The sequence below is a fragment of the Camellia sinensis genome, chromosome 8 (assembly GCF_055761805.1).
Source record: "Camellia sinensis isolate YWXY chromosome 8, ASM5576180v1, whole genome shotgun sequence".
Taxonomy (NCBI): domain Eukaryota; kingdom Viridiplantae; phylum Streptophyta; class Magnoliopsida; order Ericales; family Theaceae; genus Camellia; species Camellia sinensis.
The window spans coordinates 51,999,183-52,143,361 of NC_138968.1; the positions used below are offsets into that span (position 1 = coordinate 51,999,183).

The 144,179-nt window shown below is 40.4% G+C and overlaps 1 protein-coding gene, 1 long non-coding RNA gene and 1 pseudogene across 2 annotated transcripts; all 3 read right to left on the reverse strand.

Moving 5' to 3' along the window:
- Positions 1 to 43,763: 43,763 nt before the first annotated feature.
- Positions 43,764 to 44,925, reverse strand: LOC145796931 (uncharacterized). The gene is made up of 2 exons (XR_014337676.1): positions 44,285 to 44,925; positions 43,764 to 44,148 (listed from the first exon to the last, which is right to left on the reverse strand). It is a non-coding gene; the product is annotated as an uncharacterized LOC145796931 (long non-coding RNA).
- Positions 44,926 to 45,124: 199 nt separating this feature from the next.
- Positions 45,125 to 89,304, reverse strand: LOC114295805 (protein argonaute 5-like; annotated as a pseudogene).
- Positions 89,305 to 131,234: 41,930 nt separating this feature from the next.
- Positions 131,235 to 132,170, reverse strand: LOC145797756 (uncharacterized). Its single transcript, XM_082885168.1, has one exon. The coding sequence runs from the start codon at positions 132,168 to 132,170 to the stop codon at positions 131,235 to 131,237; it is 936 nt and encodes a 311-aa protein (XP_082741294.1).
- Between the last annotated feature and the right edge of the window lie 12,009 nt (positions 132,171 to 144,179).

Sequence of the window (144,179 nt, forward strand, 5' to 3'; positions counted from 1 at the left end):
GGGAGTGAGTATGACATAAAAGGATTATGGGGTTTGAATATGAGGTATCTTGTGGAAAAGTAATTGATTTTGGCCTTTGGATTGATATTTGGGAAAATGGGGTTTGCCTTAAAATGATTCACATATTTATTTTGTATAAATAAATGAAATAGGTGTTGTAAATATGAAATTGGACGAATATTGAAATAAATTATGGAGTTGGATATGTATTACCTCACACCTTTGGAAATTTTGAATAAATTATCTTTCTTGAGATTGAATATCTATTTAGAAATAACTGTATTGGCCTATCAGTGGAGGATAGCTATGATTGTTGTAGAAATTGCACGAGGATTAGGTGAATTAAAACTAATCTATTGTTGGTTGTCATTGAATATGACTATATTTTAAATATATTGTATATGTATGATGTTTAGGAGGAGAAAAGGGATGTACTCCATGTTTGAAAGGAGATAGGGGATGGACTCCATTGAAATTAAGTTGGCCAGAGTGTCCTGGGTGAAAGTCTCAAAATCGTGCGTATACATGGGTGCCGATCCCGCAGACGAAATTTTCGTAAAATGGCAGATTGAAGTGTTTGTGTGTAGGGCTGCAAACGAACCGAGCCGAGCTGAGCTTTTCTGAGCTTGAGCTCGGCTCGTTTATTTATCGAGTTCGTTTATTGAGCTCGAGCTCGGCTCGATAAGAAACAGGGTTGGGCTCGAGCTCGGCTCGGCTCGATAATTTTTTTTAATATTATTTATATTATTTAAATAAAAATACTTAAATAAAAAGTATTATTTATATTATTTAATATATAAATAATATATTTATTATATTATTTAAATATAAATAAATGAGCCGAGTCGAGCCGAGTTTGTTCATGAACAGCTCGGTTCATTTGCAGCTCTATTTGTATGGTAACTGTGTTGATTGGAGAACCACTGAGATGTAGTCTCAGTTGGGTTGTTGAAAGATAATGAAATTGGCTCATGAATTGAAGGAAAATGGATTAAGATATAAACTTGGTACTTTATAATTATATAAATTGTGAATGTTTTGTCACAGGCATTGTATATGCACATTGTACTTATATCTTTGTTAAATCTCATATATTGTGTTAGATTGTTTCTATTGGGCTTTGGCTCACCCTTTTTGGGAAAAATCATTTTTAGGTGTTGGTGACATGCCTTCGCCAATGCAATAGTTTGGAGGGTTATTTGGGAGTAAGAGCTTCTTTCTTTTGTTATATTCTTTTGTATAGCCAAGGGCTTTAACTGTTTTGAGCTAGGCTCACTTTTATTGTAACCAAGCAATGACTTGGAAAGATGTAAGCCTATAGGGCATATTATTACCTGTTTAGTTTTCAGTTCTCTTATCATTGTAACACATATTGTAGATTCAGGATGAACAGTTTGTGAATGTATATCACATGTGTTATCTTTTGTATACGAACTTTGATGAATGAAAGTATATTATTTCTATTATTCTTCTGCTTATGGGTTGTATTTATTTTATTTTGGGGGGCGTTACAACTTAGTATCAGAGTGTACCGGGTTTGAATATTTTGGGTACGTGGGAAGTGGTTATTACCACAATGGGTTTGTCTCGCTTAGCTGAGACGTTAGTATGTATTGTATACTTATGTGATAACATGCTTATATGATTATATAGGTATGGGATTTAGTTCCTAAGATACTAATTAAGTTTACAAGTTTCTAGAAGTCCTATTAGAAGAGCACTTGATCACTGCTGCTTCTAATTGAAACTCTAGCAATCCCACGGGACCGTCATTATCTAGGAAGGAAATTCGTATGTGTTTATGTGACTACATGCTTATATGGGCTGAATTACTGTTGTCCAACGCATTAGGACGTGAGTGAGTTAGCTTCGGCACATTTTTAAATGTATTTATCTCTTTTGTAACCTTCATTAGGATGTCAGGACGTGGACGTGATGGTGGTAGGAATGGTAGGCCTAGAAGCCACGAGGTACCCATACCGGATGATATTCCAGCACAGGAGGAGGGAGTTGGTCAGGCCAATGTGGCCGAACCAGTGGGTCAGCGGGCCATGGGCGCTTTAGTCTGCGAAATGGCTGGAGCATTGAGGGAATCCATGGACATTCTCAAGGTTGAGAATCAAGTCCAGGCGCAAGTAGCTGAGGCAAGACCATCTTTTCTTAAGCGGGAATTCTTCCGATCGAATCCGGATGAGTTTTTAGGTGATCCCAAGGAGCCACTAAAAGTGGATGAGTGGCTAGAGCAGATAGTAAAGACGTTTGAGATGCTTGGCATCGAGGACGACTAGCTGAGGGTGACCTTGGCATCTTTCCAGTTGAAGGGAGATGTAAGTCAGTGGTGGAAGTATGTGTGTGGGTGCATTGGGGTGACTTGGGAGGCATGCATCAACGCCTTCTGGAACAAGTTTTTGCCTTTTACAGTTAGGGAGAAGTTGAGAGACCAGTTCTCTAAGTTGGTGCAGTTAAACACACCAGTGGTCGAGTTTGAGGCCACCTTCACTAGCTTGTCTAGGTTTGCACCTGAGCTTGTGGCGACTGAGGAGCACTGTTGCTTGGAGTTTGAGAGGAGTCTGAGGACTGGGTTGATGTTTAAGGTGGCCGGTTCTATGATTAGGGAGTACGGACGCCTTATGGAGGCGATGGCTCATCTGGAGACCGTGATGCAAATGGAGGAAAAGAGGATGAGGGGCTTCAGGAGGAGCTAGGATAATCAGGGAGATAGCAAGAGACAAAGGGGTTCTAACCCCTAGTCGTCTCAGGGAGCTCAGTCGAGGTCTACCTTTCCAGTGCCGAGTTCGAGTTCTGGGAGAGATGGTCAGGGAGATTTTACTTGTTTCAAGTGTGGTCAATTGGGCCACAAGTCTCCAGTTTGCCCGCAGAGAGGAGGAGGGCAACGATCTGTTCCATTTTCGGCTTGTTCACAGGGCTAGAGTCAGGGGAGATGACAACTGCTCACTTGTTATCAGTGTAGGCAGGCGGGGCACATGAAGAGATTTTGCCCACAGTTAGGTGGCACACCTGGTGCGTCTAGTTCGAGGCAGACACAGAGCCACCAGCCAACACAGTCAGCATAGGCCTCGAGGGCCAATCAGGGAGCCTCTTCGGTTCAGTCAGTGCATCAAACTTATGCTCCCAGGGGTGAGCAGGTTGAGCAGAGACCAACGGGACGTGTGTATGTTGTTACAGTGCCAGATATTGTACCAGAGCCTTTGGTCGTGAGAGGTACCTTCTTGTTTTGTAATTCAGTTACTAGTGTGTTGATTGATATGGGTGCATCCCATTCATTTATCTCGTCTGCATTTGCATTGGTTTTGGGTTTAGAGTTGGCTCAATTAGCATCTTCCATATGTGTACAATCACCTATTGGTGGTGAAATGATTTTAAAGCAGGGGTGTCGGGGTTGTGATATAGAGGTTGCGGATCGTTGACTTTCTTTTTCATTTGTGTTGATTGATATGTCTAGCTTTGATGTTATTTTGGGTATAGATTGGTTGTCTTCATATCGGGCTATTATAGATTGCTACTGTCAGAGGGTTACTGTGTGCCTGTTTGGTGCAGCTTAAAAGCTGCTTATTTCAGCTTTCAGCTTAATTTAAGCTATTTTGATGTGTTTGGTTTAGCTTATAGCTTATAGCTTATAGCTTTTTGGAAGTCAGAAATCAACTTATTCTTTGAGTAGGGCAGGAGATGCTTAATTTATAAGTCAGAAATCAGCTTATGTTCATAGTTATAAGTTATAAGCTGTTTAGGCATAAGCTATAAACACTTTCCCACAGCTCTACCAAACAGGGCTTGTATGTACACTAAGCGGTGATTGTTTTTATTTCCTGGGGGACCGGGTGGATAGAGTTTTATCACCGGTATATGACCTACGTGGGCGGAGTGAACTTAGTTGCCTTCTTGTAACCTTCTTGGGTGGTGAGTGTGATGAAGTCCGGGTTAAGGGTGGTTTGTGAATACCTCGATGTCCTTTCTGAGGATTTTATTAGTTTACCACCCTACCAACAGATTGAGTTCTCTATTGACCTAGTGCCCAGTACAACACCGATTTCTATGGCACCATATAGATTTGCGCCTACCGAGTTGAGTGAGTTGAAGATTCAACTCCAAGAATTGTTAGATAAGGGTTTAATCCGCCCTAGTACTTCACCGTGGGGAGCACCGGCTCTTTTTGCTAAAAAGAAAGATGGTGCTTTGTGACTTTGTATAGATTATCAAAAGTTGAACCGGGGTAACTATCAAGAACAAATACCCAATGCCTCGTATAGATGATTTGTTTGATCAGTTTCTACGATAGATCTGAGATCGAATTATCACCAATTGAGGGTAAGGGAGGAGGATATCTCGAGGATGGCATTCCGTACGCGGTATGGCTATTATGAGCTCCTAGTGATGCCTTTTGGGCTAACCAATGCACCAGCCATGTTTATAGATTTGACGAACCGGATCTTTTGTGAGTTTCTAGACCGTTTCGTAGTCGTTTTCGTAGACGACATTTTGATTTACTCACCCTCTGAGGAGCAACACGAGAAACACTTGCGAGTGGTGCTTAAGTTGCTTAGAGCCCATAAACCATATGCTAAGTTTGGGAAATGCGAGTTATGGCTGAAAGGGGTTAAGTTCTTAGGCCATGTGGTATCCGGAGAAGGGGTGACTGTAGATTCATCAAAGATAGAGGTAATGCAAGATGGGGAGCCACCTAAGAATACTTTTGAGATCCATAGTTTCTTGGATTTGGCCAGGTATTACCGTAGATTTGTGAAGGATTTCTCTAGGCTAGCCTTACCATTAACTAGACTGACGAGGAAGGGAATCAAGTTTGTGTGGAATGAGTCTTGTGAGAATTCGTTCCAAGAGCTTAAGGTTAAACTTACCACTGCTCCAGTATTAATTATTCCGGAGAGAGAATTGGGCTATTCGGTATATTGTGATGCCTCACAGGAAGGTTTGGGTTTTGTTTTGATGCCAAAGAGGAAGGTAGTAGCCTATGGCTCGCGGCAGTTGATAACACATAAGAGGAACTACCCTACTCATGACCTAGAGTTGGCGACAGTGATCTTTGCTTTGAAAATTTGGAGGCATTATCTATATGGGGAGAAATTTGAGATGTTTTCTGACCACAACAGTCTGAAGTATCTGTTTACACAAGAAGACTTGAATTTGAGGTAGAGGAGGTGGATGGAGTTTATAGAGGATTATGATTTTGAGTTGCATTATCATTTTGGGAAGGCCAATGTTGTGGCCGACGCCTTGAGTAGAAAATCAATTAGCAGTGTGGCTTGTATCACTATTCGGGAATGGGAGATGTTGGTTACTCTTGGTGAGTTTGACTTACATCCTGGTGAGTCTGTTGAGTTTGCAGCGTTGTTTACAGTAGTTGTACAACCCACACTTGTGAACCGAGTGTTGGAAGTACAGAAGAATGATTTTGAGATAGAAACCCTCTGGGAGAAGATCACCAATAGGAATGTGGAAAGGGGCTTGAATGTATACTCTGACTCGAGTGTTGGATATCTTGACTACCTTTTTGTGTTGGAGTCTTGTCGAGAGAAAGTACTGCGAGAGTTTCACCACTCACGTCTTGCGGTGCATCCGAAGGGCATGAAGATGTATCATGATCTGAGCTGGCAATTTTGGTGAAGGGATATGAAGAAGGATATTGCAGTGTTTGTATCGAAGTGCCTTACTTGCTAACAAGTGAAGGCTAAGCATTAGAGGCCAGCGGGTTTATTACAACCTTTGCCTATAGTTGAGTGGAAGTGGGAGTATGTCTCGATGGATTTTGTCGTGGGTCTTCCTAGAACTTAACGGGCAGTGGTGCCATTTGGGGTGGTAGTTGACCGGTTGACCAAGTCGGCACATTTTATACCTATGCGTGTGAGTGATTCGGTAGACTATCTTGTCGACCTTTACATAAGGGACATAGTGAGATTGTACAGCGTCCTTGTAACGATTGTTTTAGATAGAGATCCGCATTTCACAGCTCGGTTGTGGCAGAGCTTATAGAGTGCCTTGGGTACTAGATTGACCTTTAGCACTACATATCATCCTCAGACTGACAGGTAGTCCGAGCGTACCATTCAGATTCTTGAGGATATGCTTCGAGGTTGTGTCCTTGATTTTAAGGGATCGTGGGAAAGGCACTTACCTTTAGTGGAGTTTGCCTATAATAACAGTTTCCAATTGAGTATTGGCATGGCGTCATTTGAGGCTTTGTATGGCCGACCGTGTAGATCTCCGATGTGTTGGGCTGAGGTGGGTGATGCACCTTTGTTAGGTCCAAAGTTGGTTCAGGAAACGATAGAGAAAGTGGCACTTATTCGTAAGAGATTGGTTACGACTCAGAGTCGTTAGAAAATTTATGCCGACCGTAGGAGGAGACCCTTGTCTTTTGAGGTGGGAGACCATGTGTTCTTGAAGATATCACCTAGGAGGGGTTTGATGAGATTTGGAAAGAGTGGGAAGTTGTCCCTTCGATTTATTAGACCTTTTGAGATCCTGGAGTGGATTGAAGAGGTAACTTACCGTTTGGTCTTGCCACCACACTTTCTGGGATTCATGATGTGTTTCTTATTAGCATGCTTCGGAAGTATGAGCTAGATCCATCACATGTGTTGGATTGGATTGACTTGAAGGTAGATGAAGATGCCTCGTATGAGGAGAGACCAGTGAGAGTCTTGGATGCTCAGGACCAAGTCTTGCGAGGCAAGACAATTCCCTTGGTTAAAGTATTGTGGAAGCATCACGGGGTTGAGGAAGCAACTTGGGAACGTGAGTTAGAAGTCCGTGAGAAATATCCGAACCTATTTGTTGATGTTAGAACATGTAATGAAATTTTGTTATGTTGGTAAAATATGAAAACATTGTATATGTTTTGAATATATGAGAACATTGTATATGTCGTGGTTATGTGAAAACGTTGTATGCGTTACTTATGATTTGGAAATGCAAGTTTATTATAAACGTTGTATATGTTTTGGAAAAATATGAATTGTATATTCAAAATTTGGAAATTATTTATCTTGTTGATGAGAATGGATGACCGGAGAATGGGTCATGATGATAGAATTGATTGCTTATCACCATTATAATTAGTTTAAGCATAATTGTAAAACTTGATTTGAAATTTCGAGGATGAAATTCTTTAAGGAGGTGAGGTTATAACGTTTTTGGTTTAGACCCGATCTATTGTGTATTTTGGACTAGGGGTTCATGGCCTCGTAAGGTTGTTCATGCATTTTTCCCCTTATTCTTCCTTAAATTTGGTTATTGGATTGTAGTTGTTATGTTTGGAATAGGTTGGTTGCTTGTTTTTCAAGCCTTTGTTGCCCAGATTTTAGCTCCTCTACTCGAGTGACACTTCATGCGCTTGAGTGGGCTTTGCAAACTCTCAGTGTTTTTCAAACCTGCAAAAACTGGAAGAGTGTATTCCAAGCTCGAGCGGCATTTCCTACGCTTGGGCGCCCAATCTTGAGCTCGAGCGATGTCTTTCGTCTGTAAAACTTTTGAAAGTGTGCATTTTGCGATCGAGCGTCACTTCTTGCGCTCGAGCGGAATAATGTGTTGACGCTCAAGTGGACTGCTTGTATATCAGTTACTAATAGCCACATTTTACATCATTTTTTCATTTATTTCTCTCTCTAAAACTCTCAAAAACCCTAGATCTTCAGTTTCTCTCTCTAAAACTCATATTCTCTCTGTATTTTAGATCCATTAAGTTCTCTATCCTAGTGTCTTTGAGAAAAAGGTAAAGCGTCTCAAGATCTTCATTTTGATCCGAATAAAGTTAGGTTTGAGAATCTTTGGAGTTTCATCCTTGCCTTGCTCGTCTTCTCTCTTTGAGGTAGGAATTTTCTACACTTTTATATGATTTTTAACTTAGTTATTCGTTGTTGTGTAACAATGGTGGGATATAAGAGTGTTATGGACAAACCTAGGATTTGGGTTTAAAATCAAAAGAGGGGGTTTTTGAGTGAGTGTAACATAAAGGATTATGGGGTTTGAATATGAGATATCTTGTGGTAAAATAGTTGATTTTGGCTTTTGGGTTGATATATGGGAAAAAGGGGTTTGCCCTAAAAAGATTCAAATATTTATTTTGTATAAATAAATGAAATTGGTGTTGTAAATATGAAATTGGTCGAATATTGAAATAAATGGTGGAGTTGGATATGTATTACCTCACACCTTTGGAAATTTTGAATAAATTATCTATCTTGAGATTGAATATCTGTTAGAGATAACTGTATTAAGCTATCAATGGAGGATAGTGTAGACACCTCATTTTTTACGGCCCCTATGACTTGGATGTCCTTGCATGCACACCCAATGATGAATGTAGATGCTTGCCAAGTGCTCGAAGTCCTCAGCGGAATGCCACAACTTTGAGCCTTTCAAACCCTGTACCTTTGTTGTCCCAATTTTGGACCAAGCCTAGCTTTTCCAGTCTGCAGCCTATGGTGGCCTGCTGGCCATCCCTTTTTGGCTCCCGGCCATCACTTTTTGGCTGCTGGTCACCAGTGTATTTTGAAGATATTTTATGCCAGCTGTGCCAGCTGTTTGCACAAATGCACCCATCTATCCCCACGTGTAGGGCTAGATCTCCTTGAGGGAATTTCATGTTTCCTATATATAGGAGCCCCCTCTCTGATGTTTTAAGGTTAAAAAATTTTGAGATAAATTTTTTTTTTCTATCTCTCTACAATTTTCCCTCTCTCTACCAAATCTCTACACTTTTGCCTATAATTCCTTAACCTTTGTCCATATACCCTTAACCAAATCTTCTCATCTTTGAGCTGAGGTGTCTTTGAGCTTGGTTTGAGCTCTAGAGGGTGTTGTTTGCTTGGTTTTATTGCTTGAATTGTTTCTTCTCTTCAAGAGGTATAAAGCTTTGTCCCTTTACTTGCTTTCTCTACTATTTTTCCTACTATTTTTCCATTGTTTTGGGCTGTCAAAAGTCTGTGTTTTTTGGGCTGAAGCTTGGGTTTAAGGCCATTAAGGGTTGAGGGGTTGATAGCCTTTCTTCATACCTTGTTTTGGAGGCCTTTGCCCTTGCGTTTCCCACACTTTTACTATCTTTTTCCAAGCTTTTAAACACTGATTTTCAGAGCTTTTTTGGTGGCCAAAATCATGTTTTAAAGTCCAAAATTGGAGGAGTTAGCCTCCCCTTCTTGTGTCTTACTTACTAGCCTAGCTTGTGCCATGTTTTAGTTTATTAATCTAGCCATTGTTAGTTCAATTCCAGCATGTTTCAGGACTTATTTTAGACTATATTAGCATTGTTTTGGGCTATTAGTTGCATTTGAGCTTTGTTTTGCATGCTTATATTGTAATTGTCCTCATGAGTTTGGTGTTCTAGGCCTTAGACACCTTCTCCTTTGAGTTGATAGCATTTATTTATGCTTTTCTCACTCATTTTCAGCACTAATAATCTTTGCAACCTCCATCCTTTCTTGGCTTTTTGTTTTGCTTTGAAAGTGGTTCAAACAACTTGTTTGTTTAAAGCATGAGATTGAGATGTCATGCTTAATGGTTTAGTCCCTTAGGGTGTTCATTACCAACGGTATGATGTCTTTTTCATGCCTAAGACAACTCTTGGTTTGAGCCCTCTTTCCATTAGAGGACTTAAACTCACCCTTTGGACTCAATTGATTAAAGGATAGAAAGGTAACTAAAATGGAGTAATTAAAATTGAGGCTAAAATTGTGAAAGATAATAATTTTATTGTGTTCAATCGGACGTTAATTGAACACATGGAAATTTGAACCATTTCATACTCATTAGTGATGAAATGATTCAAGGTTCCATGGTCACCACTTCCCTTGATCATTTATGAAAGGAAGGAGGTTTGTGTATTGTTTTGGATTTATTGAACTTGCACACTTGGTTTCATAAGGCATCATGCAATGAAAATGCATCCGTTGATGGTTTGTGAACCGAACTCACTACTCCTTTAATTTGCTCACGAAAAGGAGGAGGGGTGAGTTGTGTAGACAACCCTTCAAAATACCCTGTGCATCATTTGTTTATCCTTTGTTACAGGAAGATGAACCTGTGCATCAGTGGCCGGCAGGTGGCCAGCAGATGGCCGGCCGGCCATCACTGGTGGTAGGCAACCTTCATCAGTGGCCGGCCGACCACTGATGAAAAATTGAGCAGTGTGTTGGTAAGGTGGAGCAGAGTTGTTCTGGAAGTGGGCAATAGTGTTGGTGTTCAACTATGCAAACAGAGGCATTCAGAAGCAAAATAGTGGCTTTTCGGGTGGAAATCGAGCATGCGCATGGACATCCCTCGTTTCCCGAGGTGTAGTAGTTCGTTGTTTAGTTTAATTAGTTATTTGAATTACACTTGCGTTGTAATTATTCAATTAGTTAGTTAACTAGTTAGTTAATTAATTTGTTGTAATAATTAGTTAAGTAGTTTAGGTAGTTATTCATTTTGGTTTGTAATAGTTAGCTTAATTAGCTTAGTTCATTCGGACTCTCCTTTATGAGAGCGCAATGTAATAATGTGTATGTCTTCCAACCCTATGTTTCTCCCTTTTATTTACTAGCTTATGATGGTTAGTTTAGGGATATCATGTTTTGATTAGCATACTTCATGTTTGCATCCATTTGTATTGCATGCACCGAGGCTCGGTTCACCATTCTAACTGCATTGTTAGTTTAAATACTTCTTTGAATATGTGCTTAGACCGCATGCTATCAAATTGTTTCAAATGCCATGTTAAGTAGCCAAGCCTATTTAGTTTGCATTATCGCATGTGTTGCATTAGCCATATTGCATAGTTAGGAGTCATGCATTTTTCTAACTCTTTTGTTTATTTTGGCTTGGAGTACTAGGTGAGCCTTTACTCGTTTTAGCATAATTGCATGAGTGTTGATGTTATCGTGTTTAGCATGTTTACCATGAAGCTAAGTGCTAAGTGATAAACTGCTTGAATGCCTAAGGATGAAGGCCTGTTGCTGGAATTGGAATAATTTGAGTAATGTTTATATGCGATCACTTTATCAAGTGATACATATTCGAAACAATTTTGCAAACAAACATGAACTCGAAATGTTCAAATTCTTGCAAGTTAGTCTATACTTGTATGTGCGCGCATCACATAGTAATGCTAGCCTAATAACCGGAACAAGAGCATATAATGTTGATAAAAATCATATCATGATTAGTAGCGGCCGATCTTTGTTCGAGCAAGTGGGGGTACTCAAAAGTATTCATGACATTCCCCTCTCGTATCCAAGTTCCCGAGCCGAGACAATCTTGGCGATGACGGACACGTGGCCTTTGCCACGAGTCATGGATTTCCTAAATTTTCCAAAAATATTTAGGTGGCGACTCTATATCTGGCAAAGCAGTCCAATTTTGGCAATTTGATTCAAAATTGATTTTCCAAAAGATTTGCCGGATTTGGACTTTTTGGTGTTTATCAATTTAACATTGCACTTGTGAGATTAGATTCAGAACCACGGGAGTTTGAACTGTAGGGCTTATTTTGAACTTCCGAAAGAGGGCACGAAAAAGTTGAGCTACAGTTTCTGGCGACTCTGTTGGGGATTTAGAGAACTTGACTCGAATTCATGATATGAAATTTTATCTACACTTATATGTTTCTTTGCATTGCATTTGCATTGGTACGCTTAAGTCACTGTGTTTGCCATCTGCTATTCCTGGACCATTTGCTGGAGGCTTGCCTAAAAAGCTTGCCAAAAGGCTGACCGGTCACGAGCTCTACCATGATGGGAACACAACCCTTAGATCTGGACTACCACGGTACCGTTTGGTCCTCCTTTCACTTCTCGGTGTTAGGTGCGAGAGGTATATTAAGTAATCTTGCCGAGGTACTCTTTTGACCATTTGGCCTAGTTATATATCGAAAGCCATAGTGACTATTTCAAACTAGGACAAGATGATCACCTGAGTACAAGATTGTGTGAAACCGCTTTTTTGAATAGTGAACCCTAGTTCCTGATGAAACTAGGACAGGGTAACCCTACCCTCTCATAGGGGTGTTTTGGATCTCACTTAACTGGTATATGCTTTACAATGAAACTGTACAGGAATGTGCGTATCAGTTGTAAGTTGGGTATTAGTTTTAGGGGCTGAATTTAGTGTTGAGTGTAGTCCTACAGCTTTGATTACATCTGTGTGCTCTTAACATCTGAGCTAAGGTGCTGTGCGGTTTCTAGTTACTGCTTTCTTTTTGCTAGGTAATATAACATCATAGCTTTGGACAGTTCGGACATCCCCAAAGCACTCTGAACCTGTGTCAGGAGGCTTTACAGATCCGAAGATCTTGTTAAGGGACAGCCTGTGTTTGCTTCGCTTCCCCCGGTTACTAGATGGAGAAGAGTTAGGCACAATTCACCAGTCCAACAGTCACCCTTCACTTCACCTATATCTAGTCAGGCTTAGTCTTTTACATCCAGTCTAGTTCGAGATCACTCGCCAATTCCGATGGCACAATATCCCTCGGTTAGCATGGAGGACCTAATCCACCACCTTTAGCAAACAGTTGAAACCATGCAACAAGACGTTGCTCGTCAGGTCGAGGTCACAACACGTTAGGCTGAGATCATAAATAGGCTGCAACAACAACAGCCACAGCCCGCAGCTACTTTTGTATCTCATGTACCTCCTATGGGTATTCGAGCACCTGGAGCCACAGTCCATACTGCTAATGCCTCGGCTGAGAATCAGGGCAACTTGGTAGAGTCGATCCCACCATAAGCCTCCAAATCGCCTGTGTATCATACCGAAGCTCCATTTGAGTTCAAGGTTGACCCGACTGTGCTTACGGTCAACAAGTTGGAGAAGCTTTTTAAGAGAGCACAAGGTGTTAATTCTATTTCCGACATAGAAGATGAGTATACCGACTCTGCAGTGACATTGCCAGACCGGTTCAAAATGCCACACATCGATCGGTTCAATGGCTCTGGCGACCCCATGGTTCATTTTCGACTATTTTCAGACATTCTGCGGCCAATGTGCCTGACTAGATTGCTGAAGCTCTCACTCTTTGGCTGGACCCTGTCTGGTATAGCTGCCATATGGTATGCGAAGCTGGAGGATTCTATGAAACAGAGTTGAGAGGAAATGGCTGAGGCCTTATTGCACGGTACTCCTACAATACACAAATCAAGGTCATAACTCGTAATCTCGAGGCAACGCGCCAGGAGCCAAAGGAGGGCTTTCCAAAATTCGTGACGAGGTGGAGGGCCAAAGCTTCAATGATGACTACATGACCTTCAGAGAAAGATCAGATAAGGATGATAGTCCGCAATCTACACGGGAAATTGCTGCAGAAAATGATAGTCCTACCTTTGTTCACATTCACCGAGCTCCATGAGATAGGAGTTTAGGTTGAAGACGCCATGAAACAGGGCTTGATTGCTGATGAAAAAGAGCAGGCTAGGAGGCCTTTTGTGCGCAGTTTCAATGTAACCACCAGTGGTAGCACAGCTGCGCGGCCGTCGGATGTGAGTGTTGTTACCACCACAACCAAGATTGCCAATCCCTTTGCTAGCACAACCCCACAAACTTCAAACAACCCGGCCTGATCCCAAAGGACCTTTACCCACTCTACATGTCTTTATCCCAAGCCATGAGGGTGTTGATTAAAAAAGGACACCTCAGGCCATTAGAGCCTCGTCCACTACCCGACCCTCTTCAACCGAAACACAACCCAGCCAAGTACTGTGTGTTTTACCAGCAGCACAGTCACAACACTGACCAATGCTTCAGGCTGCGTTATGAGATTCAAGACCTCATCGGCGCCAAGGTGATCACACCATCCCAAAAGCCAAATGTAACTACCAATCTTCTCTTGGCTCACAATCAAGTTCCTCCACCTCACAATCTAAACCTAATCCATACATTGGCCCTCCCCTATAACCCCAGCATATATATTACCTTTTCCCAGCTACCCAGACCGACGGTGTTCATCCCTTAAAGCACAAATTTGTGCATGATGGACATGTCCATACTTCAACCTAAACTTGTGGTGGTGACAATTACAGTAGAAGGGAGGCCGACCTTAAAGGAGAGTACGAGTTCGTTGCTTGAGTGCTCTGAGAACTTGTTTGAGGGAGAGTATGATCCGTGCTGCTACATTGTGCCAATTGATTAAGTCAAGCTAGAAGTGGTATTGGTAACTGTAGTGGAGGTCAATGTGGTTAGAGAGGATGGCCCAAGTTAAAGTTTGGATGATCTGGCGGAGCTTGAGGAGGACTTGGACAACTTACAGTTCTTTGACAAACAAGATCAAGGGGATGTGCAGATTGACTGGTTCGATTTGAATGGATCAACGGATAACTCTAGGTGGTTGAGTGATGAACTAGACATGGAGGAAGGAACTGAAACGAAACCCAAGGAAAGGAAAACAGGAATTGCTAAGGTGGCCAGAATGGCCAATAAAAATGGAAAACTGCAGGAGAACAACGGGGTGGAAAGTTCAGCTCAAGAACTGGGCATTGCGAGTACTGTGGACACAGAACAAGAAGCTGCGTTGAAGTAGTTTGAACAAGAGAGGATGGAAGACAACCAGAAGCTAGAATAGCCCAACACCCTGCGGGGGATACTCATGATGTGAGAATGATTAGAACGGAGCCGGACAAATATTTGTCGGTTGCTGGAGGTGTATGGTGGAAGGATGACAATCTACATTTGGCCCACACCAATGCAAACTGGGATGAATCCCTTCCAGATAACACGTGGTACACTGAAGAGATAGACCACATGACAAGAAGTGGGCAGTATTTCAAGCCACCGCACTTAGACCAAGCTGAGGCCTCTAGGAAAGATAGGGAGCTTGAGAAACAGAAAGAAAAGTAGTTGGAAGAAGAGGTAGTGTTAAAGAAACTGAAAAAGATCCAAGCTGACATCTCAATTTGGGATTTGTTCATGGCCTCCTGGGTGCATCGACAGGCTGTACTATCAACAATGGACAAAGCTAAGTTGTTCATTGACACTACCCCTGAACAGTTTGTGGGATTAGTTTTCCCAGGTGGTGCTAGCCCAACCCTAACCTTTTTTGCTAAAGAAATGCCATGGGGAGGCTCAACACATAACAAACCCCTATACATATCAGTTGAGTGCAGAGAAAAATGGGTGCCAGTGGTGTTGGTTGACACCGATTCAGCTATCAATGTCTGTCCTTCTCGCACATCTTATGCCATTGGCCTTATACCAGCAGATTTCGCGCCTACAGCCCAAGTCATCCGGGCATATGATAATACCAGTAGGGAGGTGATGGGCATAGTACAAATCCGAGTTCAGGTCGGCCTAGCTCAACAGGATGTCGAGTTCTATGTCCTGGATGTGCCAGCCACTTTCAACTTACTACTGGGAAGGCCCTGGATGCACCTGGTGAAAGCAATCTTTTCTACCCTCCACCAAATACTGAAGTACCCTCATGGGAAGGGAGTGGCGATTGTGTTCGGGAATTCGTCCATACATCCTCCGCTAGAGGTAACTACACCAGTGCTAGAGATCATTCATGGTGAGGAAGATGTATTCCTTATAGGGTTTACTCTGGCTGAGGCTCGAGTGGTGCAGAACATTTTGGCAGCTGATGAGGGCATGTATGTCAGCGCCCAATCAATCTATTTCATGAATAAGCTGTAACATGTGCCAGGAATGGGGCTTGGAAGAAGTAGCCGGAAAGGTATCACAACATTGGCCGATGTGCCGCATAATCTTCATGCCTTTGGTCTGGGATATGTACCCACCAAAGAGGACTAGGTTAGGAAAAGGGAAGAGATGACATGCAGAGCTAGAACCAAGAAGGCCGGGAAACACTATGAGCTCGTTCACAGGCCAATCCAAGGAACGCTGAATGGCCACTTTGTCCGGGAGGATAAGATTTTCTCTTTTGCGGCTTTCCCGAGCCCTGGATGAATTCTATGAAGCAGTGTGTTCTTGGCTTCGAAATCTTCTTCAACTTGCAATGGCAAGATAGTGATGCCGAGGAATAAGCCAAACCAAGTGCTGAAGCTGAACACAGCATAGAAAGTGACTCGAACAACAGTGAGCTTGGAGTAGGGGTAGCACTGGCATGTCTCATTACAAATCCTCCGGCCGACTCAGAGAGCTTGGGGGATAACCTTACCATCTCCATGATCGGGGACCAACTGGGTATGAACCCATCCAGCAGCATTTTGGATGCATCTGAAGCACCGTCTCTTCTCTGGCGACTAGAGGAGGGCTACTTGTCTAGTTTTGAGCTGGGTGATGAGCCAAAATCTGATTCCACAGAGTCCGTGGAGTTAGAATCAAATTTTGGTTCTTCTAAATCTGAGTCTGGTATTCCTGGGAGTGATAACCCGGATGCCAGGGTCTTGTCCAGATCCTCTTTTTCTTTTGCTTTTGAGTCGGTTGTAACCAAAGAGCTGGAAGAGCTGAACCTTATGAATGAGAACGCTGTTGATTCTAAGTATTTCTCTGTGCCATTTGTTTATTGCATTGACCAAGATTTTCAAAATTTTAATGAAAATGAAGAGGAAAGAATTCCTTTGGTTTTGAAAAACTTGATTAATTAAGAGGAGGAGCGGTTTGCAAAACCTTTTGCTGATGAAATCATTGCTATTAATGTGGGTACTGAAAAAGAATTGCATCTGGTCCAGATCGGGTCCACGTTGTCTTCAGAGGAGCTCAAGCGCTTAGTCGTTTTATTAAAAGATTTCAAAAATGTTTTCGAGTGATCCTATGAAGACATGCCTAGAATCAATCTTGAGATTGTACAACATCGGATCCCTCTTGACCGCAAGGCCCGACCTGTCAAGCAGAAGTTGCGAAGAATCTGTCCAGATTGGGCATTGAAAATCAAAGAAGAGGTCACCAAGCAGATCGAAGAAGGTTTCTTGTTAGTATTTGAATATCCGACTTAGTTGGCCAATATCATCCCAGCATTGAAAAAGGATGGTAAAATCCGAGTGTGTGTGGACTTCAGAGATTTGAACAGAGCCAGTCCGAAGGACGACTTTCCTCTACCGCACATCGATGAATTAGTGGACTTCACTACGGGCCATGCATTGCTCTCCTTCATGGATGGATTTTCTGGGTATAACCAGATTCTGATGGTGTCCAAGGACACAGAAAAAAACTGTGTTTGCTACGTCGTGGGGTACCTACTGCTATCGGGTTATGCCGTTTAGGCTGAAGAATGCTGGCGCTACATATCAACGAGCTGCAACCACTATTCTGCATGATATGATCCATAGAGAGGTCGAGGTGTACGTGGACGACATGATTGTTAAGTCCAAAGAAAGAGAAGGCCACTACAACGCCTTGAAGAAATTCTTTCAACGGATCAAAGAATACAAACTGAGGTTGAATCCACATAAGTGTACTTTTGGCGTAATAGCAGGAAAAATGCTGGGTTTCTTGATCACACAGAGAGGCATTGAGGTAGATCCTTCTAAAATTAATGCCATCCTCAAAATGCCACCACCAAGGACTGAAAAGGAAGTGCGAGGCTTTCTGGGTAAAGTATAATTCATAAGACGGTTTATTTTCAAATTAACCTTGACTTGTGAACCACTATTTGGTCTCCTGAAGAAAGGCAAGAAAATCCGATGGGATGATCGATGTCAATTCGCTTTTGAGCAGATTAAGCAGCATCTTCAGAATCCGCTTGTGTTGTCGCCGCCAGAGCCGGAGAAGCCTTTGATTCTGTATCTATCAATAACAGACACAACAATGGAATGCATGCTTGCTCAGGAATCTGAGGACAGGGATATACTGCTTGAGCAAGAAAATGCTGGAATACGAGACCCGCTACACTCCGCTAGAGAAAGCTTGCCTAGGCTTGGTATGGGCAACCAGGAAGTTGAGGCACTACTTGTTAGCTCACTCCGTAATTTTGGTTTCGAGATTAGATCCTATCAAATATCTCTTTGAGAAATCAATGCTTATGGGTAGACTAGCTCGTTGGTTGCTTATTCTCTCCGAATTTGATCTCAAGTATGTCACCCGCAAGTCGGTTAAGGGGAGAGCTGTAGCGGAGTTTCTGGCAGATCACCCAGTGGAAAGGGATGAAGCGGTGGAATACCCATTCCCAGCTGAAGCCATTCTCCAAGTCGAGGAGGAGACTTGGATAATGTACTTTGACGGAGCATCCAATTAATATGGTTATGGGAAAGGTGTGTTGCTGATAGCACCAGACAATTCCCATATACCTTTAGCCTTCAAACTCCGGTTCAAGGTCTCCAATAATGAAGCAGAATATGAGACGTGTATCGCTGGTTTGGAAGCCACCCTGAAACTAGGGGCAAAAAGATTGGATGTTATCGGGGACTCGAACCTAGTTGTTTCTTAAGAAAATGGAGACTGGAAAGTCAAAGAAGAAAAGATGAAGGCTTATCATCAGACCTTGGACGTTCTGATTCCTAAGTTTGAAAAGTTGACTTTTGCTCATCTACTAAGGGAGAACAATAGGTTTGCTGACGCTTTATCAACTCTATCATCCATGATAGACATCCCTCTTGGAGTCCAGATGCCTCCAATTATCATTGAGCAGAGATACACGCCAGCCTATGAGACTATCGCCTCAATAGATGAAGTGCAAGATCAAAACCCTTGGTACTATGATATCCAGAACTTTTTGGAAAAGGAGATTTATCCACCAGGGGCAAATGCCAAGGACAAAATGGAAATACGGCGAATAGCCGTCTAATTTATTATATGTGGAGGTAAACTGTACAAGAGGAGTCATTTGGTAATGCACAAGTTGTGTGTCGAAACAGAGGAATCAAAGCGCTTGATGGAGGCTATCCATGGAGGAGAGAGCTGAGCGTATATGAACGGAGTAAGGTTGGCCCAGAAGATTCTCAGGCAAGGTTACTGCTGGTCTACCATAGAGGAGGATTGTATTGGTTTTGTTTGGCGATGCCACAAATGCCAAATTCATGCTAATCGCATGAACATCCCTCCGTCAAAACTGTACAACATGACTTCGCCATGGCCTTTCTCAGTCTGAGGAATCGACGTTATTGGCGCAGTCACACCAAAAGGGTCAAATGAGCGTGAATACATTCTGGTGGCAATTGATTACTTCACAAAGTGGGTCGAAGCTCAGTCCTACGCAGTGTTGAAAGCAGCACATGTGGATAAGTTCATCAGAAAATAACATCATTTGCCACTACGGAGTCCCAAACGAGATCATTTCAGATAATGGCTCCCATTTCAAGAAAGAGGTGATAAACTTGTTAGAGAAATACAACGTGACTTTCATAAGTCATCTACATATAGGCCGCAAACCAATGGAGCTATTGAGGCTGCCAATAAGAACATCAAGAATATTTTGCAGAAGATAGTTGAGACCTATAGGGATTGACCAGATAAATTGCCATTCGCACTCTGGGGCTATAGAACTTCAATCCGGACGTCTACAGGGCCAACTCCTTATTCTCTCATCTATGGGATGGAAGCTGTTCTGCCAATTGACATAGAAGTTTCGTCGCTGCAGGTTATGGCTGAGTGTCAGATAGTAGATGCGGACTAGCAACAGAGCAGGTTTGAAGAGTTGATGCTATTTAATGAGAGAATGATGAAAGCATTGTACCATGTTCAGGGCTATCAACGCAGGATCTTTAGGGCTTTTAACAAGAAGGTTAAGTCCCAGAATCTTAAAGAGGGAGATATGGTGTTGAAAGACAACCGAGCTCCCATCCATGACCCTAGGGGCAAGTTCAGACCCAATTGGACCAGTCCTTACGTCATCAAAGCTATTTGGTCGGGTGGAGCTACTATTCTCATGGACCTGGATGGCCAGGAATTTTCCCAACCAGTCAACATGGACAAGTTAAAGAAATATTATCCTTGAGAGGCTCAACCTAAGCAAAAGTTAGAGCATGAAAAATTTGAAATAAAGAAAAACAGAGCTAGTAAGGTTGAAAATCCTAAAGGGCGACCTTGTCAAAAGTTAGAGTATAAAAGGAGAGAGAGTTAATACTCGAGGGAACCTGAATCGAACTACGTAAGGCTTGATTCCCATCTTCGTGATACGTAAGCAACTTCATCTTGAAGTTTGGCCGTAATCATCTCCAACTCAACTATCCTGTCCATGTGTCTGATCAGGTCATCTTTGTCTGTTCTTTACCTGAGGGTTCGGTTATGATCTTTACTCTGAGAGAAGAGCTAGTTACAATGCTGAGCAGTGGTGTTCAATCAAGGGGCAGTTGTGATCTTTTGATTCGGGGTTGTACATCTCGTGGATTGATTTCGTGCATGTCAAGTGGTGATTCTTTTCGAAAATGGTTTTGGAAAGTTTTAATAAAAGTTGATTTTATTCAAATTTTCTCTTTTACAACTTAGACCATTTTTTGAACCAAAAAGAAAATTTCTAGTGCTCACAACTTTAATTTCATTGATTTCAACATAAAGTTCTCCAACTCTCTGATACAAATCAAAGTTGCTTTTATTACATTGAAAAAACTTGAAAACAAAGGTCAAAGTAATAAACTCGAGGCATAGATGAATCAGGTGCTCCTGTGTTCCCCGCTCATACTTGTGGAAGCTTTCGAAGCTAAAGTAGGTCCAATTTGTGCCTCATCCTCGAGCCAAGCCAAGCACTCACCAGAAAGGTCGCAATTGAAACTAGGGGCAGGGGCTAGATAGCCTCGAGCTGAGTATTCAAGACAAGAGTCCACTACCTTCAGCTTATCCATAAGCCACACTTGGGAAGGGATGAAAGAAAAGAGAGATTAAAGAATGAAGATATATATGTTAAGAGAAAAATGAGAAAAGGGCTTTGAGAGAAAAATAGAGCATGAGTGCCAAGAGATGTGAGAAACACATATGAGAAAGGGTGGGAAACATTACCTGACGAAGTAGTGGGCTCCCCTCAAATTTGGTAGTCTCCCGCCGATGAAAGGCGTCTAAGCCCATCAAGGTCTTGGCCAACGCCAAACTAATGCAACTCTTGCCTTCTCTTAAACCTTGGACCATTTCGATCAAACGAATGCTGGACCTACCAAAACTAGGGGCCAAAAGGAAATGACCAAGCAAAGGGCATGATGCCGCTCTGTCACGACCCAAACCCGCCCCCGTGGGTTAAAGACGTAACCGGCCAGTAATCATGATATTACCTAAGGCCTCAAATCAAACCAAACGTATTTTAACAGAGTTAATGGGGGCCAAACGGAAGCAATTTAAAACTTTGTCCATAGAGCTGTGCTTATATGCACGTCATAACATTCCGTATATATGCATATTAATAACTCACAACAAAATATGTACGGCATAAGGTTCTGTAGATATAGGATCATATAAGTCTAAGTCAACCCATCACGACTATATACAACAGATGCAAAGTCTTCGCCAACATGACAAAATATAAATACATAACAAAAGGGCGAAGACAGGTCTCGTGCGTGAGACACGAGAGCTGACTCTCCCAAAACCTTTGTTGTTCCACATAGACTTCACTGGACCTGGGTTTGGACTTCTCTTGGCTCACCTACAAACACATGAATGAGCGTGAGCGAAAGCCCAGTGAATAATATCAATTAAAAAAGCTATACAGACGATATGTAGAACAACATGCTTCAAACAGCTTTAGGCCCAATTCATATTTCTATTTAACATATATATACACAATTTAGGTCAAGTGACTGCAGTTCCAAACAAACTGGCCTTTGGCCCATTCAAACTTTCATTTGCGTCAAAACGGCCTTTGGCCCATTCAGATGACAAAATGGCATTTGGCCCATTCATTCGTTCATGTCGAAACGGCCTCTGGCCTATTCATTCATGTCAAAACAACCTTCGGTTCGTTCATATATGTCAAAACGACCTTCGGTCCATTTATATTTATCAAAACGACCTTTAGTCCATCTATGTTTATCGAAACGACCTTTGGTCCATTTATGTTTATCAAAACGACCTTTGGTCCATTTATGTTTATCGAAACGACCTTTGGTCCATTTATGTTTATCCCTGTCTGACTTTTGTCCACAATCCCAATTAGCAACTCATAAAGCTTAGAAGGGAATAATAATTGGACATTCACAATCATTCAAATATCGATATTACTCACAGTGATCGGCTTGTGGATTTGCCCTGGAGCTTGACCCTACACATTTCATGAACACAAAAGGGCCACTAACAGTTCAATCCATTCTTTGATTCACATATTCCTCTTTAGGATTTATTCTTATCTCATTAACTCATTTACAATGCTTAACATATGCCTAAGAGTGCTTACAAATGAAAGAGAATAGAAAACGAAACACAGAATGAGCATACAAAATTTCAGAGAACAGGGTCCCCGCTCGAGCGTCAACTTACCCGCTCGAGCGGACCCTTAAGGCTTGCAAAAGTACTGGTTGCATGAAAAATACGCTCGAGCGTGGAATAGAGAGCTCGAGCGGAAGGCCTGTCTACAAAACTCCCCGCTCTAGCGTGAGATATCTCGCTCAAGCGGAAATCCAATTCTGCAAAAAGTGCTGGGAGCACGATTTTCCCGCTCGAGCGGCAATCACCCCGCTCGAGCAGACATAAAAAATCTGGGTTTTCCCGATTGAGTTCTTGAGCTCCCTTCAACATTCAAACCATCATTTCATGCTCTTAATGGCTCCAATTTCACATATACTTGTACTAACATGGTATAAACACCAAAACAAATCTTCATGGAGCTCAATTTCAAGGATTTAACACATGCATGGCTCAAATTGACACCAAACTCAATTCTAGCATACACATTCATGCATTCAAAGCTCTTATCTTCATAGATTGTACATGCATGTGATGTTTAGCTCCCATTCTCAACTTAGATGATACCAATGGTGATTATACATGAGCTTCAACTACAAATTTACATGGACCATACCCCTTTGAGCTCAAACATGCAACATTCAAAGCAATTACGCACATATTGTGTTCAAATATGGAAATTCATAACAATTTCCTACATGCATGTGTTCTAAGACTTCAAATTTAACAAAACCAACTCAATTCATGTTCTTTAACATTTTTCAACTTTGAACTTACAAATTACAAACAAGAGTCCATGAATTCACTTACCTAAGAGCTTCAACACTCAAGCTCTAGCCAAATCTTGAGCTAGATCTTCAAGAGATTCAAGTCTTGAACCAAAATTGTACAACTCTCCCCTTTTTCCTTCTATAGCCGACAATCCCCTCTCTTATCCTAGAGTTGAAATCAGCCCAAATGAATATGAAAAGGGAATTGAGTGTAGAATGCCCATTTAAAATAAGTCCTACTAGCCAAAAATATAAATATCAAATAATTGGGCACTAAACCATTAATTAAATCAATTTAATCTGACTCGAATCAATTTCCAATTAAATTCCACCGTAGGCCCTAAAAATTATGCCAATCACAAAGGCGTAGTTAATTTTGGGTTCTGTGGCCGATAGGGCCCTCAATTTAATTCCCAAAGCAGATTATTCAACAGATATTCCCACGGTGAACAGATAAAACTTCAAAACCACATATTTCACATAATGGAACACAAAATCATATCAAAACACATAATCACATCATATTAAGGACCGATTAACATATTACGGAACAGGGGTATTACAGCCTCTGTCACCGAAATCGGAAAATCGATGAATCAAATTGAGAATATCTAACTCTCCATTGTGGGCCAGAGATTGAGCCTCATATAGAGTGAGCCAACACATCCATCCCAAAGCTTGGGTGTAGCCAAAACGGGGCTGAGGCATGATTTCCTCACCGCGCCAAGATTCTATTAACACCTAAAATTCTTCAATTGTCAGGAATATTTCTTGTCCCTCGAAGCTAAAGACGTGTGTAATCGAGTCCCAGCATCTAGCCTCGGCATGAAGTAACGGAAAACAAAGTGGAGTTCAGCTCAACGAAAAAAGTGCATTTATGTTGAAACCCCAAAAATTTACCTTTTTCGAGCTGTCTAAAGTCGTAATCCAATCCGAGAGTTTTTCAGCGAAAAATGGCTCCATTTGTGGAAGAATTTGAGGCTGAAATGAAGTTCTGAAGAGAAATCACGAAGCTGAACCCTTTTGTAAAAGATAAGGCAGTGAATGGAAGCCAGCTGTCAACAATCTGGAGGTGCTTCACATTGATGGCCGGCCACCTCTTGTGGTCGAAAAATGGCTGGCAAGCTTTCTTTTGGCCGGCAACCTTATTTTCTGCCTTGTCATCCACCTGTGTGCTAAACAATGCTGAAAACATGTGTTTTGTTCTGCTTTTTGTGTGTTTTAAAGTCTTGTTTTGAGTCCTTTTGGTTTTAGCAAGTTTGTTGAGTTGTATTTGAGTTGTTTTGTTTATCAAGTTGTTGCTGTTTATCGAGTTATATGTTGCATTTTGTTTTTTGGTTGTTGGTCGATTCATTACTCGATTAATAATTTTGTTTCAATCAAGTGCTCTTGGTCATTTCGATTCCATGTCCATTTTCATGCTAATATGGTGCTCATAATGCAAAAAAAACAGCAAACTTTTCATAAAAACTGTGAGCTTTTATTCTGATCATGGTTTTTACAAAAGAGGAGTACAAGTTTTAAAGCAAATAAAACCAAGGAGTTGGTAGTGCCCCACCACCTCTCCACAAGTGCTCCTAGAAAAGGACGACTAGCAATGACTTGCGTCAAGCCGGAGCAGAATAGGCCAAAGCCAGTCTCGTCCACAATGTCACGAACTCCTGTAGGGAGCTTGCCATATCAATCTCGTGTGGTCGTAGCTCCATACTCTCTGAAGGCAAGAAACTCGCCCTGTGGCAAAGAACAAATATAATCAGATAATGCAATAATGAAAGTGCAGTAAAAAAAGGTAGTGCAAGAAATGCAGTGGTGAAAGTATCGTCAGAAAATGCAGTGCAAGAAATGCAAGTAAAGACAGGCAGGAATGCATGAAAACAGAGCTCATACCTTAACGGCGATGGATGAAAGGTGACAAGCCGGCTCCATCAGCAGGAGGTCCTTCGGCACATCAAGAACGAAGTCGCTAAAGCACCTAATGCCATCGGCTGGCAAGATATGTGTTCGGGGATGGTACCTCTCCGGGTTAAATACTTGTACCCTCATTGGTAGTGGCTTTGGTTCAGGCTCTGGCTTGAACTTGCCTCGAGATCAGCCTCAACACCTTTAGCCGCCTCGGCAATGACTGGCTCATCTGCCTCAGCCACGGGTGGAACTATGAAGGGAACCTCTGGAAGGCCCCCGTCGTGTGGTGAACCATCCGTCATCTGGAAAATGGGTGAAAAGTAGGTGAAAAGTGAAGAAAATATGGTAAACTTGGAAAAAGTCAACCCTAAGAGAGAGGAAATGGAAGAAAAAGTCAAAGCACGAAAAAGTTCACGAAACCCAAGAGAAACTCAAGGAGAACAAGCCTAGAAGGGTGAAAATGAGGAAAATTGTGTCGAAATCAAATTCCAACTGTTTCAAAGTGAAGAGAATCAAGAGGGTTTAGCAAATAAAGTTTGCGTGGGGCATTAGAAAAAGCGTAAAAAGCTCGGATCTAGAGAGAGAAAAGGTCTAGAGAGAGGGGGAGAGCAATTTCGGATGTGTGGTAGTGAGGAAATGAAGAGCCTTTACCTATACTTAAAGACCCATGCATGAAAAGTCAAGTTTGCCCCGAACTGCCATCGATGGCTGATAGGTTGCCGGCAAGGCTCATTGGTGGCCGGCAAAACTTGTTCATGGCTGGCAGGTGGCTGGCATCCTCCTCCTGTGGCCGGCAGATGGCCGGTGGTCTCCCTCTGTGTCATGATGTTGTTTTGTGTCTTTGTTTTCCAAGAGTTGCAAGGAAAGTTAACTGTTGGGTCCAGATTGTCTCTACGAAAGCTCAAAACTGTGTTTTGGCATACAATGTTCATCATTTGTCAACATGAACGAGGTGTATCCTTTTTAAACATGTTGTAATTCCTCCGAGAGGTAAACTAGAAGGTACCATCAAATGTCGTTTTTGTGCGTTTTATTCTTTCGTTCTCTTTTGAATAGAATATGCATTTACGTATGTTGCATGCGTGTCTTGCATCATTCATGATTCATGCATAGAATATGCTATCAATCTTGCATAGAACGCGCCATCAATTCCGCATAGAATATGCTCGTGCTCTTGCTCATTATTTCATTCATAGAACATGCTTTTATTTCATGCATAGCACATGTTTTCGATTAACTTCATACGTCGATTGTCCATCTTGAATTGAATACTTTGTGCATCTATCGTACTTGTTCACTTTGTGCATCTATCACACTTGCTCACTTTGTGCATCTATCGTACTTGCTTACTTTGTGCATCTATCGCATACTAACCGACAAACGATATTGTATGTATGGTTCATTCGGAGGAGTTCCAGATAAATTCATTTGTGTCTCGGTAGGAGAACCTGCACCTTCATTTTGTGCATCTATCGTACTTGTTCATTTTGTGCATCTATCGCGCTTGTTTACGTTCGTGCATCTATCACACACCACTCTCATGTTTCTCGGGACGTGTAAACACGGCCCCGAGTGGTTGGTTCTCAGAACGTGTGAAACGCGACCCTGGGTGGGTTTTGTCTCGGGACGTGTGGAACACGGTCGCGAGTGGTTGGTTCTCAGGATGCGTGAAACACGGCCCTAGGCGGGTTTTCTCTCGGGATGTGAGAAACACAGGGCCAAGCGGTTGGTTCTCAGGACGCGTGAAGCGCGGCCCTAGGTGGGTTTTATCTCGGGATGTGCAAAGCACGAGCTCGAGCAGCTTTCTTTTATCTCAGGACGCGCAACGCGTGACCTTGGGCAGGTTTCATCTCGAGACATGTGAAGCACAAGCACGAATGATTTTCTTATTATCTCAGGACGCGTGAAACGTGGGCCGAGCAGATTTTCTTATCTCAGGACGTGTGAAATGTGAGCCTGGGTGGGTTTTCTTATTTCTTGGGATGCGTGAAACGCGGGCCCGAGCGGTTTTTGATCTCAGTTTCTCAAGGTGTATGAAACGCAACCCTGAGCGGTGTTTTCTTTCCTCGTCTCTTGTTTTGACGTGGTTAGAGTGCGGTTTTATCTTCTTTTTGCATGAAGCTAACTGCTCATTCATATGTTGTTATCTTATTTATTGTATTCATTCTTGTTTATCGTATTTGTTATTGCCTATTACATCATCTCGCATGATCATGAGTTTTCAAAATAGTCGACTTTGTGAAGCGTGTGAGTCTAACTTTCAAAATTTTTGTGCATATCATTTACATTTTGTCCCAGAACTACGCTGGTTTGATTCCTGGCAAAGGGATACGTAGGCAGCCTGGGGGCGGAACCATTTTTTTCTGTCTTGATTGTTTGTCCAAGTCTTACAGCCTTGTCAAAATGGGTCGTCTTCGGGCTTTGACATTCACTCACGTCATTTCATGACTCCGAGTTTTGTCAAAGAGGGGTAACTGTTGACACCCCATTTTTGACGGCCCTTACGACTTGGACGTCCTTGCAGGCACACCTGATGATGAATGTATATGCTTGCCAAGTGCTCGAAGTCCTCAACGAAATGCCACAACTTTAAGCCTTTCAAACCCTGTACCTTTGTTGTCCCAGTTTTGCACCAAGCCTAGCTTTTCCAGCCTGTAGCCTCTGGGGGCCTGCCGGCCACCCTTTTTGGGCTACTGGCCATCACTTTTTGGCTGCTGGCCACTGATGTGGCTTGCCGGCCACCAGTGTATTTTGCAGATATTTTATGCCAGTTGTGCTAGTTGTTTGCATAGATGCACCCATTTATCCCCACGTGTAGGGCTGGATCTCCTTGAGGGAATTTCATGTTTTCTATATATAAAAGCCCCCTTTCTCATGTTTTAAGGTTAGAAAATTTTGAGATTAAAAATTTTCCTCTCTCTCTACAATTCTCTCTCTCTCTTTACCAAATCTCTACACTTTTGCCTACATTCCTTAACCGTTGCCTATACACCCTTAACCAAATCTTCTGATCTTTGAGCTGAGGTGTCTTTGAGCATGGTTTGAGCTCTAGAGGGTGTTGTTTGTTTTGGTTTTGTTGCTTGAATTGTTTCTTCTCTTCAAGAGGTATAAAGGTTTGTCCATTTCCTTGTTTTCTTTACTATTTTTCCTACTGTTTTTCCATTGTTTTGGGCTGTCAAACTTCTGTGTTTTTTGGGTTGAAGCTTGGGTTTAAGGCCATTAAAGGTTGAAGGGTTGATAACTCTTCTTCATACCTTGTTTTGGAGGCCTTTGCCCTTATGTTTCCCACTCTTTTACTATCTTTTTCCAAGTTTTTAAACACTGATTTTCAAAGCTTTTTCAGTGGCCAAAATCATGTTTTGAAGTCCAAAATTGGAGGGGCAACCTCCCCTACTTTTGTCTAGCTTACTAGCCTAGCTTGTGCCATGTTTTAGCTAACTAAGCTAGCCACTGGTAGCTCAATTCCGGCATGTTTTAGGACTTATTTTAGACTATTTTAGCACTGTTTTGGGCTGCTAGTTGCATTTGAGCTTTGTTTTGCATGCTTATAGTGTAATTGTCCTCATGAGTTTGGTGTTCTAGGTCTTAGACTCCTTCTCCATTGAGTTGATAGCATTTATTTATGCTTTTCTCACCCATTTTCAACACTAATAATCTTTGCAACCTCCCTCATTTCTTGGCTTTTTGTTTTCCTTTGAAAGTGGTTCAAACAACTTGTTTATTTAAACCATGAGATTGAGATATCATGCTTAATAGTTTAATCCCTTAGGGGGTTCATTACCAATGGTATGATGTCTCTTTCATGCCTAAGACAACTCTTGTGTCATGACCCGAACCCGCCCCTATGGGTTAAGGACATAACTGACCAGTAATCACGAGATCACCTACGGCCTCAAACCAAAGCAAATATATTTTAACAGAGTTAAGGGCCCAAACGGAAGCAAAATCAAAACTTTTGTCCATAGAGCTGTGCTTACATGGCACATCATAACAATCCATATGTATACATGTTAATAACTCACATCAAAATATGTAATAACACAATGTTCTGTACATACAGGATCATTAAGTCTAAATCGGTCAAACCCAAAGTCTATATACAAAGGTAATCCAATGTTTTCACCAATGTAACAAAACCATATCAAAAGAGCAAAAGAGGCGAAGACAAGTCTCGTGCGTGAGAAGTTTGGGCTGACTCTTCAAAACCTTGACTGTTTTACACAAACTTCACTGAGGCTGGGTTTGGACCTCCCTTGGCTCACCTACAGACACATGAATGAGCATGAACGAAAGCCCAGTGATCAATATCAAATAAAGAAGGTACACGAACAGTATTTAGAACGGCATGCACCAAACGACCTTGGGCCCAATTCATTCATGTCAAACGGCCTTCGGCCCATCAATTCTTTCATTCATGTCAGATTGGCCTTTGGCCCAACCATTCTTTCATTCATGTCAGACTAGCCTTTGGCCCAACCACTCTTTCATTCATGTAAGATTGGCCTTTGGCCCAACCACTCTTTCATTCATGTCAAACTGGCCTTTGGCCCAACCATTCTTTCATTCATGTCAAACTGGCCTTTGGCCCAACCATTCTTTCATTCATGCCAGACTGGCCTTTGGCCCAACCACTTGGCATAGCAAACATTTGTCCACCAATTCAACGTAGCAAACTTACAAGATTTATATGAAAGTAAGCAATTGGACAAGTAACATACTTCAAATATCTTTATTAAGATATTACTCACAATGTTCTGCCGGTGGATTCACCCTTGAGCTCGACCCTACACATTACATAACACATATGGGTCACAAACAATTTAATCCTTTCTTAATTCATACATTCCTCTTAGGCTTCTTTCTTATCCTTTTAATTCATTCATAATGCTCAATTCATGCCTAAGAGTTCTTAGAAATGAAAGAGAATGGAAAATGAAACACAGAACACATTTACAAAATTTCAGAAACAGGGGTCCCCGCTCGAGCGTGGACTTGCCCGCTCGAGCGGACCCATTAGGTCTGCAAAAGTACTGGTTGCCTCATTTTTACGCTCGAGCTGAAGGTCTCACTACATGGCTCCCTGCTCGAGCGTGAATATCCCCACTCGAGCGGAAACCCATGTCTGCAAAACTTCTGGGAGCTCGTATTTCCCGCTCGAGCGGCGGTTTCCCCGCTCGAGCGGACTTCATGAATTCTTGGTTTTCCAGAACTGTTCTTGAGCTTCAATCATGCATTCAAGTTTATATTTCTTGCATTTTACAGCCCATATTTCTCATATACATATACTAACATGGCACAAACACCAAATTACAACATTAAGAAGCTCAAATCCCATGAATCAAATACATGCATGCTCCAAATTACACCAAACTCTTTTCCACATAACAAATTCATGCATTCAAACTCATACTCTTATGACTTGTACATGCATGCGAGATATAACTTCCATTCTCAACTTAAATGGTGTAAATGGTGATCACAAGCATGAACTTTAACCAAAATTCTACATGGATCATACTTTTCATGTTCAACTATACAAATTCATGGCAATTATACACATACATGCATTCCATGACTTCAAACTCATCAAATACAACACAATTCTTGTTCTTGATCACCATTCAACTTTGAATTCACAAAATTAGAATATTAAACTCATGAATTCATAACCAATTACTCACCTAGAAGCTCAATCTTCCCAATTTATGGTCAAATCTTGAGTTGGTTTTCAAATTACTCACGTTTCTTGCTCAAGTCTTCCATTTCCTTCACCCTCTCTCTCTTTAGTTGACCCTCTCTCTCTCTAAGGTGTAAAATCTGATTTTGAGCTCAAGTAAAGTGAATGAGGATGTGAATTGCCCCTTTAAAAGCTCATACTCAAACACATTTCTTTAATATTAAATAATTGAGCACCATTTCATTAATTTAATCTATTTAATTTGATCCGAATAAATTTTTAATTAAATTTCACCGTAGGCTCTAAAAATTACGCCAATCACAATGACGAAGTCAATTTCGGTTTCCGTGGCCGATAAGGCAGGCTTTCAATTTAAGCTTCAAAGCAGAAAGTCAAACAGATTTTCCTACGGTGAACAGATAGAAATTTAAAACCACATATATTCATGTAAATGGCACTCAAAATCATATCAAACATAAATGCACAATCATAATTAAGATTAATTAGCATAATACAGACCAGGGTTATCACAGTCTTTCCCCCTTTAGGAAGTTTGGTCCTCCAAGCTTATTTTACCTTCGTTGGGAAACAAATGTGGATAGCGTAGTCGCATTTCATCCTCTTTTTCCCACGTGGCATCCGTTCCATAGTGTTCTTTCCATTCTACTTTTACCATTGGAATGGTCTTGCTCCTCAATTGTTTCACTTGCCAGTCAGTTTCACTTGCCAGTCAATGATTCGTTCCGGCCACTTGGCGTACTCTATGTTTTCATCAAGAGCTACCCGGTGATAATCAATCACATGAAATGGATCTCGAAGATAACCCCTCAATATCGACACATGGAACACATTATGGATCTGCTCAAATCCCGGCGGCAAAGCAACTCTATAAGCAACTGGACCAAGCCTTTCTAGAATTTGAAACAGCCCAATGTAACAGGGCGACAACTTACCCTTCTTTCCAAACCTGACTTGGCCTTTCATCGGAGTCACACGAATAAACACATGGTCACTAACCTCATACTCAAGAGGTCTCCTTCTAACATCAGCATAATTCTTTTGTCGGTCCTGAGCTATTTTGAGCCTTTGTTGAATAATTTTGATCTTCTCAGAAGTGTCTTGCACAATTTCGGGCCCAAGCAAAGCTCTATCCCTGACTTTTGTCCAACAAATTGGTGATCTACATCTTCTACCATACAAAGCCTCGTATGGTGCCATGCCGATGCTGGAGTGGAAGCTGTTATTGTATGCACACTTTGTTAGTGGCAAATAGTCTTCCTAACTCCCCTGAAAATCTAAGGCGCACATTCTCAGCATATCTTCTAATGTTTTTATAGTCCGTTCTGATTGCCCATCTGTCTGTGGATGGAATGCAGTACTAAATCTCAGTTCTGTCCCCATAGCTTCCTGCAAACTCTTCCACAATCTTGATACAAATTTTGGATCTCTATCTGGCACAATAGATACCGAAACTCCGTGTAAACGGACAATCTCATCAACATATATTATAGCCAGTCTATAAGCATTAAATGTAGTTCTAACAGGTAGAAAATGTGTAGATTTAGTCAGTCTATCAACTACAACCCAAATAGAATCCATACCTCGAGGAGGCCGAAGTAGACCAACAACAAAATCCTTAGTCACATGCTCACACTTCCATTCGGGAATGGGGAGAGGTTGAAGTAGACCGCCCGGTTTTTTATGTTCAACTTTAACTTGCTGACATTGAAGACATTTGGACACATATTCTCCAATTTCTTTCTTCATTTTAGGCCACCAATAGTTTTGTTTCAAATCTCGATACATTTTATTGTTACCCAGATGCATAGCAAACACTAATTTATGGGCTTCATCTAAAACTCTTTTCTTTAATTCTGAAATATCTGGGACACACATTCGATTCTGAAATCTCAACACTTCATTTTCAATGCTAAACTCTGCTTTCGGACTTGTCTCAAATTCATCAATCACTTTCTTGAGGAATTCATCCTCTTTTTGTTTCTGTTTAATCTCGTTAATGATCGCTGGCTCGGCTGAAATAGCGGCTATCAATCCGCCCTGTTCACACAATACCACTTCAATTTCAAAATTCTCGAAATCCTGCATGATCTCTTTCTGTTGAGTAAGCAAACATGCCATACTCTCCATTGATTTTCTGCTCAAGGCATCTGCAACTGTATTAGCTTTCCCGGGGTGGTACTGGATTTCAAGATCATAATCTTTTATCAATTCAAGCCATCTCCTCTATCGCATGTTCAACTCCTTCTGTGTAAAGAAGTATTTCAGACTTTTGTGATCCGTGTAGACTGCACCCTTTGCCCCATACAAATAATGCCGCCAGAGTTTCAAAGCAAAAACAACTGCGACCAGTTCCAAATCATGTGTTGGGTAGTTTTTCTCGTGTGGTCTCAACTGTCGGGAGGCATAAGCAATTACTCGCCCATTCTGCATTAACACACAACCCAAACCTTTATAAGATGCATCACTGAAAATCACAAAATTCTCCGTACCTGATGGTAGTGTCAAAATTGGTGCAGCGGTCAATCTTGTTTTCAGTTCAAGAAAGTCAGATTCTCTTTCGTCATCCCATTCAAATGGTTGTCCCTTGCGTGTCAGTTGGGTAAGAGGTACAACTATTTTTGAAAAATCTTTCACAAACCTCCTGTAGTAGCTAGCTAAACCCATGAAATTTTGGACCATTGTTACATTTGTCAGTGTAGGTCAATCCACAATCGCCTCTATTTTCTGCAGGTCCACTGATATCCCTGCCGTGTTGATCACATGCCCTAAAAAGATAACTTCATCCAACCAAAATTCACATTTCTTTAGTTCAGCAAATAATTTCTTTTCTCTAAGTGTCTGCAGGACAGTCCTCAAATGATGTTCATGTTCGAGTCTATTCTTGGAGTATATCAAAATGTCATCAATAAAAACCACAACAAATTCGTCAAGGTAGGTTTTAAAAATTCGATTCATCAAGTCCATAAATGCTACCGGAGCATTAGTTATGCCAAATGTTCGAAACGCGGTTTTCTCAACATCTTCTTTTTTCACCTTCAACTGATGATACCCGGATCTCAAATCAATTTTGGAAAACACTTGTGATCCCTGCAACTGGTCAAACAGGGCATCAATACGAGGTAGGGGATATTTATTCTTTATTGTTACCTTGTTCAATTCTCGATAGTCGATACACAAACGTAAGGTTCCATCTTTCTTTTTCACAAACAACACCGGTGCACCCCACGGTGAAGTACTAGGTCGGATAAACCCCTTGTCAAGCAGGTCTTACAACTGTTCTTTCAGTTCTTTCATTTCAGCAGTAGCCATTCTGTAGGGAGTTTTAGAAATAGGCCGGGTGCCTGGCATAATTTCAATTGTAAACCCTATCTCCCTGTCCACCAATTCCCCTGGTAATTCATTTGGAAACACATTTGGAAATTCTCTAACAATAGGAATATTGTTCAATTCAACATTCACAGATTGTTCAGACAACACATAACACAAATAACCCTGGCACCCTTTCCTGATTAATTTACATGCCTTCATTGCAAATATTAAGTAAGGCGGAGGCACTACCCCATTACCCACAAACACAATTTCTTTATGCTCTGGTAGTTTAAATACAACCCGTTTTGTCACACAATCATTGGTGGCACAATATTTGGTTAACCAATCCATGCCCAAAATTACATCGAAATGTCTAAAGTTCAAGGGCAACAAATCTACATATAGGATAGCATCCTCAATATGCATGCCACAAAATCAATATATAGATTCACACAATACAGATTCCCCAGATGGAGCAGATACACATAGCAGATATGGAAATAATTCTAGGGGTCTACTCAGTCTAGATGCAAATACACATGTTACGAAAGAGTGTGTTGATCCAGAGTTAATTAACACAAAGGCATCCTGATTACATATAGAAATAGTACCTGAGACAACTGCGTTAGTGTTTTGTGTATTGCCCGGAACAAGCGCAAAAACTCTCCCTTGTCTCACGGTATCTCCGGCGGTAGTAGTTCTGATAGTATTTCCCGGCTTCGGGATTGATGCAGTTGAGCTAGCAGCTAGCTTTCCACTATTTTGATTACAATCTCTAGCCATATGCCCTTGTTTACCACATTTAAAACAAGCTCCCGACACACGGTAACAAACCCCACGATGCCTTTTACTACAAATATTACACATAGGAGATGTATCTCGGGAAGAATTCAAAGTATTTGAGGAGCCCGTGTTTTACTTTTTCAAAAATTTCTTCTTCAAAAAGAAGCCTTGTCTTTTACTACCTTTCCAGTCTGTTGTTGACTTAGCCTGTCTGGCTATGTTAGCCTCTGATATTATCGCCCTGTCTAGCACCCCAATATAGGTTTCCAGCTTCAAGACATTCACCCTTTCTAAAATGTCGCTTCGAAGCCCACCTTCAAAATGCCTTGCTTTCTTATAATCGGTATCAATTACATGTGGGGCAAACCTGGCGAATTCAGTGAATTTGGCCTCATACTCAGCCACTGTCATGCTGTCTTGTTTTAGTTCCATGAACTCTGATACTTTCCTGTCCCGGGCACACTGAGGGAAGTACTTATCATAGAAAATTTCCAGAAATTTGGTCCAGTCAACATCTTTATGATTCTCGCGCATTAACATCCACCATCTTCTTGCCTCATCTTCTAGCATAAAGGTGGCTAAAAGTACTTTCTGTGTCTCCGAACAAGGGAACACTTCAAATAGCTTTTTGATGTCGAGGACCCATGCTTCGGCTTTCAACGGATCCAATCCCCCATAAAACTGTGGCGGTTTCAATTTCTTAAACTCTTTGGTAAGAGCTATTATCTGGTCATCAGTCTGATTATCTTGCATAGGTGGTACCGGAAGGGGAGGCGGAGGGTGTGGTTGTTGCCACTGTTGTTGCCACTGTTGTTGTTGCCTCAATGTCTCTGCCATTTTCTGAATCAATCTTTCCATTCTATCCATTCTGGCAGTAGAAGACTCCTCTGTCTCATCACCTCTTGTTCTCACCATCGGATTAAACTTGCATTACACTTTATACAAAAGATTCACAGGTATGCATATACTAAAGGGCATACATATTTAAATAATTTGCAATGTAAGCAATTCACAAACTTATAGCACATAGTTGTTCACTTTGAAACATTTAAGCATGTTCTTAATGCTTTCAGATTCATACTTATCACATGAATGCATCCTAGATCTTATTTAGACGCTTATTGCTCTTTTGGACAAGTGTGTGAGTTATTAACTCGTGCTTTGATACCACTCTGTCATGACCTGAACCCGCCCATATGGGTTAAGGACATAATCGGCCAGTAATCACGAGATCACCTACGACCTCAAACTAAAGCAAATATATTTTAACAGAGTTAAGGGGCCAAACGGAAGCAAAATCAAAACTTTTGTCCATAGCACTGTGCTTACATGGCACATCATAACAATCCATACGTATACATGTTAATAACTCACATCAAAATATGTAATAACACAAGGTTCTGTACATACAGGATCATTAAGTCTAAATCGGTGAAACCCGAAGTTTATATATAAAGGTAGTCTAATGTTTTCGCCAATGTAACAAAACCATATCAAAAGAGCAAAAGAGGCGAAGACAAGTCTCGTGCGTGACACGTTTGGGCTGACTCTTCAAAACCTTGACTGTTTTACACAAACTTCACTGAGGCTGGGTTTGGACCTCCCTTGGCTCACTTACAAACACATGAATGAGCATGAGCGAAAGTCCAGTGAATAATATCAAATAAAGAAGGTACACAAACAGTATTTAGAACGACATGCACCAAACGGCCTTGGGCCCAATTCATTCATGTCAAACGGCCTTTGGCCCAACCACTCTTTCATTCATATCAAACTGGCCTTTGGCCCAACCATTCTTTCATTCATGTCAGACTGGCCTTTGGCCCAACCACTTGGCCTAGCAAACATTTGTCCACCAATTCAATGTAGCAAACTTACAAGATTGATATGAAAGTAAGCAATTGGACAAGTAATATACTTCAGATATCTTTATTAAGATATTACTCACAGTGTTCTGCCAGTGGATTCACCCTTGAGCTCAACCCTACACATTACATAACACATATGGGTCACAAACAATTTAATCCGTTCTTAATTCATACATTCCTCTTAGGCTTCTTTCTTATCCTTTTAATTCATTCATAATGCTCAATTCATGCCTAAGAGTTCTTAGAAATGAAAGAGAACGAAAAATGAAACACAGAACACATTTACAAAATTTCAGAAACAGGGGTCCCCGCTTGAGCGTGGACTTGCCCGCTCGAGCGGACCCATTAGGGTTGCAAAAGTACTGGTTGCCTCATTTTTACGCTCGAGCTGAAGGTCTCACTACATGGCTCCCCGCTCGAGCGTGAATATCCCCGCTCGAGCGGACACCCATGTCTGCAAAACTTCTGGGAGCTTGTATTTCCCGCTCGAGCGGCGGTTCCCCTGCTCGAGCGGACTTCATGAATTCTGGGTTTTCCAGAACTGTTCTTAAGCTTCAATCATGCATTCAAGTTTATATTTCTTGCATTTTACAGCCCATATTTCTCATATACATATACTAACATGACACAAACACCAAATTACAACATTAAGAAGCTCAAATCCCATGAATCAAATACATGCATGCTCCAAATTACACCAAACTCTTTTCCACACAACAAATTCATGCATTCAAACTCATACTCTTATGACTTGTACATGCATGTGAGATATAACTTCGATTCTCAACTTAAATGGTGTAAATGGTGATCACAAGCATGAACTTCAACCAAAATTCTACATGGATCATACTTTTCATGTTCAACTATACAAATTCATGGCAATTATACACATGCATGCATTCCATGACTTCAAACTCATCAAATACAACACAATTCTTGTTCTTAATCACCAATCAACTTTAAATTCACAAAATTAGAATATTAAACTCATGAATTCATAACCAATTACTCACCTAGAAGCTCAATCTTCCCAATTTATGGTCAAATCTTGAGTTGGTTTTCAAATTACTCAAGTTTCTTGCTCAAGTCTTCCATTTCCTTCACCCTCTCTCTCTTTAGTCGACCCTCTCTCTCTCTAAGGTATAAAATCTGAATTTGAGCTCCAGTAAAGTGAATGAGGGTGTGAGTTGCCCCTTTAAAAGCTCCTTCTCATACATATTTCTTTAATATTAAATAATTGAGCACCATTTCATTAATTTAATCTATTTAATTTGATCAAAATAAATTTTCAATTAAATTTCACCGTAAGCTCTAAAAATTACGCCAATCACAATGGCGTAGTCAATTTCGGTTTCCGTGGCCGATAAGGCAGGCTTTCAATTTAAGCTTCAAAGCAGAAAGTCAAACAGATTTTCCTATGGTGAATAGATAGAAATTCAAAACCACATATATTCGTGTAAATGGCACTCAAAATCATATCAAACACATAGGCACAATCATAATTAAGATTAATTAGCATAATACGGACTAGGGTTATCACATCTTGGTTTGAGCCCTGTTTCCATTAGAGGACTTAAACTCACCCTTTGGACTCAATTGATTGAAGGATCGAAAGGTAACTAAAATTGAGTAATTAAAATTGAGGCTAAAAATGGTGAAAGGTAATAATTTGGTTGTGTTCAATCGAACGTTAATTGAACACATGGAAACTTGAACCATTTCATACTCATTAGTGATGAAATGATTCAAGGTTCCAAGGTCACCACTTCCCTTGATCATTCATGAAAGGGAGGAGGTTTGTGTCTTGTTTTGTATTTATTGAACTTGCACACTTGGTTTCATAAGCCATCATGTAATGAAATTACATCCATTGATGGTTTGTGAACCGAACTCACTACTCCTTTGATTTTGTCATGAAAATAAGGGTTGAGTTCTGCAAGCAACCCTTGAAAATACCCTATGCATGCTCTGTTTGTCTTCTGTTACAGTAAGATGAACCTGTACATCAGTTGCCGGCAGGTCACTTTCATGGCCGGCAGGTGGCCGACAGATGGCCGGCCGGCCATCACTGGTGGCTGGAAACCTTCTTCACTGGCCGGCCGGCCATTGATGAAAAATTGAGCAGTGCGTTGGTAAGGTGGAGCAGAGTTGTTTTGGAAGTGGACAACAGTGTTGGTGTTCAACTGTGCAAACAGAGGCATTCGGAAGCAAAATAGTGGCTTTTCGGGTGGAAACCGAGCATGTGCATAAACATCCCTCGTTTCTCAAGGCGTAGTAGTTTCTCGTTTAGTTTAATTACTTATTTTAGTTACACTTGCGTTGTAATTATTTAATTAGTTAAGTAGTTTAGCTAGTTATTCATTTCAGTTTGTAATAGTTAGCTTAATTAGCTTAGTTTTAATTAGTTAGTTGATTAGCTTAGTTCATTCGGACTCTCCTTCATGAGAGCACAATGTAATAATGTGTATGTCTTCCAACCTTGTGTCTTTCTCCCTTTTATTTACTAGCTTATGATGGTTAGTTTAGGGACATCATGTTTTGATTAGCATACTTCATATTTGCATCCATTTGTATTTCATGCACCGAGGCTTGGTTCACCATTCTAACTGCATTGTTAGTTTAAATACTTCTTTGAATATGCGCTTAGATGGCATGTTATCAAATTGTTTCAAATGCCATTTTAAGTTGCCAAGCCTATTTAGATTGCATTATCGCATGTGTTGCATTAGTCATATTGTATAATTAGAAATCATGCATTTTTCTAGCTCTTTTGTTTATTTTGGCTTGGAGTACTAGGTGAACCTTTACTTGTTTTAGCATAATTGCATGAGTGTTGATGTTGTCATGTTTAGCATGCTTACCATAAGGCTAAGTGCTTAAGTGATAAACTACTTGAATGCCTAAGGATGAAGGCTTATTGCTTGAATTGGAATAATTTGAGTAATGTTTATATGCGATCACTTTTTCAAGTGGTACATATTCGAAACAATTTTGCAAAAAAACATGAACTCGAAATGTTCCAATTCTTGCAAGTTAGTCTATACTTCTATGTGTGCACATCACATAGTAATGCTAGCCTAATAACTGGAACAAGAGTATATAATGTTGATAAAAATTATATCGTGATTAGTAGAGGCCGATCTTTGATCGGGCGAGCGGGAGTGCTCAAAAGTATATATGACTTTCCCCTCTCGTATCCAAGTTCCCGAGCTGAGACAATCTTGGCGATGATAGACACATGGCCTTTGGCACGAGTCATGGGTTTCCTAAATTTTCTAAAAATATTTAGGTGGCGACTCTGTATCTGGCAAAGCAGTCCAATTTTGGCAATTTGATTCAAAATCGATTTTCCAAAAGATTTTTCAGATTTGGACTCTTTGGTGTTTATCAATTTCACATTGTACTTGTGAGATTAGATTCAGAACTCCGGGAGTCCGAACTGTAGGGCTTATTTCGAACTTCCGAAAGGGGGCACAAAAAAGTCGAGTTATAGATAGCTATGATTATTGTAGAAATTGCATAATCTGTTGTTGGATGTCATTGAATATGACTATATTTTAAATACATTGTATATGTATGATGTTTGGAAAGAGATAAGGGATGGACTCCATTGAAATTAAGTTGGCCGGAGTGTCCTGGGTGTAAGTCCCAAAACCGTGAGTATACAAGGGTGCCAATCCCGCAGATGAAATTTTCGTAAAATGGCATATTGAAGTGTTTGTGTGACAATTGTGTTGATTGGAAAACCACTGAGTTGTAGTCTCAGTTGGATTGTTGAAAGATAATGAAATTGGCTCATGAATTGAAATAAATTGAAGGAAAATGGATTAAGATATGAACTTGGTGCTTTATGATTATATAAAATGTGCATGTTTTATCACAGGCATTGTATATGCACATTGTACTTATATCTTTGTTAAATCTCATATATTGTGTTAGATTGTTCCTACTGGGTTTTGGCTCACCCTTTTTGGGAAAAATCATTTTCAGGTATTGGTGATATGCCTCCGCCAATGCAATAGTTTGGAGGGATATTTAGGCAAGAGCTTCTTTCTTTTGTTGTATTCTTTTGTATAGCCAAGGGCTGTAACTGTATTGAGCTAGGCTCACTTTTGTTGTAACCAAGCAATGACTTGGAAAGATGTACGCCTATAGGGCATACGATTACCTGTTTAGTTTTTAGTTCTCTTATCATTGTAACATATGTTGTAGATTCAGAATGAATAGTTTGTAAATGTATATCGCATGTGTTATCTTTTATATACGAACTTTGATGAATGAAAACATATTGTTTCTATTATTCTTCCGCTTATAGGTTGTACTTATTGTATTATTTTGAGGGGCGTTACAAAATGTTGAGGGATCTTAGCTAATATTAAAAAAAATATCTTAGATCTCTCCAACAACGCAAAGTTGAAGAGAGATGTTTCACTAATTTTTTTAAAATATAAATTTCTAACAACGCTCCTTTACAATAATAAAATTTACTTGAATTGTTAATTGAAATATATTTTTGACATCATTAAAAATTATTAATTGATTTGATAATTTATTAATAAAATTGTTCATTTGTTATGAGATTAGAAATATGAAAGGACAAAATGTAATTTATAAAATCACAAAGAATAATTTATATTTTAAATAAATATAAGAAGGTGTATTGATAATTTTCCTAAATAATAAATAGATAAACAGTAAAAGATGATTATACAAAACACACATGTACAGAGAGAGAGGTGTGTTATGGAATACAATCACCTGGGGTGAATCCAAGGACAAAATAAATGTAAGGCTACACAGTTCACTATTTTATTTATTTATTTCTTTTTTTAAACCATGTGTCGTGTTATTTACTAAATTACAATTACAATCAAATATAACATTTATCATTATTGCAAAGAAACTCTCAAAATAACGAAGAAAAAACTCCAAACAAATATAAGAAAAACAAAAACAAGATCAACATATATAAAATGAAAGGAAAATGATATATAAGTCTACTTTTTAGACCTATTTTTTAGACTTAGTGATGCGTTAAAAAAATAATTTATTGATAATTAGAAAATATTTAATTATCAATCAATCATCTTTTTGACACATCATTAATTTAGAAAGTAAATCTAACTTTTTAACCTGAATAATAATACTTGAAATGAAAACTGCGTAGCCACCACCCCACTTACACATACAACGTAGAAAGATAAAGAGGAGGAGAAAGATACATAGGTCTACATACCAAATAGATACATGGTAACAATTGGGTTTTTATTTGAAAATCTACTTATTTATCTAAGCCATCGAGCCATTCTCACTGTTAGCGCAACAAGTGCCTTGCCTTTGGTCATATCCACAAACTGAAAATAAGCTTGCCTCTATTTGTTTTTCAACAATAGAACTCCAATAACTCCCCATAGCCCTGTGGCATAACCACTCATTATAACCAAGTAAAACCATACATTTTCAGCTTCATCTCCTTCATGTTTTTCTACATGACTTGGGATTAAACTTGTTGGAGATTGCGAATGTTCATCACCAGGGCATTTCTTTGGTAGCGGAGTTCCACAGAGTTCATCGTTGCCAATGTAAATAGAAGGATCAACAAGAGTTTGGAGTTGGTTTCAAGTTGGAATATGTCCGGAGAAGTTGTGTATGACAGGTTCAAATAGCTCAAAAAATTCAAAGCTGACATGCTCTCCGGAATTGTGCCTAAAAGTTGGTTGTTAGAGAAATCAAGAGATTCCATGGACTTTAAGCCACTGATATTCTTCGGGATGCTTCTGATGGGTCGTTACACACACCAAAATTAAACACAAAACTATATCAAATTCTTTTAGAATAATGACAAGTCTAGGTATCGATCCATAGAGACAATAGTCAAATTAAACTAATTTAATTGTTAAATTCCTAAATTAATTTTGATGAAAAGATTGATTGTTCATAACCTAATTTAATAACAAATAAGTTAAACTAAGTAATTAAATTATCAACTATAAATAAAATTGGATTTACTGATTTAGGGAAAAACCTAGGGCAAAGAGTCCACCACTAGTCATGTAAATAGGGTTTTTAATTGAAATCAATTATGTTATGGTTCGAACGGAATAATGCTTCGCAACTACAAGTTCAAAGCATTTAACAAGAAAATCATCACGTTCAATGTACGAGTACAAACCATCTCAAGTAGTACGAATCGTTCACTCTAAACTAGGGTAGTGACACGACTCATCCCTCGTAGTATGGTTCGTCTCATACCTTGAATGTGAAAGAATAGAAAACTCTTGTATGGAAAACATTCAACAATCACAGAAAGTTGAATACTTGAAGAAATAATGGAAAGTGTATATATAAAACTTCCAAAACACCATACAATTGTTCAAACCTTTACATAATTGAAAATCAAAAAGAAAAACTAATTACATGGCTAGGGTTTCATCAAAACCCTAGAAAAAAAGACTAGCCACTCATGGAGGAGTGGGAAGAGGAAGAAGATGAGGAAGAAGACCCCATCACTACAAGAAATGTCACTTTTGGCTACCAAAATATTGGTCGCCAAAACTCCAAAATTTGGTCGCCGAAACCATTTAGCGACCAAAATTTTTTGTCGCTAAGCTCGTTGCCTTTACCCTGTCGGCGATAGTATTGGCGACTAAAATTTATTTGGTTGCCGAAAGTGTACACATTTGGCTACTAATCTTAGTTTAGTTGGGAAAAGGTATGTTTCTGCCACTAAAGTATTAGTCGCCGAATGTGACTTTTGGCTACTAACATTCATTTGGTCGGCGAATGTGTTACTTTTTGCTACGAAAGAATTAGTCACCGAAAGTTAACATTTGGCTATGAATCCATACTTAGTCGGCAATAGTGACATTTCGGCTACTAATTTTTTAGACACTAAAAGTTCTACATGAAAATTTTAACCAACTATTCATTACTTTTTGCTACCAAATGTTTTAGTCGCCAAATGTTTTTGCTACTAAATTATTAGTAGCCAAATAATTCCAACTATGTATTTGGCTACCAAAATATTTGGTGGTCAAATATTTTTTGTTTTTTTTTTTTTTTTCCCAAAAAAATTCTAAACAACCTACATCCATGTTTAATACAACCTGTACGTACATAACATAGGATTCAATATAACCCAATATAACCCATCAACGCTAAATATATTATCAAGCATTCAACAACGTGCACACATTCTAGTTCCAACCATCCAAAACATTAAAAAGAAACGTCCAATTCTATATATAATACAAATTCCATACGAACCAAGTCTAATCCAACGTCAATAATTTCATTTCATACATAATACAGGACTAACTAAATTAATTTCCAAAAAGGACATATGTACCACAATATGTCCTAACTTAAACTTGTTTGTCAGAATCTGTCTTTTACATACATATTTTAAGAAGATTATATGAAGGCTTATAAATACTAGACTAGGCACAAGTGCAAAAAAATAGTGAATGTTTCGATTTCTCTCAGCATTATCAAACCAAAGAATCTTTCTGAATCATGGCAGTGCAGCCATCATTGTCCGTTTTGCAGCCTCACGCTTCATCTCTGCTGCTTTGCCACTGCCACGGAAGTACATGTAAACATCCTGCATAATATAAATAAAATGAAAAACTAATAAGATTAGTACCAAGTGTCCATGAAAATAAAATTAAAAAAATAGCCATTCAATTCTAGGTAAAACATATTTGAAAGCTATAATTTTAATTAGTATAAACAAGTACCTGCTCCCTCCTCCTCAATTCAGCCTCCTTTGCTTGGAGTTTCTTTCTCCTTTGTTCTGAAAGCCTAGATTGCAGCAGAGGATAATGAAATTAACAAAGCCTATCTCTATGCATAAAAATAGTAAACAAGTTCAACATCCACTAAATTAGTCTGATAAAGTGAAGCTAGTTCCACTAAATTAGTCTGATAAAGTCAACTTACCCCAGTTTGAGGGGTTTAATGAATGAAGAGCATTACAACAACAACAACCCACAAAAATCATAAATAAAAATGGAGAAACAAGCGACATTTGCACTCCCATAATATTCAAGCTGGTAATGATGAACATAGTAAAGGCCAGAAATATTCTATTCAAAAGGCAAACAATTTAGCATTTGCAGTTTGCTTCCTAAGGTAAGACAGAATCACATTAAAAGCATTGACCAAGCTTCAAGAAATTTTGTAATTGAAACCAAGTGTATTTGGATTTACGTCACATTGGGACTGATAATGATGTAAATGATAGCTAACTCTCATGCTTGTAGTTTTGTCTCCTTTTTGACTTGACTAGCAATATGGACACCAACCCAACCTTACCTCTTGTTTTGTATAGTTAAAAATGATAATATATATATGACAAAGTGAACTCAAAGAAAATGACAAAGTGAACTCAAAGTGAACTCAAAGTGACAAAGTGAACTCAAAGAAAATGACAAAGTAACAAATATATATGTAGTTTTGTCTCCTCTTGTTTTGATTTATTTATGATGTTAAGACAAATATATATGTAGTTTAATAAAAAATAAGAAAAGATGTTAAGAAAAATTATAAAAACACATTCAAGTAATGTTGTGGACTTTTTACTTAATCATTCCATAATGAACGGTGCCCTTTTGAGGATCCTGATATGTTTTATAGAGATCCTGGATGATTCTTCCTTGTGTCCCTGTGCAGAAACCAGTCCTCTGTACTTCGTTACCTCAGGCCAATCCATTGAAGCAACCACCTGTAAAATATAAATCCAACTTTCATCAAAAAAATTCCATGATGCTCTTGCTTAGATGCTAGACGACATACCACAGCAATGGATGGGCTTGCGTCATCCCCAGGTTGAGAATGAGTTACATCAGCTCCAAAGATGATTGTAGGGCGATCAGTCACAAACGGGATTCTTCTTTCAATAGCGCTCATCAACACAGTGTTTCGACCCCCAACCTATTGAAGTTTAAAACAATTAGCCATAGACACATATAATATAAAGAATAAAATTTAACCTAAATTGATATGAACATTTGAACAGATATACAACCTTCACATTTATCTTGAGAGACAAATTTTCTAGATACTGTTTATTATTATTCTTTTGTGCTTGCCTAGGTTGACAGCATTGTGAGACAATGCCCAACTCTGTTTCACACACTCTTTTGATCTTTCCTGTAAAACATAAAAAATGTCACGCAAGTAAACAACCACATCTCTGAGCAAATTTCAAATTTTGGGTACAACGACAAACCATATGACCCGCTGACATCAGGCAAAACAATAATTAACAGCTGAAGTTGCTTCCCTGTCAATCCCATGTTTGCTAATTTTTCAGTAGAACGGGCATGAATATCATGGAGATCCTTCTCAATTTGACCAGGATATGCTGATTTAATAGGAAGGAAAGGCTCATTGAAATCCTTGCACATTCATCAAAAGGAAACAAAAAACATCAGGCTCTTTCTTTCTAGTTCAGCAACGACTGAAATGGACAACTGCATGCATGCAATGATAAATCTATACCATCCCTTTACTATGACACATAGAAATCAATTCACGGCAGAACTGGTCTAAATTAATTCTAGATCATGAAAAGCTGATGCATGTCCAGAATTCCACCTTGCCACCATTAACCATTTTCTACAAAATCACAAGTACTAAATGTCATCTAGCTGCAGAAGAAACAAAATGGTATTTTTTTAGTTCTAGCCAACAGACAGGATAAAAAAATAGTGAACGAAAATCAACCATTTGATAAAAATCTAGAATTCTGAAAAATACCATACAGACAAGATTTGTACAATGTATTGTCATTTTTTCTTGATGCATCCAACCCACGGGAAAAAAAAGAACCACATCAATCTACACACTTAAGAATCATATGGTAATCGTCCCAGGTTTATTCCACCAATCACCAACAACACAAAAATATAACTGCTGTTTCACCTTGTCAATCATGTTCCATACACCAACCCTTGGATCAACCTGTGTCTCTTTCCCAGTATCATGATACTTGAGCTGAACCACCAAAGTCAATGTTAGACTCATTCACACATGGAAAATAAAAATGATTCATTCACAGAAGATTACCCTTGGAGGTGGGAGAACTCGTGCATCAACAGATGCAAGTTCAGCCCTCACTTGAATACCAAATTCTTCATTCACAAGCTTATCGTTGTTGTAATTATTATGGCGAACCATCTGTAGAGTCAATCTATGTCTAGTAAGAAATACTATGGACCAGACATAAAAAGAGAACAATTTCATCACCAAGGTCTTTTTTATTTAATAATCAAAATAACCAAAGTCAAGAACTTCCAGCAACAGAATACATTTAAAATCTGAACACAACTCATACCTGCTTAATACTGCCCTCTCTTACATCAGGACGTTGACAGGTTGCCTTTAGCAGGGCACTCACCTGCTTCTCATTCAACTTTTTAGAGTACCTTTACCCTTCAACAATCTTGCAAATCTATAGCAAAAGAACTACCATTGTCAACTAAAGTCACTAGTAGTGGCAAACAAGACACAAATAACAGAAAACATATCAAAAGTCGAAATAATTGAAGAAACCTCCATGGGCAGATAAACAGGTTTGGCATCACTTCCAGCTACAAGTGCAGGCAAGAATGTATATTGAAGTATAATATTGTATTTCTGACGAAAGTACTCAACAACTGACATCTTTTCACCAGTGTCATCAAGAGGGAACCTGTAATTCAATACAAGTGTCAAAGGCACATAAAAAAAAATTAACAAAAAAAAGAGTTAAAACCAATATGAAAAGAAGTTTGATCAATGATAATACTCTAAACAAAAAGATATATGTATATAAGAAAACATCCCAATGCTCAAATAAGAACTTTTGTACAATTGTAGTAGTAGGATGCAATTGAAGCAATTTGCTAGATACAAAAACAACAAATTAGCTATGAGGTACTAACTTGGGATGAGTGCCAAACATATTGCCAAAGTTAACACAAGTTCCATTGATACATAAACACAATAAAGCAAGAAAATATCCCTAACAACCCTGATGCTCAAACCCAAATAACAATATGATTCTGATGTTACCACCGACAGACATTCTTAAATCTGATACAGAACATCAGCAGAACAAGTTGTGTGCTTCTTTGTTTTGTTATATCCTCACATGACGACACAATTGTGTTAAATAAATGTACTAGAGGAAACAAAGAGCACTTCATCATGTAATAAACATGTCAGTGTAACACATACAGAAATAATATAAAGAGCACTTCATCATGGAAATCCCATTTCTTCACCTTCAGTCTATATCGTAACCCTCAGTTTTGTTCCATCTTAGCCTAAAATTTTTAGTATTCACTTTTCAACAAATTAATATAAAATCCTACTGTATGTCATGAGGTATAGCTACCAAAAAATACCTTAAGACAATCTTGATCGGATAGAGGCCTTGTCAGATCCTTAACATTGAAATACTTTGCAACAAAGTCAGTAACAAGAATGGGTTCGTAGAATGCTCTGGCTGACATATCTGCAAAACAACATTTAGATGTCCGATTAAGAATGATCAACAACATCATAATTTTTGGAGCAGGCCCATAATAACCTCAGCCAGTGCTATATATTTCCTAAAAAATGGGAAGAGGGAGTGGAGAATTGAAAAATATTTCTACCAATATTAAGGGAGAGGCCCATCTGAATAGGACGAAGACTTTGATAGAATCCTTTCCAATATTGAAATCCATTTCCAAGGTCACCTACACCAACGCTTGGAGAGAAGAATGACCTTCCCACAACTACATTACTGCAATCAAAAGCCTCAAAATCAATCACCCCAGTTCCCAGAAATTGATATACCACATGACCAAGATAAAAAGAAACAAAACAAGAGTTCAAGCCAAAAAAAAAAAATTAATAATAGTTATTGGTCAGTGAGAGAAATCACTTCATCGGTAGTGTTTCCCTTAAAACCACATCAAGAACTTGTATAGTTTCTTGTGGGGTATCAAGTTGTCTACCACGCATGAATTCTTGAAGATGATGTATGTCAGGTTTAGCAGCAAATTTGATTGAGACCTTAAATTCACGATCCTTCCTGCAATTAAAGCAAGCATAGCATTAACTTCAACTAAAGCATACCATATTTTCTTGTTGGCACAAATTCCCATCTAGATAATGACATACGAGCCACCATCTTACTCAAAATCAATAAGAAAAAGATTAAAGCTAGTTTTCCATTTGAGTTGAAAAGCAATTGATAATAAGGTTACTATTTTCAATGCTCTTCACCAATCACACTTCAATAAAGACACATATATACAACTCAACTATAACAAATTGCAATGAAACCACAAAATAAAGATAACCTTGCTCCTCGATCTTGGTCGACGAGCTTGATGACAAAGTCCTTGGAAGAAAAAGGCAAAGGCCCAGTAGTGTAGACACTCTTCCTTCCATCATAAGCTAGTTGTCGCTTGCCCAAGTGTGACTCACGGTACAATTCAACAAGCTTGTTAATGATTTCCCGATGGAGTTTTTTGGAAATAAACTTAGGTGTGATTGATACCTATATATATCATTAAGTGAAATTGTGATATAACCATAACAAGAATTAGTTGTAGAGAGGCAAATTACAAAACATCAATGCCAACAGAAACAAAACTGAAACCAATAAACTACTATGCAACACAGTATACAAAACTCAAAAAGAGCAGGCAAAATATTTCATAAACTATCTTGGTTCATAAAAACTTCTATTATGTGCATCTACATTATACATGGACAAAAATAGCAATTAAAAAAAAAAAAAAAAAAAAACTAAGCAAGCAATCAAAACTCAAGATTTTAACATTAATATGTTAACCCACAAGACAAGGATATGAAATTGATAAACAATATAAACACATGTATATGATGTACTTGTATAAAACATAGGTATATACCAGTCATGGCTAGAATTTTCAGTGGGGAGCAGAGCATCATCAGTGGGGAGCCTCAAATCATCCTTGGTGTTTCCATTTTCAGTCAAAAGACTCACCTAAACAAAATACAAATTTCAGTTGCCAATGTGACATTTTGTCGAGCACCTTGCAGACACAAAAAGTATATAGCATGATTCATCTTTGCTATACACAGAGAAACTATACAGATGAGAGAAAAAACAATCCAAAATCAGCAAATAAAGATCAAACCATTTCAGAACTGAATTCAAAACTAATTCACTCATCAGATCAGAGAAGAACCAGATTTCAGAAAAATAGAGAGAGAAATGGAAGTTTTCTTACCTGTGATAATGGTGGCCCGGAGATCCTTGGTCGATCTAGAGATAATTTCAGAGAGATCAAAGAGGAAGGGCTGAGTCGATCAAAGTGGAATCGCATACGCAGTGACGGTGGTGCTCGTGTGCGATGGCAGTGATGCTCCCGTACCCGACGACGATGGAGACAAAGGCGAGAGAGAGAGCTGGAGGAGGGCAGAGGCGTGAGAGAGTGAGAAAGAGAGAGAGAAAAGAAAGAAGTAATACAGTTTCCCTCCAAAGTTTCCCTCAGATATGAAGCACAATTTTTAAATTTTATAATTATAATCGCCGACTAATATTTAGTCGGCAAAAGTAAAATAACAACTTCAAAAAAAATTAAAATAAAAGTAACAAATATATTAAAATTATATTTAAATAAAATATAAGTAATAAAATTATAAATTAAAAAAAAGGTAAAAATTAAATTATCTGAAATATTTGTCCTAATATTTTTTGTACTGAAAAATATAATAATATATTTTAAAATTTTATATTCTTATATTTTATATTCTTATATTTTCTTATATTCTTATATTTTATATATATATATATATATAATAAGAAAGAAAAGAAGGAAAGAAAATTTAAAAAAAAGAAGGAAAAAATTTTTAATAAAAAATTATGAGCCAGCTCAACTCGTGTTTTTTTTTTTTTTGGGGACTCCTGCATGACTAACTAGGCACTAATCAATTTTTTAGAATTTTAGAACATGCAATATGTATATTTTCTCATAGATAACGACAGATGAAGAAATCATGTGTCAAGTGGATTTAATTAATTTATTATTCAGTTGTAACTAGCGGTCAAAATCATTAGCGCATAACTAAAAAATATATACGCACAGCCCCAGTTTAGGCCTTCAGTTCAATTAGCATTAAATCGCCAATCACTTTTATAGATCCCTCAAATTTTTAAAAAAAATATATCTAAATTAAGTGAATTAAGTGAGTACTTATTTTGTATTTTAAAAAAATCACAAATATTTTCTTTTTTAAATATATCTAAATTAAGTGAGTCTAAAAAATAAACAAATTTGCTTAAAATATTTAAAAAAGTTGAAAAAATTAGTTATTAAAAAATTAAGAAAAATTTTAAAATCTGAAATAATATCAATAAGTCTTACAAATCAGATTTATTTACTTATAAGTCATGAGTGAATTTTTTTTACACGCTTAGCCCTCGTTTTGATAATGATATTGAAAAATTGAAAATTTTATTTAAATGATAAATTATTACATTTTAAAAATATTCATTACATTTTAATAATATTACATTTTAATAATATTAATTTTTCATTACAACCCTACAGAAATTACCATTACCTAAAGGAACACTTTACCATTATTAAACAATCGGCTACCAAACTATTTAGTAGCCAAAAGTAGTCCTTTGGCGACTAAAACGTAATTTAGTCGGTGAATCCCCTGTTTTTGGCGACCAAAATTTTGGTCGCCAAAGGTATTTTATAATTTTTTTATTTTCATTCGGCTACCAAACTATTTAGTAGCCAAAAGTAGGTCTTTGGCGACTAAAAAATAATTTAGTCGGTGAATCCCCTGTTTTTGGCGACAAACATTTTGGTCGCCAAAGGTATTTTATAATTTTTTTTATTTTCATTCGGCTACCAAACTATTTAGTAGCCAAAAGTAGTCCTTTGGCGACTAAAACGTAATTTAGTCGGTGAATCCCCTGTTTTTGGAGACTAAAATTTTGGTCGCCAAAGGTATTTTATAATTTTTTTTATTTTCATTCGGCTACCAAACTATTTAGTAGCCGAAAGTAGGTCTTTGGCGACTAAAATTGTGATATGTTTAGCTACTAAAAAATTTTCTAGTCGCCAATTGTATTTTTTTTAGCTACTAAATTTTTTTTAGTCGCCAATAATCAACATTCCCCTACTAAAAGATATTAGTAGGTAAAAGGTTGACTTTTGCCGACTAAAATTAATTTTGGTAGCCAATTCCCACACTTTTGGCGACTAAATTTGTTTTGGTAGCCAAAAATAGTCGGCAAAAATGTGTTTTCTTGCAGTGCATGGAAGTGTCCTTCAAGCTTTTTGGAGAAAATCACCTCTTGAAACCCTAGCCTCTCTTCCCTTGAAAGCCTAGCCTCTCTTTGATGCAAAAACAATTTCAGAACCCTAATCCACCCTTTTTCTTGCCTATTTATACTTCTGATGTCTTGCCAACATGTTTAAAACATCGGGCACGTTTTTCCAGGAAAGTCAACACACGTGCAGGAATCTGTTTTCTCTCCAAATTCTGTCTTTTTGCCCATTTTATGCTCCGACTATGTACAACCTGATTGACATTAAACACACATAAAGTATACAGTTTGACAAGCAAGTAAAGTTAAGAGATCCTAATTAACGGCCTCAATGTTGTACAATTCGGCCTTAATCACATCCTCCAACTTACAACTTGCTAGTCCTCAAGCAAGTAATAAAAATAAAATTAAATTAAACAAAATCTAGCCATTTCCTCTTTCGTGGGAAAACGGTTGCATTTAGCATATGCAACAAGCCTTTAAACCACAAAGTTACCCCAAGTGGACGAGTAAAGTCTCGTGAGGGTTTCCAGAAATGATACCCACAAACATTAACATATTCATATATGCCCAACAATTAACCATACTACTCCACCTAACAATCAACTTATGTGCCACTACAGTGTGATATTAAGACATAATGAGTCATTAAAGGCACAGTGGACAAGCATGAAGGAATCTATTGAGTCAAAACCACAATTCAATTAATACAAAAGTAAAGTCCCCTGTATTTGTGCATGCTAGTAGACAAATCATCAGTATCCTCGGTGTAAAGTGCAATCTCCATATTAGTTAACTATCCACTATAATAGCCCAGTGTAACTCATAATAACACCCAACATATACAGAAAAACTAAACTGTTGCAGCCAAGATTCTCAAAAGTTTTTTTATTTTTGTTTTTGTTTTTAAATGACTGTGCAATGTCCTGATCCATTAAGCTTTCTAATCAACCCATGTAGCAAGTATTGGGCCAATGACTCCCAAATCAGACGGTTTTAGGGCACTAGGTGTAGAGACACCCCTATGGGCTTAATAACTCGAGTTGAAAAGGCTACGAATCCGAACAAGTCATTCTCCTTAGTTTTCCTTAACTGTGCAATGTCTAAGTCACTTAAGCTTTCTAATTAACCCATGTAGCAAGTATTGGGCCAATGACTCCCAAACCAGACGATTTTAGGGCACTAGGTGTAAAGACACCCCTGCGGGCTTAATAACTCGAGTTAAAAAGGCTACGAACCCAAACAAGTCAAGCGTTTTTTTTTTAATGGAATCTTGGCTTCTGTAACCCTAGCCATTGTCAATGATGTACACCAGGGATTATAATAAAGAGGTCACCGCTATGATAGTGTGTTCATGTGAATTAAGGCATACTCATGACAAGTGTACTAATACCACAAACACAGACAACTCTCCTAGTGCAAACGTCACATGCAAGTATCTACCTAATAAACCCTTTTCATACAAGTCTACTATGCTCCTCAATTAACATATGCAAATATCATCACCCTACTAGCAACAAGTCACATCAAGTGAAGTAATGCAATCAAGTGAAACAAGCATAAGCATGAATGATTGAGCCAAATAGAAATGCACAAAAGAAAATACAACCCTCATCCCCCAATTTGAATATGACATTGTCCTCAATGGAAAAGTAAAGAGAAATGAGAGAAGATTACCAAAGATTGTAGGTGCACATCCAGGTAGGCATATAGTAACACACACACACACACACACACTTCACACTTTTTTCTTTTGGAAGAAAAGAAGAAAGAACTAAAAAAGAAAAAAGAAAAAAGAAAATAAAATAATGAGACAAAGCAATATTTAGGTTGGTACTACGGAGAACCCAGTGGCGGTGGTGGCAGGAAATGCTGGGCAAACAAGGCATTCATCAAAGATCGCGTCTCAAAGGCTTCATCTTGAACCCATTGGCCAAGCTGATCAAAATGTTGCTGGCTTGACTCACGATATGCATAAAAGTCAGTTTGCAATGATGCAACTGACTGCTAAATGTCGAGCTAGCGGGCGTGTAGCTGGTCGAAGGCTGCTTGAGAATAGTCTCGATGCGCTTGAAAATCTGTGTGCAACCCCATAACACTCTGGTGGTGATCACGAAGAGAACTGTGGACCTGATCCACCGAGTGCTAAAGCTATAAGTACTCCTCGCGAGTCATGTTGAATGAGTCCCCTTGCGGAGGCACAAGGGAGGCCGGATGAGCTGGTTGGTCGTGGACAGGGTCCGAGGCCTCGTCAACCGGGACACCAACCTGCTACAGAATGCGAGATAGGCTATGTTGCCATTCCCGTTGCCCGAAAGTCGGATAAGCTCGATCAATCTCCTTAGTCGAATCAATGGGGAGGCCGTTTAGCTCAAAAACAAGTGTCAGCAAGTTGGCAAATGGTAGCGGCCAAGTCTGGTTCTGCATAGGTTGAGGAAGAACTGCCTCTCGTAGAAATTTTTGCATATGCATCCAGATGATGTGTGCAAGCGAGACCTGATAGCCATGCTGATAACCGTATAAGACTCGAACAAACTCCAAGCGGCGCTCAGCTTTATGTCCAAGTGGAAGGGCATTCTTATGGACCACGGAATCAATGAATAGTAAGCGGCCAGGTAGCTTGCTCCGCCGCAAGCATGTGAAACTTGTGTCACCGTGGGCTCGCGGGAAGTATTGTTGGATGAGGCTATGTATGGGTGTAGACGCGCCCGTGGGCCTCATGCTACAGTTCGGACTCGATTTGTGTCACGGTTCTAAATCTGAACCAAAGAGTCCAAATCTGGCAAATCGTTTGAGAAAACAGATTTTTTTGAAAAAGTAGTGCCAAACATGGACTGCTTTGCCAGATACAGAGTCGCCACCTAAATATTTTTTAAATGGGGAAATTTAGGAAACCCTGACTCGGTGCCGAAGGCCACATGTCCGTCATCACCGGAGTTGTCTCGGCTCGGGAGCTTGGGTACGATTGGGGAAGGTCAGCTATGAGCACCCCCTTTCGCCCGGTCCGAAGACCGGCCTCTACTAACCATGATATCCGTTTTTGAAAACGTTATGTGCTCTTATTCCAATTATTAGCCTAGAATTACTATATTTATGCACGCAGCAAACAAGTATAGACTAGATTGCCTAATTTGGAAATAAACATTATATATCCGTTTGTTTTGAAAAAGGTTTTGGATTTGCTACTCGCAAGTAGGCTAAAATGCGGATTTCAACGAGTTTTTCCAACTCAAACAACCCAACCTCCACCCACAGGCATTCAAACAGTTTATCACATAAGCATCTAGCCACATGGTAAACATACTGTCATGGTAGCATTCACACACATGCGACATGCTAAAGCATTAAAATACTTACATAGTACTCCGTGCCAAAACAAAGAACTTGTTAGCAAACATGCATGATCCAAGTCCATGTTAAAAAATGGCTAATGCATCACATGCAAAAATGCAATCTAGGCAGGCTCGGCTAACCCTAAACATGGCATGTGAAATGCGATCAATTATCACATAGTCAATTTGGGAATTGAAGTACAGATGTAGTTAGCATAATGTACCGAGCCTAATGCATGTAATACAAATGCACGAATGCACGCAGACATAGCATGAGGTATGCTAAATTAAACGTGCCCTAACACTAACCATCAAAGCAAGTAAGTAAAAGGGAAGAAAGAAGTGGGGATTGGAAGACATACACACCACTCACCCACACTTATTACAGATTTGCCCTCACTCGGAGGGACCGAATAAATATTACAATTTAATTAACTACGCAAGCTAATTAAATATTACAAATTGCCTAATTTAATTAACAAATTAAATAGACTAAGAAAAGTAGTAAAATGCCTCGGGAAACGCGTCGCCATGCATGGGCTGCCTCTGTTTTCCTTCCTTCACTCCTCTGGAGGTTGTCAAAACCTCAGGGCTGCTCCCTTGGACAGAGGGGATCACCACCGGCCGAATGAAATTGCCACCGGCAATGAGATGTGGCCACCGGCCATTAATGAAGCTATCGGCATAGAAAGAATGGCCGGTCGGCACTTAACAATGCCGGTCGGCAAAGTATTCCTGCAAAACCTGCAACTCACAGCAACAGAGGACAAGGAAAAGCATGGCAGCACATTTCAAGGCATATATGCACCAACCATGTCTCTTATCATTGTGATGACTCAAAGGGACATGTGCCTCGGTCTTCGGACCACCAATCACTCATTTCCATGCATGATGTCCCAAAGAACCAAGTATGCAACTTTGATTTCAAATGCAATGTAAACCATCAAACAAACAAGGCCCAATTCCTATCATCAAGTCAAGGAACAAGGCATGCATGCGAGATGCAATGCAACCTAAGCATGCAAGCTAAGGATGCAACATGGCATGGCGACATACTTATGCAAGCATACAAGCAAACATAGGGGCATGCAAATGGATGTAAAGATGGACTTATGCATGAATTAGGCAACTCTAAAATAGGCCTAAAACAGTAGCCAAAATGCCCAAACATGAGGGACCAAATACATACACACATGCACATAATTGAAGGCCAACACTTAGGCACAATTTGAACAACTCTCAAATACATTTGAAAGGGGGAAACATGGACTAATTAGCATGCATTATAAACTCTAAAATCATGCTATAAAATGGCGCCAAACCAAGTTAAACAAGACAAGCAAATGCATGCGAACATGGTCCAAGTACTTGAAGCAAGTCATGAAGCTTTGAAGCCCGTTTATCACAACAAACATGGCATGCATTAAACAACTAAAAATAGGTTTTTAGCATGTTAAAACAAGGCTAAAGGACTACTTAGATGGCATCTAAGTGGCTCAAATACAAAGGCATACACAATGGTCAAAATATGGAGCATGCAACACATACTTCCAAAGCATTAAAGAGGCATGCAAGGCGATCAAACTAGCATGGAAATGGGACTGAAATAGCATGTAGGGTGGTCCCGAATTACCAAAACAATGCAAAGATGCCATGCTATACATTCATATGCTCAAGGCCAACAAGTCCAAATACAAAGGAGCTATATCAAGCATGCCAAAATCGACCCAAACACTTATGGACAGACCTAAAACATGTCAAGATAAGCACATAATCTTCACAAGACTAAGCCTAAAACATGCTAGAAACAAAGGCACACAACCTAAGACATATTAAGGCATAACAAGGCATTACATGGCAACTATGCTAAGCATGCATGGAGTACCAAAACCAACTTAAAATCATGTTATATTATGGATATATAAGCATGAAAAACAGCCCAAATATGCTCAACACACACTCAAGCATAATGCTCTCTCAAGAGGCCAAAACATGCCCTTTTCAAGGACAACAAGGAGAGGGGGTGACCCTCTCCTTCTTGGGACTTCAAGGCATCACCTTCACCACTGAAATCCCTCAAGATTTCAGTGGTGAAGAGACCTCAACACCAAAATCCCGGAGCTAGCACAAAATGGCTCAAAATGAGGCCTTTCAAGGCCTAAGAGGGGTCAACAACCCTCAAACTAAGAAACACTCTTAATAAACAATAAAGAGGGCCTAAAAACAGAACTTTTTTGTATTATATAATAAGCACAGAAACAGCTCTAAGATAGGTAGAAAATCAATGCAAAAATGGGGGAAAATGGGACTAGATTCTCACCCTTGAAGCTTTCTTCAACAATGGTGCTCCAATGGCCTCCTTTAGCTTGAATCCAACACCAAAACCTCAAAATCAGTCCCTTAGAACCTCAGCTCTAAGAGGAAGGTGAAACACTAGGTGTTTGTGTGTAATAGTAAGACACAAAACACATAGAGCACAAATGAGAGGGAAAGAGAGATAGAAAATATATGTAACTCAAACCCTAAAGCTCAAACCCTAACAATGGCTGTTCTTGCTCTCAAAATATCCTAAGTCTCTCTCCTTAGTCCTCCCCTTTTTTGCGTAGAGAGAGCTTCTCTCTATATTGTCTTGTAAAGCTTACAAGACAAGCTTTACAAGAGGGAGATCCCTCCATACACGTGTATGGAGGGATGCAAAAGCAAGACAGCTGTCCTAAAATATCTGCAAAAGCAGATGAACAGCAATCGGCCGGCCAAAAATGCCATCTTGGCCAAAAGGAGTGCCGACCGGCACTAAATAGTACTGACCGGCAATAAAAGATGCCGACCGGCAAACTATATTGCCGGTGAAGACAAAAACCAGCCGGTGGCCTCTAGCCACTGCCGGTGATGGGTGGGGATGGTCTACAAGCCCTACCCTGCTTCTCAAAGGCAAGATGCAAGTGTTTGGTTTGAAACCAGACACTAAACGGTCGAGTTCGGGGATCCTGAGGCAAGGCGCGCGAGCCGAGACCTCCGGGAACTCCAAACGAACACAAACATGGATAATCACTGAGTGTTCCAACGGTGACGTCCAAGTCTTGAGGACGGTCAAAAATGGGGTGTCTACAGTTGCCCCTCTTTGACAGAACTCGAAAGTCATAACAATGACGGGAGTGAATGTCAAAGCCCAGAGACGACCCATTTTTGGCAAGGCCGAAGACTCAGACAAACATGCAAAACAAATAAGATATGCGCCCGAAGGCAGGGGCAAAATGCAAGACAATGCACGGAGCCGAGCATAACTTATGATCATGCAAAGACAGCTGTAACGAAGCATACATGCGACAGTTTTAAGCTAGCATACACCAAACTACACTACAATGCAGAAAGGATGTATGAGAATTATGCAATTCTCAATACGTCTCACTCGGGAGATACAATACATGTGCGGCTCGTCTGGTTGCACCAGCCTCAAATGAACCGTACATACAATATCGTGCCTGGAAAGAAAACAAACTTCATAGGTACAATATCATTAGCAACTCGCATGACAATGCAAGAATGGATGCAAAATGATATGCAATATATACAAAACAATGTATAAACAATGCAAATGAAGATGCAATGTAATTAAAACAATGCAAACTAAATGCAAAGCAATTGAATCACGATCCAATCACAAGCGATTCGAAACCACACCTATGTCAAATAGATTGATGGAGGTAACAAGTCTGTCTACCACAGAACGGTCAACTGAACTGTGAGCATTGTAGACAGACACAAGAACAAGTATTGGGTGGAATTGACATAAGTGCGGAAACGACCCGCTGGGGAAATGACAATGATCCTAAAGCCGGATGCAAAAATTACACTACAATGTAATATGAATGAATATGGCACGCAGGTCAAACCAAATCTTGCCTAGGTAGGGCATGTACGCATACAAGCCACGTCTAACATAGAACGGTCTACTGAACTATGTTTTGACACGAGAAGTATGGGCACATACCAGACCAAGCTCAACATGGAAAGGCGCAAGCCATAGATGAAAGATGATGCAATGCATGCAATCTACGATGCAATGGATATGGCACGCGGGCCAAACCAAATCTTGCCTAGGAAATGCATGTACACATACAAGCCATGTCTAACACAGAAAAGGTGCCGCAACCCTCAACCAACATACCAGCGTGGAATCGGCGCGATACACATGCAGAACTGTGTTTTACGTGAAAAGTAGGGCACATACCAGACCAAGCTCAACATGGAAAGGCGCAAGCCATAGATGGAAGGCGATGCAATGAATGCATGCAACCTACAATGCAATGGATATGGCACGCGGGCCAAACCAAATCTTGCCTAGGAAAGGCATGTACACATACAAGCCATGTCTAACACAGAAAAGGTGCCGCAACCCTCAACCAACATGCCAGCGTGGAATCGGCGCGATACACATGCAGAACTGTGTTTTACGTGAAAAGTAAGGCACATACCAGACCAAGCTCAACATGGAAAGGCGCAAGCCATAGATGGAAGGTGATGCAATGAATGCATGCAATCTACAATGCAATATTTACAAATATGCAATGGAATGGATATTTACACAGTGCATGACAATGCAGTATGATGCGATCTACTGGGGAAAAATGAAATGAATGCAAGCTACAATGGAAATGCATGACAATGCACTATGATGCAACGACTATGATTGCGACTTTCCTATCTTATCAACAGGGCGATATACTAGGTTGGTTCAGTATCCAGAACTGAGGCGTAGACACGCCGCCTCAACCTATGGGGCTTCCATACAGATTTCAAGCCGAGGGTAAACCCCTGGGTATTTAAACCAGACTTTAGTCTCGGAACTCCCGAACCTTTGCGTTCTAGGCATAAGCCGTTCGAACTCTAGTTTCCACCGTCCCAGTTGGTCTTCTAGGAACTCATCGCAAGCACAGGCAGATGGCTTTACCAAACCACCGAAAGTCGTTCGGGCACGACAAACACCAAAGGAATTGCACCTTCAGAGGATTTAAGGTCTCCTAGACCGTGGGTACCTGCGCGGTTCGTCTGGTCGCTCCAGCCTCAAATGAACCGTACATGCAATATCGTGCCTGAAAAGAAAACAAACTTAACAGGTACAATGTTGTTAGCAATATGCATGACAATGCAAATGAACTGCACACATCAATGTGCCGAAGGTTTTGCACCTCCAGAGGATTTAAGGTCTCCTAGACCGTGGATATTGCATGAGGAATGCGCCGAAGGTCTCGCACCTCCAAAGGATTTAAGGTCTCCTAGACCGTGCGTGTTTAAGGTCTCGCCAGACCAGGGCGCGTGTTTAAGGTCTCGCCAGACCGGCGCCCGTGTTTAAGGTCCCGCCAGACCGGCGCACGTGTTTAAGGTCCCGCCAGACCGGCGCGAAATTTTGAAAATTGGACTTATACGCTACGCGAAGCCGGTTTGTATTCAAAACAATGCAATGTACTAACAAGTACAAGTAAGGTGTGTAAAATAACGCGAGAGGATACATGCTAGATGCAAGTGAGGTGCACAAAATAGTGCGATGATTTGAAATGCACAAAACAGTGCGATGCGCAGAACAGCGCGAACAAATACAATGCACAAAACAGTGCGATGCGCAAAACAACGCGAACAATTCTGAAACAAAATGGACTAAAATGCGTAACAACGCACGTGTTCCGGAATGCATGACAATGCATGGAATAAAAAAATGCAATGACAATGCATGAGAAATGTGCATGACAATGCAAAAGGGGTGCGTGTAGTATGCACATAACAATGCAACTATGAGGCGCATGACAGCGCGATACAATGCACCGAAGTAGTGTGATGAACGCGTGCAACACACATGGGGCAATTTTTGAATTTAAAAGGATACAAAAAGGATACACCTTGCACGAATTCGAGTGCCACGCACTGGAGACACGGCCTGAGGTCACAACGGAGGCCGGTTGAGCGTCGGAGATGCACTTTCTTGCACTTTCTTGAGCTATGAAGACCACAAACTTCTCACATGGCCTAAACAAGGCTGTGGGAACCCCACCGGCCGAAAGGGGAGGCCACCGGCTGGCCACCGGCATAAAAATAAGTCCATCGGCACAAAAAAGTGCCGGCCGGCACAAAACATTGCCGACCGGCAAACAGTTGCTAATTCGGGGCAGTTTCGACTTTTCACCTTGGGTGTTTTAAAATAGGGCTTCAAGCCCTATTTCCTCACATCTCTTCCGCCGAAATCTCTTGCTCTCTCTCTCTAGAGCCTCTCGTTCTTTCTCCGTTTCTTCGCGTTCTACGCCCGTTTCGTCGTCGGATTCGCGATTCTCTTCGCGTTTCGGACACTTTCAACCGATCACATTCTTGTTTCGGTGCCTCGTTTGGCGTTCCCGCCTTTTCGGGGTTTGTTCCCCTCGTTTTCCTCTTCATTCTCGTGCCTTTTCACATTTCGGCCTTCTCGGCCATTTCCGACCCTCTCGGGAGTTGACTTTTCAGTTGACTCTTCGCATTCCGGCCCGGTTTTCCTTTTTTCGACCATTTTCTCATCATTTCTGATATGGCAGACGACATTCCACGTGGCAGGACTCCCCCGGACCACGAGATGGATCCCGGGGTCGAGCTCCTGCCGCTGAGCCAGCGCCCGTTCGACCCGGCGACCTACCGACTGGCGGTTCATGTTCTACCTCCCGACAGCCTGCGTCAGTTCCGGAGCTTTGAGAGGCACGTGGCGCCTGAGCTACTACTACGCGAGCCTACCTCCCACCTTTCATTCGGCACTTCCGAGGTAACTCTTCATCTTCTGCTTTACTTTCTGCAATGTAGGATACAAAACTGTCATAGCTAGTTGTATTCTTTAACTGCTGAAATCTGATATACCGTAGACTGTAGTTGACTGTAAACATACATACAACTGATATCTGCATGAGATTGGCACATGCACACACACTGCACTAACCCTAAATCACTCAAACACACGGCACACACTGTATTTCACTGCATACACACCGGTTCCCGGTATTTGTCTGAATCCGTTGAATTTGCACACATGCTATATCCGTTCTGGAACACCCAAACACGCTGACACATCACACGTATTATTCCACTGTAAACACACCGGCGCCCGGTATTTGCTTGAATCTGACAAACTTGCACACATGTTTCATCTTCTTGCTTTTCAAAACTGCATTTTGAATGTTGTCTTGCAATTGTTATTTTCTGTTTACAGGAGGGTTCCCATACCATTCGCGGGTATGGGAATACTGGTGCACGGGAGTGGTATGATGAGCTCCCTGATGCAGTCCGACACATCGTGGACCGGGCGGGCTTCGACGCCTTCTGCCGAGGGCTCTCCAGGTTGTCCACATGCAGACCTCTCTTGGCTGCTCTGGCGGAGAGGTGGTGGGACACCACCGATTCGTTCCACTTTTCCGCTGCAGGGGACATGACGATGACCCCTTATGACTTCTCGATGCTCACAGGCATCGGGGTAGGGGGTGATCCGATCCCCTTCGACACCGACATGGATGAGTGGACCGCCGCTCAGGTTTATCTACTAGGGGAGGCGCCACCACTAGCTCGTCCAGGTTTTGTGCGGTACTCCTGGTTCGAGGTACAGTTTCGGGTCCAGCCCGCATTGGAGGAGGAGGCGCAGATGACCCAGGAGGACGTGGAGAGGTATGCTCGCGGCTTCCTCATGTTCCTGTTCGGGACTACCATCTTCGCCGATCGGGCGAACACCGTGCCTCTCTGTCTTCTCAGCGCACTGGTGGACGTCCGGGACATTTTGCACTATGACTGGGGCGGCGCGGCTTTGTCCACTCTCTACGGGTACATGAGCTCGGCTTCTCGCGGCAGCAGCCAGCTACTCGGAGGCTACTGGCGGGCTTGGGAGTTACATTTCTTCTCCGCTTTTCATTTCTGTCCGATATTCTCTGTACTCTGTACACTGTACACACTGTAGTCTGCACTATACTTGCTGTATACTGTACACACGGCACACACATACACTGCTTTACACTGACTGTACACTGCTCACACTGTACACTGCACACAATACACAAAACATGGCTCTGCCATTTCTGCTTTATTCTGTATATTCTGCTTTTCCTGATGGTCATACTGATATCTGTTTTGCAGCTGTGGGTTTACGCCTACTTTCCTAGGCTCGCACCCGTACCAGTCGCGGAGCCTCCTCCGGCTGTCCCGTTCTCGAGTCGCTTCGACGGGAGATGCACCCGGCGACCACGGGAGACATTCGGCTTCTTCCGCCGATATTTCGACACCATCACCCCCACGGAGGTATGTTTTACTTTCAGTTTATTTAAGCTTCGCTTTCCCACTGCATACTTCAATAACAGTAGATAACAAACTGTCTGTCACTTTCAGATCACTTGGCGGCCGTGGGCTTCCTTGCTGGCGGCGATGCGGGGTCGGTTCCCTGGTGCGGAGGAGACCTCGCGTTTCCAGATCTTGCTTGAGGGCCCGGTCTGTCGGGCTTGGTACCTGGGGGAGCGTTTTCTACGCTAGACCCGCGGGTTACCCGAGCAGATAGTCCCGGCTCACCCTCCTGCAGAGATGAGGGAGACCGAGAGGCTCACCAGCGAGCAGATGGACGACTACACCATTGGTTGGGAGGAGGCCGGCTTCTGAGGCACCGGCGACTACGGGGAGTATGTTCGGACATACCTGATGCGGCCTCTGAGTGGCCGTCGAGCAGAGGGGGCCAGGCCTGCGGCGCCAGCGGCTGGGGCCGGAGCGGGAGTTGGAGTAGGGGCTACGAGGAGGGCCCGGGTCCGTGGCAGGGGTGGAGTGCAGGGAGGACGGGGAGTTGGCTGGCCTGCCCTGCCTGCTGTACTGACTTTCCAGGGGCAGGGTGGGGCGACTTATCAGCTCCCCTTCGCCCCTCCGCCGGCTGGTCACGAGTTTATCGATGTCCCCGACCTACCTCCGGTATGTATTACTGCATTTCTGTACAGTCATTTCATTTCAGTTCATTTGCTTATTCCACAGAATATTGACGCATCTGATACTTTTGCAGGCTTCTTCTGAGTACACCCGTCAGGCGTTGGCGATGAATGCCTCGATGATGGGGATGCTTCAGCGGACATTTGACCTCCTAGCCCTCTACAGCATACCGATATGTTCTTCTGACACTGGCCTCAAACCGTTCATACACTGCTTTGCATAATCTGATTCATGGCACCATACCTGATACACTGATCTCACAGCATCTGATACACTGCATACACTGCATTCTGCACTGTTAAACTGCTCACGGCATCCACACACTGTACTCATACGTCGTATTCTGCACTGCTAAACTGCTCACGGCATACACACACTGTACTCATACACTGCATTCTGTACTGTTAAACTACCCACAGCATACACACACTGTACTTATACACTGTATTCTGCACCTTTAAACTGTTCACAGTATACTGATGCATTTCCCTCTTTATGTATTTTTCAGCCTTCTTTCCAGATTCCCATGGCAGGAGGGGCTCCAGGGGGACCTTCTGTTCCTGCTCGGGGGAGAGATGAGGAGGGCAGGATATTCCCCCGTACCAGGGGAGGGCGTACTCATGTCGGGAGTAGCTCGCGAGCTCCAGTCCCGGACGATGATGACGACGAGGAGTCAGAGGCGGAGGCAGAGGCGGAGTCCGAGTCATCGGAGGAGGAGACCGGAGGCGGTTCTAGCTCGGGCTCTGACGATGTTGCTGATGATGCTCCTGGACCCTCGTCCAGGAAGAGGACCAGGACCGACTGACAGCCCTCGGGGTGTTCGACACAGATGCTGATTTTTGTTATTTTTCTTCTTTCTTGTACTTTTCCTCTTTTCTTTGGTAGTTAGATTACCTTGTACTGCCGCAGGCAGATTTTGTTTCCTTCAAAACTTTGTATTTGAAAAAAGATTATGAAATAAACAAACTTTTGCTCAAAAAGTGTTACATTTACATATCTTGTGTATTGCATCGCATTCCTTCATGTTACACCTCAATGTAAATGGAATTGATTGGTTGTCTGAAAATTGAACACTTGCACTGTAATAATCAGATAACTAAACAGCCAACAGCAAAATAACCCACTGCCTGATTCTGGACACACAGCCCTTACTCTGTTGGGGATTGATCTGCATACGGCCCAAAACACAACATTTAATTCATTCTGCGCACAGCAAAACAGCCCAATCTGACAAGACGAAGCAGGAAGACGGAACTGGTTGGAGTTGAAGCATGCTCCAATGTAGAGAATGGCACAGCACTCTGAGTGTAAACGATTTTTGAAATCGAATGAGGGTTCTTCGAACCGGGGTAGTGAGCCTACAACTGAACACAGCGGGGAGGACTCGAACACAGGTACACGACCTAAACACAACGAGACACGCTCGAGAAAGACTAAAACAAAAGACGAGACCGACAAATCAAAAAGACACGACACACAGACGCTTTAACGAAGATGGGGGACCTCGGACCACGAGGAGCTAGTTCAATCTGGGTATTGTTTCCCACCCCTTCTGATTTGTGATTCTCACATCACTCGTCTCTTAAGCTTGGATTTTCTCTCAAAACTCTTTTTCTCGCTTTTCTCTCAACTCACACCTCTCTATTCTTCATTCTCTCATTTTTCATCCCTCCCCGGGGTGATTGACGGATAAATAGAAAGGTGCGGGTTCATGCTCAACACCGTTAGCTCACGGCTATTTCTTCTGGCGGGTAGAGCGCTCTTCTGGCGAGTACGTCAATGACGGGGGAAAGACAGAACGCCTGACTCAACTGTGCCCCTAGTTCATCATTTTAACCATTCTTTTCGTTTTGGTTTTCTACTAAAACAGTTTGATCAAAATGAGGGTCGGATTAACGTACTTGTTCGATTTTTGATTTGAAAACCATGCAAGTCAGGCTGTAAGCACTGAAAATTTTCCTTTTGGGGTCCAAGACAAATGGTCCAGTTTTGAAAAAAGGAATAGTTTTCGAGAAAATAGTCAACCTCAGTAAAAATTTTCAAAAACTATTTTTCAAACAGTCAATGCTCAACGAGTATGGAATTTACTCTTTGAGATACGCAACCTTGGATCGGAGGCAATTGGAAAATTGCCCCTGGTTTGAAGGGGGGTGGGAGGCAACGGAAAGTTGCCCCTAGTTTGAATGGCGTCTCGCGACGGCTTGTGGCAACAGAAAGTTGCCCCTTGTTTGGATGATGCCGCAGCAGTCCGCAAACAGTCTTCATTGGTGGTGGTCGAACTCTCGGACACAGCGATGACGAACACGGTCACAACTCATATATGGACACAATCACCTTGAAGGGTGTTGGCGGCTGGACTTCTGGGATGAAATTGAAACCATTGCATGGACTGAGACGCTATGAAAGCGTTGGGGGCTGGACTTCATGAAGAAGTTGCCTACGTATCCCAAACATAGGAATGAAGCCTCACGTAGTTCCGGTTAAGGTACACTCGGGTATTTTAACCTTAACTTTTCAGGCTCTAACTTTTGCCAAGGCGCCCAATGCGGGTTTTCGACCTTGCGAGCTTCTTTTTATTCTTCTTTTCCTATTTTCTTTTTCTTCTTTTTTGCATTTGTTTTTTTTCTTTTCTTTTTCTTTTCATTGTTGTATTTTTATTTTTTTATATATTTTTTTTGCTTTTTCTTTTCTCTGTATTTTTCTCTTGCTCTAACTTTTGCCTGGGCCGCCCTTCCGGGTTTTCGACCCAGCGAGCCTCTCAAAGGGTAAAAGTGTAACAAGTCCATACCAAATGGTTCCTGAAATCGAAGCTTCTCTGTGTCTAGGAGAACGGCTGCTGTAATGATTTGCGGGGAATTCATCATGGTTGCTCCACGAGCTTCTTCCGGCGAGATCTACCCTTTCTGATTTGGTTTGGGTGCCTCTTTGTTCGAGGGCTGCTCCTGATCTGGCCATACAGACCTTACATGACATTTGACCATTGAACTTTCTGAACGTTCTGAACGGGTTCAAAGTTTGAAAACGAACGGGTTGAATCTTGAGGCTGAGAGCGATCCTAGGCTGCGCAATCTCAAGAGCGATTCCACACAGGTCTTCACAAGGCTGCGTAAAATATTTGTTTTTGAAAGTTTTTAAGAAAGCGACAAATCGCTCGCGCTGAAGATAGTGTGGGACCAACCTGGATCAAGCCGGGATCCTTCTCAGTACTCATGCTGACAAGCATGGTTTCATTCATTAAAAGGCTTAGCATGCTTCTCTTTCTCTCAAATGATCAAAGTTTTGCAAAACCCGAGGAATTCCTTCCTCTTCGTTTTTATCACCGCAGTGCTCAAAAGAGGTTTTTGAAAAACTTAGGTTAATGCAATGAGTTTGGCGCGTAGGAGAGCAGGCGAGATGTACTGCCAACCCATTCAAGTCCTCTGGCACAACTAGCCCAAAACACATAATAAGCACGGAAACATGATAGTCGCAGCCGTTTCATTCAGGTTTCTTGGATATAACTGGCTCCACAGCAGAGACAGACTCAAAAAGAAAGCAAAAAGGTTAAATACAAAATGGTGTCCGAGGCAACAACCCCGGAATCACTCGACATCCTATACAACGGGACTGACTCGGAAGCACAAGACAGACCCAAAACAAAAAGACTGACTCAAAACAAAGAGGCAGACTCAAAACAAAACTGAGAACTAACCCAAAACCCCAAGCCAGAAGCTACAAAACTGCATTTACAAATGCTCAAAAAGTGCGTGCCAAACGCCACATCTGAAATACAACGAGTGCCGCCCGCAGGTGGTCCAATCCCTGATCACAAACTTGCAGTGTCCTCGAAGTCCAACAGCTCAGTAGTGACGGAATTTGCCGAGGTAGGTGGAAGAATGACCTCATTATCGATCAGATCCTGCACTTCATGACGAAGGCGAAAACAACCGTCGGTGCTGTGGCCGGACTGTTGGTGGTACGCACAGTACAAGGTAGCATCGTGAGTGGCGGGGAGATTCTTCGGGAGTGGCCGAGGCTCCAGGGGTTTAAGGTGCCCCTTTTTAGCCAATATTAGAAATGCCCTAGACAAAGGCATGTAAAGGGCGTGAAAGGCTCTGCGTCCTCGAGGCAGATACTTTGAAGTTTGAGGACCCTTGCTAGATGTGCTGGCGAAAGGGTCGGCTGACACTGCCTTGGCTTTTTGACCTTTCCCCGGTGCAGGGTTGGGAACGACAGGAATTGTCTGGGCATGACGGGGGCCGTCCTGATTTTTTGCCTGGCTTGAACTGCCTTCGGCTGGAGTGGGGAAAGCATCACCCACAGCTTTGGCTACGATCGTAGATACCTGCTGCTTGTTCATCTCCCCGGCTTTCAAAGCCTGGACTGCCCACAACAGCTGTTCAATGGGGTCGGCATCCGCTTTCATTTTATCTTTTCCTCCGGCCTCAGCCTGGTCAAAGGTTTGGGTTGCTACTTCAGAGCGAAGCCCGGTTGTTGCTGACATGTCGTGGCTGTAGCTGGAAGCCACCTCTGGCTGGCTGAGCTCTATCACAATCCTCCCCAGCAGCGGGGGCTCCTGCGGTATGAAATTTCCGGCGTACGGCGCTGCTGGGGGCAAAGCTGACATCCCATAGGCGAGATCTGCCATAGACCTTTGGAGGTCACCTATCATTCCCATCAACTCAAAAGTAGTAGGCTCGCGAGCCTGGTATAACTGGGGTGCCCACCCTGGGTGCATAACAGGCGACCTTGGTGGATGTGACACATCGACGCTGGCCTCACCTTGCGGGGTGATCCCTTGCTCTAATGCAGTCGTCATAACTACAATCTCTTCTGAATTCTGCGTCATTGCGAACCCTGCCGCGGCAAAGGGGGACACTGACTATTCTGTACCAGCTCTGGATACTCTGAACTGAAAGGAGAAACAAACATTATTTCAGCCCAAAACGGATCAAACACTGGTGTAGCTGAACAACTGTACTCCACTGCTGATCACTGTTCCCAAAAACTGAACCCTGATACCCGCGGATAACTGATTCTTATAACTGATGCTGATGCTGGTGTCCTCAGGCCTGATATTTAAACTTGCAAACTGGTATGTACTTTCCCTGTAGAAATACATTCTAAAAAGCACATAGCAAGTAAAGAGAACCAAAACACCCCTATGTTGGGGGAGGGTTTCCCTGTCCTATTTTGTCAGGAACTAGGGTTTCACTATGCACACAGCAGTTTTCAAACAATCTAACATCGGGTAAGCAACCTGTCTTAGTTTGGAATGGTCACTATGGATCCGAATATGCACTAGGTCGCATGGTCGAAAGGGTGCCCCGGTGAAACCGGGGTTTGTGTTCCCATGCTGTCAGAGCCCATAGCCGGTCAGCCTTATGGACATGCCTTGACAAGACAAGCCTCCGGCAAACCGTTCAGGAATGGCAGATGGCAAACACTGTGTTCCTAGGCGCACCAATGCACATGCAATGCAAAGAAACACATAAATGAAATCAAAAATAGGATATCACGAGTTCGAGTCAAGCTCTCTAAATGTCCCCAGCAGAGTCACCAAAAACTGTAGACGCGCCCGTGGGCCTCATGCTACAGTTCAGACTCGATTTGTGTCACGGTTCTAAATCTGAACCAAAGAGTCCAAATCTGGCAAATCGTTTGAGAAAACAGATTTTTTTGAAAAAGTAGTGCCAAACATGGACTGCTTTGCCAGATACAGAGTCGCCACCTAAATATTTTTTAAATGGGGAAATTTAGGAAACCCTGACTCGGTGCCGAAGGCCACATGTCCGTCATCACCGGAGTTGTCTCGGCTCGGGAGCTTGGGTACGATTGGGGAAGGTCAGCTATGAGCACCCCCTTTCGCCCGGTCCGAAGACCGGCCTCTACTAACCATGATATCTGTTTTTGAAAACGTTATGTGCTCTTATTCCAATTATTAGCCTAGAATTACTATATTTATGCGCGCAGCAAACAAGTATAGACTAGATTGCCTAATTTGGAAATAAACATTGCATATCCGTTTGTTTTGAAAAAGGTTTTGGATTTGCTACTCGCAAGTAGGCTAAAATGCGGATTTCAACGAGTTTTTCCAACTCAAACAACCCAACCTCCACCCACAGGCATTCAAACAGTTTATCACATAAGCATCTAGCCACATGGTAAACATACTGTCATGGTAGCATTCACACACATGCGACATGCTAAAGCATTAAAATACTTACATAGTACTCCGTGCCAAAACAAAGAACTTGTTAGCAAACATGCATGATCCAAGTCCATGTTAAAAAATGGCTAATGCATCACATGCAAAAATGCAATCTAGGCAGGCTCGGCTAACCCTAAACATGGCATGTGAAATGCGATCAATTATCACATAGTCAATTTGGGAATTGAAGTACAGATGCAGTTAGCATGATGTACCGAGCCTAATGCATGTAATACAAATGCACGAATGCACGCAGACATAGCATGAGGTATGCTAAATTAAACGTGCCCTAACACTAACCATCAAAGCAGGTAAGTAAAAGGGAAGAAAGAAGTGGGGATTGGAAGACATACACACCATTCACCCACACTTATTATAGATTTGCCCTCACTCGGAGGGACCGAATAAATATTACAATTTAATTAACTACGCAAGCTAATTAAATATTACATATTGCCTAATTTAATTAACAAATTAAATAGATTAAGAAAAGTAGTAAAACACCTCGGGAAACGCGCCGCCATGCATGGGCTGCCTCTGTTTTCCTTCCTTCACTCCTCTGGAGGTTGTCAAAACCTCAGGGCTGCTCCCTTGGACAGAGGGGATCACCACCGGCCGAATGAAATTGCCACCGGCAATGAGATGTGGCCACCGGCCATTAATGAAGCTATCGGCATAGAAAGAATGGTCGGTCGGCACTTAACAATGCCGGTCGGCAAAGTATTCCTGCAAAACCTGCAACTCACAGCAACAGAGGACAAGGCAAAGCATGGCAGCACATTTCAAGGCATATATGCATCAACCATGTCTCTTATCATTGTGATGACTCAAAGGGACATGTGCCTCGGTCTTCGGACCACCAATCACGCATTTCCATGCATGATGGCCCAAAGAACCAAGTATGCAACTTTGATTTCAAATGCAATGTAAACCAATCAAACAAACAAGGCCCAATTCCTATCATCAAGTCAATGAACAAGGCATGCATGCGAGATGCAATGCAACCTAAGCATGCAAGCTAAGGATGCAACATGGCATGGCGACATACTTATGCAAGCATACAAGCAAACATAGGGGCATGCAAATGGATGCAAAGATGGACTTATGCATGAATTAGGCAACTCTAAAATAGGCCTAAAACAGTAGCCAAAATGCCCAAACATGAGGGACCAAATACATACACACATGCACATAATTGAAGGCCAACACTTAGGCACAATTTGAACAACTCTCAAATACATTTGAAAGGGGGAAACATGGACTAATTAGCATGCATTATAAACTCTAAAATCATGCTATAAAATGGCGCCAAACCAAGTTAAACAAGACAAGCAAATGCATGCGAACATGGTCCAAGTACTTGAAGCAAGTCATGAAGCTTTGAAGCCCGTTTATCACAACAAACATGGCATGCATTAAACAACTAAAAACAGGTTTTTAGCATGTTAAAACAAGGCTAAAGGACTACTTAGATGACATCTAAGTGGCTCAAATACAAAGGCATACACAATGGTCAAAATATGGAGCATGCAACACATACTTCCAAAGCATTAAAGAGGCATGCAAGGCGATCAAACTAGCATGGAAATGGGACTGAAATAGCATGTAGGGTGGTCCCGAATTACCAAAACAATGCAAAGATGCCATGCTATACATTCATATGCTCAAGGCCAACAAGCCCAAATACAAAGGAGCTATATCAAGCATGCCAAAATCGACCCAAACACTTATGGACAGACCTAAAACATGTCAAGATAAGCACATAATCTTCACAAGACTAAGCCTAAAACATGCTAGAAACAAAGGCACACAACCTAAGACATGTTAAGGCATAACAAGGCATTACATGGCAACTATGCTAAGCATGCATGGAGTACCAAAACCAACTTAAAATCATGTTATATTATGGATATATAAGCATGAAAAACAGCCCAAATATGCTCAACACACACTCAAGCATAATGCTCTCTCAAGAGGCCAAAACATGCCCTTTTCAAGGACAACAAGGAGAGGGGGTGACCCTCTCCTTCTTGGGACTTCAAGGCATCACCATCACCACTGAAATCCCTCAAGATTTCAGTGGTGAAGAGACCTCAACACCAAAATCCCGGAGCTAGCACAAAATGGCTCAAAATGAGGCCTTTCAAGGCCTAAGAGGGGTCAACAACCCTCAAACTAAGAAACACTCTTAATAAACAATAAAGAGGGCCTAAAAACAGAACTTTTTTGTATTATACAATAAGCACAAAAACAGCTCTAAGATAGGTAGAAAATCAATGCAAAAATGGGGGAAAATGGGACTAGATTCTCACCCTTGAAGCTTTCTTCAACAATGGTGCTCCAATGGCCTCCTTTAGCTTGAATCCAACACCAAAACCTCAAAATCAGTCCCTTAGAACCTCAGCTCTAAGAGGAAGGTGAAACACTAGGTGTTTGTGTGCAATAGTAAGACACAAAACACCTAGAGCACAAATGAGAGGGAAAGAGAGATAGAAAATGTATGTAACTCAAACCCTAAAGCTCAAACCCTAACAATGGCTGTTCTTGCTCTCAAAATATCCTAAGTCTCTCTCCTTAGTCCTCCCCTTTTTTGCTTAGAGAGAGCTTCTCTCTATATTGTCTTGTAAAGCTTACAAGACAAGCTTCACAAGAGGGAGATCCCTCCATACACGTGTATGGAGGGAAGCAAAAGCAAGACAGTTGTCCTAAAATATCTGCAAAAGCAGATGAACAGCAATCGGCCAGCCAAAAATGTCATCTTGGCCAAAAGGAGTGCCGGCCGGCACTAAATAGTGCTGACCGGCAATAAAAGATGCCGACCGGCAAACTATATTGCCGGTGGAGACAAAAACCAGCCGGTGGCCTCTAGCCACTGCCGGTGATGGGTGGGGATGGTCTACAAGCCCTACCCTGCCTCTCAAAGGCAAGATGCAAGTGTTTGGTGTGAAACCAGACACTAAACGGTCGAGTTCGGGGATCCTGAGGCAAGGCGCGCGAGCCGAGACCTCCGGGAACTCCAAACGAACACAAACATGGATAATCACCAAGTGTTCCAACGGTGATGTCCAAGTCTTGAGGACGGTCAAAAATGGGGTGTCTACAATGGGTTGTTGGTCCTCAACTTCCTGGAAGGGCTGGTATTCCGGCTTAGAGAAGAACCCTAACGCGGTGGCAATCATGGATGCGGTGATCTGGACAAGATGACCATCAATGGTGGATAGCAGTCCGTCCTCGGTGAGTGACTCATACAGGTACTGGTAGAAGAGTCGTACTAGACGAGAATAAGTGGGCGCTATCATTGTGCAAAGGCCCAACTGTTGCTGGAGTTAGAGCTGCTCAACGGCCCAAGAAGTGGCCGGGTCACGCTGAAAATATGAAATATTGAACTGTGTGAGCTTATGAAGCGAGCGTGAAGCCCACTCTGGCCGTGGCAAGTCACTTGGTGGTGGTGGCAAGGATGGTGGTGACGGTGGCGGTGGTGGCGCCGAGGAGGTGGAACCTCTGGCCTTTTGGAGGCCCGAGCGGATATACGCCGACTCATGTCCTGCACACACCAATAATAAACACATATATCCGTGAAACCAACATGAGAATCAAATAAAATATTAAAGCACAAGTCTGCCCACTGATGTTCCACATGCAATTCTTATTATTATTTTTTTTATTACAAAATGAAATAAAATAATTTAAACTTACATATTAACATTTTAACAAGTAGTATATTAAACAAACAAGTAATATTAAGACAATAAACTACATCTAAACAACTAAATAAATAGATAGAAAATACAATGAATTAGAAAAGCTTGGAATTAATTTTTTATTTTTTTATTTTATTTTTTACAATAAATCAAACCTAAAATAAAATCAACTAGACACATGAGCATTTTATGTAAATAACAACTGATTAAATAAATGAAACAAACTATACTAACAAGTAAGGAATTAAACTAACAAAGAATAAAGAAATAATAAAATAAAAATAAATAAATAACTAAATAAACAAACAGCTAAATAGCTAAATAAGTAAATGGACAACCTAGGAACTAAAATAAATTAGAAAAAACCAAGTAGAAACACAAAATAAATTTATTTATTTATTTATTTGTGTAGAAAGGTACCGCACGTGCGCCAGATTGGGCCGTATGTGCGGTTGTCATCTTCTTGCTGCCCAGATTTTTTTTAATTTTATTTTTAAGTATGAAGCATAGATCACGATTTGAATAAAAAAAAATAATACCAAAACTCTACTTCTCTACTCCTATACCCACAAATCTAAACAAAAAGTAAAGTTTACCTTGAAAAAGTGGAGAAAGAGAAAGAAAGAATGGAGATTCGCCGAAAAAAATGGTGGTCGCCGGAGATTTGTCGGACGGAGAGGAAATAGTGATGCCGGCGGTGAGATGGTGGTGGTGAGGAAGAAGGAAAAAGGAAGAAGAAGAAGAAGGTAGAAAAAGGAAGAAGAAGATGGTGATGGTGGGGGTGGATAAGTTTGTGGGTTGTGGTGTTGAGAGAGAGAGAGAGAGAGAGAGAGAGAGAGAGAGATAATGAGAGGTAGAAAGAGAGACAACATCTGAGAGAGTGATGGGGAGAAAGGTGGGTCCAGGCTAGATATAATAAATTTTTTTTTTTCAAAAATGAAAATAGAAAAATAAATAAATAAAAATTGCAATTTTTTTATTTATATATTTTTTCAAATTTTCAATTTTTTTTAAATTGCTTTTTTTAATGAAAATAAAAATAAATAAAGAAATAAAATAGTATATTTATTTATGTTTATTTAAAATTTATTTATTTATTTATTTATTTTTTGAAATAAGTAAATAAATTAAAAATAATAATAAATAAACATAACAAAATCTACAGGTTTTAATTTATTTTTTTTTTCAAAAACTCTCCACACGTGTGGGAGTGTACGCCGCACGTGTAGACGGACACCCCGCACGCCCCCGCGCACCTGCTTTTAAAGCAGTATGCACTTTGAAGATTGAGAGTTTGTGCCGGACGTGCAGAATTTTTTTATTTTGTTTATTTTTTTTTTCAAAGAATGACGTTCCGCACGTGCGGGACCCTGGCCGCACGTGCAGTGGGCAATGCCATACCTCCTCATCCGCACCTGCATTTAAAGCAGTGTGCACTTTTGAGGAATGGAATTGTGCCGCACGTGCGAGAATTTTAATTTTTTATTTTTTCAACCCAACTTGTACCTTAAAATTACAATAAATAAATAAATAAAAGAATATTTATGAACAGAAATAAATGGTTAAATAGATGCATAATCGTCACGCGAAAACCACGGGTACTACTTTTCTCCCTAACAGCGTTTGTAACTTTCCTTATTCTCCAACAGAGTGACAGACTAGGTTGATTCGGTATCCAGAATCGAGGCGCATAAAGCTAACTCGACCTATGGGGCTGCCATACAGAGTTCAAGCCGGGGTAGTTTTGAAGCAATCTCCACACCCCTGGGTATTTAAATCAGACTCTAGTCTGGGAAATTCCAAACCTTTGTGTTCTAGGCTTTGCCATTCGTACTCTAGTTTCCATCGTCTCAGTTGGTCTCCTAGGAACTCACTACAAACACAGTTAGGTGGCTATACCAGACCGTTAGATGCCGTTCGGGCATGGCTAACACCAAAGGAATTACACCTTTAGAGGATTTAAAGTCTCCTAGACACAAATAAAGCACAACAAGAACAAAGAAAAACATAATAGATTAGAAGGGAAAGAGAGGAGAACAAGAAATCAATCAATCAATCATAGTAAAAAGGGTCCATCAAAGCAATGGACTCAATCATTTCCCTATTCCCAATCCCCTTTATATATGGCTTCAGTCTTTGGCCATTCACTTTGAAAGTGTGGCCAATCTTTGGATCTTGCACCTCAACGGCGCCATGAATAAATGCCTCAACAACCACAAAGGGACCATCTCATATGGATCTTAGCTTACCTGGAAAAAGTCTCAATTTTGAGTTAAAAAGCCACACTTTTTGACCGGGTTCAAAGGATTTTCTATTAATATGCTTGTCATGGAATTCTTTAGTCCGAGCTTTAAAAATTCTCGAACTCTCATATGCATCATTCCGGATTTCCTCCAACTCATTGAGTTACAATTTCCGATTGAGCCCAGCCTCGGCCATATCGAAGTTAAACTTCTTTATGGCCCACAATGCTCGGTGCTCAAGTTCAACCGGGAGATGGCAAGCTTTGCCAAACACCGCCCTATATGATGACATCCCAATGGGTGTCTTATAAGCAGTGTGGTTTGTGACCAATCTTTCCTATCTGGCCTCACTTTTTTCTCTATTTTGTGCTTTACCTCCCTATTTGAGACTTCCACTTGGCCACTAGTTTGAGGGTGGTATGGAGTGCCAACTTTATGAGTGATAGAGTATTTCTTGACTACCGACTCAAAGAACCGGTTACAGAAATGCGTACCCTTATCACTTATTGTGGCTCTAGGAAACCCAAAATGACTAAAGATGTTTTCATGCAAAAATTTGATTGCAACTCTATGATCGTTTGTTCGGGTAGCTATCGCCTCCACCCACTTAGACACATAATCTACTGCCAAGAGAATAAACCTAAACCCGAATGACGACGGGAAAGGTCCCATAAAATCAATCCCCCAAACATCAAATATGTCTACCACAAGAATAGGGGACATTGGCATCATGTCACGCCAAGATATCGAACCCATTTGCTGACAGCGCAAACAAGTTCTACAAAATTGATGGGCATTTTTAAAAATTGTGGGCCAATAAAACATGCTCTATAAAATCTTGGTGGCTGTTTTATGCCCACTAAAATGACCGCCACATGCAGAAGAATGACAAAATATAAGAATGCTATGCACTTCACTCTCCGGCACACACCATCGGATCATTTGGTCGGAGCAATATTTAAACAACTCCGGATCCTCCCAAAAATAATACTTGACTTGTGAAAAGAATTGGTCTTTGTCTTGCTTAGACCAATTCTGCGGAATTTGCCCAACGGCCAAGTAATTCACAATATGTGCAAACCACGGGGGGCTCGCTCGTGACAGCTCAAGGAGCTGTTCGTCCGGAAACGAATCATGTAAAATAAGAGGGTCACTAGTATACTCGACAAGAATTCGGGAGAGGTGATCCGCCACCACATTCTCAGATCCTTTCTTATCTCGGATCTCTAGGTCAAATTCCTGAACCAACAAAATCCATCTAATTAACCTAGGTTTGGTCTCTTTCTTTGATAGTAAATACCGCAAATTGGCATGATCAGTGAAGACTATGACCTTGGAACCTAGGAGATAGGACCAGAATTTATCTAAGGCAAAGACCACTGCTAGCAACTCTTTCTCGGTGGTAGTATAGTTCTATTGTGCATCCGAGAGAGTGCGACTAGCATAGTATATAGCAAATGATGCCTTATTGACCCTTTGGCCCAACACAGCCCCGACAGCATAATCGGAGGCATCACACATGATTTCAAAGGGAAGCGACCAATCTGGTGATTTCATGATTGGGGCGGTGGTCAGGGCCATTCTCAGTGTTTCAAATGCCTTCAAGCATGCCTCATCAAAGATAAAAGGCGCGTCCTTAACAAGTAAACTACACAAAGGACGTGATATTTTACTAAATTCTTTGATGAACCTACAGTAAAAACTTGCATGCCCTAGGTAAGACCTAATTTGACGCACAGAATTGGGTGGAGGAAGGCCTGCAACGAGGTCAACCTTAGCCTTGTCTACCTCTATACCTTGAGGGGACACAATGTGTTTGTAGACACTCCATTTTTTACTGCCCTTAAGACTTGGGCGCTACTGATTGTTTACTTAGTGATGCAGGCTATGCTATGCAAAGGGTCGATTTCTTTGGCAAGGAGAGTGTTAAATCCAAACCTCACACCCCTTTTGTTTGGACCAAAACTATTTTGAATGGTTTTTAAACCTTAAAACCCTCTCTTTCAAAATATTTTTGAAATAAAGTTCCTACGATGTTCCGAGGCTCGCATTTCGTTAAATGATGTGCTTTTTAGTAAACCGAGTAAGGACAAAGTAGAAATGAATGAAAGAGAGATGAACTCTCTGAAAAATCTTTCAAAACACCTTATTTATGGGTTTGAAGTTGAAGAAAAGAGGAGGGGAGCAGAGAAACCTAGTTGAGGAAGAAGTTGGGTATGAATCGTTAAGAGAGAGATGAGCAGTCCTCGCTAAATCGGGCTTATCCTTTTGTATACTTGGATTTAAGCTATGAGGACACCACCGTTGGAAAGAAGACTTCTGGGGCTTCATTTTACACTCAAAAATCTCCTAAAGCTGAGTCCGGATGGGGGAGATATGGTTGGTTGAAGTAGGGCATCAATCTGGTTGGACCGAAACTGAGCAATCTTCACTAAAAGAGGGATATCTCTTAGCACAATTGGAATTTTGATGCAAGGTTTCCACCATTAGAAATCATACTTTCGGGGCTTCATTTTGGACACAAGAATGACTTGAAAAGGAGTCCATATGAAGGAGTTATGCCCGTTTGAAGTTGGACCTGCATAGCAGAATGTCCTGTCGGCCACAAATGTGCACAGTTGGCCATGGAGATGTCCGGTCGGCCATCACAAGTAGCAGGTCGGCCCCAAAGATGGCCAGACGGCCAAGAGTGACCCAAACTCATAATTTTTGAAGATATTTCTCCTCCATCTATTTCCATCTTGTGCCAGCTATCCTAACTCAGATATTTTCGACCAAATGTTCTCTTTTTGCTATATATGAAGCTATATCTCATATATTCAAGGGTTAGAACATTTTGAAGGCTTAGAGAAAATTTGAGAGCTTCTCACTCTAGAATCCTCTCTCTCTAGGAGCTTTGTGAGCAAATTCTCCCCTTTCTCTAGAATTCTCCCTCTCTCCTCTTGTTTTAGGCTTGAAAGTGAGAATTCCTTACATATTTGCATACACTTCCTTCATCAAAGTTGCATGTCATTGGGCTGAGGTCCCTTGGAACTTATTTTTGGGCTGTTGAAGAGTCATTTGAGCCAAGAAAGTAGCTGTTTTGTTGTTGTGCATCAAGAGGTATATCTCTCCCTTTAAGCTTGTTTTGCACACTTGCTTCACCATCATTTTTCCATTGTTTTGGACTATTTTTGGGGGTGGTATTGACCTACAAAAACCCCTATTTTTCCTCTATTTTTCAGTCCTAAAATGGTAGTTTGAGCCATGTTTGGTTAGGGGGTGGTTTCCGCCCCCTCCTTTGCTCTTTGGCTTGTAAAGCCTTTTGAGCTATCTTTCATCACCTTTCAAGCCAACTCTTTTGGCCCTTTAACCACTGAATTCTAGAGGAATTTTAGTGGTAGAAAAATTGTTTTGAGGTCCCAAATAGGAGGGGGTGGCCCCCCCTCCTTGTCTCTCCATGCTATGCCTAGTTAGCCTTGCAGAGTGGCATGTTTTTGTGACTTGTCTTAGCTTAGTTCAAGCATGTTTTTGGTGTTATTTTGGCATGCTTTAACTCTGATTTTGGTTGGTTGGGGCACCTCTTGCTTGATTTTGGTACTTGTAGTGCAACCATGCTTACTAGTCTAACATGCTTGATGTTTTGTCCAATCATGCTAGCTTATTTTAGCTTAACTCCAGCTTGTTTTAGCTATTTTTTTAGCATGCTTTAGCTCTGTTTTGAGCCGGTTTGATCACTCAAGCTTTGCTTTGTATGCTTGTAGTGCAATTGTACTAAATTGCCTAACATGTGCTATTGTGTTAGCCTTTCATTCTAGCTATTCTTAACTTGTTTCAAGAATGATTTAGAACTCTATTTGGGCTGTTTTAGGACTATTTTGAGCCTTCTTGGTCATATGAGCTTTGTTTTGTATAGCTATAGTGTAAATGGCTTCACTAGTTTTGAGTTTTGGGACCACTAGCATGCTATATTTGTGATGTGTGCATGTTTTGGCATCATTTGACATGTTATTTCGGAGCATATAGTGTTGCCACACTTCCATGTTTTTCACTCTTTAGGTGCTCTTGAGAGTTGCACCTTTATGCCTTGTTTGTGAGCCAATGCATGAGCATCATTCTCTTGCCATTCATGCTATCATTTTAGATCATTTTGGCCACTGTTTTGGCATGCATGAGGTTTGTTTGGTGTTGGTTTAGTCCATTGAGCATTGTGTTACATGGTCCTAGTGTTGTATCCTTCACTAGTGTCTTAATGCTTAAGTGTTCTAATATGTGGTGCATGAGTGTTTGCACATTAGAGTCTTGCATTTTATGTCAAGATGAGCATGTTGTTTGCATGTGTGTTGCATTGCATTGTGTTTCGATCGGACGTTAATCCAAACACGAGGAACGAGGGACGTTTCATACTCAAAGTGATGAAACGTGCCTCATTCCTTAGGTCACCGACACCTTTGATCATGTATGATAAAGTGGAGGCTCATCGAGTCCTATGTGTTATTTGTGCATTCATCAACATTGTGCAAGCTTGACTCATTGGCCATCATGCATCGAGATACGTGATTGGTGGCTTAAGAGCTGAGCACTACACTCCTTTGAGCTTGAGACATGATAAGGAGTGTGGTTGCACATACATTTCCTTGCAAATGCACTGCCATGCCCCTGTTTGTGCTCTGCTGCAGCAAAAAAAGAAATTGCAGGAAGCAGTGGCCGGCTGGCCATCAAAGCTGCCGACCGACCACCAAGGCTGCCGATCGGCCATCAAAAGTGGCTGATCATCCCTCAGCATGTTGCTGAGATGGGTCAGAATCAACCTGGAAGTTGGCACAATTTTCAGAGGTCTAAAGGTATGCAAAAAGAGGCATGTTGAGGCAATGCGGTGGATTTTTGGGAGAACGCAACCGAGCATGCATGCATCCCTCGCCCTTGAGGCCTTTTAACTGCTTTGTTTAGCTAGTTAATTCATTGGTTCTGTACTTAATTAGTTAACGTGCTTAGCTAATAGATCTATGTTGTAATTTGTAATAGTAGCTAGTTAGCTTTCATTTCATTTGGACCCTCCTCTGTGAGGGCACAATGTTGTAATAAGGGTGCGTGTGTGTGTGCATGTCTTCCAATTCCCTCTTCTTTCTCCCTTTTACTTATCAGCTTTTGATGGTTAGTTTAGGCCATATCTCAATTAGCATACCTTATGCTTGCATGCGCGCATCATTCATCTGTCTTGCATGCACCGAGCTCGGCGCATCATACAAACTGCATTGTATTTCAATACCTATTTGAATACATGTATCGAAGTGTCGCATTCATATGCCATCATAGATAGCTGAGCCTACTTAGTTACATTTTGCATGTGTTACATTAGGCATTGTTGACATAGCTAGGATCATACATGATTACTAACTAGCTTCTGTTTTGGCTCGGAGTACACTATGAGTGTTTATGCTTTAACATCCTTGCATGTGTGTAAGTGACTATCATGATAGCATGCTTGCCATGAGGCTATTTGCTTAAGTGATTAACTGCGTGAATGCCTGTGGATGAAGGCTTCATTGCTTGAATTGGGACAATTCATTAAAATGTGCGTTTCAAGCCCACTTAAAGTAGCAAAATCATGTTGTTTTAAGCTCACTTGAGGGTGGCAAATCCGCATTTTAGCCTATTTGAGGGTAGCAACTTCAAACCATTTTCGAAAAACAAACATGAAATGTTTTGTTCCAAATTGAGTGATTTAGTCTATACTTGTATGCTGTGCGCATCACATAGTAAGTTAGCCAATAAACCGGAATAAGAATGCTTGTGTTTTCAAAAACAACATATCATGTTAGTAGAGGCCGATCTTTGATCGGGCGAGTGGGGGTGCTAATTTCAGGACCTTCCCCTCTCGTACCCAAGTTCCCAAGCCGAGAAAACTTTGGTGATGACGAACACGTGGCCTTTGGCACGAGTCAGGATTTCCTAAATTTTCCAAAATAAAATATTTAGGTGGCGACTCTGAAATCTGGCAAAGCAGTCTTTGTTTGGCCTTTTTGCATCAAAATTATTTTTTTCAAAACCAAATTGCTGGATTTGGACTCTTTGGTGATTTATCAGTCTTACATTGCACTTTGTGAGATTAGATTTAGAACCGTGACAGGAGTCCGAATGTAGTAGCTAGAACTACAATTCGCACCCTCTCCGAAAGGGGGGTGCGCGGAGCGAGTTCGGGCGGTCTACAGTGTGACCCAACACTATACCCTCACGAACCATAAAATGGCTCTTTTCCCAACTCAAGATTAGGTTTGTTTCAATACATCGTTCCAACACTCTAGTCAAGTTCCTAAGGCATTCCTCAAAAGATGGTCCAGACACTGAAAAATCATCCACGAAAACCTCTAAGAATTTCTCCACCATATCGGAGAAAATGGCCATTATACACCGTTGAAATGTCGCCGATGCATTACATAGCCCAAAGGGCATGTGCCTGTAAGCAAAAGTGCCAAAAGGGCATGTGAATGTGGTCTTTTCCTGGTCAACGAGGTACACCGGGACTTGATTATACCCTGAATAACCATCAAGAAAACAATAGAAACCCTGCCCCACTAACTGCTCTAGGATTTGGTCAATAAAAGGTAAGGGAAAACGATCCTTCCTAGTCGAGGAATTCAGTCTCTTATAATCAATGCACACTCACCACCCAATAGTGATTCGTGTGGGGACTAACTCTCCTCCCTCATTCTCAACAATAGTGATGCTCGATTTATTGGGCACCACTCGTGTGGAACTCACCCACTTGCTATTCGAGATGGGGTATATAATACCCGCATCTAACAATTTCAATACCTCCTTTATCACCACCTCTTTCATATTAGGATTAAGTCTCCGTTTTATTTCACGAGAAGGTTTGGTGTCCTCTTCTAGGTGTATATAATGCATGCACACGGAGGGATCTATCCTTTTCAAATCAACCACTGACCACCCTATAGCATTCCGATGTGCCACAAGAACACTCATTAACTGACTCTCCTGCTCAGCAGTCAAGTCAGATGCAATGATGACTGGTAAAGTATCCTGGGGCCCTAAAAATGCATACTTGAGTGTAGCCGGGAGTGGCTTCAACTCAAGTGTAGGTGGTGTGAGCAAAGATGGTATGGCAGGCTCTCTCGACAGAGGAGGAAGTGACTCAAACCGAGCTTTCCACGGAGGAAAATCCGGTGTAGAAGAAGCATTAAGCAAGACATTCACCTCCTCAACCGACCCGTCAATATCAAAATTTTCAAACCCAAAATGAGCTAGACAAGTCTCTAGAGGATCCTCTACAAGAATGGAGGGTAAAGCTTCCTCCACAATCCCATCCACAACATCCACAAATAAGCACTCCTCTCTCTCATGGTATTGTTGGGATGCTTGGAAAACATTAAGTTTCTCTTGCATGTTACCAAATGAAACTTCCATAACCCCGGTACGACAATTAATGCATGCATTGGCCCTAGCCAAGAAAGGTCGACCTAAGATCACCGGGATTTGTTTCCTAGAACTGTCTACTGGTTCCATATCTAACACCAAAAAGTCAACAGGAAAATAAAACCTATCAACCTTTACTAGCACATCCTCAATCATGCCACGTGGCACTTTGAGGGACCGGTCAGCCAACTAGAGAGTAACAATAGTGGGCTTTAACTCGCCAAGCCCAAATTCTTCATACACGACAACAAATTGACACTAGCCCTTAAATCTAATAAGGCCCTATCAATAAAATGGTCCCCTATAATGCATGCAATGGTTGGGGCACCCGGGCCTTTAAGCTTAAGGGGTGTGTCATTCAACAAGATGGAACTTGCTTGGTTCGTGAGTAAGACCTTTTGGGACACGTGTGTCCTAGATTTACGCTTTTGCATACAAAGGTCCTTCAGAAATTTAGCATAGGAGGGTACTTGCTTAATCGCCTCCAATAGGGGGAGGTTGATTTTTACTTGTTTAGAAACCTCCATCATTGCTTCCAAGGGTGCCTTAGGCACATATGGTGCCTTGGGCTCATGGGAAGTGCTAGGTACTAAGTCATCCCTCTTAAGTATTTCCCTCTCACCCTTGCTCTCATTAGGTGAACCACCGTGGTCACCCTTCTTAGCTCTAGTTACATCAGACGCAACTAACTGAGGCTCTACTCCCTCCCACTTCTCAAAGTAATCACTGCTTGCACCTGCTCATGGTGCTTTCCATTCCCACCCGAACTTTATGCCCCGTATTGTCCCTTAGGGTTGGCCACAATCTGACTCGATAATTTTCCCTCCTCTCTCCTATTCATGTTTTTAGCCATTTGACCCAATTGGTTCTCTAGCTTGGCAATGGAGTGAGTATGGAAGTGAACTACTGGTGCTAACCCTTTAAGTTCTAAGAGAACTTCTAACACCTGAGTCTCAGAGGCCGAGTTTTCTTGAGGAACAGGCGGGGGTTGTGGTTGCCGGTATGGTTGTAGGGGTTGACAAGGTTGCGGTGGTCGGTAGGATGATTGGTTGGCAAAATTATTAAAATTCTGCCTTAGTGGTGGAGGATTGTAAGAAGTGCCTTGTGAAGGAGGTCTCTATGAAAAATTGGGGTGATTTCTCCCTCCCTGATTATATATATTAGAATATGGGTCATTACGCAGGTTGGAGAATCCTTGAGCCGCATTCACATGCTCAAGTCATGAGCAAGGCTCGCACAAATAACACATGTCTCGCGAAATTGAGGCTGATCTTGCTGGGTAGGGGCATATCCCGCAGCTAATAATTGGTCCATTATGGGACAGTGCCTCTACTTGTTGGGCTAACTCTAGGTTTTGCCCGACCTCATAAATGCCCCCTCTTTTCAGGGCTCCAACTACTGGTTGCCGGACTTGCCGGGCTGCGAAGGCATGGTGAAGGGAATTATCACTTAGGTTCTCAAACAATTGTCATGCATCGGCATCATTTTTGGATATGAATGTCCCACCACAGGATGAATCCACCATTTGGTTGTGCGGCTCAGTTAAGCTATAATAAAATGTTTGAACAAGTTGCCAATCAGACACTTGGTGGTGGGGACACTATTGGAGAAGGTCTCGAAGTCTTTCCCATATCTCATGGAATTGCTCGCCATTAATTTGAGCAAAATTGGTGATGGCTCACCTAAGTTGGTTGGTCTTACCTATGGGAAAGTACTTCTCCAAAAAACATTGCTGTAATTGGCCCCAAGTTGTGATTGAATTGGCAGGTAAGGAGTTCAACCAGTGTTTGGCTTTGTCCTTTAATGAGAATGGAAACAATCGCAACATTAAGGCCTCCTTTGTGAAATTCTGGATCCTCACTGTAGAGCAAATTTTCAGAAATTCATTCAAATGTTTATAAGGATCATCATGAGCTAGTCCATGGAATGATGGGAGCATTTGTATGGTGTTGGACTTAATCTCATAATGAGCAGCAGTGGTGTCGAGTAATTGAATGCATGATGGTGATGTATATGCAATGGGTGTGAAATAATCCTTAAGGGTTCGGTTGGGCCCGTTCGGGACATTTGGATTTTCCATCTCTAATGGCTCAATGTTTGAATATGAATATTCAAGCCTAGGAACACGGGCATAAGCTCTAAGTCTCCTAAGAGTCTTTTCTAGTTCAAGATCCAAACTCCACAATTCAAGGCGACAAGAGCTGCGCCCGTGCATACACTACTCACACACACACAAAAAAAGTTCCGACTCTGCGCACTAAGTTACGAAAGCAAAATACCAAAGGGAGAAATACTCACAGCGGTTTAACGAAAATGCTTTATTCGTCTTGCGAGTGCTTGATGTGTAGACATTGTCTCCAACCTCTAATTGAGTGTTGTCTTTCTTTTTAGCACTTTGGTGCTTTGCTTGCGAGTGTTTGCTTCTGTTTAAGTACTTTAGTGCTGTAGCTTTTTTTATTTTTAAACCTTGGTTGGCTCCGCTTGCACTTCGGTGATAGTTTCACTTTCAAACGCTCTGCACACTTAGCAACACGAAAGCATAAAATCCTAAATTAAAAATTAAAATAACAATGTAACTTTAAATTAACTAATTTCGCCAGAAGTCCCCGGCAATGGTGCCAAAATTTTGATAGGTCGTTACACACACCAAAATTAAACACAAAACTACACCAAATTCTTTTAGAATAATGGCAAGTCTAGGTATCAATCCATGGAGACAATTGTGAAATTAAACTAATTTAATTGTTAAATTCCTAAGTTAATTTTGATGAAAAGATTGATTGTTTATAACCTAATTTGATAACAAATAAGTTAAACTAAGTAATTAAATTATCAATTATAAATAAAATTGGATTTACTGATTTAGGGAAAAACCTAGGGCAAAGAGTCCACCACTAGTCACGTAAATAGGGTTTTTAATTGAAATCAAAATTATGTTATGATTCGAACGGAATAATGCTTCGCAACTACAAGTTCAAAGCATTTAACAAAAAAAATCATCACGTTCAATGTACGAGCACGAACCATCTCAAGTAGTACGAATCGTTCACTCTAAACTAGGGTAGTGACACGACTCGTCCCTCATAGTATGGTTCGTCTCATACATTGAATGTGAAAGAATAGAAAACTCTTGTATGAAAAACATTCAACAATCACAGAAAGTTGAATACTTGAAGAAATAATGGAAAGTGTATATATAAAACTTCTAAAATACCATACAGTTGTTCAAACCTTTACATAATTGAAAATCAGAAAGAAAAACTAATTACATGGCTAGGGTTTCATCAAAACCTAGAAAAGAAGACTAGCCACTCATGGAGGAGTGGGAAGAGGAAGAAGATGAGGAAGAAGACCCCATGGAAGTGTCCTTCAGGCTTTTTGGAGAAAATCACCTCTTGAAACCCTAGCCTCTCTTCCCTTGAAACCCTAGCCTCTCTTTGATGCAAAAACAATTTTAGAACCCTAATCTAGCCTTTTTCTTGCCTATTTATACTTTTGATGTCTTGCCAACAGGTTTAAAACATCGGGCACGTTTTTCCAAAAAAGTCAACGCACATGCGGGAATCTGTTTTCTCTCTAAATTCTGTCTTTTTGCCCATTTTATGCTCCGACTATGTACAACCTGATTGACATTAACACACATAAAGTATACAGTTTGACAAGCAAGTAAAGTTAAGAGATCCTAATTAACGGTCTCAATGTTGTACAATTCGGCCTTAATCAGCTTCCTATCAGATTATTGTGTGATAAATTAAGCCTAATCAAACCAGAAAGAAGCGTTAGTTCTTCAGGGATCATTCCAATCAGATTATTCCTTGAAAGGTCCATGTTAACGACACACAATAGTGCAATGGTGTATTCAAATTCATTTCCTTTAGGACTTGCTTTATGCTTTCAAACAACCATCCTCCTAAATTATATTGTATACCATTTTCATTCAAAATCTTGCCATTGAGATTGCCAAAACAATGAGGGATGGTTCCTTTTAAATTATTATCTACAAGGTCCATGATTTGGAGTTGAGGCAGTTGGCATAACTGCGATGGAATACTACCAGTGAACATATTCTTATGCAATCTCAAAATGGCCAAGTCTTTCAATTCTCCAATCCATCTAGGTATGTTTCCATTGAATCCATTCTCACCAAGATCCAAATTTGCTAAACTTCTGCAATTTCTCAAAGCGGAAGGAAACTCTCCATGATGACTATTGTTGTTCAAATGTAACCCTCTGAGAGTAGTCAAATGTCCAATAGAGTTTGGAATAACCCCTGAAAGCTTGCTGGATGAAAATTTCAAAATGTATAGGTTGGAGAGTTCCCCCAAACAATGAGGAAGATTTCCAAATAACATATTTTTGGAAAGATCGAGCAATACCAAATTTAGAATTTTGCAGAATGACTTTGGAATAGAACCATTTATCAAATTACCAACCATATACAAAGATGACAAAGTAACCATATCTCCAATATTTTGATGAAGAGGTCCTGAAATGAAGTTATTGGAGAGATCAACTATGAATAAAGTGGAAGGAAAGTTTGGAATTGGTTCACTGATATGGTTGTTAGGGAGACCCAATACCAAGAGATTCATGTCATGAAGCCATTCAGGTAGGGTTCCTGATATGCTCGTATTGAAAATATCCAGATAAAAAAGTTTCTTTTGTGTTTGAAGCCATTGAGGAAATTGAGTCCCTAATTTGCAAGGCTAGAGTGAAATGGTTGCCAATTGAAAAGGAAGTATCCATTCAGATCTCAACTTCAATGTCAAGAATTTAGAACCTATCTTCAATTCTTCTAACATTGAGAGGTTGGCAAAATGAGCTTCAGAGACTACATCTTCTAGGGAATTAGAAGAAAGATATAAGATCTTGAGGTTTGATAGTTGTCCAATAGAAATAGGAATGGTCCCATTTAACTGATTGGAAGAAAGATCTAAAACTCTCAAGGTTGACAAGTTCCCTAGTGATGGTGGGATATCCCCAGTCAACAGATTACCACCAAGGAATAAATTCTACAAGTATGACAATCTTCCCAAACATGCTGGAATCGAACCATTAAATGAGTTACCTGAAAGATCAAGATCTTTCAGATGCTTAAGTTGTCCCAGCCAATTCGATAAATGACTGGTGAATCCATCACCACTTAAAATCAATGTCTCTAAATCATACGTGGTGCATCTAGATAAATTTTTGTCAAGTATGGACGTCTCCTGTCCGTGGATTTGGTTTTGACTCATATCAAATGATTTCAAGCTACAGTGATTCGACAAGAGCCTCAGAAACCCACCAGTGTGGTTAAATTGATTGGAGCCAAGATTGAGATGTTCAAGGCTCTTAAGGTTTTCGAGATACAGAGGAATAGAAGAATTAAAATAATTGAACGAAAGATCAAGGAATCTTAAAGAAGTCATGTTACTGATGCGACTCAGAAATTCACCTTCAAATGAATTACGACCAATATCTAGGTACTGAACATTAGAAACTGTAGAGTTCACATACATTTGAGATAAATGACTATTATCAAGTCCACAATATGACAAATGCAACTCTAGTAAAGAAGGAAGCATGTTTAGTACTGACATGTATAAGCCCATAAAGGCCATGAATCACCTATGGCCCATCACTTGAAGCCCAGTGCATAACCCAGCTGACGAGGTCCAGGATAGTTGGAGTCCAACATGGCATAAAGAGCCAATGACATTCAAACACACGGCAAGAGAAGGACGAACCACATCAGCAGACAAAGATCTGCAAAGTTATTACCATTGCACATCACTATTAATGCAGCCCATCACAGCATTTATTACGATAACACCTCTCCCCCAGAACAGGACCCCCTTACCCTGAGCAAGGTAAGCTACAGCATAGGCTTTCGGCAAGGAGAGCAGGTCGGAAGGGACAGCGAAATGATTGCCAAAGGATATAAGCGAACGTTGTAAACAAGAAAAAGGTTAAGCTTTCTATCTCTAATTTTCTCCCATATACTCTACTTCTCTTACTAACTTGATCGTCGGAGGGTTCACTGGGGGACTACCCCGTTCCACGTTGAACTTGTTTGCAGGGTACCCGGTGGGCTCGATCATTTGGGCTTGGGCTTGAGGAGCTTGGACCAGTTCGCTCCATTCACCGGGGATAAACTGTATCAACAAGTACCTTGTGCAAATTGTGCGTTGCACTAAGATTCACTCTATTCATGTCAAGGTATTGCAATGTTGAAAGACGAGACACCCATGTGAGATCATCTATAATTAATGTGTGATCATAGTCAAAGCTATACTTAAGATCAAGAACACGCAAGCTAGAAAGATTTTCGAGATGATGGAGAACCATTCCACTGAACCCTGTATCAAACAAATTGAGATACCTCAACTTTGTCATCGCTCCAAAGAACTCGGGGATCGGGCTACCTTGAAATTTGCTACCACTTAAGTCCAAGTGATTCGGATATTTCAATTCAAGCAAACAAGAGTCTACTTTATTGGTCGCTAACTGGGCAGAGGAGTTGATCATCATGTTATAAGTGTCAACATGGAGATCAAGCTTGACAACAAGGCCAGTAATTCCATCACATTGTACTCCTGTCCAGTTGCAACAATCTTGGCCATGCCAAGATGACAATTGAAGTGAGCCATCTGTGAGACTATGTTTGGACTTCAGAAGAGCTAGTCTCTCATCTTCTACACAGCTGTTGGTTGAAGCACTGCACAAACAGGGCTTAGCTGTTTCAAAACAAAGCAGCACAACTAAAAGGAGCCCAATAGTGGAGAATTTCCTCATATTGAGAATTTCAGTGGCCCTAAATACTACTATATGGAGTTATGCGTAGCTTGCACAATCGAAAATAGGAGACAATTAAAGTCCAATCTAGACTATCTTTTATCTATGGTAAGTCCTTCACAAGTAAATATCAAGTATGACAGAGTCTAGAGTATCTTTTAACTATGGTAAGTCCTATCCAAGTAAATATCAAGTGTGACGGGAATATGACGTCATCGTATCACCAATCGATGAAAGTTCAGACACTGTAGTAATAGAATCACATGCAGGGTTTGGTTAGAAATTTGAGAAGAGATTTGAAAAGAGAAGAAAAAAAGTATATGAAATTATGTGAAATGTAAGTATATTTTATTCATATTTTATCTATTTTTTTTCTTTCTATTTTCAAATCATTTCCTCAATCCTCCACCCAAATACAGTGTTAAACAAGGGTATTCACTTCAATATGCTAATTTTTTGTTCTTCTTTCATATTTATAATTGTGCTTCTTTAAAATTCAAATTAAATTTTAAAAAACGTGAAAGGCTTATGGATTCATATCATGGGTCCCATTTCGATAACTTTAATTGTTTATTTTATAAGGTTTTTAGGCCCCGTTTGTTTTCAGAGGTAGAATGGAGGGGATTCATAGTGAGGGGATTAATAGTGAGGGGGTTGATAGTGAGGGGATTAAATAAAATTGTGCTTGTTTTGATGATAGTTGTTAGTGTAGGAATTGTTAAATTATTTTTATATAAAATAATAAAACAAATAAAAAAATAAAAAAAATTAAACATTAATATTTATAAAAAAATTCCCAATATATAAAAAATAAAAAAATAAAAAAAATTCTAATCCCCTCTGTAGACACCCCATTTTTGACTACCTTTAAGACTTGGACGTGACTGATGGTTTACTTGGTGGAGAAAGGTGTGCAGGGGAAAGGTGCAATTTCTTCGGCAAAGAGAGAGTCAAATCTCAACTTCATACCCCTGTTCTGGACCAAAACAATCTCGATCAAAATATTTTAGTCTTAAAACCCTCTCTCTCAAAAACGTTTTTGAAATAAAGTTCCTGCGTTGTTCTGACGCTCGCATTTTGTTAAAAGTTGCGCTTTTCGGTAAACCGAGCAAGGACAAAGTGGAAATGAATGAAGGAGAGATGAAATCTTTCAAAAATCTTTCAAAATACCTTACTTAGGGGTTTGAAGTTGAAGAAAAGAGGAGAAGAGGGAAGAAATCCAGTTGGGGAAGAAAATGGGCATGAATCGTTAAGAGAGAATTGAACAGCCCTCGCCAAATCGGGCCTATTCATTCACATACTTGGAATCAAGCTATGAGGCCACAACTTTTGGAAATATTACTCCCGGGGCCTCATTTTTCACTCAAGAATCTCCTAAATCCAATTCCGGATAGGGGAGATATGGTTGATTGAAGTAGGGCATCACTCCGGCTGGGACCGAATCTGCGCGGCTTCACGGAAATGGGCAAAACTTTTTCCACAGGAAGAATTTTAATGAAAGGTTTGTTCCATTGGAAATCTAACTTCGGGGGCTTCAATTTGGACACTTTAATGGCCACCATTGGGCTTTCCAATCACCCACCGCCCATATTTCTTCCTGGCAGCCCTTTTTTTTCTGAAAAGTAGCAGGCCGGCCAGAAATGCCAAAAAATGTAGCAGGCCGGCCAGAAAAGTTAGACAAAGTAGCCGGCCGGCCACATTTTTCTGGTGGATGATCTTTTTTGCCCATTTAAACTAGCCGGCCATGATCCTTGTCCCAAGTACATTCTAGCCATGTATTTTGTTTTACACTTCACCCATGTCCGAGGGTTTGGCCCTTTTGGGGGGAAACCTGATTCATTTCCCTCCATTTTTCCCCCCATTTTTTCCCCTCTTTTTTCCTATATAAACCAGCCTCCAGCTCTGGTTTTAAGGGTTACAAAAAATTGCTTTAGGCTCTTGCATTACATCTCTCTCCCTCTCTACTCCAAGCACCAAAATCCTTCAAACCCTACACCATTTTACACTGCACCTCATAGCACCACATCCCCATCTTCCATTCCAGAAGGTTGAAGCTGGTTTCCAGAGGTGAAGGACTCCCAAACTTGGCTGAAAGGTTGTTGGAGTATTGGTCTACAAGGGTGAGTCACTCTCTTCCCTTTTCTAGCCTTCTTTTGCATGCTTTCTAAGCCACACTTGCTTTCTGTTTTGGGTTCTGACCCTAACTGGAACTAGGCTTATTTTGAGCTATTTTTCATGTTTGTTTAAGGGCCTCTCACTGTTTGAGGCCTCCTTGTTGCACTAGCTTCATTGCCTCCCTTGTATGCCATTTTCTTGTGTAGTATTTTTGGCCTATGTATAAATTGTTTTCAGGCATGTCATAAACTGTAAAGTGGCTTATTTTGAGCCCTTATTCAATGTTGTTGAAGGGCTTATCACTGTTTGAGTCTTATATCTTCCACTTGCCTTTATATCCCTTTTTTGGCTCCATTTTTGCATGATTTATTAGCCTCTTTTGCTTCTGTTTTTTGACTCTGGTCTGAACTGAAAATGGCATTATTTTGACCCCCTCTTCATGTTTCATTAAGGGTATTTTACTGTTTGAGGCATCCTTTTTGTACTTTCTGTTATAGCTCTCTTTTTGGCCTTGTCTTGCATAGTATTTTGAGAATGCTTGTGCACTGTTTTTGGCTCGGCCACCAACTGAAAAATGCAATGTTTTGGGTCCCTCTTCAACATTGTTGAAGGACCCTCAGCTGTTTGGGGCCAGCAGATGTGACTTGCTTCATTACCTCACTTTCGGGGCCATTTTTGCATGCTAACTTAGCCCCATTTGTGTTCATTGTTTGGCCTTTCTTAAAACTGTAAACATGCTTTTTTTTGGGGCTTCCTTGAATCTTTCTTCACATGTCATGATCAAATAATGCATGCTTGATCTAGCTACAAGTCATTTCATATGCTTAATCTTGCATTTCGGGACCATTTCATGCATCGGGTGCTATATTGTCATGATTCGGGGCTGTTTTGGGTCATATTTCGCTTCTGAAATTTTCATGTTTGCATATCATATTTCATGCCTTGCCATGTCTTGGTAGAGTGGCATTCGGTGCCTTAGGGTCGGTCCTCGGTTTGCGTGCATTCGTGCACGCATCTCAAGTGTCTCATTTTCATCTCATGGCCTCTTATGTGAGTGTGGCTGAGGTCCACTCATGTTGGTGTAAGTCCATTATGCATTGTGTATGCCATTTCATTTCATAGCATTGCGTATGCTAGGTTGTATGTTAGCGCATTGTGTATGCCATGTTATCTCGTGCATCGTGTATGCCATTTCACAGCATTGTGTATGTTAGGTTGTATCTTAGTTGCATTTCATGCATATCATGCACATTGCATCGTGCTTGGGATAGGAGTTAGCCCGAGCACGGGAAACGAGGGACGTTTCGTACTACGAGTGACGGAACGTGTCTCAATTCCCAGTCACCGACACTCCGGATTATACATGATGGAGTTTAGGTTTTGTTGTGTTTATATGTGCATTCATTTCATATTGAGTCGTGCAATTCGACTCCTCGCTCATCATGCATCGAGATGCGTGATTGGTGGCACGAGGATCGAGGCATGCATACATCTGTGAAAATACATTGCTATGCCCCTCTCTTGCTCTCTGTTGCAGCAAATCAAGAATCAGCAGTCTTCCGGGGCTTGGCGCGTTTTCCAAGAAATCATTACAAAACAGAGGCTAATTGGGGCATCCCAATGGATTTCCGCGCAAGGCAGCCCAAACATACATCATTCATCAGAGTCAAGGCAGTCCCTGGCTTGCATGCCAGTTCATAGCTTTCCTAGATTAATTTGTAAATTAATTAGGATTTTTGTAATTATTCGGGACTGTATTATTTATTCATTTGGGAATGTATATTATTTTATTCGGACCCTCTGCGCGAGGGCAATGTTGTAATAAGTGTGCGTGTGTGTGATGTATGTCTTTCAACCCCACGTCTTTCTCCCTTTTATTTACCAGCTTGTAATGGTTAGATTAGGGCATGTTTCAATTAGCATACAGTATGACAGCATGTTTGCATCATTCATCTGTTTTGCATGCACCGAGCTCGGCGCATCATACTAACTGCATTTGTATTTCAATTTCAAAGTTGAATACTTGTTAGCTGTTGCATCTCATATGCCATGTTTAGAATAGTCGAGCCTGCTATAGTTGCACTTTTTCATGTGTTGCATTAGGCATTTCTGTATAAATTAGGATCATGCATGGATTTCTAATCAGCTTCTGTTTTGGCTTGGAGTACTCGGTAAGTTTTATGCTTTAGCATCCTTGCATGTGTGTGAGTGACTGCCATGAATAGCATGCTTACCATGAGGCTATATGCTTATGTGATATAACTGCCTGAATGCCTGTGGGTGAAGGTTGGGTTATTTGAATTGGAACAATTCATCAAATGTGTGTTTTAAGCCCACTAAATAGTGGCAAAATCATGTTTTCTAAGCCCACCCGAGGGTGGCAAATCCACGTCTTAGCCTACTTGCGGGTAGCACCATCAAACCATTTTCAAACAAACAAACATGAAATGTTTTATTCCAATTCAGGCGATCCAGTCTATACTTGTATGTTGTGCGCATCACATAGTAATCTAGGCTAATAACCAGAATAAGAACGCATAATGTTTTCAAAAATAGATATCATGGTTAGTAGAGGCCGATCTTTGATCGGGCGAGCGGGGGTGCTCACGAAGTGACCTTCCCCAATCGTACCCAAGTTCCCGAGCCGAGGCAACTTTGCTGATGATGGACACGTGGCCTTAGGCAAATGAGTCAGGGTTTCCTAAATTTTCCCAAAATAAAATATTTAGGTGGCGACTCTGTATCTGGCAAAGCAGTCCATGTTTGGCACTTCTTTCAAAAATCTATTTTCTTAAAACGATTTGTCGGATTTGGACTCTTTGGTTCAGACTTAGAACCGTGACATTTGAGTCCTGAACTGTAGTGAGCCCAATATCGAGCGGAACAGGGGACTCATTCCTCTCCCGGGGCGTTCGGGGACATCTACAGTTTCTGGCGACTCTGCTGGGGATTTAGAGAACTTGACTCGAACTGATGATATCTGTTTTTTACTACACTTCTGTGTTTCTTTGCATTGCATGTGCATTGGTGCGCCTAGGACACCGTGTTTGCCATCTACTATTCCTGAACGGTTTGCCGGAGGCTTGTCTTGTCAAGGCATGACCATAAGGCTGACCGGTTGTGGGCTCTGCCAGTATGGGAACACAAACCCCAGTTTTACCGGGGCACCCTTTTTGACCATTCGACCTAGTGCATATTCGGATCCATAGTGACCATTCCAAACAAGGACAGGTTACTTACCCAATATAGGTTGTTTGAAGCCGCTGCGTGCGTAGTGAAACCCTAGCTCCTGACAAAATAGGACAGGGAAACCCTACCCCAACATAGGGGTGTTTTGGCTCTCACTTGTTTGTTATGTGCTTTTAGAGTGCGTCTCTATAGGAATGCATGTATCAGTCTACAAGTTTGGGCATCAGGCCTGCGGGCACCAGTTTAGTAGTTTGGGCATCAGGCCTGCGGGCACCAGTTCAGTACTTTGGGATTCAGTTCACCTGAGGGTATCAGTTTACGGGCAGAATTTTGGGCAGAATTCTGTAGGAGGCACAGTCATTCAGCTCTGCTCATATGGGTTATCGTGAAATCGGGCTGAGATGCTGCATGTTTTCTCTTTTGCTAGGTAGTCTGGGAACCATAGCTTCAGAAGGCTCCAATATTCCCCGAGGTTCATTGAACTTGTGCTGATAGACTTTGTCAGGTCAGAGATTCCGTTCAAGGGTAATCAGTGTTCCTTTGCCAGAGACAGGGTAAAAGGGTCAGTCAGGCACAAATCACCAGTTCAGCAGTTACCAGATCAGTGGCCCTTATCTACCCCACCAATGAACAGTCAGGCTGAGGTCTCAGTTTTTACTGCAGGGATAGATACCAGTCAGTTAGATGGATCAGCAGAACACATCAGGGATGGAGGCAATGATGCGCCAGATGCAAGAAAGTATGAAACTCATGCAGCAAGATGCTGTCCGCCAAGCTGAATTCGCCAAACAGCAGGCTGCGGTCATGGCCCAACAGGCAGAGCTAATCACTAGACTGCAACAGCAGAATGCGGCATCTGCTTCACATCAAGTTCCTCCTCCGCCAGGGGCTCCATTACCCGAGTAGGCACCTACTGTCCAGAATGCTCTGCCAAACACCCAGAACACCGTGCCAAATGTCCAGAACATGCAAGAGGACACGAACCTTCCAACGGGGCCGGCTCCGCCCCCGCTTCCACCTCAACTGTCCAAGACCCATACACCCAACCACCCGGACTCTCCCTTCGAGTTCGAAATAGACCATACGGCTCTGAAACTGAGCAAGCTTGAGAAGCTCTTCAAGAAATCACAAGGAGTAAAGGCTATTCCGGATATCGAGGATGGATATACCGACGTGGCCATGACATTGCCCGATAGGTTCAAGATGTCGCAAATTGACCACTTCGATGGGTCCGGGGACCCCATGGTCCATCTTCGGCTATTCTCAGACATCCTGCGGCCAATGGGCCTAACCCGACCACAAAAGCTTTCGCTGTTCGGCCGAACCCTGTCGGGTGTGGCCGCCATCTGGTACGCGAAGTTAGAGGATGAGGTAAAAAGAAGATGGGATGAAATGGCTGAGGCCTTTGTCGCACAGTACTCGTACAACACTCAGATTGAGATTACAACTCGTGATCTCGAAACGACGAGGCAGGAGCCCAAAGAGACTTTCTCAGATTTTGTAACTCGATGGAGGGCGAAGGCATCGATGATGACTTTGAGGCCCACCGATAAAGACCAAATCAGGATGATTGTGCGCAATCTCCAACCGAAATTGATGCAGAAGATGATTGTACTCCCCTTTCCCACCTTCTCAGATTTACACGAGATGGGGTTACAAATCGAGGAAGCGATGAAGCAAGGTCTGATTGACCAAGATAGGGAGCAACCAAGGAGGGCTTTCAACCGTAACAACAATGCATGCCCGAGTGGCGCTGCAACTTCAAGAGCTTCAGAGGTGAGCATGGTCACCACTATTCCCCCTCCTCTTCCGAGATCCATGGCAGCCACACCCTTCTCCGGTGCATCCGGAAGTAATACCCAAACCACTAAACACCAGCCCAGAGGCCAAAGAACATTCACCCCACTGTACATGCCTTTGTCCAAGGCTCTAGGGGTCTTAACCAGAAAGGGGCATCTAAAACCCCTAGAGCCGAGGCCATTACCAAATCCACTTCCACCCTCTCACAACCCAACTAAGTGCTGTGCATATCACCAGCAGCACGGACATGATACTGACCAATGTTTCAGGCTGCGTCACAAGGTTCAAGACCTCGTTGACAAAAATGTGATTCTACCCCCGGAGAAACCTAACGTCACAACCAATCCACTCCCTACACACAACCAAACTCCACCTCCCAAAAGAGTCAATCTTATCCAAACCGGGGTCGTGTCTTACAATCCTAGCATCTATATTACTCCTACCCATCTACCTAAGCCGGAGGTGCTCCTTCCCGACTGCACTGACTCTTTGTGCATGTTGGACATCTCCACAGCCCAACCAGAGCCGACGGTGGTGACCATCGAAGATGGGGCAAGGCAGACTTCAGAAAAGGATGAAATTGTTGAGTCTGGGATTGACCAGAGTTTTGCTGGGGAAGTCTATGATCCGAGTGAGTACATCTTGTCAATAGGTCGGATTGGGCTGGGCTTAGAATTGCCAGAGAAGGAGGAGTTGTGTGTAATCCAGGGGGACGGATTTGAGCAAGGGGCAAATGATTTAACGGCTATGGAGGAGGACTTTGCCAACCTACAGTTTTTCGATTGCCAAGAATCAGGGGGCGCAGCAGTCAACTGGTTTGATTATGAGGAATCGGCAGAGGCCTCTGGATGGCTGGATGATCAGCCAGATGTAGTGAAAGAATCCCAACCAGAACAGGGCCCGGCAGGGGCGAGAGTATCAACTGTGGCCGGAAGGGCCGGAAGTCAGGTTACATTGCCGGAGAGCGCCGGTACAAAGAATTTCGCTCAGGACAGAAGCATTGTGAATGCGGGGGAAGTTGAGCAACAAACTGCACTGACGCAGGTAGAACAACAGGGTTTTGAGAGAACCGAGAAAGCCAAAATTCATGAGGGGATCGAAAGTGCTGTGGGCACAAGAACAGAGGATGCTGTGAGCATGCAGGCTGAAAGTGCTGTGAGTACAAACATGCCCGAGCCAGACAGGTGCCTTTTGAATGCCAACGGAATGTGGTGGAAAGACGATGACTTATGTCTTGCCCACACAGACGAAGACTGGGGAAGTAATCAACCGGATGACACCTGGTACCTCAATGAGGTTGATCACATGACAAGAAGTGGGCGGTACTTCAAGCCCTCACACCTCGGCCAACCCGAGACATCTGGAAAAGACAAAGAAGCCGAGAGGCAAAAAGAGAAGCAGATCGAAGAGGAAGCTGTACTGAAATAGCTAAAGAAGATACAAGCAGACATTTCCATCTGGGGACTGCTTATGGCGTCGCGGGTGCATAGACAGGCTGTCTTATCTGCTATGGACAGGGCCAAACTCTCTATAGATACTACACCAGAACAGCTGGTTGGGCTGGTTTTTCCGGGAGGAGGTTCCCCGACGTTGACTTTTTCAGACAAAGAACTACCGCCTGAGGGCACAAATCACAACAAACCCCTCTACGTTTCCGTGGAATGTAGAGACAAGTGGATACCGATGGTACTTGTTGATACCAGGTCTGCCATCAATGTCTGCCCAGCCAGAACAGCATATGCAATCGGGTTGAAACCCGTGGACTTCGTGCCGACTACTCAGGTGATCAGAGCCTATGATAACACTAGCAGGGAAGTGATGGGGACTGTCAAAATTCAGACTCAGGTTGGTCCAGGACGACACAACATTGAATTCCATGTCTTGGATGTTCCCGCAACCTTTAACCTACTTTTGGGGCGACCGTGGTTGCACCAGGTCAAGGCAGTCTCTTCCACTTTGCATCAGATGCTGAAGTACCCTCACGGGAAGGGGGTGGCTATTGTTTTTGGGAATTCATCAATCCATCCGCCACCGAAAGTGTCCACACCAGTCTTAGAAATTGAGCACGGCACTGAGGATGTGTTCTTATCAGGGTTCACTTTGGCTGAGGCTCGAGTGGTGCAGAATATTATGGCTGTGAATGAGGGGGTGTGGGTCAGTGCTCAATCCATCTACCTCATGAACAAGTTACAACATATCCCCGGTATGGGATTGGGAAGGAGCGGCCGGAAGGGCATCTCAGCATTGGCCGAAGTGCCACATAACCCTCATACCTTTGGCTTGGGTTATCTGCCCACCAAAGAGGACTGGGTGAGGAAGGGAAAGGAAATGGCCGGAAGAGCCAGAGCAAAGCAGGCTGGGAAGCCTTTCGAATTGATGCATAGGCCCATTTAGGGTACCCTAAACGGACGCTTCGTCCGGGAGGGGGAGGACTTTCCGTTTTGCGGCTTCCCAGAGCCATGGCTAAACGCGGAGAAGAAGCGCGTGCCAGGTTTCGAGATCTTCTTCGACTTGCAATTACCCGGGGATGACGTTGCCGAAGAGCAGACAGACCCATCAGCTGAATTTGAACAGAGTAAGAAAGTGCAATCTGAGGACACCGAACTTGAAATGGGGGTAGCGCTGGCAAGTCTACTCTCAGATCCTCTGATCAACCATAAGTGCTTGGGGGATAACTTCTCGGTATGCGTGATCAGGGATGAAACGGCTGCGGGCCTTCCAGCGACTATTTTGGATGCATCTATCGCACCCTCTCTCACTTGGCAGTACGAGGAAGGATTTTTGTCCAACAGCACCGGGTCAGGTAATGAGCCGGAATCTGATTCCACCGAATCCTGTGAGTCGGAATCAGGTTCCAGCTCGACTGAGTCTGAGTCTGGTAATCCTGGGGATGATAACCCGGATACCACAGTTATGTCCAGGTCGTCTTTTTCTTTCTCATTTGAGTCTGTTGTAACCGAGATTTCGGACGATTTGGATGAGCTTAATGAAAATCAAGTGACTGTGGTTTCTTAGTACTTTTCTGTGCCCTTAATTTATTGCATAAACTCAGACTTTCAAAATTTTGACGAAAAAGACGAGGAAGAATTTCCTCCGGTTTTGCAACGTTTAATTGAGCAGGAGCAAGAGAGATTTGTCAAACCCTTAACGGATGAAATCATTACCGTGAATATTGGTACTGAGGAGGACCCGCGGATGGTCCAGATCGGGTCCACGTTGTCTTCGGAGGAACGCGAGCGCTTAGTCGCTTTATTAAAAGATTTCAAAGATGTTTTCACGTGGTCCTACGAAGACATGCCTGGAATCGATCCTGAGATTGTACAGCACCGGATCCCTCTTGACCTCGAGGCCCGACCTGTTAAGCAGAAACTCAGGAGGATCCGCCCCGACTGGGCTCTCAAGATTAAGGAAGAGGTCACCAAGCAAATCGACGCAGGCTTACTGCTGGTATCTGAGTACCCGACTTGGTTGGCCAACATCGTCCCAGTGCCAAAGAAGGATGGCAGGATCCGGGTGTGCGTGGATTTCAGGGATTTAAACAGAGCTAGTCCGAAGGACGACTTTCCCTTACCGCATATCGATGAGTTGGTGGATTTTACAGCAGGGCATGCTTTGCTTTCATTCATGGATGGCTTCTCAGGGTACAATCAGATAGTAATGGCACCCGAAGACAGAGAAAAGACTGATTTCACCACCCCATGGGGGACTTACTGCTACCGAGTAATGCCGTTTGGGTTGAAGAATGCCGGAGCTACTTATCAACGGGCCGCGACCACAATATTGCACGACATGATCCACAAAGAGGTTGAGGTGTGTGTGGACGACATGATTGTCAAGTCCAAAGAAAGAGAGGGCCACTACACCGCCTTGCGAAAGTTCTTTCAAAGGATCAGGGAATTCCGGTTGCGGCTGAATCCTCAGAAGTGTACGTTCGGTGTTACAGCCGAAAAAATGCTGGGATTTTTTATTACACAAAGGGGTATCGAGGTCGACCCTTCAAAAATCAAGGCCATCTTAGAAATGCCACCACCAAGGACTGAAAAGGAGTTGCGAGGCTTTCTGGGTAAAGTGCAATTCATAAGACGGTTTATCTCAAAATTAACCTTGACTTGTGAACCACTTTTTGGTCTCCTGAAGAAGGGCAAGAAATTTCAATGGGACGGCCGATGCCAAGCTGCTTTTGAACAGATCAAGAAATACTTGCAGAACCCGCCCGTGTTGTCGCCGCCAGAGCCGGGGAAACCGTTGATATTATACCTCTCAGTGACTGAGACCACAATGGGCTGCATGCTCGCACAGGAATCAGAGGATAAGGTGGAGAGGGCCATCTACTATCTGAGCAAGAAGATGCTAGAGTATGAGACTCGCTACACACCATTAGAGAAGGCTTGCTTAGCTTTGGTATGGGCTACCAGGAAGCTACGACACTACCTGTTAGCTCACTCCGTAATGTTAGTTTCACGACTGGATCCCACCAAATACCTTTTTGAGAAACCGGCACTTACGGGTAGGCTAGCTCGTTGGCTGCTGTTGCTCTCCGAATTCGATCTGAAATATGTAACACGCAAGTCAGTCAAGGGAAGAGCATTGGCAGAGTTCTTAGCCGATCATCCAGTGGAAGGAGGTGAAGCAGTTGAGTACTTATTCCCAGATGAACACATCGACGACGAATATTGGACGATGTACTTTGACGAAGCGTCAAATCAATACGGGTATGGGATAGGAGTGTTGCTGATAGCACCCGACAACTCCCGTATCCCCCTAGCCTTCAAACTCCGGTTCAAAGTCTCGAACAACGAAGTAGAATATGAGGCATGCATCGCCGGTCTAGAGGCAGCCCTGGAACTAGGGGCAAGATGGTTGGATGTCATCGGGGATTCGAACCTTGTTGTGTCTCAAGCAAAAGGAGACTGGAAAGTCAAAGAAGAAAAGATGATGATGTATCACCAGACCTTGGACTTGTTAATTCCTAGGTTCGAGAAGCTAAACTTTGCTCATCTTCCAAGAGAGAACAACAGGTTCGCAGATTCTTTAGCAACTCTATCTTCCATGATAGACATCCCGTTTGGAATCCGGATGCGTCCAGTCGTCATTGACCAGAAATTTGCACCAGCCTACGAGTCGATTGCTGCTATAGATGAGGTTCAGGACGAAAACCCCTGGTATTATGACATTTGGAATTTCTTAGAGAAGAAAGCATACCCACCAGGGGTAAATGCCAAGGATAAAAGGGCAATCAGAAGAATGGTCGTTCAGTTCATCATCTGTGGGGGTAAGCTGTATAAGAGAGGTCACCTGGGAATGCATAAGCTGTGTGTCGAAGCCGAGGAATCAAAGCGCCTGATGGAGGCCATCCATGGAGGAGAATGCGGTGCATATATGAACAGAGTAATACTCGCACGGAAGATCCTCAAACAGGGTTACTACTGGTCCACCATGGAGGAGGATTGTATCGGTTTTGTCCGGCAATGCCACAAGTGTCAAATTCATGCAAATCGCATGAACATCCCACCGTCGAAGCTGTACAATATGACTTCGCCATGGCCATTTTCAGTTTGGAGAATTGATGTGATCGGCGCTGTCACTCCAAAGGGGTCGAATGGACATGAGTTCATCCTGGTCGCGATAGATTACTTCACAAAATGGGTCGAGGCCCAATCATATGCGGTGTTGAAGGCGTCGCACGTTGCTAAGTTTATCAGAAATAACATTATCTGTCACTACGGGGTCCCAAACGAGGTCATTTCGGATAACGGTTCCCACTTCAAGAAGGAAGTGATTGACTTGTTGGAGAAATACAACGTGGCTTTTCATAAGTCATCTACATACCGGCCGCAAACCAACGGAGCAGTCGAGGCCGCCAACAAGAATATCAAACACATACTGCAGAAGATGGTGGAAACCTACCGGGATTGGCCAGATAAGCTGTCATTTGCTCTGTGGGGCTACAGGACTTCAATTAGAACTTCTACCGGAGCGACTCCGTATTCATTGGTTTATGGAATGGAGGCCGTTCTACCTATCGAGATTGAGGTTCCGTCATTACGAGTATTGGCTGAGTGTCAAATAGTCGAAGCAGATTGGCAGCAGAGCAGGTTTGAGGAACTCATGCTTTTTGATAAGAGGAGACTGAAAGCACTGTACCATGTTCAAGGCTATCAGCGCAAAATTGCCCGGGCTTTCAACAAGAAAGTTAAGTCCAGGAATCTAAAGGAAGGAGATTTGGTGCTCAAGGACAACCGAGCTCCCATCCACGACCCAAGGGGCAAGTTCAAACCTAATTGGACTGGTCCCTATATTATCAAAGCTATCTGGTCAGGTGGAGCTGTGGTTCTGATGGATCTAGATGGCTTGGAGTTCTCACAACCGATCAATATGGACAAGTTGAAGAAATATTACCCTTGAGAGGCTCGCTAGGCCAAAAACCCGAAAGGGCGACCTAGGCAAAAGTTAGAGCACAAAAAATTGAAAAATATAAAAACTGAGCTCGCAAGGTTGAAAACCCGCAAAGGGCGACCTTGGCAAAAGTTAGAGCGTAAAAGGAGAGTGAAAATACCCGAGTGAACCTAAGCCTGAACTACGTAAGGCTTGATTCCCATCTTTAGGATACGTAGGCAACTTCATTCTGAAGTCCAGCCGTAAAACAATTCGATTGTGTCCATGCGATGGTTCTGGTCATCTCTGTCTTCTCTGTATCTGAGGATTTGGTTGTGTTCGTCACTCTGAGGACTGCCTACAATGCGCTGCGGTGCCATCCAAACAAGGGGCAACTTTCCGTTGCCATTCAATGCGCCACGGTGCCGTTCAAACAAGGGGCAACTTTCCGTTGCCATGCAGTTCCCCTCAAGCAAGGGGCAATTTTCCTTCGAATCTGAAGTTGTGCATCTCAAGAGCGGGTTCCGTGCTCGTTGAGCAGTGGCCATTTACAAAAATAGTTTTTGAGAATTTTTAATGAAGTTGACTAATTTTCTCTCAAAAATTATTCCATTTTTCCAAAATTGGACCATTTCTTGGACCCCAAAAAGGAAAAACTTTCAGTGCTCACAGCCTAACTTGTATGATTTCAAATCAGAAAATCGAACAAGCGCGTTAATCTAACTCTCATTTTGATCAAAATTGTTTTAGAAAGCCAAAACAAAAAAAATGGTCAAATTTATGAACTAGGGACACAGTTGAGTCAGGCTTCCTGTCTTTTCCTCGTTGTCAATGCATTTGCCAAAAAGGGCACTCTACTTGCTAGAAAGGGTATCGTATTCGCCAGAAGAGGGCACAACTGAAGTTAGCAGAAAAGGGCTGAAAGCTCTCAACATCCTCCAAGCAACGAGGTATCAAGCCAAGTGCAAAGCACGAACTGGAATGATCTGATCACGTCCAAACTCCCCGGTGGAGCATTATCAACCAATGTCAATTACAGATCTGCTGCACATCCAGCCGCATCACAACCCCTCTGTGGGAGAAACTCACTGTTGTGAACAAGAAGAAGAATCTATCGGAATGCTAGGGGCAAGAGCCCGCAACTTTCTGTTTGTCCATCAACCACCCAGGGGAGGGATAAAAAATGAGAGATTGAAGAATACAGAGATGTGCGTTGAGAGAAAAAGTGAGAAAAGGGCTTTTTCAGAAAAACAGAGCCTGAGGGCCGAGTGATGTGAGAATCGCAAATGAGAAAGGGTGGGTAACAATACCCGGAGAAACTAGCTCCTCGTGCACCGAGAGGTTTCTCGCCTTTGTAACACAGCTGAGTGTTGTGTTTGTGCGTTTTGTTTGTCTCGTTTCTTGTTTTAAGTCGTTTGAGTGTCAACAAATGTGTTTAGGTCATTTTACCTTGTTTTTCCTTTGTTGAGTTGTGTTTAGGTCGTTCTACCTTTGTTTTCCATTGTTGAGTCGTTTTGGTTGTGGTCAGTTGTAGGCTCAATACCCGGTTGAGAACCCATTTCTCATTTCAATTTCAAAAGTCATTTTGTGTTCAGAGTGCCGTGTCGTTCTCCACATTTGTGCAAATCAGGATTGGTTCTTTCATAAAGCCGCGGGATTCAACCCAGGTCATGTGAAAACAGTAAAACCAGGACCCATCTGAAGCTATGAAAGTTCCAGCCTACGAAGCAAAAGAAAAGAGGGAAAATGTCAGGCATCCGAGATTGTTTCAACTTCTGCAAGTTTCGTCATTGCATCCTGTATGTCTAGAATGAGCAGTGTCTTGTATGAGCTGTGTGCCGAATAAACAAAATACTGTGTTATGGGCTGTCTGTTCAGAATGAGCTGTGTGCCGAATAAACCAAATACTGTGTTATGGGCTGTGAGTTCAGAATGAGTTGTGTTCAGAACGGACCGTGTGTTCAGAATCAGCGGTGTCCTGCGTGAGCCGTATGTTCCAAAATAAGTAGAATATCGTGTTATGAGTTGCGTGTTCAGAATAAGTAGTATGCCGATACGAGTTGTGTGTTCAAAGTGAACAGAATACTGTGTTGACTGTTTCACTGTTTCAAGCCAGAATGGCAATCAGAAATGCTCTCCCTGAGTACCGTTCCCCGTTAGAGTAAAGCGGTTCAGCGCCACTCACTCCATAAGGTGCTTTCTAGAGTGCCACTTTGTCTATTCATTGCATTCCCTAAACATCATGCTCTACATTGCTTGTAACATGTATTGTATCATCGCGCTTGTTGCGTTTATTTGCATCTTGTGTTATCTTATATCCTTTTGCGCCGTGCAGCGTTTAGGATCGTTGTCCCCCGGTACTCAACTTAGGTTGAGTGGAACACGCTCCCGAGTTGTTTGGACCTCCTCTCACCATTTCAGCGTGGTTTGAGTATCCCTTTCCTCACACGATTTCAGCGTGTTTGGAATTTATCTCAGGTTGCGTTGTGCGCGCACCTGGGCGGTTGTTGTTTGGACCTCCTCTCACGATTTTAGCGTGGTTTGAGCGTCCCGTTCCTTACACGATTTCAGCGTGTTTGGAATTTATCTCAGGTTGCGTTGGGCACGCACCTTGGCGGTTGTTGTTTGGACCTCCTCTCACGATTTCAGCGTGGTTTGAGTGTCCCGTTCCTTACACGATTTCAACGTGTTTGGAATTTATCTCAGGTTGCGTTGTGCACGCACCTGGGCGGTTGTTGTTTGGGCCTCCTCTCACGATTTCAGCGTGGTTTGAGTGTCCCGTTCCTTACGCGATTTCAGCGTGTTTGGAATTTATCTCAGGTTGCGTTGTGCGCGCACCTGGGCGGTTGTTGTTTGGACCTCCTCTCGCGATTTCAGCGTGGTTTGAGTGTCCCGTTCCTTACACGATTTCAGCGTGTTTGGAATTTATCTCAGGTTGCGTTGTGCACGCACCTGGGCGATTGTTGTTTGGGCCTCCTCTCACGATTTCAGCATGGTTTGAGTGTCCCGTTCCTTACGCGATTTCAACGCGTTTGGAATTTATCTCAGGTTGCGTTGTGCACGCACCTGGGCGGTTGTTGTTTGGGCCTCCTCTCACGATTTCAGCGTGGTTTGAGTGTCGCGTTCCTTACGCGATTTCAGCGTGTTTGGAATTTATCTCAGGTTGCGTTGTGCGCGCACCTGGGCGGTTGTTGTTTGGACCTCCTCTCACGATTTCAGCGTGATTTGAGTGTCCCATTCCTTACACGATTTCAGCGTGTTTGGAATTTATCTCAGGTTGCGTTGTGCACGTACCTGGGCGGTTGTTGTTTGGGCCTCCTCTCACGATTTCAGCGTGGTTTGAGTGTCCCGTTCCTTACGCGATTTCAGCGTGTTTGGAATTTATCTCAGGTTGCGTTGTGTGCGCACCTGGGCAGTTGTTGTTTGGACCTCCTCTCACGATTTCAGCGTGGTTTGAGTGTTCCATTCCTTACGCATTTTCAGCGTGTTTGGAATTCATCTCAAGTTGCGTTGTGTATGCACCTGGGCGGTTGTTTTCGGACCTCTTCTCACGATTTCAGCGTGGTTTGAGTGTCCCCTTCCTCACGCGATTTCAGCGTGTTTGGAATTTATCTCAGGTTGCGTTGTGCGCGCACCTGGGCGGTTGTTGTTTGGACCTCCTCTCACGATTTCAGCGTGGTTTGAGTGTCCCGTTCCTTACACGATTTCAGCGTGTTTGGAATTTATCTCAGGTTGCGTTGTGCACGCACCTGGGCGGTTGTTGTTTGGGCCTCCTCTCACGATTTCAGCGTGCTTTGAGTGTCTCGTTCCTTACGCGATTTCAGCGTGTTTGGAATTTATCTCAGGTTGCGTTGTGTGCGCACCTGGGCGGTTGTTGTTTGGACCTCCTCTCACGATTTCAGTGTGGTTTGAGTGTTCCATTTCTTACCCATTTTCAGCGTGTTTGGAATTCATCTCAGGTTGCGTTGTGTATGCACCTGGGCGGTTGTTTTCGGACCTCTTCTCACGATTTCAGCGTGATTTGAGTGTCCCCTTCCTCACACGTTTTCAGCGTGCTTGGATTTTATCTCAGGTTGCGTTGTGCGTGCTCCTAGACGGTTGTTTTCGGACCTCTTCTCACGATTTCAGCGTGGTTAGAGTGTTCTTTTCCTCACACGATTTTAGCGTGTTTGGATTTTATCCCAGGTTGCGTTGTAGACGCGCTGGGCGGGTTATTTTTGGACCTCCTCTCACGATTTCAGCGTGATTGGAGCCTTCCCTTCCTCACACGATTTCAGCGTGTTTGGAATTTATCTTAAGTTGCATGGAGCACACTCCTGATTGATTTTCTTTGTTCTTCCTCCACTAGCGAGTCCAGCGTGGTTGGCGTGTGTTCACCCTTTGCATCTATTGCATCACATCTATTACATCGTATCTATTTTACTGTCTGGTCTAGGAGACCTTAAATCCTCCGGTCTAAGGAGACCTTAAATCCTGCATCTTTATTCGCACTATCTTGTGCACTCCCCGGTCTAGGAGATCTTAAATCCTCTAAAGGTGTAATTCCTTTGGTGTTTGTCGTGCCCGAATGACTTCCCGTGGTCTGGTATAGCCACCTGCCTATGTTTGCGGTGAGTTCCTAGGAGACCAACTGAGACGGTGGAAACTAGAGTTCGAATAGCTTATGCCTAGAACGCAAAGGTTCGGGATTTCTGAGACTAAAGTCTGGTTTAAATACCCAGGGGTGTATCCTCGGCTTGAAATCTATATGGCAGCCCCATAGATTGAGATAACATCTGTATGCACCTCAATTCTGGATACTGATCCAACCTAGTCTGTCACCCTGTTGGAGAATAGGGAAAGCTGCGACCATAGTCAGGGAGAAAAGTAGTACCTGCAGTTCAACCAAGAAGAAGCGAAAGATCCCCAGCAGCATGAGGTAAGTCATTGCCAATTGCCCCTGTAAGATACCTTTACCTCTTAGCTATTACATTGCATTTTAGCCAATACATTACAGTGCATTGCATGAATCCTCAATTTTCAAACCGGCTTCGCATAGCGTATAAGTCCAATCTTCAAACCGGCTTCGCTTAGCGTATAAGTCCAATTTCCAAACCGGCTTCGCGTAGCGTATAAGTCCAATCTTCAAACCGGCTTCGCGCAGCGCGTAAGTCCAATTTTCAAACCGGCTTTGCGTAGCGTATAAGTCCAATCTTCAAACCGGCTTCGCTTAGCGTATAAGTCCAATTTCCAAACGGGCTTCGCGTAGCGTATAAGTCCAATTTTCAAACCGGCTTCGCGTAGCGTATAATTCCAATCTTCAAACTGGCTTCGCTTAGCGTATAAGTCCAATTATCAAAATACTTTTGCATATCATTTTGCATCCTGCCCCTGAACTACGCTGGTTTGATTCCTTGCAAAGGGATACGTAGGCAGCCTGCGGCGCAACCATTTATTTATCTGTATTTTGTTTGTTTGTCCAAGTCTTCGGCCTTGTCAAAAATGGGTCGTCTCTAGGCTTTGACATTCACTCCTGTCACTTCTTGACTTCCGAGTTCTGTCAAAGAGGGGCAACTGTAGACACCCCATTTTTTACTACCTTTAAGACTTGGACGTGACTGATGGTTTACTTGGTGGGTGCAATTTCTTCGGCAAAGAGAGAGTCAAATCTCAACTTCATACCCCTGTTCTGGACCAAAACAATCTTGATCAAAAGATTTTAGTCTTAAAACCCTCTCTCTCAAAAACGTTTTTGAAATAAAGTTCCTACGTTGTTCTGACGCTCGTATTTTGTTAAAAGTGGCGCTTTTCGGTAAACCGAGCAAGGACAAAGTGGAAATTAATGAAAGAGAGATAAAATCTTTGAAAAATCTTTCAAAATACCTTACTTAGGGGTTTGAAGTTGAAGAAAAGAGGAGAAGAGGGAAGAAGTCCAGTTGGGGAAGAAAATGGGCATGAATCGTTAACAGAGAATTGAACAGCCCTCGCCGAATCGGGCCTATTCATTCACATACTTGGAATCAAGCTATGAGGCCACCACCGTTGGAAATCTTACTCCCGGGGCCTCATTTTTCACTCAAGAATCTCCTAAATCCAATTCCGAATAGGGGAGATATGGTTGATTGAAGTAGGGCATCACTCCGGCTGGGACCGAATCTGCGCAGCTTCACGGAAACGGGCATAACTTTTTCTAAAGGAAGAATTTTAATGCAAGGTTTTCTCCATTGGAAAGCTAACTTCCGGGGCTTCAATTTGGACACTTGAATGGCCACCATTGGACTTCCCAATCATCCACCGGCCACATTTCTTCCCGGAAGCCCTTTTTTTTTCCTGAAAAGTAGCAGGCCGGCCAGAAAAGTCAGAAAAAGTAACCGGCCGGCCACATTTTTCTTGTGGATGATCTTTTTTGCCCATTTAAACTAGACAGCCATGATCCTTGTCCCAAGTACATTCTAGCCATGTATTTTGTTTTACACTTCACCCATGTCCGAGGGTTTGGCCCTTTTGGGGGGAAACTTGATTCATTTCCCTCCATTTTTCCCCCCCATTTTTTCCCCTATTTTTTCCTATATAAACCCGCCTCCAGCTCTGGTTTTAAGGGTTACAAAAAATTGCTTTAGGCTCTTGCATTACATCTCTCTCCCTCTCTACTCCAAGCACCAAAATCCTTCAAACCCTACACCATTTTACACTACACCTCATAGCACCACATCCCCATCTTCCATTCCAGCAGGTTGAAGCTGATTTCCAAAGGTTTAGGACTCCCAAACTTGGCTCAAAGGTTGTTGGAGTATTGGTCTACAAGGGTGAGTCACTCTCTTCCCTTTTCTAGCCTTCTTTTGCATGCTTTCTAAGCCACACTTGCTTGCTGTTTTGGGCTCTGACCCTAACTGGAACTAGGCTTATTTTGAGCTATTTTTCATGTTTGTTTAAGGGCCTCTCACTGTTTGAGGCCTCCTTGTTGCACTAGCTTCATTGCCTCCCTTGTATGTCATTTTCTTGTGTAGTATTTTTGGCCTATGTATAAATTGTTTTGAGGCATGTCATAAACTATAAAGTGGCTTATTTTGAGCCCTTATTCAATGTTGTTGAAGGGCTCATCATTGTTTGACGCTTCTATCTTCCACTTGCCTTTATATCCCTTTTTTGGCTCCATTTTTGCATGATTTATTAGCCTCTTGTGCTTCTGTTTTTGGACTCTGGTCAGAACTAAAAATGGCCTTATTTTGACCCCCTCTTCATGTTTAATTAAGGGTATTTTACTGTTTGAGGCATCCTTTTTGTACTTTGTGTTATAGCTCTCTTTTTGGCCTCGTCTTGCATAGTATTTTGAGCATGCTTGTGCACTGTTTTTGGCTCGGCCACCAACTGAAAAATGCCATGTTTTGGGTCCCTCTTCAACATTTTTGAAGGACCCTCAGCTTTTTGGGGCCAGCAGCTGTGACTTGCTTCATTACCTCTCTTTCGGGGCCCTTTTTGCATGCTAACTTAGCCCCATTTGTGTTCATTGTTTGGCCTTGCTTAAAACTGTAAACATGCTTGTTTTGGGGCTTCCTTGAATCTGTCTTCACATGTCATGATCAAATAATGCATGCTTGATGTAGCTACAAGTCATTTCATATGCTTAATCTTGCATTTCGGGACCATTTCATGCATCGGGTGCTATATTGTCATGATTCGGGGCTGTTTTGGGTCATATTTCGCTTCTGAAATTTGCATGTTTGCATATCATATTTCATGCCTTTCCATGTCTTGTTAGAGTGGCATTCGGTGCCTTAGGGTCGGTCCTCGGTTTGCGTGCATGCGTGCACGCATCTCGAGTGTCTCATTTTCATCTCATGGCCTCCTATGTGAGTGTGCCTGAGGTCCACTCATGTTGGTGTAAGTCTATTATGCATTGTGTATGCCATTTCATTTCATAGCATTGCGTATGCTAGGTTGTATGTTAGCGCATTGTGTATGCCATGTTATCTCGTGCATCGTGTATGCCATTTCATAGCATTGTGTATGTTAGGTTGTATCTTAGTTGCATTTTATGCATATCATGCATATTGCATCGTGCTTGGGATAGGAGTTAGCCCGAGCACGGGAAACAAGGGACGTTTCGTACTACGAGTGACGGAACGTGTCTCAATTTCCAGCCACCGACACTCCGGATTATCCATGATGGAGTTTAGGTTTTGTTGTGTTTATATGTGCATTCATTTCATATTGAGTCGTGCAATTCGACTCCTCAGTCATCATGCATCGAGATGCGTGATTGGTGGCACGAGGATCGAGACATGCATACATCTGTGAAAATACATTGCTATGCCCCTCTCTTGCTCTCTATTGCAGCAAATCAAGAATCAGCAGTCTTCCGGGGCTTGGCGCACTTTCCAAGAAATCATTGCAAAATAGAGGCTAATTGGGGCATCCCAGTGGATTTCCGCGCAAGGCAGCCCAAACATACATCATTCATCAGAGTCAAGGCAGTCCCTGGCTTGCATGCCAGTTCATAGCTTTCCTAGATTAATTTGTAAATTAATTAGGATTTTTGTAATTATTCGGGACTGTATTATTTATTCATTTGGGAATGTATATTATTTTATTCGGACCCTCTGCGCGAGGATAGGAGTTAGCCCGAGCACGGGAAACGAGGGACGTTTCGTACTACGAGTGACGGAACGTGTCTCAATTTCCAGCCACCGACACTCTGGATTATCCATGATGGAGTTTAGGTTATGTTGTGTTTATATGTGCATTCATTTCATATTGAGTCGTGCAATTCGACTCCTCGGTCATCATGCATCGAGATGCGTGATTGGTGGCACGAGGATCGAGACATGCATACATCTGTGAAAATACATTGCTATGCCCCTCTCTTGCTCTCTATTGCAGCAAATCAAGAATCAGCAGTCTTCCGGGGCTTGGCGCACTTTCCAAGAAATCATTGCAAAATAGAGGCTAATTGGGGCATCCCAGTGGATTTCCGCGCAAGGCAGCCCAAACATACATCATTCATCAGAGTCAAGGCAGTCCCTGGCTTGCATGCCAGTTCATAGCTTTCCTAGATTAATTTGTAAATTAATTAGGATTTTTGTAATTATTCGGGACTGTATTATTTATTCATTTAGGAATGTATATTATTTTATTCGGACCCTCTGCGCGAGGGCAATGTTGTAATAAGTGTGCGTGTGTGTGATGTATGTCTTCCAACCCCACGTCTTTCTTCCTTTTATTTACCAGCTTATAATGGTTAGATTAGGGCATGTTTCAATTAGCATACAGTATGGCAGCATGTTTGCATCATTCATCTGTTTTGCATGCACCGGGCTCGGCGCATCATACTAACTGCATTTGTATTTCAATTCCAAAGTTGAATACTTGTTAGCTGTTGCATCTCATATGTCATGTTTAGAATAGCCGAGCCTGCTATAGTTGCACTTTTGCATGTGTTGCATTAGGCATTTCTGTATAAATTATGATCATGCATGGATTTCTAATCAGCTTCTGTTTTGGCTTGGAGTACTCGGTAAGTTTTATGCTTTAGCATCCTTGCATGCGTGTGAGTGACTGCCATGAATAGCATGCTTACCATGAGGCTATATGCTTATGTGATATAACTGCCTGAATGCCTGTGGGTGAAGGTTGGGTTATTTGAATTGGAACAATTCATCAAATGTGTGTTTTAAGCCCACTAAATAGTGGCAAAATCATGTTTTCTAAGCCCACCCGAGGGTGGCAAATCCACGTCTTAGCCTACTTGCGGGTAGCACCATCAAACCATTTTCAAACAAACAAACATGAAATGTTTTATTCCAATTCAGGCGATCCAGTCTATACTTGTATGCTGTGCGCATCACATAGTAATCTAGGCTAATAACCGGAATAAGAACGCATAATGTTTTCAAAAATAGATATCATGGTTAGTAGAGGCCGATCTTTGATCGGGCGAGCGGGGGTGCTCACGAAGTGACCTTCCCCAATCGTACCCAAGTTCCCGAGCCGAGGCAACTTTGGTGATGACGGACACGTGGCCTTAGGCAAACGAGTCAGGGTTTCCTAAATTTCTCCAAAATAAAATATTTAGGTGGCGGCTCTGTATCTGGCAAAGCAGTCCATGTTTGGCACTTCTTTCAAAAATCTATTTTCTCAAAACGATTTGCCGGATTTGGACTCTTTGGTTCAGACTTAGAACCGTGACATTTGAGTCCTGAACTGTAGTGAGCCCAATATCGAGCGGAACGGGGGACTCGTTCCTCTCCCGGGGCGTTCGGGGGACGTCTACACCCTCACTATTTTTCTAATACCATCTCCCCAACCTCCATCTCAATCCCCTCCACAACCTCCATGTATATCACTTCCACCATCCTAATAACCCTCACGCTATCCTCACCATACTTATATGCATTCATGAGATTTTGTCTTGTAAACCTGCATTTCGAGTCTTGCCCTTGCTCGTTTAAGTGTTACAACATGTTTTGAACCTTGCTTGGTGTGAGTTTAGCCGAGGTCGTCTTTAGTCTAGAACTTCCTTGGAAACCACTTTGTTTGATCTCTAACTTCGCCTTGACATACTGGCCGAGGTGTTCATCACCAAGGCCGAGATGTGAATTATCTAGGCCGAGATGTTACCTTTACACCCAAGCGATCCTATCTCGGAGTGGTATGACCTAGACCGAGGTGTGGCACATCTAGGCCAAGGTGTGGCACAGCTTAGTCAAGTGTTGTCCTTCCTAGCCGAGGTCATTGTTCTCTGCTTGCCGATGTCTTGTTCTTAGCCGAGATCATTACTCGCCAAAATGCCCATGCCGTCTTGCTCGTTGAACACACTTTGTCATAGTTTTGTCTTGTCACTCAGCCACCTTTCTGTGTAGCACCAACCAGCCGCTGCCACGTGCCTCTGTAGAGGGTTAAGTCAGCCAGCAGACTTAGAAATGTATCATTTGTTATACATCTTTGTTGGTGAAGAGAGAGAAGCTCTAGAAGAAGTTTAGAGTGAGAGAGTGAGTTCGAGCTTGATTCCTAGAGATCAAACCATTAGATTCGCATATTGAGGTTAGATTCTTGATCTACTCTTGTCATTCTTATTGATCATCTAGCTGCATTGCATGATCAAACCCGTTTTGCATGTCATGCATCGATTTAAAGTTGGTTTCGGAAAGAGAAAAATGGTGTCCATGTGTTCTTGAAAGAAAAGCCTTGTTTGATCTGAAACCTTGCATTAAGCTTCGTGTTTTTGTGTTTGTCCTCATTAGATCCTCGAATGTGGGTACCCAGGTCCATGTTTTTGAACTCATAGCATGAAATCTCAGATTTTGTAATAGCAAATCACGATCTTTGCATTCATCTCCCTCATGTGCATATTCTTCATGTTCTTCAAGAAAAGGGGAAACCCAGACTTTTCCGACTTCACTCCTTTGAATGCGACCATCGAGGCCACACCTCGGCCAAAGGATGCAGAACCTCGGCCTAGACCTGGTAGTCGCCCAGCCTATTTTTCCGAAATAAAGAATTGTGTTTGTCTTGATTTGACATAGTCTCGGGGAATACCGAGATCATTTGCATGCATGTGTAACTTGCTTGAAAGTGCATCCAACAGACTTTGCCATGTGTTTATAGGGTTTGGACTTGCCTCGACCCCGATGTTTGAAGAACTAAGTGAGTGGTATTTTTAATAAAGCTATGTTATAATGCTTTTATAAAGTCTTGTTTTGCTTCGCCTTGGAAATTATTTGTAAGCATGAATGGTTATTCCTAATTGGAAATATACACATATCTTGTTTTGATGACATCCTTGGAAAGTCTGTACGTGCTAAGGGACTATAAGCACTTGTAGCACAGAGTTTGAAAGTCCGTACGTGCTAAGGGACTATAAGCACTTGTAGCACAAAGTTTGAAAGTTCGTACGTGCTAAGGGACTATAAGCACTTGTAGCACAAAGTTTGGAAGTCTGTACGTGCTAGGGGACTCTAAGCATTAGTAGCACAAGTCCTTAGTGTCCGGGGACTATAATGCAACGACACCATTGAATTGAGATATCGTCTTGCCTTGTCTTGCCTTGTTTGCCACTGACGGTTTACTGAGTGGGTTTTGTTTGCCGAGATGTCATCACTTGTATTATAATGATGTTAGTAAGCATCCTTGAAACTTGACAGATTTGCTAGATGGACTTGGTTCATCCCTTGACTTGCATTATTATGTTATGTATTGTTTGATAAAGATCTTGAATACCAGTCATGCAAACCCCTTTATTTCTAATACCATTCACTGAGTATCCAAGCTCACCCTCTCTATATATATGTAGGTGATGAGCAGGAAGGCGGTGATGCCCAGATGTGACTCGCAAGCTTGTTTTGGGTTTTGTTATGTCGGCTTAACTTGTGTTCACGTCGGCAGTCTTGAAAATCATGCTTCTCGGCTTATAATGCTTGTTATGTACACATGTCGGCTGGAGAAGCCTTTTGATCAAGATGTAAAATGTATTTTGTACTTTCTTGTATTTTTGTATCCAAGTTGTTATATTATATAAAGTTGTATGCCATTCCATGTAACTTACGCACTGCTCTTATGGACCACTTGTATTTTAAGATTATTGCATCCGCACTTGTGAGCCCTATATATAATTATACTCTGTTAGTGTGTGAATTTTGAAAGATGGCCTTCGGTAATCTCAGATTACTGGCCATCACGGCACTAAACTACTAGGGGCGGTTTTGGGTCGTGACAGATTGGTATCAGAGCACGCATTCCTTATAGTGCATTATTCGCACACTTTGAGTCCTAAAGAGCATAGGATGTCCCTAAAATGATTTTAGGACTGCATCATGTTGCTTGTTACTTGACAAGGTGTGCATCATCTCAGCATAACCATTTGTTATTTGCATACGTGATTCTTGGCTCAGTTTGTTTTAAGGTTGCATTTTTGCCTACTCATAGCATCATGAGGAGAGGTAGACCATCAGTTGGCCGAGATCAGTCAGAGGATAGATTGGACAGATTGGAAAGACTGGTTGAAGGTTTAACCCATGAGTTGAGGCAGATGAGACAACAGAATGCAAGCGCTACATCTACCTCGGCAGAACAGACGGATGGCCGACATGCAGCTCCACCTCTTCCAGTGCCCCAAGTGCCTCTACAGCCAGCCTTGTATGGGGAGGAGATGATGACTTTAATCAAAGAGTTCAAGAAGATGAACCCACCAAGATTCGCAGGGGGCATAGAACCGATGAAGGACGAGGCGTGGGTTTTAGAAATGGAAAAGTTGTTCAAAATCTTTCCTAGCACCGACCCTCAGAAGGTGACATTAGCAGCATTCACATTAGACGACGACGCTCGAAGGTGGTGGATGATGATCCGGGAGGCTAATCCTGGTTTAACTTGGGCCAGATTTTTAGAACTATTTTACAACAAGCATTTTCCGCTTAGCGTTCGAGATCGCAAGACCACGGAGTTCCAGACTCTGACATAAGGCAGCAGAACAATGGCAGAGTACGACCGTGCCTTCACCGAATTGGCGAGATATGCGCCTCATATGGTCAGTGATGAGTATAGAAAAGCCAGGAAGTTTGAAAGTGGACTGCGTGGACCAATTCAGGATCGGGTCAACATGTTCAATATGCCGACTTACGCCGAGGTGTTGGACAAAGCCATCTTGGCGGAAGCCAACTTAAACCGATATCAAAGTTCAGGAGAGAGTCAGAGGAAGAGACAGAACTATGAAGGTGGTCGGATGCCGTTTAATGCCAAGAAGAAAGCGAATGTGGGCAGTTCCAGCAACTCAGATCGGGATGGAAATACTAAGCCGACGTGTGCGAGTTGTGGGAAGCCGCATCTCGGGGTTTGTCGCTGGGCGACAGGAGCTTGCTTTGAATGTGGCGAGATGGGCCACCGCGTGAAGGACTGTCCAAAGGCAAGAGCTGGTGATGGTAAGAAAAATGGGAGCACCTCGGGCTCTGCACAAGGAAGCAACGTCGGAAGGACACAGATAAGACAGGGCAGAGTTTTTGCTCTAGTGCCAGGAGACACCCAGAATACTGAAACGGTAGTGTCAGGTACACTCTCAATTTGCTCTCAAGTTGCATACGTCTTGATTGATTCGGGCTCTACACATTCTTTTGTATCTGTTAAATTTGCCGAGAAGTTGAACAGACCGTTAGAACCCCTTGATTATGTACTATCTGTATCTACTCCATCTGGGGGAACTATAATTATTGCATCCATATATAGGGCGTGTGTTGTGGTGATTGAGGATGTAGAATTATTAGCTGATTTGATGCCATTAAGCATGACTCACTTCGATGTCATATTGGGGATGGATTGGTTAGTAGCGCATCATGCATCCATTAATTGTGTCACTAAGAGCGTTACGTTGAAGACCCCGAACAGAGCCGAGGTCTTTTTCCAGGGTAAAGGAGTAGTACCCCCACCCTACTTGATCTCATCCATGAAAGCCTATAAGTTGATCCAAAAAGGGTGTCAGGGTTATTTGTGCAGTATACTAAGTGATTTGAATGGAAGTGTCGAGTTAGCCGACATACCAGTTGTTAAGGAATTTCCCGACGTCTTTCCAAATGAGCTGCCTGGCCACTTAGTCGATAGAGAAATAGAGTTTACCGTGGACCTCATGTCGGGAACGCAACCTATCTCCAAAACACCCTATAGGATGGCCCCTGCTGAACTTAGAGAACTGAAATTACAGTTACAAGAATTGTTGGATAAGGGATTCGTTAGGCCGAGCACTTCACCGTGGGGAGCACCCGTTTTGTTTGTTAAGAAGAAGGATGGCACCCTTCGCCTTTGCATTGATTACAGAGAACTTAATAAGGTGACTATCAAGAACAAGTACCCATTGCCTAGGATTGACGACTTGCTTGATCAGTTACAAGGGGCACGAGTCTTCTCCAAGATTGTCCTTAGGTCGGGTTACCACCAGCTGAAGGTTAAAGCCGATGATATTGAGAAGACTGCTTTTCGGACAAGGTATGGCCACTACGAATTTTTGGTAATGCCTTTCGGAGTGACCAATGCTCCTGCAGCATTCATGGACCTGATGAACAGAGTCTTTAAGCCGTATCTAGATGAGTTCGTAGTTATTTTTATTGACGACATATTGATCTATTCCAAGAGTACAATTGAGCACGAGAATCATCTGAGGCTTGCTCTGCAAATCTTGAGAGACAAGAAGCTGTACGCCAAGTTGAGTAAGTGCGAGTTTTGGCTTTCCAGCATCTCATTTTTAGGGCATGTGATTAATGAAGAGGGCATATCAGTTGATCCGAGCAAGATTGAGGCCATTGTGAATTGGCCGACACTGACCAACGTGTCCGAGGTTCGTAGTTTTCTGGGCTTGGCAGGTTATTACAGAAAGTTTGTGAAGGACTTCTCAAGGATAGCAGTACCATTGACACAACTAACTAAAAAGGGAACAGCATATGAATGGACCAATGATAGAGAATCAGCCTTCCAAGAGTTGAAGACGAGGTTAGTTACGGCACCAGTTCTTGTACTCCCGTCAGGTAACGAGCAATTTCAGATTTTCAGCGATGCTTCACATAAGGGTTTGGGTTGTGTGTTAATGCAAGGGGGCAGAGTCATAGCATATGCATCTCGTCAGTTGAAACTTCATGAGAAGAACTATCCAACCCATGATCTAGAGCTAGCAGCCGTGGTGTTTGCTTTGAAGATTTGGCGTCACTACTTGTATGGAGCCTCTTGCCAAGTTTTTACAGATCATAAGAGTTTGAAGTATTTGTTCACCTAGAAGGAACTGAATTTGAGGCAGAGAAGATGGCTTGAATTATTGAAGGATTACGACATGCAGATTCAGTATCACCCAGGTAAAGCAAACTCGGTAGCCGACGCCTTGAGTAGGAAGTTAGTGGGAAGTTTGGCGTGCCTAACCATGGTTTCAGCGGAGCCGACTACTATTGGAGAAGTAAAGGCAAGGCAAATGGAGGACGGATTCCTAAAGAAAGTGGCCGACGAGATTACCACCAAGCCGAGGTCGGGTTACACCCTTGAGAATGGAGTGCTTAAATTTGAAGGAAGATTGTGCGTGGCCGACGTCCCAGAATTGAAGAGAAGGATTTTACAAGACTCTCTTGGATCCAGATTTGCAGTTCATCCAGGGAACACCAAGATGTATCAAGATGTAAGGCAAACCTTTTGGTGGCCGAATATGAAAAGAGAGATAGCCAAGTTCGTGTCTCAGTGTTTGTATTGTCAACAGGTGAAAGCGGAACATCAGAGGCCGGCAGGACTTCTCCAACCTTTGCCGATTCCTGAGTGGAAATGGGAAGACATCTCCATGGACTTTGTGATTGGTTTGCCAAAGACAAAGAAAGGAATGGATTCGATCTGGGTTATAATCGACAGGTTAACTAAGTCAGCGCACTTCTTGCCGGTTAGGACTTTGTTCAGTGCCGATCGACTGGCTATGTTGTATATGAATGAAATCATTAGACTTCATGGTGTGTCGATGTCCATCGTGTCAGACCGAGATCCAAAATTTGTTTCTAGATTTTGGCAAAGCTTACAAAGGGCTTTGGGGACCGAATTGAGGCTTAGTACAGCTTTTCATCCACAGACCGACGGCCAAACAGAGAGAACAATTCAAACACTTGAAGATATGCTTAGACTGTGTGTATTGGACTTCAAGGGAAGCTTGGAAGAGCATTTGCCATTAGTGGAGTTCGCTTACAACAACAGCCACCAAGCTAGCATTGGCATGGCGTCGTACGAAGCTTTGTATGGAAAGAAGTGCAGATTGCCGATGTGTTGGACTGAAGTGGGAGATAAAGCTTTGATTGGCCCTGAGTTAGTTCAGGTTACAACCGAGAAGATTAAGCTCATTCGACAAAGGATCAAGACTGCTCAGAGTCGACAGAAAAGTTATGCCGACCAGAGAAGAAGGGAGTTGGAATTTGAAATTGGGGACCATGTATTCCTGAAGGTTTCACCAATGAAAGGAGTTTCAAGATTTGGGAAGAAGGGTAAATTGGCACCCCGTTACATTGGACCGTTTGAAATTCTTGAGAAAGTTAACCCGGTTGCCTACAGACTTGCTTTACCACCGAGATTAAGTCAAGTTCATAATGTGTTTCATATCTCGATGTTGAGAAAGTATATAGGGGATCCACTACACGTGATCAATCATTTCGGGATTGTGATTGATGAAGGCCTAAGCTATGAAGAAGAGCCGATACGCATCATCGATAGACAAGTGAGGTGATTGAGAAATAAGGTAATACCGATGGTGAAGATTGAATGGAAAGAGCATTGCGGCAAGGATGCTACATGGGAAATGGAAGAGGAAATGAAAGTCCGATACCCGGAGTTATTCTCGAACCAAGGTAACTCAAGTTTGGGGACCAAACTTCTTTAAGGGGGGTAGGATGTAATAACCCTCACGCTATCCTCACCATACTTATATGCATTCATGAGATTCTGTCTTGTAAACCTGCATTTCGAGTCTTGCCCTTGCTCGTTTAAGTGTTACAACACGTTTTGAACCTTGCTTGGTGTGAGTTTAGCCGAGGTCGTCTTTAGTCTAGAACTTCCTTGGAAACCACTTTGTTTGATCTCTAACTTCGCCTTGACATACTGGCCGAAATGTCATTATCTAGGCCGAGGTGTTCATCACCAAGGCCGAGATGTGAATTATCTGGGCCGAGATGTTACCTTTACACCCAAGTGATCCTATCTCGGAGTGATATGACCTAGACCGAGGTGTGGCACATCTAGGCCAAGCTGTGGCACAGCTTAGTCAAGTGTTGTCCTTCCTAGCCGAGGTCATTGTTCTCTGCTTGCCGATGTCTTGTTCTTAGCCGAGATCATTACTCGCCAAAGTGCCCATGCCGTCTTGCTCGTTGAACACACTTTGTCATAGTTTTGTCTTGTCACTCAGCCACCTTTCTGTGTAGCACCAACCAGCCGCTGCCACGTGCCTCTGTAGAGGGTTAAGTCAGCCAGCAGACTTAGAAATGTATCATTTGCTATACATCTTTGTTGGTGAAGAGAGAGAAGCTCTAGAAGAAGTTTAGACTGAGAGAGTGAGTTCGAGCTTGATTCCTAGAGATCAAACCATTAGATTCGCGTATTGAGGTTAGATTCTTGATCTACTCTTGTCATTCTTATTGATCATCTAGCTGCATTGCATGATCAAACCCATTTTGCATGTCATGCATCGATTTAAAGTTGGTTTCAGAAAGAGAAAAATGGTGTCCATGTGTTCTTGAAAGAAAAGCCTTGTTTGATCTGAAACCTTGCATTAAGCTTCGTGTTTTTGTGTTTGTCCTCATTAGATCCTCGAATGTGGGTACCCAGGTCCATGTTTTTGAACTCATAGCATGAAATCTCAGATTTTGTAATAGCAAATCACGATCTTTGCATTCATCTCCCTCATGTGCATATTCTTCATGTTCTTCAAGAAAAGGGGAAACCCAGACTTTTCCGACTTCACTCCTTTGAATGTGACCATCGAGGCCACACCTCGGCCAGAGGATGCAGAACCTCGGCCTAGACCTGGTAGTCGCCCAGCCTGTTTTTCCGAAATAAAGAATTGTGTTTGTCTTGATTTGACTTAGTCTCGGGGAATACCGAGATCATTTGCATGCATGTGTAACTTGCTTGAAAGTGCATCCAATAGACTTTGCCATGTGTTTGTAGGGTTTGGACTTGCCTCGACCCCGACGTTTGAAGAACTAAGTGAGTGGTATTTTTAATAAAGCTATGTTATAATGCTTTGATAAAGTCTTGTTTTGCTTCGCCTTGGAAAGTACTTGTAAGCATGAATGGTTATTCCTAATTGGAAATATACACATATCTTGTTTTGATGACATCCTCAGAAAGTCCGTACATGCTAAGGGACTATAAGCACTTGTAGCACAGAATTTGAAAGTCCGTACGTGCTAAGGGACTATAAGCACTTGTAACACAAAGTTTGAAAGTCCGTACGTGCTAAGGGACTATAAGCACTTGTAGCACAAAGTTTGGAAGTCTGTACGTGCTAGGGGACTCTAAGCATTAGTAGCACAAGTCCTTAGTGTCTGGGGACTATAATGCAACGACACCATTGAATTGAGATATCTCCCTTGTCTTGCCTTGTTTGCCACTGACGGTTTACCAAGTGGGTTTTGTTTGCCGAGATGTCATCACTTGTATTATAATGATGTTAGTAAGCATCCTTGAAACTTGACAGATTTGCTAGATGGACTTGGTTCATCCCTTGACTTGCATTATTATGTTATGTATTGTTTGATAAAGATCTTGAATACCAGTCATGCGAACCCCTTTATTTCTTATACCATTCACTGAGTATCCAAGCTCACCCTCTCTATATATATGTAGGTGATGAACAGGAAGGCGGTGACGCCTAGGTGTGACTCGTAAGCTTGTTTTGGGTTTTGTTATGTCGGCTTAACTTGTGTTCACGTCGGCAGTCTTGAAAATCATGCTTCTTGGCTTATAATGCTTGTTATGTACACATGTCGGCTGGAGAAGCCTTTTGATCAAGATGTAAAATGTATTTTGTACTTTCTTGTATTTTTGTATCCAAGTTGTTATATTATATAAAGTTGTATGTCATTCCATGTAACTTACGCACTGCTCTTATGGACCACTTGTATTTTAAGATTATTGCTTCCGCACTTGTGAGCCCTATATATAATTATACTCTGTTAGTGTGTGTGAATTTTGAAAGATGGCCTTCGGTAATCTCAGATTACTGGCCATCACGGCACTAAACTACTAGGGGCGGTTTGGGGTCGTGACAGTCCCGGACCCGCCAAGAGGCGCTGCCCCTTCGAACCCCGCTAGCTGACCGGGCAACTCGATCCCTGTCATAATCAGCGAAGTGGCAATCTTGAAAGTATTAACATCACAAACTTCTCTGCAATGCATAATTCGGGTTGGATTCGCATCTAAAATCTCATAGCCTCACTGAAATAAAAAGTGCGAAAGCAAGTACAACTGAAATGAGTTTTGTCAACCGGGATTGCCAAGAATAAAAACCTAACAGAGTGTAGGTTTAAAATTCGTGTATAATAGAATAGGATACAAATTAATTTTATTCACAAATTTCAATTTTAAATAAAAGTTTTGATAATTTTTTCTAAATATATAACAAAATTGAAAGATATTTTTAATCAAAGAATGGAGATGTCCTTCAAGATAACATACCAACCCCACATTGCATAATTTCTTTCTCCTTTCTTTCCTTTTTTTTTTAAAAATAAATTGAAGGAAAATTCTTAAATAGTGAACAACTGAAATGAAAAAAAGATCAAAAAAAAAGGAAGAAATTCTTTATTCCAAAAAAGAAAAAAAAGAAAAAAAAATCAAACAACATCTTCAAAATCTCAAAAATGACGGGAGGAATTAGGACTAAGCCACTTACTACAAGTTTTTATGTGTGAATTTTTTTATGAGAAAATTAGTCTAAGGTCCCTCTCCCATTTTTTGTGATGGAAGAGATCCATAAAATTATTTTTTGATGTCTAAGGTTCCTAAACATATATCAAAGAAATTTGACTCTGTGTCTCTCCTCCTCTCCTCTGCTGCTACCTTTCAACCACAACCACAACCACATGCAGGCCCCTTGAAGAAGATGTACGCGTTGGGAGACTCGTATACCGACACAGGCAACACAGGCTTCGGCCCAAGTGGCTTCAGTTATGTATCGAACCTCCTTTACAGCCAAAATCTATGAAGCTAACTGGAGCGCGGAAAAAGCAGAGTAATATCCAATACCAATAAGCAGAGACTGTAGTTGCGGAATAATAATAAAGAAATTCATGGAAAACATTAACTGGTGGTACTTACAGCAACAATCCACTAAAACATAGATGAGATTTGAAAAGCGTTCCATGAAGGGAGGGAGGGGAGAGAGAGAGAGAGAGAGAAAACAAATCAAACCTCTTGTAGACACTACTGGAGATTGCAAAACTTGCCAACGCACTTGTTGTCGACTCTAATAAGTAATATGTTTTGAAGAAAGAAAGATCGACGGTTCCAGAGAAATTCTCTGGGTTGAGAAAATTTCTCTGAAAATATTTGTCTGGGAATTTTCTCTGGGTTGTGGAGTCCAGAGAAATTCTTTGGGTGAGAGAATCTTTGAAAATGTTTGTCTGAGAATTTCTCTAGATTTGGGGAGTCCAGAGAAATTTTGAAATTTCTCTGTGATGTGTCCAGAGAAATTTTGAAATTTCTCTACACCGAATTTTCTCTGGATCAAAATTTTCTCTAGATCAATGTTGAGGGACCTTAGACATTATGAAAATATTGAGTGTCCTTTATACTATAAAATCTTAATAATAGGGACCTTAAAAAAAATCCCCTTTTTTTATTTTTGTGTTTTATTTGCTTAAGAAAGAAATAGATAAATTTCCAGCCATAGATCACGGCCATGCACACAGTCATTCCCATAGCAATATAAACATAACACAAAAATGTACAGCAGAAAAAATATGTGGTGTAATCAAAACGATGATAATTTCATTCTGGACTATCACATCCAACTTGGAAGGTGCGTGGAAAAATAATTCTCATGACATTAGAATACATCCATAAACATTAATCAACTTCATCAATAACTTAAGAGTTATTACGACACTGCAAAATTTCTCTCTTTTCTTTCAATTTTTTTTTTTCTTTTAAATAAAAATTGAAGGAAAATTCTTAAATGGAAATTGATTTTTTTTTTTTTTATTTAAAATTTTTAACAATCAGCAAGAGGAAAAAAAGGGAAAACGAAGCTGCACTTGCAACAGTAAAACTCGAACTCAAGTATATCAATAAGGAAGCATCTCACCTTTAAGTCATTCTCTTGACCTAAAACAATTGAAATTATAAGTTTTTTGGATAGGTATTTGAAATGAAAAGTTCAAAGAAGAAGAAGCTGTTTTCTCCCCAAAAAAATAAAAAATAAAAAATAAAAATCAAAGAACACCTTCAAAACTCAAAAATAGCAAAGAAGTAATTATTAGTACCAATCCCCTAACTGCAAAAATATATATATATATATATATATATATATTTTCTTTATTTTTTCTTTTTCCTGCTCAAGCAAGAAATAGAAATTTTATCACCCATAGATCACGGCCTCTATAAAACAATGAGTAAAATTATTTATACAAAAACATTAAGAGAAAAGTTATGCATAAACCGTTTTGTAGAACTTTTTTTGTGTGGATATTTATGATTAGTTCTTTGTTTGGAAAAAATTATTAAAAGATGATAAAGACAAATAATTTTAAAAAACAGATAATATATAGCAATCCTCAAATATTAAATAATGTAAAGAAGAAAAAAAATTAGAAATGGTGTGTTTTTTTTTATTTTCTTTTTTTCCTACTCAAGCAAGAAATAGATATTTTATCACCCATAGATCACGGCCGCTGTAAAACAAAGAGTAAAATTATTTGTACAAAAACATTAAGAGAAAAGTTATGTATATACCGTTTTGTAGAACTTTTTTTGTGTGGATATTTATGATTAGTTCTTTGTTTGGAAACAATTATTAAAAAATAATAAAGACAAATAATATAAAGAAAACAGATAATATATAGCAATCCTCAAATATTAAACAACGTATAGAAGGAAAAAAAAATAGAAATGGTGTGTTTTTTTATTTTTATTTTTTTCCTTCTCAAGCAAGAAATAGATATTTTATGATTACGGCCGCTATAAAACAAAGAGTAAAATTATTTGTACAAAAACATTAAGAGAAGAGTTATGTATAGACAGTTTTGTAGAACTTTTTGTGTGTGGATATATACGATTAGTTCTTTGTTTGGAAACAATTATTAAAAAATAATAAAGACAAATAATATAAAAAAAAAAGATAATATGTAGCAATCCACAAATATTAAAAAAAATTAGAAATGCTTTTTTTTTTTTCCCTGCTCCAGCAAGAAATAGATATTTTATCACCCATAGATCGCGTCCGCTATAAAAACAAAGAGTAAAATTATTTGTACAAAAACATTTAGAGAAAAGTTATGTATAAACCTTTTGTAGAACTTTTTTTGTGTGTGGAGATTTATGATTAGTTCTTTGTTTGGAAACAATTATTAAAAAATAATAAAGACAAATAATATAAAAAACAGATAATATATAGCAATCCTCAAATATTAAATAATGTACTGAAGAAAAAAAAAATTAGAAATGGTGTTTCTTGTTTTTTTTTTTTTTTTTTCTTGCTCAAGCAAGAAATAGATATTTTATCACCCATAGATCATGTCCCTATAAAACAAAGAGTAAAATTATTTGTACAAAAACATTAAGAGAAAAGTTATGTATAAACCGTTTTGAAGAACTTTTTTTGCGTGGATATTTATGATTAGTTCTTTCTTTGGAAACAATTATTAAAAAATAATAAAGACAAATAATATAAAGAAAACAGATAATATGTAGCAATCCTCAAATATTAAACAATGTACAGAAGAAAAAAAAAATTAGAAATGGTGTTTTTATTTTATTTTTTTCCCTTCTGCATAAGCAAGATAGATATTTTATCACCCATAAATCACGGCCGCTATAAACACAAAGTAAAATTATTTGTACAAAAACATTAAGATAAAAGTTTTGTATAGACCGTTTTGTAGAACTTTTTTTGTGTGGATATTTATGATTAGTTCTTTGTTTGGAAACAATTATTAAAAATTAAAAAAGTAAAAAATTAAAAAATTAAAAAAAACAGATAATATATAGCAATCCTCAAATATTAAATAATGTATAGAAGAAATAAAATTAGAAATGGCGTAATTAAGTCCATTAGGAGATACATCCATCAACGTCAACCTCGTCAACAAATTAGACTCCACAACTCACTTTCGATCATGCTTGGTCCTTTGCCCCTCTCTCAATGATTGATGCTAGATTGTTGAAAAGAATCATCTTGTTTAGTTGAAATTTTGAATTCACTTTCCGAGTTATTTGTTTTTTTGTTTTTTTATTGAATTTTTTTAATATTTGAAGTAATTTTTTTGATTTTTATATACATCTAATGTAAAACACTTAAAAATGATCATTTTTGGCCATGTTTGGTTTATGGATGGGATTAGGAAATAGGGGAATAAGTAATATTTCAAGTTGTAAATTTTTTATTTTATTTTTTGTCATGGGATTATTAGATGATATTATAAATATCATTAGGTTGTTTGGTTAGGTGGGATAAAAAATGCGGTTTGATTTAAAGGATTATTTTTTATTGTTTAATGATAGAGGAAAGATAATTCGATGTGAATAATACTTATCCCATAGGAGGTGGGAGTGGATAGTCCCCCATTGAGAATTAATAGTTTGATCTAGCCTGACAAACAATGGATTACAAGTAATTTGAGGACAAATTTTGAACCATGAACCTTACGACACGACAAGTTATGTCTCTCGTAATACATACGCTACGTTTATTTGTTGGAAAAGGAATATTTTGAAGAAGATCCTCTCTAGCACTTTTTTCATTCAACCATCATCCACAGTTATTGAATTTGCGGCTTTTAAATCAAATGTTAAATGATAATTGGATAAAAAAAAAAGTGATAGAGAGGATGTGAATTCGATATAGAATGGGTCATTAATTACTTATTTACCCTTTGTGTGCACAACACATTAGATCTCTCCCAGCGCTTAGGTAACGTTTGCTTGTTGGAATATGACTTTGTTGAAAGATAAAATCGTGTTTAGTGACCATACCCTAAGTAAGTTCTCCGATCAGTGAGTGTGGATTAGGAAAGAATATTCTTCCTTCTCAATATCCAGATAAATGTGCATTTTTTTCAATATCTGTTGATTGTTTATTTACTTTTTGCATGAAACACGATATGTTTAATCTCTCCTTACTCGTATGTATGAAAGTGAGAAAAAAAGTAGTAAGAGCAATAATAGATATAAAATTTGAAATGCACACAATTTCAAATACAAAATTTTCATATGTAGTGAGAGATGTATTAAATGTGTAGGTTTCATTTTACAACAATGCTAAAAACTCATATTTTACATTCACAAATGCATCTATAATGATGTAGTAAAGGTGGTGGGTCACATATAATTGAGTGTATGACTAATTAAAAACTGACACTTGTCAGATCACATCATTGTGGGTTAAATTGTGAAAGATTTTTTATTGTTTCAAACATTTTCCTTCATTTTATGTAGAGTTGAACATTTTATTTCAATGTCTACCTATCATTTACATTAATTTTAATTATTTTAACTTTATTTAAAATGATATCAATGTAATTGTGTTAAACTTATAAGATTTATTATTATATTTTCACCAAATCTTAGGAGATGTTAGTGTAATTTACCCCTGCATTTAAATAGTAGAATTCACTATATCTTATGTATGGTCTTGTTATTGGGGAGATTGTAAAAAATTAAATTAATCGGATATTAATAACTCCTTTCATCAAAGCATATCTACATATAAATATATATATATATATATATATATATATATATATATATATATGTGTATGTATCAAACTGAATATGAATATAATTTAATAAACGAGTTATTGATATCAAATCAATTTTATTTTTTATAAATATATTCTTTTTAATATTTTTAAAATTTAAACGATTTAAATAATCAAAAGAAAATTCGCAATAAGTTTCATAAATTGTACAACACTCACCTTTGTGCATCACGCACAGTGACAGTAAATCCTATTATTGGTCAGTGATAACTGACTACTGGACATACCACTAACCCTAGCATCATAAAAGAAAGTACAAAGTTGTACAAAAACATAATACAAAAAACAGAACCGATTGGGAGCTCGAATTTGAGCTCCCTCGAATGCCCCGAATTCCTTTTTTTTTTTTTTTTCTAGCAGAAGAAGGAAGAAGAAGAAGAAGGAGAAGGAGGAGGAGGGAGGAGGAGGAAGGAGAAAGGAGGAAGGAGGAGGAAGGAGGAGGAGTGGACTGGAGCGGGCCATACCAGTGGGAGGAGGCGGAGGCAGGGCCGGAGGTGACGGCGGTGGTGCTGCGACGATCGGGGCTGGGCAGCGACGACCGGGGCTGGGCCGACGACGACGCGGGTAGACGACCGGCGAACCACCTCTCTTCTCTCTCTCTCTCTCTCTCTCTTTCTCTCTTTCTCTCTTCTCTCTCTCCCTTTCCCTCTCTGGTTCAGACCGAAAATGGAAGAATAAGAAGAAGAAAAAAAAAAAAACTAATGCCCAAAAAACATTTCTGATACAAAAATGTGTAGAGAAAAGAAAAAAAAAATGGTTTGAATATTTTAAATTAGTCATTTTAATTTGAGAAAGCGTTTGAATGTTTTGAGTCTATTTTGGCACCGACCTTAGGAATCTGAATTTTTCACTTTTTAATAATCGTTGAGTAAAATATTAATACAAAAAATTAAAATGATCAAAGATCGATAACTATATGTTGGTATTATATTTGTATTACAAAAATAAATGACTATTCTTAAAATTATAATTGGCATTTACTTTTTTAAAATAAATGTGATTTTAAAAATATAGTCATCAATATCCTATCATCAAGCTTAACAATGGGGCCAATAATTTCATCATATTGTACTCCTTTCCAACGGCAACAATATTGGCTATGCCAAGAATGGACTTGTGCCAGGGGGGATATAGTCATCAATATCCGATCATTAAGCTTAACAATGGGGCCAATAATTTCATCATATTGTACTCCTTTTCAACTGCAACAATATTGGCTATGCCAAGAATGGTACGATTTTAAAAAACTCTCTCATTATATATACTATTATTTCTATTATTTATTTTAAAATTATACAAATTTGTCTCCTTAGGTTTTTTAAAAATAAGTGGCCATTCTTTATATCTATGAAACACAAGGGTGAAAACTATAAGCTTGATACTTCTAAAAATAATTGGGTTTCAAAATTTGTCAACAATTTATGAGTTGTATTTAACATTGCTCAAGGTTTTAATATTAATTTTATCATAGATGCATTTAGTGACATGAAGGAGTGTCGAGCACAATTCAAAATGTCTTACTTTAGTAAATAAATTGTTTTACAATTACTATTTTTTGTAGCTCAATATAGATATAAGAAAATATGCTTATTTATATTTTTTTTTTCATTTTATTTTTTACTTTTTATGTTGATAGAATTAATAGTATGTTCTATACTTTTATTTTAAAATTTTTGTTAGCATAGATGTTTGCCCCCTTAAATTAGAATCCTGCGTTCATCCCTGACCACGAAATTTTTTTTTTTTTTTTTTGATTGGCAAAAAGAAACTTTATTGATGGAAAAACATAACGAGTATGATAACTTACATCAATAAAGAAGAGGGTGCAAAAAGTATCACGGTGAAACATTCAAATCCCAACTAGGTTGGCACCTAGATGCACGCCAAATCATCTGCTCCACAACTTGAGCTCCACCAATACTCGGAAATGGGCCAGACAGTTTGGGTCTAACTTTCCAAGATTCAGAAAAAAGCCTCATGAAATGTGCCTGAACTTCAGCCCTCAGTTCCATCGATTCCTCAACCATTACACCATTAACTAATATTGAGCAGAGAGAATTCCAGCTGTTTCTGTTGCATGCCAACATGTGAAAGTACCTTGTATTTTTATCCCCTTTAGTTGCCCCATTCACTCTAGATTTTTGAAACCAGATCCATTCCAACATTTTACTTAATCTCCAAGCTTCACCCCTGACCTCCTTATGTCTGAACAATTCTGCTTCAAGTAAAGGTCTCTCCTCAGCTAACAAATCAAGGTTATGGGCCTCGTCTTCAGCACTCTTTAGCTTTGACTCAATCTTACCAAACACCACTACATTCCACTGTCTTAATGCTTGTTTCAGAACTTTAAACTTCATGAGACACTTATAACCTGCCCAGCCTTCCACTACAAATTCTGACCAACTTTGCTTCACGAATACTAGGAAATTGGGATGTAAAAGCCAGACATTAAGAAATCTAAAAGGCTTGGGCCCCCAGTCCCTATCATCCTCCATTAAGACGATAGGACAGTGATCAGACAACATTTTAGGAAGACCCCACAATTTGAAATTAAAATTCTGCACCCATTCATGAGTAAGCAAAAATCGATCAATTCTACTCCATTTCTCACTGGCTTGAGAATTACACCAGGTAAACTTTCTCCCAAGCATACGCATATCTATCAGCTCGAGTTGCCCAATCATATTGTTGAAATCTCTCATCCCTCTATCCCTCCTTGAACACCCAATTCTTTTTGAAATACTCTTAATTTCATTGATGTCACTCCCCATGCACTATGGACCCAAGAAACTAGATTTCAATCTGACTAAAGAATCCCAAAGCTCTTTTCTTCTAGCCACCTCATTAGGTCCGTATACATTGATTATAACACATTCGAAGCTAGAGAAAAGTGTACCTAAAAGCAAGATGAAATTGCGATTACTACCACAAGCCTTCAATTGGAACACCTCCGGGTTCCAAATGCATAGCAGACCTCCAGCCCTTCCAATTGCATCAATTGCCATAAATTCAAATTTATCCCCAGGCCACGTAGACCGAACCATGGCAGAATCAATTCCAGACTTCTTTGTTTCTTGTAAAAGAGCAACATCCACTTTTCTCTCTGCAAGATATTTTTTTACCTTCCTCCTTTTTTCGGGTCTACCAATACCCCTTACATTCCAAGATTGTATCTTCATGTGCACAACAAATCATACTCTATTACAGTTGAGTATCGAACTCTAATTGACATCCCCTTCCTTATTCCGAACTCTCTTCATATCTTGAGCTTCAAGTGCTACCAGTTTGCTGATCACCTCTTCTTCTTATCCTTCGCAATCAAGTCCAAGAACTTTACCGATTTGAATAGATGTTTCTGCCTCTGACCTCAAAAGCCGACCTCTACTGGTACTACTCGCCATTGAAAGTGAGATGGCAGCTACGGTCGACCTGAAGACTGCTCCCTTCCGCAAATTCAGTGAAGCTTCCCCTAATTTCCTGGTTACACCCAGCTTCCCTTTCGGCTGCTTCTTCTGTACTGATAATTTTATTTTTTGTTTTCCTTTCACCTTCAGTAGAGCTTTCCTCTGTGGACAAATATTAGTTTCTTGTATATGGGTTGGAGAAAAGGTTTGTGATTTACTACTCCCAACTTCAACAAGCCCAACAGCTCTTAGGGGCGACCCATTCAACCCGGGACTCATTTGGGCCTTATTCAGGTCCACTCCGAGTTAAATTTCAGCCCTATTACTTGCTAACCCACTAATACTTTTCGTAAAACCAGGGGTGTAGACATTACCATCAATCCCACGTCCGACAACATCATCACAGTGCTTGGAACTCGTCCCCAATTCAGTAGAGTCCCTCACGCATGCACCACCTTCCTCTGACCCTTCCTGCCTCATTTTTTACTCATCTACCACAGAGACATCCTTCAACCTATCCTCCCCATCCAACTCAGCCTCAGCAGTGGGTGATAAGTTTTGACCCAGCCCAGCCACATCACACCTACTGCATAAGGCCTTATCCACCTGGACCTCCACATCATCTTTTTCCTCCTCATGTCTGCTATTTTTATCTATAATCTGTTAATCTTTAGCCCCCATTGAGGAGCATTTCTCGTCGTTCTTCCATTGATTGGATTGGGATACATATGGATCATACGCTGCCTTGTAAATTATAATTTGGTCCTCACACACCCTGACTAGGTAGATAATACCTCTGCACTCCAGGTTGATGGTTGGATTGATGGATTCCATGCTTTTCGCGACTATCTTCACTTTTCCACATTGAAGCGAATTTAGCCGAAGTGTATGTATCGTCGTCTATACCAATCACTACACCCCAGTTGTTGCCAATGTTACTGAATGTATTGTAGCTCCATAAGTTCAATGGAACTCCATAGCAGCTAAGCCAAACTAATCTTTCTTGCTCCAAAGCCAAACCTTGTCTCCATTCTAAGATTGACTCACACCATTCATTAAGCCAATCCTTCATTCTCACAAGTTTGTCCTTCTTATCTGCAGCTGATTGAAAAGAAGGCACCATATCTCTACCCCCTCCCATACGCACTTTAACATCCCCAAAGCCTTGCCTTGCTATTTCCACCCTAAAGTCATCCGATGAGTTGGCTGATTTGAGCCTAACTATTACACTTTCATGCAGCCAGCTATTTCCTTCCTCATATGCTTTAATAGTTCGAACTGTGGTTGTTACATCATCTGTTCCTCTTACAGCCTCTGCATATGTCTGTTTCCTTTGGTACCCAACCGTGGGCATATGATTGACCTCCGTAGCCTGCCTTATCGGTGGACCTCGAATCGACCTGCACTTTGTATCATACTCCTTTCCAAACTCTGCCATTTTAACTTTTAGTGCTCTGTCCTGACACCAAAGCCCATTTGCTTTTTGAACTGCCATGTCCACTGCTACAGAGCAGTTATATCGTACAAAGCCAAATCAAGATCGCGTCATTTGTCTTCTCTTGTTTGGAATGAAAACATCTAGAACTACACCATAGTTGGAGAAGACGGAATATAAGCCTTTTGCCCCCATGGTTTCTGGTATGTTATCCACAAAAACCGAATGAATCTTTGCTTCCTCCCTTCTGCTCCACACTCCCCTTCCTCCATGTCTACAAACCATGGGCTGCCATCCTCCACCATACCCATTGTTTGCCTACTCTCTTCATAATATTTTTGTATCACTGTTGATATTTAAGATTGATTCTTTGTTAAGAAATCATTTCCTTAGTCTTGCACTTTATCCCTGACCAAGATAATAATCAACCTGTAGAGTTTGTGAAACTGTCTTCGAACTTTAGAAGAGCTTGCCTCTCTTCTTCTATGCAACCAATGGTTGAAGCATTGCACAAACAGGACAATGTTGTTTCATTGAAAAAGCAAAACCGCTAAAAGGAGTCCAATAGTGGAGAATTTTGTCATATTGAACTTCAGTGTTCTCAAAGGCACACAAGACAATGTAACAAGAAATAGGATCAAACAGGATGGTGGATCTTATAGCAGTATCATCTACTCCATTGAGGATATGCATGGGCAAAATTAAGATGGTAGTCCTGTTCTTTGGTCCTTAAATCATTTTAGTTTTTCTAATTTTAATTGGCTCGATTTTGATTATAAATTTATGACTTTGTTTGAATTGGATCCAATTGATTACAACTCATAATATTTTTTTATAATAAAAAATATGCATATAAGTGGCATGTGCCATATTTTTAAAGGTAAAAATTACAAACTTACTCAATTTAGTGAGTTAATTTCAATCCGTTAGTGATCATTTCCTATCAAAAATACTAACAATATTATCAATTAGACCAAATTCACACAAAATTTAAAATTAATAGTCAAAATTAAGCTAATTAAAAGTATAGAAACTAAAATGATACGAAGTAATAAAATGTAAGAATCATTAGTATAATTTGTCCTATAAAAAGGCATGACAAATTGGCTGAATAATTTTAATTATCCAGAGAATTTAATCAAAATTTATTCTAGAAAGTATAGTGTGGAGAATAAATTTAAAATTAATATTTAATCCGTCATAGTGAAAATAAATCTTACCCATACACTTTAATTTCAGATAAATTTTTAAATATATTTATTTTTAAATATCTGGCAAAGTTAAAGATGTTATTCAAAAAGATGACAATGTTTTCCTCAAAAGAAGGCCACTGCCGACTTGGAAGGTGCATGCCAATAATTCTCATGACTTTAAGCCATCTTAGACAAGTCAAGTTAACTAATGCATCCATGAACATCAACCTCATCAACAACTTACATAAAAAACGATCGATCTGAAAATACTGTAAAAAAGAAAATGTCACAATATATATATATATATATATATATATATATTTTATACAGCAAAGTTATGGAGAAAAAAAAAAAGAATATCTTTCACATTTCCCCCTAGTTTATCATCTTTTTGTAAATTGATACAATTTCCCCCGAGTGGACCCTTTGTGCAAAACTTTGCGCTATGTCCCACCAGACGTATTGCTCACGAGCAGTGTAGTTAGGAATTCAGTAGAGAGGAACATAAATTAATGATAACATTAATTTTTTTTTTCATAATAAATAATAATGAGTTATTACTAAACTTAAATATTAAGAGTTTATTTGGATTAACGTGAATTTTAAATTAAAGGATTTGAGATTAAATTTTATACAAATATTAAGGAGTAACTATTTTATAGGTGGATTGAAAATTTAAAAAATAAGATAAGTTGAGATAGAAATGATATATTTTAGTAGAAAAATTTTATAAAACATACTGCAATAAAAATGTCTATCATATGTCGCAATTATGATCTTCGTAGTCTTTAGTTATAACACATTATAATGTTAGATATAATTTAGTTACAATTTTTTGTGATTGTTATTTTGGTTATGACTATATATCAAGTAATAGTTGATTATGACACATTCTGATATTAATTAGGACCTATTGTAATTTTTTATTTTTTATTTTTATAATTGAAGATGTGTTGCTTGATTATAATTTATATAGTGGTCATTTTAGTTATGAATAGAAAGAAACACATGGAGGATAAACATGGAAGATAAACTCCACATATCAAATGTAACTAACAATCTAATAAATTTCATATCTTCATTAAAATTAATTATGTTTGCATGTCAATAATGATAAATATCACCATTATATTAAAATTTTGATAAATAATAATATAATTTATTATAATCTCTTTATTTTCATTATTACTCTCATAATTTTAAAATGTCATTGACATTTTACTTTAAATGATATTTTTATAAGTTTTTTTATTTAAAATATTTTCTTTAAATTATATAAAAAAAAATTCCTAAAACCCCGTGGTCCCGCTGGGCCTAAGGTGCCTCACGAGGAATGCCATGATACTGAGGCCTCGTTTGGGAGCAGGCTAATTTAGTAACTTTTTGACTATTTGGCTAAAAAAGTAGGTAAAAAAAACTTATATGTTTGGGATGGCTTTTTGGCTAATTACGAAAAGATGTGTAAAAAATAGAGAGAAAAGAGAATCTTTGATTTTTTGGTATGAGTTGTTAACTTTTTGACTAAAAAGATAACTTTTTAATTTTTTGACTAAAAAGGTAAGTCCCCAATCGGGACTTGAGTGAAAAAAGGATTCCAGAATAACTGAAGCCTTGATACGCAAAGTATCGACCGAGTCCATCGGATGAGACTGACTTTAATGAGGACCTACTAACGCCACATCGTTAGTAGGTGGGTCTGTAAATTAGAAAAAGTAGTCAGAAAATTAGTCACAAATTTTTATTTTATTTTAATCAAAAGTCCTGATTTATTCCAACTATAGATCCATAAAAATTCTTTCAATTATACATTATTAATCTAATTCTCATGCTTATATGACATATTATAATGATTTATTTTTTTATAAAAGAGTCATGTCAACATGTATTTTCTTAATTACATATAGAATTTTACACAAATTCAAACACAATTTAAATTATACTAATTTTATTTATTTTACACTACTAGAAAATGGGGCTTTAGACACGGAACTTTTTGCGATGGCAAACAAATTACCGTTGCAAAAAAAAAAAAAAAAAAGGGATAAATAAGTTTTTTAGAAACGGATAATCAAAAATCATCGCAAAAAGTAATATTATTTGCAATGGGTTGTTAACCGTTGTAAAAGTTTTTTTTGGGACTTCCGTGTTTTGTTTTTTTGTGACGATTTTTTATAGTCCTTCACAAATTTTTTTTTTGATTTATGTATTTTTGCTCACAACCTTTCAAGCCATATCCATCACAAAAACTTTAAACCCCTGATTTTACTTTTCCCGTGATTTTCCTTCCTTTTACAATAAAAATTAAGTATAGATACGGATATGAGATACAGATACGATACGATACGGACACGGCGATACGACAAAATTTAAAAAAATAGAATACCGGTACGGTTAAGATACGTTTGTGAAAAATATATTTTTTAAAATTATTAATAATGAGGTATACATAAGCTAAAGAACGTTGAGAAATCACAATATAATTTTATAATACAAAATACTAACCCTTAAGAATTTTGTATTAATTTAAGCTAATAGCTTGTTTATTTTTAAAATTTTTAATAGGTTTTGCAAATATTTCATTTTAATATCAAGTTTAATATATTTATATTACAATAACAGAATAATTCACAACTTATCCCTATGTTTTTTCCTTTGACACTAGTGAAAAATATTGTATTCAAGTTTAATTGTTTATTTATTTATTGATATTCGATTTTACCATTGTTATATTCTTTGTTAATTCTTACTTTCTATGTAGTTATAAAGGACATGTACTCACTATGCTCTTCTTATCGAAGAACTTAACAAAATAGTAGAAAAATATTCTTATATTTATACTTGCAATTATATTATATTATATTATATTACTATGCAATAAATTTTACAATTCTAATTTCATAAAACAAGTAAACATGACTTGAAGTATCCGATATTTTAAAATTAAGTATCCAATGCTCCAAAATTAATGTAAAAATAATTAAGAAGTTTCTGATATGAATCCGCGAGTATCCAAGGAGTATCGGTATTTAATACGGATACGTCACCCTATTTGAAGTATCCGTGCTTCATAAAAAATTACATTTATCTCTGTAAACCCTTCCCCCTTCCCCTTTCCCCTTCGCCTTTCCCCTCTCCCTCCTTGTGATTTCATCTCACAGTAAAAATTGATCTCTCAAAGTCACACACCTGCCGCCATTTTTTGACCGCCGATCGTTGATGTGTTTTGCCAGATTTGCAAAAGCCAACACTGCCTTCTCCGTTGGTAAGTTTCTACATTCTCTACTCTCTCTCTCTCTCACTCACACACACACACACCCCCTTTTTCTATCTATAAAAACCGTATCTCTGCTTCTTTCTCTCTATGTGTAACCATATTTCCATAGAGTTTGATGAATCTGAAGTCGCGCACAAGCTTCATTTATCAATATGTAGTGTGAGTGTAAACTGTAATTAACAATTACATAAATCAATTGATATTAGTTTAGTGGTGCCACATGCACCAATTAGTGTACACACTAATGTACCAACTAGTGTTATGATATTATTATTGACTACATTTATTATACAAGTTACAAATACCAAAAATTATACAAATGATGCCACGTCATTTGTTAATATACTAGTGCGTACATTAATTGGTACATATAATATTACTCTATTAGTTTTCTTGATTTAATTAGGGTTTGAAACTGAAATTTATGTAGGGTCGGCCCTGCGCTAAGGCCACTAAGGCTTGTGCCTAGGGCTCCCAAATTTTGGCCCAAAATATGACCCCAATTTATTAGTTTTATATTAGATTAAAAGTTCAAAACCTAATTTTTTTTTTTTTTTTTGTTTGAGACCCAATTTAAGAGCCCTCTTAAAAAAATTTGTTGGGCCAAATTAAAAGTGTATATATGTATATATATAATCATTGTTAAGTCCAATTAAAATTTTATATAATTAGTCTAAACAAATATATATGATATAATGAGTCTAAATATAGTCTAATGTCAAAAATTTAATAGAATAAATAACTTATCTTCATTTTTTTGCCATCTCTCTTTATCATATTTTAATCGAATAATTTTACCCTAATTTCTTTTCGTTAATTTTGTTTGCCCTAATTTTTTTGCCCTCTCTCTTTATCATAATTTAATTGAATGATTTTGCCATAGTTTTTTCTCCCAATTTTTTTTTCCCAATAATTTGTGTTTTGTTATCAAATAATTAGTGGATTGTGATTTGTGTGGATTATGATTGTGTTATCAGATATCATATTACAATAACATAATCATTTCATTATCAAATATCAGTGAATTATATTGTTTGTGTTGATTATTGTTAAACTATAAAACAACAAGACCCTATTTTATCTTTTTCGAGTCTTTGTAATGATTTTTTTATATCTTAATATATGAAAATAAATTTTAATGATTATATGTATAGGAAACTTTTTGTAACTACTAAATAATAAAAAATTATTGATAACTTTTTATTTTATCCGTAATTTTAATATAAAAAAATATATGTAGGAGCTATGAAGCATAGACACGGCAAAATGGAAGCCGTGGCGGTGTCGGATACGGGGACACGCCGGGGACACGGGGACACGTCGGGGACACGTACGGGACACGGCATCCGGCGTGTCCCCTTAATTTAATTTATTTTTTTGCAGGGGACACGCGTGTCCAAATCTGGACACGCCATGGACACGGCGAGAAGAGTAACTGAAAGGGGGAAAACGAGAACAAACCTGGTCGACGACGATCTAGAGCCCTTCGACTTCGATCGACGATCCAGAGTCCCATTCTACTTCGACGATCCAGCCCCTTCGCCTTCGCAGAGCTCTCTCTCTGTCTCGCCTTTGCCTTCGCAGAGCTCTCTCTCTCTCGCCTTCTCTCTCTCCCTCGCTTCTGATCCTGATCGCGATCGCGATCATCGCGATCGTCTCCCTCGCGATCGTCTCCTTGCTTGTCTCCCTCCCTCTCGGTTCTCTCCCGTCTGTCTTATCTCTTGATATTATAACTATTATAATTATTATATATTCATATATAATATATATAACTAATACCTATTATTATTTTATTATATAATAACTATCTATAATATATATAACTAATAACTATTATCTATAATATATATAACTATTATTATTTTATTATATATTATATAATAGTTATTATATAACATAAATATACTCATTACATAATGGATAATACATATTATAAGATAATATATATTTATACATATTAATAAATAAAAAAATAAATACATGTATGTAAAATAAAATAATTAATTACAACACATTATTTAAAAATATAATAAATAAATAAAATAATTAATATGTATTAAAATAAAAATATTTATAAAAAAATTAAAAAATTTGCCGTGTCCCCTGCCGTGTCCGTGTCCCCATTTTTTAGAAATTGCCGTGTCCTGTGTCCGTGTCCGTGTCCGTGTCCGTATCCGTGTCCGTGCTTCATAGTGTAGGAGAGTCCCACTTTCGAAGCCCACTTAAGACCCCACAAATCTCAGGGCATAAATTTTGGGGTACGTTTAAAAATTTAAAAGACAATGTTGTAGGTGATGTGTTCTAAAATCTATATGATGCAATCATGTTTCATGCATTGTTCAAAGCAATTGTAATAATTATATATAGTGACACAATCAGATGGGTGAAGTTCAATAAGGCTCGATTGGCCTTCTCTGTTCAGGATTTTGTTTCAAACCTGAGTCAGATTAGATATTGTATTTGGTGGGAGATGTTTTTGGGTGTTGGTTTTTGTTTGGCATGGTACTTTTAGTCCATGGTTGCTGTTGTTCTTGTGCTAGGTTGTGGTCTAGGGTTGGAAGCTCTCCAACTCTGCTCTGTTTCTTTGAAATGTCAAATCTTCATTGAGATTAGTTTGTTAACATGCCGATGAAGGTTGAAGTGGGTTGGTTAAGGATGAAATTCTACAAGTTGCAGTACATGCAAATGACTTCAAATTGAGATATAATATAAGGTCTGTTTGGTAGGGTTTATAAGCTGCTTATTTCAACTTTTAGCTTAATTTAAAGTAAAATATTGTGTTTGGTGCAGCTTAAGTTAACCAGCTTATAAATTAAATTAAGCTATTTCTCAGCTTATCTCAAAAGCTGGTCAGGAGGTGCTTAAAATTTTTGACTTAAGCGCATAGTTGGTTGGGGGTAGGGGTAAAATTACTTAAATGCCCTCGTCAATACCCAAATATTAATATTAATTAAAAAAGAAAAAATTGTATATTTCTGAAGAAAAAGGACAAAAATCGATATTAATTAAAAAAATAATTATTAATAAATTCATATTGTATATTTTTATATTAATTAAAAAATAAAAAAATTGTGAAAAAGAAAAAAATCAATATTAATTAAAAAATAAATATTAATTGGTATTAATTATTAATAAATTCATATTGTATATTTTTATATTAATTAAAAAATAAAAATTGTATATTTCTGAAGAAAAAGAAAAAAATCAATATTAATTAAAAAATCTATATTAATTGGTATTAATTATTAATAAATTAATATTGTATACTTTTGTAATGAATTAATTATTAATTGATACTAATTAATAACAATTGTTGATTATTAATATTAATTGATACTAATAAAAATTAATTATTAATAATTTATACTAATTAATAATTTTAGTATTAATTGTGACTAATCAAGCCATTAATTGATATTTGAAATCTATCAGGAAGAAAAATATATACAACAATGATACTCTTGACGAATCTCTAAAGTTTGGATTTACTACTTGAGCTATATTTTCAATTGTTGAACAGTAAGTTCTTTTATGTTTTGATATCATATTACAGATGATTAATCACTTCATACACTGAGATGCATCTATCATTTGGATGTTTTCATTATTTTTTCTTTTTGGGTTTAGATGTTGTTATGTAATTATTTCTTGGCTAGTCGTTGTTGAATTTGTTTTATATAGTTGATATTTTAATTTAATTATGAGTGTTTATTTTACAATCTTAAAATTTAATATATGTATATATATATATCATATAAAATCATTATATGAAAATCCAATTACAACATATTTATATTTGATTTTTTTTAATAAATTTTGGATCATTTCTATTTCTACATATTTTTATTTTTCCAAATGAATATAAAAGAAATTTAAATAGTTAGAATTACTTTTATTTTATTTTATGTTACTAATTCTTCTTCTAATTTAACTATTATTTTTAATATTAAAATGAATATTTATTTTACTATTTTATAATTTAATATATATCATACAAAATTATTATGTAATAATTACACTTTTATAATACGATAGAACTAAAATTATCAAAATACACAAATAATTTAGTTAAAATTAATATATATATATATATATATATATATATATATATATGCTACTGGTGCTTATTTGACTTGGACTGGAATGTCCTCAATACCTAGATTCGACATTTGAAACGACTCTCTTCTGCAACATTTAGCACACCAGGGTCTGAAAACCTAACTTCCTATTCTTTACTGAGCTCGTGAGTCACTCTTTTCATCGTACTACCGGCCTCTGTTTATTTCAACATCTTTCTAGCTCCCGAGACTTTCCTTGCTTATCTCACTCTCATCCAACTGATCAATGCAATTGGAGGAGAATCGCTTGCCCATCTTCTTCCTTACCTCACTGAAAGGGCTTCCCCCAAGTAAGGATAGATAGTGAAACCTTGAGGTTTAGGACTCGCTATGAACTTCTTTCCCTCATCATAGATAGGTAAAGTCCTTCCTCTCCTAAGGTCAGGTTTAGATAGGGTTATCTCAATTCCATCTTTGATCTGTCCTTGGGGCCAATGAGGCTAAAGAGTTAGATTATCCTCTACCTTCTTTCAGGCAATCCAATTTATCTTAAAGTGCATCTTCTTTTAGACAAGTCTAGTAGGGAAGGGTCCTAGCAATATATATATATATATATATAAGTATTCAAGTAACAATTATATAGAACAATAGCGTCAATATTATTAAAATAAATAATTAGTTACACTCTAATTTTAATTTTAATTTTAAATTAAAATTAAGATTATTCTTTTATAACACACAATGTATTATCAAATATTTTTTGAAAAGAAAAAATAACACATGAATTGCAGGGGTCAACTGCTAGTATATTATTAAAAGTAATTTTTTTTTTTTCTATACTTAGGTGGCACATTATAAGAACTTGTTTTTTTTTTTTTTTTTTTTTTTTTCTAAGAGAGCCACGTTAGTATATATATATTTTAATTATATATAGAGTTATATACAAATCCAAATCTAATTTAAATTATACTAACTTTATCTATTTTATGTCACACCACAATTTTTAATTACTCGGAAACATTACTAAAAGCCTTTAATTTAGGTCATTTTTTCTGATATCTATTACGCTTGAGTAATAGAAACATGATAACACATGTTCTCTTTCGCAATGAATACAACAATAATAACAATACATTCTAGCTTCCACTGTGGAGCTATAAATAAATAAATACAAACATCAATGTACAATGAGATCACACATAAGAAATACATGAACTTTTTAATTCTCCAACCAACCAATCCGAATTTTCCTCCTGTAGGAAAATGAAACAACAAGGGGTGAATACAATTGCCCAATAGGAATCGCATAGTTCCAAAACAATAACCATCCTATAAATAGAAATGATCATTCATGCAGGATGATACCATATAGTAGGTGACGTTTTATAATTTCAAAATATCATACGTAGAGTACAT

Excerpts from the sequence above, each read along its gene's own strand:
- LOC145797756 (XM_082885168.1), bottom strand. The coding sequence starts at position 132,170 with ATGGGGAGTGACATCAATGAAATTAAGAGTATTTCAAAAAGAATTGGG.